This window comes from Typha latifolia, chromosome 13, assembly GCF_019914945.1.
Source record: "Typha latifolia isolate L0001 chromosome 13, TyphaL0001v2, whole genome shotgun sequence".
Taxonomy (NCBI): domain Eukaryota; kingdom Viridiplantae; phylum Streptophyta; class Magnoliopsida; order Poales; family Typhaceae; genus Typha; species Typha latifolia.
In genome coordinates, this window is record NC_133098.1 from 2,836,816 (window position 1) to 2,958,711 (window position 121,896).

At 36.1% G+C, this 121,896-nt stretch overlaps 12 protein-coding genes, 1 long non-coding RNA gene and 1 other non-coding gene across 18 annotated transcripts; 6 read left to right on the forward strand and 8 right to left on the reverse strand.

Moving 5' to 3' along the window:
* Positions 1–3,934: 3,934 nt before the first annotated feature.
* Positions 3,935–6,891, reverse strand: LOC140800144 (PHD finger protein PERSISTENT TAPETAL CELL 1). Its single transcript, XM_073154808.1, has 3 exons — positions 6,591–6,891; positions 6,131–6,422; positions 3,935–5,309 (listed from the first exon to the last, which is right to left on the reverse strand). The coding sequence occupies exons 1-3, from the start codon at positions 6,889–6,891 to the stop codon at positions 3,935–3,937; spliced, it is 1,968 nt and encodes a 655-aa protein (XP_073010909.1).
* A 4,177-nt stretch (positions 6,892–11,068) lies between these two features.
* LOC140799502 (pentatricopeptide repeat-containing protein At4g33170) lies at positions 11,069–14,214 on the reverse strand. The gene has a single exon (XM_073153819.1). The coding sequence runs from the start codon at positions 14,184–14,186 to the stop codon at positions 11,205–11,207; it is 2,982 nt and encodes a 993-aa protein (XP_073009920.1). The 5' UTR covers positions 14,187–14,214; the 3' UTR covers positions 11,069–11,204.
* A 3,919-nt stretch (positions 14,215–18,133) lies between these two features.
* LOC140800265 (glutamate decarboxylase 4-like) lies at positions 18,134–21,988 on the forward strand. 2 transcript variants are annotated; one of them, XM_073154950.1, is made up of 7 exons: positions 18,134–18,356; positions 18,800–19,004; positions 19,339–19,539; positions 19,679–19,893; positions 20,507–20,760; positions 20,887–20,939; positions 21,217–21,988. In XM_073154950.1, exons 1-7 carry the CDS (start codon positions 18,271–18,273, stop codon positions 21,688–21,690), a joined length of 1,488 nt encoding a protein of 495 aa, XP_073011051.1. In that variant the 5' UTR covers positions 18,134–18,270; the 3' UTR covers positions 21,691–21,988. The 2 variants fall into 2 exon arrangements, with proteins under 2 accessions (XP_073011051.1, XP_073011050.1); XM_073154949.1 differs by lacking the exon at positions 18,134–18,356 and adding an exon at positions 18,475–18,686.
* A 1,274-nt stretch (positions 21,989–23,262) lies between these two features.
* LOC140800266 (D-cysteine desulfhydrase 1, mitochondrial) lies at positions 23,263–30,044 on the reverse strand. Its single transcript, XM_073154951.1, has 10 exons — positions 29,758–30,044; positions 29,308–29,373; positions 29,023–29,217; positions 28,804–28,914; positions 27,438–27,529; positions 26,283–26,372; positions 25,040–25,097; positions 24,849–24,962; positions 24,456–24,553; positions 23,263–23,719 (listed from the first exon to the last, which is right to left on the reverse strand). The coding sequence occupies exons 1-10, from the start codon at positions 29,992–29,994 to the stop codon at positions 23,515–23,517; spliced, it is 1,266 nt and encodes a 421-aa protein (XP_073011052.1). The 5' UTR covers positions 29,995–30,044; the 3' UTR covers positions 23,263–23,514.
* Positions 30,045–36,543: 6,499 nt separating this feature from the next.
* LOC140799668 (probable cyclic nucleotide-gated ion channel 20, chloroplastic) lies at positions 36,544–64,219 on the forward strand. 3 transcript variants are annotated; one of them, XM_073154083.1, is made up of 13 exons: positions 36,544–36,733; positions 37,829–38,268; positions 43,673–43,858; positions 46,452–46,550; positions 47,880–48,017; positions 49,798–50,046; positions 53,513–53,773; positions 56,237–56,382; positions 57,833–57,910; positions 58,236–58,365; positions 58,862–59,108; positions 59,450–59,612; positions 63,675–64,219. In XM_073154083.1, exons 2-13 carry the CDS (start codon positions 37,837–37,839, stop codon positions 63,805–63,807), a joined length of 2,262 nt encoding a protein of 753 aa, XP_073010184.1. In that variant the 5' UTR covers positions 36,544–36,733; positions 37,829–37,836; the 3' UTR covers positions 63,808–64,219. The 3 variants fall into 3 exon arrangements, with proteins under 3 accessions (XP_073010184.1, XP_073010183.1, XP_073010185.1); XM_073154082.1 differs by lacking the exon at positions 36,544–36,733 and adding an exon at positions 36,740–36,887; XM_073154084.1 differs by lacking the exon at positions 36,544–36,733 and adding an exon at positions 36,963–37,086.
* A 1,337-nt stretch (positions 64,220–65,556) lies between these two features.
* LOC140800034 (uncharacterized) lies at positions 65,557–67,045 on the reverse strand. The gene is made up of 3 exons (XM_073154663.1): positions 66,712–67,045; positions 66,472–66,542; positions 65,557–66,213 (listed from the first exon to the last, which is right to left on the reverse strand). The coding sequence occupies exons 1-3, from the start codon at positions 66,952–66,954 to the stop codon at positions 65,694–65,696; spliced, it is 834 nt and encodes a 277-aa protein (XP_073010764.1). The 5' UTR covers positions 66,955–67,045; the 3' UTR covers positions 65,557–65,693.
* Positions 67,046–70,481: 3,436 nt separating this feature from the next.
* On the forward strand, positions 70,482–72,489 carry LOC140800456 (thioredoxin-like 3-1, chloroplastic). Its single transcript, XM_073155261.1, has 5 exons — positions 70,482–71,023; positions 71,176–71,250; positions 71,944–72,010; positions 72,109–72,126; positions 72,212–72,489. Exons 1-5 carry the CDS (start codon positions 70,716–70,718, stop codon positions 72,311–72,313), a joined length of 570 nt encoding a protein of 189 aa, XP_073011362.1. The 5' UTR covers positions 70,482–70,715; the 3' UTR covers positions 72,314–72,489.
* Positions 72,490–74,223: 1,734 nt separating this feature from the next.
* LOC140799512 (uncharacterized) lies at positions 74,224–78,626 on the reverse strand. The gene is made up of 2 exons (XM_073153844.1): positions 77,827–78,626; positions 74,224–74,448 (listed from the first exon to the last, which is right to left on the reverse strand). The coding sequence occupies exon 1, from the start codon at positions 78,610–78,612 to the stop codon at positions 77,884–77,886; it is 729 nt and encodes a 242-aa protein (XP_073009945.1). The 5' UTR covers positions 78,613–78,626; the 3' UTR covers positions 74,224–74,448; positions 77,827–77,883.
* Positions 78,627–78,704: 78 nt separating this feature from the next.
* Positions 78,705–78,786, forward strand: TRNAS-GCU (transfer RNA serine (anticodon GCU)). The gene has a single exon. It is a non-coding gene; the product is annotated as a tRNA-Ser (tRNA).
* Positions 78,787–79,202: 416 nt separating this feature from the next.
* Positions 79,203–85,524, forward strand: LOC140800007 (metal tolerance protein 4-like). The gene is made up of 7 exons (XM_073154628.1): positions 79,203–79,606; positions 80,434–80,615; positions 80,810–81,008; positions 81,170–81,348; positions 81,446–81,596; positions 82,094–82,227; positions 85,033–85,524. Exons 1-7 carry the CDS (start codon positions 79,414–79,416, stop codon positions 85,210–85,212), a joined length of 1,218 nt encoding a protein of 405 aa, XP_073010729.1. The 5' UTR covers positions 79,203–79,413; the 3' UTR covers positions 85,213–85,524.
* Positions 85,525–87,437: 1,913 nt separating this feature from the next.
* LOC140799913 (pantothenate kinase 1-like) lies at positions 87,438–105,987 on the reverse strand. Of its 2 annotated transcripts, XM_073154455.1 has the most exons (18): positions 105,820–105,987; positions 105,527–105,729; positions 105,268–105,435; positions 102,302–102,339; positions 101,551–101,667; positions 101,020–101,139; positions 100,837–100,931; positions 100,658–100,751; positions 99,968–100,099; positions 98,224–98,336; positions 97,918–98,041; positions 97,071–97,187; positions 96,879–96,973; positions 96,706–96,799; positions 90,694–90,819; positions 89,040–89,152; positions 88,644–88,836; positions 87,438–87,941 (listed from the first exon to the last, which is right to left on the reverse strand). In XM_073154455.1, exons 2-18 carry the CDS (start codon positions 105,654–105,656, stop codon positions 87,804–87,806), a joined length of 2,007 nt encoding a protein of 668 aa, XP_073010556.1. In that variant the 5' UTR covers positions 105,657–105,729; positions 105,820–105,987; the 3' UTR covers positions 87,438–87,803. The 2 variants fall into 2 exon arrangements, with proteins under 2 accessions (XP_073010556.1, XP_073010555.1); XM_073154454.1 differs by lacking the exon at positions 105,820–105,987 and having other exon boundaries at positions 97,071–97,184; positions 105,527–105,788.
* Positions 105,988–108,339: 2,352 nt separating this feature from the next.
* LOC140799868 (replication factor C subunit 3) lies at positions 108,340–115,525 on the reverse strand. Its single transcript, XM_073154375.1, has 9 exons — positions 115,191–115,525; positions 114,886–115,102; positions 113,377–113,456; positions 113,129–113,288; positions 112,210–112,291; positions 110,612–110,741; positions 110,456–110,519; positions 110,283–110,351; positions 108,340–108,668 (listed from the first exon to the last, which is right to left on the reverse strand). The coding sequence occupies exons 1-9, from the start codon at positions 115,366–115,368 to the stop codon at positions 108,569–108,571; spliced, it is 1,080 nt and encodes a 359-aa protein (XP_073010476.1). The 5' UTR covers positions 115,369–115,525; the 3' UTR covers positions 108,340–108,568.
* Positions 115,526–117,493: 1,968 nt separating this feature from the next.
* LOC140800046 (uncharacterized) lies at positions 117,494–118,229 on the reverse strand. Its single transcript, XM_073154681.1, has one exon. The coding sequence runs from the start codon at positions 118,116–118,118 to the stop codon at positions 117,708–117,710; it is 411 nt and encodes a 136-aa protein (XP_073010782.1). The 5' UTR covers positions 118,119–118,229; the 3' UTR covers positions 117,494–117,707.
* Positions 118,230–120,556: 2,327 nt separating this feature from the next.
* Positions 120,557–121,177, forward strand: LOC140800284 (uncharacterized). Its single transcript, XR_012111176.1, has 2 exons — positions 120,557–120,680; positions 120,786–121,177. It is a non-coding gene; the product is annotated as an uncharacterized lncRNA (long non-coding RNA).
* Positions 121,178–121,896: the final 719 nt, after the last annotated feature.

The following is a 121,896-nucleotide window of genomic DNA, read 5'->3' on the forward strand; positions in this document are numbered from 1 at the left end:
TATTATTCTTTTTGTAAGTAACACCCTCTACTTTACATTTATTATATATTTTTACATAATTACATTAACATTTTAATTTATAGTTTCAATGCTGCGAATGATATTAAAATTAATGCGTTAAATGTATATTTGACGATAAGTTTAGAATTGACAGCCACACTAATCCGTAGGTCTACTATTCCTCCGCATGGATGCTTCGTTCTGATTAGTAGACCAGCTTTGCACCAGTACCATCCGGCCACGTGAGGCCAAAACGAACTGTAACACACGTGGCAGATGACTGTACCTTCGCCGAGTGGGAGGCAACCGGGCCCCGCAGCTGTAGACTTTTAGCTGTCATTGGACCTGAACCGGGGCCCATCTCAACTCCTTAGTTGGGCCCACTCATCTTTCCACTCCCCCTCTCTATATATACATACCGTTAATCACTACCGTCCATTGTTGATTTGGACATCCATTTGCCGCACTGCCGTCTGATGGAGATGCCCCTTTTGGCATTTCTATCCATCCAGTTCCAAAGTTGGTATATTCTCTGTTATATAGATGCTAATTTAAGCAGTAGAATTAGGGTTTTGGCATTTCTAAATCACACAGAGATGCCCTTAGGATCCTTCATTAGATGTGCCTCTTTTAACTAATTAAACCTAAAAACTTATTATTAAGTTATGTGCATCTTTGTAAACTAAAAATACACTCCAAAAAAAAAAGTATTGATGTCCTGTGTATGATAAATTGGATCTTTGTTTTTGGATTGACTACTAGTAGAGCAGGGGAGTAGTAAATAGGGGGGGTGTTGAAGCATGTGAGACAAGTATATAATAGTACTAATTAAGATGGAACATTGGAATTTGGAAGTGGAGGGCTTTGTATGTGTATACCAACATACAAAATATTCTTTCTCCTCCGAGAAGAACAAAAGGCAATTTACTTGGTTGTCTTCTCCGGAATGGACAATCCAAGCCATCAACTTAAGGACAGTCGATTATTATTTATCTTTGCTAGCTTCAGTGTTGTTGGATGTCATTGTTTTTCCAAAGCTTGAATGATTCCAAACAACCCAAGTCTCTCATGTCTCCCAGGCCCCAGTTTGCAATATTAGTGCAGTGTCTCCTCGCTTTCTTTCTCTAATCTCTAGACCTGTGTTAATTACCATTTTTATGTCTCTTTTTTTAGCTGATTAGGATAATGCCATTCTTTTCTCATAGGCTAACTTGAAGAATAAAAAGGGTATAGTAATATATAGCCTTTTTTTATTATTCTGTCTTATGGGTTAATACCCATATTATATTCATGATTTTTTTTACACAATGTGGGGGTGTGAAAATGAAATTTTTTCCTATATTTTTCAAAGGTTAGTCAATTCCCCATGTCTGACAATTTAATTTAATTCTTGTAGCTTAGCTTGTTCTCCTACAAGCAAATATACAAGAATACAACTCATCAAAGTGAGAACAAGACAAACATCTAACTAAGCCTAGAGGATAGCCGGTTTACATTTTTAATTTTCTATATGTTAGATGATTTTTTTTATTATTTAACATAGTATATATGGTAGCTTTTTTTTTTATTTATTTAAAGGTCGACTGATGTACATAACAATTTAATCATCTATTAGCTTAAAATTTTAGATTAAAATTTCCCCACCCAAGAAATCTATTATAATAATAAGCTAATAATAATGATATCAATTAATGAAGAAAAATGTTAAGAATCAAAGAGACTTAGAACACTAAATTTACATCCCAGGGAGTACAAAGTAGAATCATCTTTCTCCGTGGATGATATAAAGAAGATCATCGCAACAAGTTTTTTCAAGATTCTAACCAAAAAAAAAAAATCTCCAATTGAAAATTCTTACTGTATGTAAAGAAACTCTCTTGCTTTCTCCTCTCTTTTTTTTTTTTCTTTCTATTCCCTCTTATTCTTATCTTCAAATAACTTAGCTGCACTGTTAAATGTTAAATAATACGAGGAAACCTCTATGTCTAGCCCAAACTAACTTAGTTAGCGAAACTCGCCGCTAACACTCTATATGCTCTTTTACTATCCTATCTCCTCCCTACTATCCTCTTCATCTTTTTATGGTTGACGAGTCTCTTTTGAGAGAGAGAAGGCAGCACATAGGCCATGTGCTACCATCACCCTCAGTCATGGTGGTGGATCACTTCACATGAAAGACAATAGAAATGAAACAAAAAGAGATGGAAAAGCATATGGGAAGAAGCAGATGCGAGATGAAAGAGAGAGAGAGATAAGATGGGTGTTAATTTGTTACAACGCAAAAGTTTGTGACTGTTGTGTGACAGAGACAAAAGGTGGTGCTCTCCCTGGGAAAAGAAGAAGGATCGAAAGATGCCTTTCTGGTACATGCATGGCCTGAGGCAAAATTAATGACTGCCTTTTAACTTATAACATAATTCCAATATAGACAAAGACTTAATATCTAACATTATTGGGGGCTGGACTGTTTTCTGATATTATATGTAACATCTATATGTAACAATTTAGGGTTCTAAGATATATTTCTCTCTCTATATAAAGACTTTTAAGTGTTTTTGTTTGGTAGAGAATACATATGAAGAAGAGATTTTAGAATGGTGTATACATACAAAAAGCTCTTATCCTTTTGGCCAAAGCTAGAGCCAAATCATTCAAGTAGGTTGAGAGATCCTTCCATCTGGGGGTCCGTGGGCTCACTGATCACTGCTATCTGTTTGTGAAAGATTGTGTGTGTGTGTGTGTGTGTGTCTATGTGCAAATTAAAGTTCTCCTTTTCTAAAAGGCATTGTGAGGCCACAAACAAACCATGTGATGCCATGCAACAATGGCATAGTTGGATTGACCCCCTCTTCCTCTCTTCCTCTCTTCCTTTCTTCCTTTCTCTTCTATTCTATAATTAAAGAACCCCACATTGAGTTAGCTTAATAGTTGGACATATAGTTCTAGCAATAGCTTCTGGATCACTTGAAACAATGGAATAGGAACCTAATTTAACTCTTTTGAGTTGTTTGGAGTTGCAACACCAACTCTCCATGGCCCATGTTGGCCTTTGGGCTGTCATTTTGTGTAGACTTTGCTATACCTTTTTAAAGGGTTAATTACATCGAGGGCCCATTTGGTCGTGGAATGAGAAAAAAAAATCAGTATAGAGATAAGATAGAGACTTATCGTCACGGGATAAAAGATAGTGGTATCATTTTCTTTTGTTGGAGAAATAAGGATACATGTAATGCTATATAAATGATATTTAATTGTGATAGTTCGGATAAAAGATAAAAATAATTAAATTGATCTCATTATCTTTTTCTTAATTTAATTTCTAAATATATATTTGTAATTTATTTTTTGGACAAAGATGGGAAATATATATTTGTTACTCTCGCCTCTCGACGATATAAATAAATTTTGTTCTTCAAATGCTTAAAAATAATTACGTGACAATCATGTGATATTTTTTAATTAAAAAAAAATTCAAAGACAACTAATGAAAAAGGGAATTTAGGAGGTTTTAGGTAGCTGAGGAGTTAATGTGTCATTAAAAGAAATAAGGGGTTCATGTTGAAATGAAAGAGAATCCCTCAGTTTATTATCTTATCTAAATTAATGTTCCAAATGGCCAGCGGAAGAAATCAACAATGAGAAGTATATCGCTTTGTTTGGCCGAATGTATTCGTCTCTATGGAAGGAAGCAGGTAGCGATGCCCTGTAGATGTTCGACGAATAGTCTCAATCAATTCTAGCGCATGCAATGCAATGTGCTCTGATCTGCTGATCTCAATTAGTTCCCTACAAAGATGGAGAGAAGAAATAATTCAAGGCTTAATTAGTTTGTAGATGAAATCAAATCAAATTGCTACAGCAAGCAGTCTGTGCCTTTTAGCAATCACTTAATCAAATTCAACTGGAAGACATGCACGTAACGTATTATCAAACGCTAACAGTTCATGGGAGGGAAGGAGACTATGTCACTCTCACATCTACCGCAAAGAAACACTCTTGGTACGTCGTCGTCGTTTGCAATCCTTGCGCAGCGCGTGTGCTGCCAGACTTCACAGATATCGCAGCACACCATGCGCTCGCCGTCCTCCTCCCTCGCGCCGCATAGACACTCCACAACCAATGCATTGCTCCCTCCTTCACATATCTCCTGGCCATCCTTCTCGTCAAGCTTTCCTTCTACGACGATACCAGTTCCTAACTCAACCAAGCTGCGAACCGAAACCGAGTCCTTGCTTTCGATCCCGACTACTAGCTCTGCGGCGAAGCTCTTTAGGCCCCAGTATATCTCCCTGAAATGCCTCTCGACCTCCCTCTTGAGGTCACCAATTGTTGCATGAGAAGGGATTGTTATACTCTCATTTGGTGGCAGCTCCTTCAGTATGTATTTTCCGCCATTACCTTCTTCGTCCCGCACGCGGACCGTGCAGTTTAATTCGATACGTTCATGGCCACCCACATCTTTCTTTGGTTGCAGACCATCTTGGTAGTCCTTAACAAAGTGTTTGATGTCAAGAACCATCCTCACTGCCACTGGAATTGCACCAAATACCCCTGTGGTTATTGCTGGCCCTGGCTCTTTGAGTATGTGTTTGTACAAATGCAACAAGTCCCTCATGAGTTGCACCCTGGTCAGCTGAAATCTAACTCTGATCTTCTCGTGGTTGCTACGAGGAGGAGGCATCACATTGGATGAGTCCTCCAAGCAGTATTCCAGCACCTTTGTCACTGGATTCACCATGCGACGAACGATGTAATTACCGACGACGTGATTCCCCAGCGATTTCAGCACGTAATCGAGCAAGCCGGTGTCTCCGATATACGCCCTCGCGGCGTCCCTGACCTCCTGCCTTGTGACCCATCTCACTTGCGACTTCTTGAGTGCTTCCACAATGACTTGCGCCGCCATTTCTACGCGTTTCGTCGACCATCTGCAAGTTGTCTCAGTCACGATCCCTTGGTAGTCCATGGCCGTGAGGGAATTGAGAGGGAGGCGCGACTTGAGTTCGATCATGAAGCGGAATAACTCGCCTAAGGTTACAAGTGCTGTTGGATTACTACTGATGGCCTGATACTTGGCTATGAGCATTGGTATCTCATGATGGAAGCATGCAAAGTGAGGGATGAGGAGGCATAGAGGAAGAGATTGCAATGCTTCAAGGGATTGTTGGTACATTTGCTGAGTGACTCCATAGCTTTCATGGCCAAATTTGTAACCCCAACGCCTGAACCAAGTTTCGCCATAGGCTATGCCATGGATCAATCTTAGCTCCATGCTTCCCTTCATTGCAGTGTCAATCAGGCTCACCTTCCTGAAATTAAAGCCATTAGATTTCTCAAACAATTTAATGCCATGGTTTAAAACACGATTTGAGGTTTTGGTTGGATAATTTTTTGCCTAAATAGATTCATCGATTTTAGCTAATAGTAGAACATAAGGTCAAAACCAACAATTGAACTACCTGTAGTGCCGTTAGTGTTAACTAAGCGGGAGGCTTATTTCTAGGACGATTGTCCTATTTTATCTACCTCCTTGTGAGAATAATTATATTATTTTTAGCATTTTATATGTGTTTCTAGTTGGCCAGTCTATATGTCAACCTTGGCAGGCCTGAAGGAACTATGCAAGCTCCCAACATAGTGCTCGATTGCAAGCTTATTCTCTCCAAGCACCCTTGGTTAAAGCTAAGCTACATTAGCCGATGTAATAACTTTCCTGCTTACAATCTCACTCAGATTGCTAACCGATCCAAGGCTTCATGCTACTAGATAGATGGGCAGCCGAACACTATTTGTAATCTCTCCCAAGAATGAAATCGGTCTATGGACTTTCCTTAAAAAAAAAAAAATAAGACCGTCTACATTTCAATCAAATATAGAGCTTGTTGAATACCCTAATTATCAATGTAACGTTAAACGCTAAATGAATTATTAGTCTAGGACCTTCTCTCAGAAAAAGAAAAAAAAAACTACTAGTTTCGATTAGCACATGTAAAAAACATTTGAATTTTAGGTGATTTGATATGAAATTCTAATTTACAGATATAAATAAAAAATTTATTGAACAAAAATAAAAAGTAGTGAAATTTCTCCCAAGTCTACAAACTCAAAGTGAGAAGCAACAAATTAATACCTTACTCGTAATGCACTGCATATTCGATCCCATAAATCTAAGATTTGATGCCCCGAAGCAAAATAAGAACCCCCTTCAAAACCACTAATGGATATCAAATGGCCGAGCCCATTTGAGTGAATGACTCCATGCATTAGATTCCTTCTCGAGCTTACTGCCTTTGATGCCATTGCTGCCCTCCCTGAGCTGCTATCGTGAATCTCGAAGCACAACCCCTCGGATTCTATGGTGGACTCGTTCTTAGGTAGCAGGAAATGAAACCTCTTGTTACTAATAATATGGCAACCCCAACCTATACAAAATAAACTCCCACGTTAAATTTACATATGGATGATCGAAATTATATTGGTTCCTTTTCCATGATGTAAATAGTACGCATACCCTTCTACATGCATGTGTTGATATTTGTAATCAACTATATATAAACCAAAATTCTTTACAGTAGAGTATGTATGAATACCGACGGCGCGGCAGCAATGGCACCGACGACAAGGCGACTTCCCGACGTCCTCTTCGACGACGAACATCCTAACGAGAGTAGGAGGATGATGGCTGAGCTCAAGTTGGAACGACCAACAATTCACATCTCCTTGTGCAACAACCTCTGAGTGGCCAAACCGTAGTAGGGTTCTAATATTCTCTTGGAATGAGCCATTGAAATGGCTTGGATGTCCTGGCTCACAGAAGCACTCAAATCTAAACACCCTCTCCCCTCTCTTCCTCTTTCTTGACCCTCCGAGGTTGATGAGCATCTTAGCCATGGCCAAGAATGTTAGGTCCTAAGTGGAATCTATGGCTCTTTAATAAATGCTTTGCTCACACACTTAGTGCCTAGCTATTAGTTTTGTGGATTGACACATTGGAAGTTGCTATCAAAATAGAGAAGATAGTCTCTCGCTTTCAGCATGATTGAATTCTAAATCCATAGAAAGGTTCGGTCATATATATGGTGAGAATGTGATGTATGATAGATATTGAGATGTATATATATATATATATATATTTTAATAGAGCATGCAATTGTCATAGGTTGGCATAGAAGGGAATAAATTTTAGAGGGTAGTTATAATATCTCATGTAAACGAGCTATTCCTTGGCTAACTAACTGAGCTTTTTTGATCGCCTTATGTTAGGTGGTGTTCCTTATTCAATTGTTGGAGAATGGAATGCGTGTTCTACAACTTCGGGCTCATAAGGATTTGTATAACTATTAAGTGCTTATAAGTATTTCAATAACTTGGGTTAGGTGGATCAGAAGGGGTTTGTGAACTTTGATTTATGTAAGTAGTTTATCAACTCAGACATTAGAAAATTATGAGATCTATATACTTGAATGCATTCGATCGACCAATTCGAGTATCGAGTGATGAATCCACATCTCTCGATTTCTGAATAAAAATCTAAAATAAACACAAAGTTTCATTGAAAAAGAAATTAGAAAAATTGATCAAAAACATCTTATAATTTATTTTTCTTATCATTTACGCTTAACCTTATTAATATTTATTAACTCTGAGTTAAATTTAATTTCAAAAGTAAAAAATTTAAATACCTAAATTACTCAATACTAAGTCGTGCCTTATTTTCTTTTTTCGAGGTCACTTTGGTTATTTTATATTAAAATATTTTAATAATTAAATTTAAAATACAAGAGAGTTAATAATAAGTGTTCACTAGAGGGAAGACTTGCTTACAGATACAGTGCAAGTCTTTGATTTAATCAAACCCCCGCATAAAATTTGTTCTCCAACGCGGAAAGCTTTACTCTCTCTCCAAAGCGTGTCTCCTTAATCACATCACCACAAACTAACAACGTACCAAAACTTACATCGATGAGTAGGATTTCCTACGTGTCACGAATAAAAGATAAGAGAATAAGAACTCATCAGTCACCACCGCATCTTGGTGTACATTCTAAATGGCTGCAAGAAGAAGGCCAATGGGTTGACTGAGTCTCGTATTGAATAGATTATTATTATTATTCAAATCCACTTCGTATCTAGTAACAACTACCAAGTCTTGTCTTCTAATTTTTCGTCGTATAAATAGAGCTGGCTCTTCCATCTTCCGAAACACAACTCAGCTCCCATCACCACCTTCCTCTAAGCTCTCAAAACCTCTCTACTTCTCCCTTAAACTCTAGTATCTTGGAAACCATGCCGGCTTTTCTTGGTATCTTCGCACAGCCGCCGCCGCACAGGATCCGAGACGTACCCCGCCGGACCCACCCCCGTTACATCCCGAAACGGGGCAGCGTGCTGCGGCGGATCCTGGGGAGTCTCTTCGGAGTCGGGTCGCCAGCTAAGACCCGACCCTCCAACGACTCTGGGGTTATCCGGTCAAATATTTGTACAGTGTGATTCGTTAGCACGCCATTAATAATGGATTAAATTTGATTAAGGTCAACGCCTGTGTTAAAATCTCATCTCTTCAATTATGATCACCCTGTTTGTGTTCAATTAGTAGTAAACTCTCCTCGGCAATAGACAACGAAGAGAAGCAGCTTCTCGCCAGTAATGTTATTAAAGATATCTTTTTTGTCTACAAACAGAGCATCTGAAGCCAAGAGCCCTAAAGCTCCAGGAAGGCCTCCGGCGAGGCCTCCACCTTCGCCGCATCCCCCGGTGGTTATCTTGAACTAATATTAACACTACCGAGAGATGTCTTTTGTATTTATATGATCTTGAATATGGCATTTGCATGAGCATTGTCTCAGCCCAGTACTTCAACAGTAAATGTTCATTGTTCATTGTTCATTTGTGCAAATCTCCATTTGCTTCGTTCTTAGATAAGAGAGAGACTTGGTGACCAAAAAGGGTGTTAAATTTATCATAAATCTACCGTTATAAATAGAGTATTCCATGGAATCCAGCTTCAGAGTTACTAACTAGCAGTGGGCAAAATATATTTTCTCCTTCTATTTATATATACATATATTTATATTGTGCTCAAGCAGAGGAGCAGATACCGTAGAGTTGCATTATGAACAGACTTTGAAGATACCATGGAGGTTCTGATATGGAATCCATATTACTCATCACAAAGCTGGTATGTGTAAATAATACGATAAAACCTTATGCCAAAGCAAGTGATCATGAAATCCAACACTGGAATCCATTAAAAGATTCCATGTAGATACCAAGTAGAGAAGTTTCCATGCAATATACGAGTAACCACGTGACAGAGCTATACATATATGATTTTTTAATTATGTTGCATAAAATTGAAGGTTTAGTAGAAAGAAACCAATAGGATTGTCTCATATATATGATCAATTAGCCTCCTCATATGTGTTATAGCACATTAGCAATTGCAAACTAAGTTCTGATATAGAAGTTACTGAAGTAAAGAGGGTGAGGATTCTATGTCTTTTCCTATGCATCATACATCCATATCTTCCTAGAACAATTATGGAAGCCTCCTCTTAATTCAGAGTGTAAGACTAGAAGCCATGTTAACCCTCTATATAAAGAGCTTAACTCCTTGCCCTTCTACTGCAATAAGAACAATTACTTCCCTTCTAGCCTATTATACCTCACTAGAAGCTACTTGCACTCCATGGAGAGAGCTTATGCGGCAAAAGGCAAAGCTAAGCGCAATGGCGTCAAGAAGAGCATCTTGAAGCTCCTCTGCCTCTGTGAAACCCCCACTTCTTAGTGCTCTCAGTATAAGATATGATCATGTCTCTGTGAACTTTGTATGTCATTATGTAGGTTTATAACTTGCAATAGTTGTGTAGTACTTTGTGTATAAGGATAAAAGCCCTGTATAACTTCTATGTACAATGATCTAGTTCATGTGCAATAAAATTCTACTTGTGTGGTGTTATATTGACTACTTATTTATCAAGCAATTCGAAAAGGTATAGTAGTTTTACATGGGCTGATCATACTGCTAGACCCAAGAAGTATTGAGAAGTAAATTCTTCAAATATGTAAACCACTAATCCTATCATTTTGATCCCAAATGGAGGAGTAGGTTTTGTGTTAGGTAAACTTGAGAATCAGCATAAACATTTTTTTTCCAGGGTTTATATCTTTCTTAGGTTTTCTATCATTACACAGAAGTCATGCACCTTTCTTTCTGCTTCTGAAGACAAACTAAAGACAAGAAGGGTATATTATACGAGTGATATAGAGACAGAATATTCCAGCAACTGGGAAGTAAATTAAAGAACACATAGGAGACCTTCCATGCAGCTACTTATGGAGTAAGTTTCTCTGCAATTAGTCAGTTGACACAAAACTGAAGTAGATTCTTTACCATATATGCTGCCTAGGCTTATTCTAATTTTGGCGAATTGCACCTGATCATTGCGTAGCTAGGTTGAGAATCATCAGTCAATCTAGAAAATTACCACAATCTTCAAGCATATCTATGATCTTGTCAAGATTCTGTCATTGTATGGTAAAGAACAGTGAGCCTAAAAGAGGGCAGCACATAACCTCTGTTTCAAAGCACATTTTCCTTGGGGTTTCTTGGCAATCCTTGATTAATTGACTGTCAAATTAGGTAAACACTTTTAACTTTTCTACTTTAACTACCAAAACATGAAATTGTTAGAACGAGATAATTAGGTTTTTTTGCAATCACTACATATATTTTAATCTTATTGCACAAACAAATAAAAAACTTCTCTCTCTCTCTCTCTCTCTCTCTCTCTCTCTCTATATATATATATATATGTAGTTGGTTGTTCCTTTGGAAGTGTGCTATGCAATTATGCAAAAGGATCAAGCCTTGAACACCTTCTTGATACCAAAATCTCAAATGCTAGTTGAAGTCCCATCAATTATATGTTTAACTGACAACACTTCTACCTATTTAATTTGGGAGCTAACTTGGTGGTCGAGAACTGTAAGTTATTATTGATTTAATATATGTAAACTTAGTCAACAGTCGACCTAACTATTTTCCATAAAAGGGAACACCACAAGATGACTTAGGACAAACAGATTCATTAAAGTGTCAAGGCACATTATCGTAGTTCTTTGTATGAACATCTCACTGAACAGTTTACATATGAATTAGTAGTACAAGGGTTGATGAAGAACCGAAAGATGAATAGTAAATATCACCAGAAATCTCCACAAGTGCATGCTCCACAGCTAAAATGATGGAAGCGACTAGCATCCCTTAACACGATTTCCCGTCCGACGACCTTGGATATGTATTTGATAGCATTGTGACAATCTCCACAGACTCGTAGATTTTTTATAACTCTGATTCTCAGTGGTGGTGGTGTACTTATAAGTGCATAGGCAATAGCTAGCTTCTCACTATGATAGTGAAGTGCACGCTCTTTTTCCTCTTCCTCAACATCTAAAAGCATGAAATCTGTGTCTGGAACATATCCCTCATCTTTGATCCTCTTTATCAGATCCTCCAGTTTATCATAAATAGCAGATGTCTCGGGATGAGAACTATCATTAGCAACAAACATATGCACGTTGTTCTTCACTTCGACCCAACTGTAACCAGGATCTTTCTTCACATTCATGCTCTTCATACTTTTCCTAGCATCATCTACATTGCTCCACTGATTGGCAGTTGCATATATATTGGAGAGAAGAACATAAGCTGACGAGTCAAGAGGCTCTAAACTCAAAAGCTTAGTTGCTATCCGCTGCCCAACCTCCACGTTGCGCTGAATCCTACAAGCTCCAAGTAATGCCCTACACATAGATGCAGAAGGATCGAAAGGCATCGAATTGATGATATCTTCTGCCTTAGAAAGAAGGCCCGCACGACCAAGAACATCAACCAGACAAGAATAGTGCTCTATCTCAGGTTCAATGCCATAATCTCTGTGCATTGAGTTGAAGTAGCCATAAGCTTCGGAGACTAATCCAGAATGGCTACAAGCTGAAAGAACACCAACGAAGGTGATTTTATCAGGCCTTATACCCTGTAATATCATTTTTTTAAAGAGGTCCATAGCTTCTTTGCCATTTCCATGCTGCGCAAAACCAAGCACCATGGAGTTCCAGGAAGCAACAGTTTTTACATCCATGTTCTTGAAAAGAGTATATGAATCTTCAATATTTCCACATTTTGCATACATATCCATGATTGAGGTTCCCACAAACGCATCTCCTGCACAGTCTAACTTAAATGCATTTGCATGAATTTGCCTTCCAAGTTCCAGTGCAGCCAAACAGGAACAAGCTTTAATCAGAGAAGCTAAAGTAAATTCATCAGGTAAGGCACCTGATTGCCTCATCTGATGATAGAAACCAAGGGCATGTTCCTCATCTCCATTATCTATGCATCCCGATATCATGGTTGTCCAAGCAACATCATCAGGTTCGCGAATATTGCAAAAGCTAGCAGATGCATCTCTGATGTTGCCACATTTAATATACATGTCTAATATACTGCTAATGACATACAAATCTTGGTCAAAACCAAGTTTCATGGTGTAAGCATGGATCTGTTTCCCTTCCCCAAAGGCAACTAAGCCACTGCAAGCATTTAGGGCAGTTGCTAACGTGAAGTGGTTAGGTCCTTCACCCATTCTAATTACTGACGAGAAGAGCTCCAATGCTTTTCTATTCTCATTGTTTGTAACATAACCAGCAATTAGTGCATTATATGAAGCTATGTCAAACCAATCTATACGACCAAAAAGAACTCTTGCTTCATCAATGAATCCCATCCTTGCATAGACATCAATTAATGCAGTCAGTACAAAACTATCCCTACTTAGGTCCAACTTTAGAGCAACAGCATGCACTTGACTATGTAAGAAGGAGAGATTCTTGATCCCTGAGCATGCACGAAGAATGCTTGCCACTGTAAACTGATCAGGAACAAACCCATGTTTCAACATATCTACGAAATGCACAATCGACTCGTGCTCCAAACCATTCTGTGCACAGCTTGATATTATTGAATTCCAGGAAACCAAATCGACCTGTTCCATATCATCAAATAATTGCATTGAACAACCTAACCTGCCCATTTTCGAGTACATGTTTATAAGATTATTGGAAACAGAAACATCCATACAAAATCCCGTCTTTAGAACCACTCCATGGATTTGTTTCCCCACTTCAAAGCACTCCATACCTGTGATTGCACTAAGCAGAATAACAAATGTGACATTGTCATAACCCACATTCAACATCTTCATCTCCAAAAAGCAATCCAGCACAGAGCCATTCTCCCCATTCCTAACATGCTTAGACATGGTCCTATTCCAACTTATCACATCAGAACAATCATCATTAATAAGGCAAGATTTAATACCATAAGCCCGAACCTGCTCATCATCCCTACCAAAATTTCTTCCTGCAACAATGCATTGTACACTGCCCTCATCAGGATGGATGAACTCGTCCCTATGCAACTCCGCAAACACAAACAACGCATCTTCAACAAGCCCCATTTGAGCATACCCTTTGATCATAATATTCCACAACACAACATCCCTATCAACCATTCCATTGAACAGAAACCGCGCATCCTCCAAAAGCCCAAATTTTGAATATACATTCACGAGAGCGCTCGAGATCAATTCATCTGAACCAAACCCAATTCTCATCGAGTAGCAATGAACAGCTTGCGCCGTCAGGAGGAGGTCGAAGGAGCGGGAACAAATCTTCAGGACAGGGGTGAAGGTGAGGCGTGTCGGAGGAACAGCGGAGCGAAGCATGAGGCGGAAGAGGAGAAGCGCGTCGTAGCAATGGTCATGCAGGGCGTAGGCGGAGAGGAGGGAGTTCCAAGTGACGGAATCCCTTTGAAGCATTTGATCGAACAGGTTGCGGGCGCAAACGAGCGAGCCGCCCTTCGAGTAGATGGTAATGAGGTTGTTGGAGAGGAAGCGATCCGCAGCGGAGCCGGAGCTGACTATGAGGGCATGGGCGCGGCGGAGGAGGCGGAGGTCGCCGGATACGGCGGCAGCGCGGAGGGCAGGGAGCCATGGGGACGAGTGGGGAGAGGTTGTGGAAAGGGAGGAAAAGGGGAGGGGAAATGGGAAAGGGTGCGGTGCGAGTGACCGGACGGTGAGTTTAAGGAGGTTGGTATGGAGTGAGAGGTGGGGTGGCAATAGCATCTGAGTGGGTTAAGGAGTTCTCGATGGATTGCGGGTTGCTTATTATTACATGTGGAACTTTCAAATTAACACCCTATCATTTTATTATTTCTGATTAACACCTAGAATTTTGTACCTACAGCCTTTCACTTTTTAACCCCAGTATATATATATATATATATATATATATATATATACACATAGTATATAGTTTATGTAACTCTATTGACTAAATTATTAAAATACTTTTAAAAAATTCTAACTATTACCCTTACTAAATAAAAACAAATCTTACTAACTAAAAAATCTTTTTCTAATCCGCCAAAGAAATGAAACTCAAATCATATGTATATAATGCTCTCGAAAAAAATCTACAGAGTACTAACTCTTAACGTTCATGGGGAATTAACCTATGAGCTGGTATGGCTTAACAACTGAGCTACAAGAAAAGTGGATTAAGTTTAAACAGCACCGAAAACTATCTATCTGTCTTCAAATTATGTGATTTTTGAAACGAGATTTCATTATATTTTAGTGATGTTGCCTATATTACAAATTTACTTACTCCTAATACACTCGCTTATGATGATACTAGTTTGGATCTTCTACATTCTGCAAAGAATATCTGTTTGCACCTTGTACAGAAAGTTTGGTGAAATTGATTATTGATCCTCATAATGCTGAAAGCCTGAAACAAGAACATGCTTTTCAAATTTGTGCAATTGTATTACTTAAGATGGTTTCTATCAAAACATTTTTTTTTTATCAGTTAACTTCCAGTATATATCATCAGTTACATCCTTGTCTATACTTCAAGATGTGAGTATGAGTTTCAGTTAGCTAAATAGAAAGTTTCAGACTTAAACTTGTTCATCATTTCAAGCCCAAAGAATGAGGCCCAATCCACACAAATCCTTGAGTCTTATATTCCCCCATCTCCATCTCTTGCTCAATTATTTTGTTTCAGAAATTCTATGTTGTGTGCTATGTCTCTGACCCAGTAGCAGGGCTGAAAATGTGTCATTAATTTCATAGGATTGCTTTTCATATCATAGTTTTTTTTTTTTTTTTTTGAGGTAAAAGTCCTTGGACTAGTTTTCGATGAAGTCAATTACATATTGTAATCTGCTTGATAGGGGTCCATTCATGAGAACCTCCCAAAGTTACAGTAAATTTAGCTAGCGAGTGGGCCAAAGCGTTGTTACAGCCGTTTGTATAATAAATTTTCACTGTACCTAAGGAGGCTAGAATATCTTTGCATTTATGCACACTGTGCTCCGCTCTCAAGTGGCTGCATCTCATCCTAACTAGGGTTTGCGAGTCGCTAAAGATATAGTAGATATAGTTTGAGATTTTTTTTAAATCCATTTTGATATTCAAATTCAAATTTATATACGAATCTTTAATCTAGTTCTTGTATATATATTTTTTGTTATCTATAGATTTCAGTTATAATAAATTATTATCTATTCACTATCTATATATAAATAAGAACCATATTCGATCCGTTTTCATGCTCTTCTGTCATCTGGAAGGCCAAGTAAATTTTCTTGTGCATTTCATGATGTTGCAGCATAATACTGTCCTTATCCACTGTTATTCTCATAGCAGTTTGAGAACCTCCAATGGCTACTCTTTAGTGAAGATTTTCCTTTGCCAAAGTAGAAGAAATATATATATATATATATATATATATATATATATATATATATATATATATATATATATATATATATATATATATAAAACTAGGAATTAAGTAGGATATTTTGTCTTTGATAGACTTGTTCCAGTCCCCATTAAATGCCATTTGTACAAGAGGAAAGAGCAAGAGGAAGTTCTCCATCAAGAGTATGAACGCATTATTGTTTACAAACTGATGGTTTTGGAATCCAATAAAGTAAGCAGAAGGCAGTAGTCATGGTTCCAGAAAGATAGATTGCACTTAATTAGGAGATGCCATGGTCAATGATAGACTGTGATAGCTAGGTTAATTGGGGGGAGTAGATGGATGGAGACAAGAGAGGAGAGAGAGGGCAAGCGAATAATTGAAATAATAATTGATTAATGTGATAAATTTTAAAAAGCAAAATAATAATTAGGTTTTGTTAATTAATAAATAGTATTAGATGGAAGACAAGAGGAGAGAGAAATAGATAGTAATAAATAAGTGGGTAGTTAAACTAATGTTTAGAAACTAAATTAGTATATACTTCACTGTACTAAAATAAATTTATGTTTATTCCACAACCATTTAAATAAATTTATTTTAAGGGTAGTTGGTTAAAATAAAAGCATAAGGGTGTAAATGAGTTTAACCTAACAGAAAACTTAGTTGATATGTAGATCATTTTGTACATCATTGCAAAAGTCTTTTAGAGTATTTTGTTCCACTTGTTTGCTTTGAGTTTAAGAACCCATATTTTGAGCTTTTTATTTTTTATATATTTTCATATTTAATTAAATATACTTTTTAATAAATCAAGATTAAATGATAAGACTAATTAATTGAGTTTGAATCTTAGCTTCAAACCAAACAAGAATGTCCAAATTGCATGTCTATAATTATTGTACTATGGTAGCCAATAGGACTACCAACCGGAGCTAGGTTGAGCTCCAACCGAGCTCCATTGCTAGCAGCGGGGCTCCAAATTTAGAGCCCCACTAAAAAATAGAGCCCAGGTGCATTTCTTTTTAGGTTTTTTAAAAATTCCAACTTTGCCCGATAAGTATTTAATTCAACAATTTTAATTTCATACGTATCTTTTATTAAATAATCTAGTTAGTTAAACTGAGTATATAATTAATTTTACTAATCTATTTTAAATAAAAATAGTATCGTTGGAAAGGTCTCATCGAGACCTTTAAAATAAGTTTAATATTAAATTATTGTTGAGTTAATTTAAATTTTTATTATGTATAAATTAAATATTTTTATTACTATTTAAAATCGATGTGTCCTAAAATATAATAACTTTAAAATTCTTTTCCAATATAAGTACTAAATATTAAAATACATCAAATATAAAATACATCAAATATGAAATACATCAAATAAAATTGTATTCCTTCATTCTCATGCCTTTGCTTGCTATAAGTGTTCATTTCGAAACTCAAAATAAGTAGGATTTTTCTGCTTGCTATAAGTGTTCATTTCGAAACTCAAAATAAGTAGGATTTTTCTATGTCGAGCGAGGAATCGTTGAAATCGTTTTTCATCATTGACTTCCATTTCTTCAATGACTGGAGGTTGAGTAGAATTAACAATATTGAGTTCATCATCCCGTTAATTCTCCATAATAATATCAGGAGTTATTTATTTCGTGTAATATAATTTCGATGCGTTTAATTAAAAAATTAATAATTTATAATTACTTCTGAAATTATTGGATATTAGTCTTATTTTAAAGATCTTGATGAGAGTTTTCTAACCGTATATTTTTTATTTAAAAATAATAACACTAAGATAATTTATTAAGTGATTTAAAATAAATAATATAAATAAATAAATATTATATTATTATTTTAATAAATATGGAGCCCTTGTGTTATATTGGCTCAGCATCAATGGAGGGAGAAAAGATATAATTATTAAATATTATCTGTCAAATAAGTACTGAAATTATCAGCACTTTAACTGTAGCGTAAAACACTACAATAAATTTTGTATTTGGTTAAAGAATAAGATATTATATTTATTTTTATTCACGGTCGTAGTGTTAATAAATAGCCATTAAAATATAAACTAAGATATTAGTTATATTAAAATGAACAGTATTTAGCTCAAATTAGGACGGAGCCAACCTTTTCGCTGACTGTTCGCCGACCATTTCGCTCTCCCTTCTACTCCACCGCATCACGCGTACTGCGTACACGTTAACGGTTAAGCATACGCCACGAGTCACACGCATCTCCACGTGTCACTCCGCCACTTGTTCTTCCTTTTCTTTCTTCTTTTTTCCCCTCCCGATCTCCTGGACTCCAAACCCTCCCTTCCAAGGGTAGCTCTCCATGCCTATCGTCTCCTTCTCTTGGAAGCAATTAGTTTAGCCTTCTCTCTCACCGCCCTCTCTCTCCGCCCATCCACCAACACCGAGTCACCGACATGGTGGTGACCACAACGCTGCAGGACACCAGTGGGTCCCTGCACTCCACCTTCGCCACCAGATACGTCCGCGCGTCTCTTCCAAGGTCCATTCTCGACCTCCTAATGCGTGTAAAGTCACGCGAAAATTGTACCGCTCTCTTTTGTTTTTCATTTCGCACCCTCTGTTATTTATTTATTGTCGGTAGGGGAAATAGCTGTCTTTCTTGGGTGTAAACCGCAAAAAGAACACACACACAAAAAAATCTCCTTATATAAAGCTACCAAAAGAAAGGCTCGAGAGTATACATACATATATCAAACAACCAACGAGTGCTAGATATTGTAGCCATGGCTCTATCTCGAGCAACAAGCGGTGCTGAGTCATCCGTCAACTACACCTTCGCCTCGCGATACGTTCGAAACCCTCTTCCTCGGTGATCGATTGAACCCAACATTTGCGCGAATATACTGCGATTTCCCCCCCTTTTTTCTTGTTATTTTTTTGTTTCTGATAAGAAATGGACTGTTTTTTATGCACTTCTTGAAGGTTTAATTTGCCGGAGCACTCGGTGCCGAAGGAGGCGGCTTACCAGATCATCAACGACGAGTTGATGCTCGACGGGAACCCTAGGTTGAACTTGGCGTCGTTCGTGACGACTTGGATGGAGCCGGAGTGCGACAAGCTGATGGCCGCCGCGATGAACAAGAACTACGTCGACATGGATGAGTACCCCGTCACCACGGAGCTACAGGTTTGCGACAGTTGCCTTTTTTATTCGTCTTTTGCTATTTAAGGCGACGATATGTTGTTGTTGGAGTTGGGTGGGTCATGATTTTAGACCAATCTAAGCCGTTTCTGGCATGCCCATCAACAGTTTGTTGTTTTGAATCGCTTTATATCCCCGCTAATAGTAAATTCCTGGCATCACGAAAATAGATGGGATTCTCTTGATCTGTGTGGATTTGTTGTTGATTGAGACACACTGCCCTGTTAATGATTTGGGCTTCTTTTTGACTACCTTGTGCTTAAGAAGATCATCTCGATTTGCCTTGTCTGAATGCTTCTTATTTGTTCCTCTTCTGCAGAACCGTTGTGTAAATATGATCGCCCACCTTTTCAATGCACCGATCGGAGATGATGAAACTGCTGTAGGAGTTGGGACGGTTGGATCCTCGGAGGCAATAATGCTCGCAGGACTGGCATTCAAGAGGAAGTGGCAGAACAAGAGGAAAGCAGAGGGAAAGCCTTATGACAAACCCAACATTGTTACCGGCGCCAATGTTCAGGTAGCATCCATCATATTAGTTCATATGAACTCTTTTCCGACAAAAGACCCACATACGGTGGGATTGATGTTCTATAGGAGCGCTAATGCTAAAAAAATTAACTTTTTTTCTGATAAATTTACTCTTTATATATTTGTAGGTCTGCTGGGAGAAATTTGCGAGGTACTTTGAAGTAGAATTGAAGGAGGTTAAGTTAACGGAAGGATATTATGTCATGGACCCTCATAAGGCTGTGGATATGGTCGACGAGAACACCATTTGTGTCGCAGCTATCTTGGGTTCTACTCTCACAGGGGAGTTTGAAGATGTTAAGCTCTTAAACCATCTGCTTACAGAGAAAAACAAGGAAACAGGGTAAGTATCTTTGCTTCACAAGTTAGGCTAATAGGTTATTAACTTTGTTTAATTCTCACTGTATGGCTGTTAATAATCCGTCCTAGCATATGATGGCTTGTCGTATATCTATTTATATCATCTTAATTTTTGGCCTGGGATTAAGGTTGTTGGATGATATTACCCATGGTTTGAAGGATAGGGATCTGATCCGATTCAGATTAGGATTTTCTCTTCTCTCTCACTCTTTCTCTTTTTCTTTCTCTCCCTATCATAGCCATTGCTTCTTCGACACATAAATTCAGCTCCAGTAAACTCCACCAAATCCAACTATCCATTTAATTTTTTACTTTAATTCTTTCTTTCTCTTTTTTTAAATTTCTTTACTCAAGTTATTATTCTTTCTTTCTCTTTTTATTTAATTAACTTTAAAAGAGTATACAAATAAATGAGAGATTTGTTAAGAGTATACACGCAAAAAAACAAATGTTTTCATTTTTAAGCTTCAATGATGAAGTAAGTAGTATTATAATTTTTAAAATCCAGAACTTAAGCTATCTAAACTATCATTAAGCCATGGCTTGCACGATGATACTTACTTAAGCCCTTAAGTAGTATTTTCTATGTGCTGCAGGTGGGATACACCTATCCATGTTGATGCTGCAAGTGGAGGTTTCATTGCTCCTTTTCTCTATCCTGAGCTGGAATGGGATTTTCGGCTACCCTTAGTAAAGAGTATCAATGTCAGTGGCCACAAATATGGTCTTGTTTATGCTGGAGTTGGTTGGGTTGTATGGAGGAACAAAGTTGATTTGCCTGAAGAACTCATTTTTCATATCAACTATCTTGGGGCAGACCAACCTACATTCACACTCAATTTCTCTAAAGGTATGCATTTTCTTTTCCATGATCATCTCTTCTTCTTTTTCTCTCCCTTCGGAATAAGATTAAGAGTATGCCTCTAATTATATTCTTGGGATGTATCTATAAGTACTCTATTCTTCATTCTCGCAGGCTCAAGTCAGATAATTGCGCAGTACTATCAATTCATACGATTGGGCTTCGAGGTATCCACTATAGTCTTTTACAATATGTTGTATTTATCTGTTATTTTTCTTTTAATATGTCAACATTTCCTGGTTTAATTCAAATGGTGATTGGTCACTTAGTCACCTTGGTGTATCTTTTAGTTTCTCTTTGAGCCTTCTCGTTTTATATGCGTAAACTTGTGCCTTACTTCCTTCAGCAAGTTTGAATTGCTATCATCCCAAATTGATGAGGAAATGAGATACCTACAGAACTCGCCGTCCTTGCTTACAAATGTTTACAATATCATTGTGGCAGGGATACAAGAATATCATGGAGAACTGCATGGAGAACACAAAGGTGCTAAGTGAAGGCATACGAAAGACAGGTCAATTTGATATCGTCTCCAAGGAAGTTGGAGTGCCCCTGGTTGCTTTCTCGCTCAAGGATAGCAGCAGATTCACAGTGTTCGACATATCTGAAAGTTTGAGGAGGTTTGGCTGGATCATACCGGCATACACTATGCCTCCCGATGCGCAGCACATCGCCGTCCTTCGCGTGGTGATCAGGGAAGACTTCGGCAGGGGCCTTGCTGAGCGTCTTTTGGCAGACATCAAGAAGGTGTTGGCAGAACTAGATGGCCATGCTAGTAGAACTACAATTGCCCATGTCACTGCTACGAGTTCACCCAGTGGGACAGTGATTAAGAGGAGCGTTCAGGAAACGCAGCGAGAGTTCACCACCTACCTGAGGAGGCTGGTGGAGCGTAAGAAGACCAGTGGAGTTTGCTAGAGAGGAGCACTTTGGAGGATTCTACTTGCATTTATTAAATGGGTATTTGTGCTGATTGTTAAGATGAAATTTTACTACTATTTATTTTCGCTAGGTTCCGTCTTGCGTCTATGCACACTTAGTGGCACTGCCTCTAGTCACAGATGTATGAACTCCATGCAGGACTTGGACTTACTTTGAGAATAAATTTATTTCTAAACACAATAGTTTGTGGTTGAATTGTTTTACCTTATTGTTTAATGCAACATGTACGACATTGTTCAGTGTTAATAAAAGTATTAGATAGAGGCTTCGATCACAGTTGTTTATACCTGCAAGTTTTTTTTTTTACTTTGACTCGAGTCAGAAAACCATGTGCAGTTCATGGCTGGGCCAAAATTATTTAGTGTAAGGGGGACATTGTAAACGTAATTAACTCTTTAATATACTATGATTGCATTTATGGCCCTCTGAGTTAGTAGAGGTTTTGACCAAACTGGCTAGCTCCAAATGTTCAATTTATGAAAATTGATGAGATTACAAACTTACTACTAAAAGAGGTCTAACATCTATATCATTAGGTCACTAATTAAATATTAAACTTATATAAATAGAAATGGCGATAAGTTTAGTGTCTACAACTTAGGTTAACATGTCTTAAATGCAGTAGGCCAACATCGTTCTATAAGGCAGTAGTTATAATTAATTAAATAAACGCTGACACGGATGGCGATTTATGTGGTCTTAATATGCAACCAAATAAACCGTTGATCTGATAAAGCATCTATTTTAGTATGTAACCAAATAGATTGCCGATCTGATGAGCATCTATTTGAGTGTGCAGGCAAATAAACAGGCGATCTAATCAGCATAATTTTCTATTCTAAGGTGGAAATATAAAAACTTTATGAATTAAAGTATTTCAGCAATTGTCTACTCTTTCTAGTAGTAGTTAACTACATCTGGATTATTTTCTTCAGCAATTTTTCTACCAATCGCCATCAGGCTACAAGACATGACCAAGCTTTCTGTGTTTGAACACATTGCCTTTCCCTTCCAACAAGGCAATAAAAGAAAGGTGTTTTAAGGCATGATATAGATTGTTGGTCTCTCTGTGTAACTACTTGAGTTTTAGATCAACTAATTATCTAATGTAATATTATAGCTAATTTTTCTGAAGGTCATATATTCAAATATATTGTTAGTTTATTAATTAACAGTTTTCTAAAGATAAAAGAATTATTACTTAACAACTTAACTTTTTTGAGTCAATTGATTATCTAACAAAAGAAACTGGTAACTATTCCGATAATACAATTTATATAGCTTATCAACTTGGCTACTTGATTTATTTCTTAATAAGCTCCCATCCTAACGACATTATATTTGACGACCAACTTATCCCATAGGTTGGGGATATGTCCCGCCACTAAAAAGACTTTATTCTCTTTAATACTTCCCATGTTGCCTTAGCCCAGCTTATGTAAGCAGTCTTTTGCTCCTTTTATCAAAGAAAAAAAGAAAACAAAAACTATCGCTTAGGTGCCTAGATAAAATGTCTTCATTAATCCATAAACACAGTCATCAAGCATATAATGAAAACATTTCTTTATTCACCTGGCTGGCAATCTCACGCTTTTCAATTCAATCTCAAAGGACCATCTAAATATTATGGGTGCTAATTATTTGCTGAAAACAACGCTTACCTCGGGCAAGAATATCAACACGAGGTTCCTTATTTTCTTGATGAGGATATCAACACTTCAATACCGGCCCTTCTTTGCAGCGGTAGACGGACGGCACTCTAGGAAACTATCAGTTTTAAGGAGAGAAGCTGAGTCAACACTAGAACATCTTTCCAGTTCCATCTTTACGAGGGGTAGATTCATCGATCTCCATCCTGCGCCAGTTTCCGACAAGAGCTGACATTTGTTCAGTTTTGTGGTACAATCCGAGTAGGCCACCCGTATGTATGAAGAGGACTCTCCGTGCTTTCCATTTCGTGGGGTTACTAGCCATGTCCTCCAACATTCCATATGCAGCTTTTCCACTATGAAAAGGATGACCACATATTTTGGATCCTCGTAAGTTGGAAGGAATGAAGCAGTCGAACAGAAATACATTGATATGAAATATATCAGGTAATTATCGTGGTTAAACTTTTGAATATTATCTTAATTTGACTGTAGCTATGCTGTTATCAGTTGGGATATGAAATATAACAGGCTGAGGGTGAGCCTGAAGGCTTCAAACTCAAAATTATTTTTGAGCCAAATTTCCGTTCAAAGTGGCTCAAGTTCAATCCCGAGCCTTAAACGAACCTATTTCAAGGTATAAATGAGCCGAGCCTATTTTAAATCCTTAAAAGAATCAGCGAGCAGGCTTTGTCTTAGGCTCAACTTAAAATTAATTTTAAAACTGAATTATCAGCTCAAGCATCAAAATTAATTTTGAGATTGAATTATCAGCTCAAGCATCAAAATTAATTTTGAGATTGAATTATCAGATCAAGCTCAGCTCAGTTATATTTGGCCGAGCCCAAACTAGCTCGTTTATTTTGACAGCCCTAGTTACCACAATTAAGTATTGATCCTTCAAAATAGTTCAAAATGAAAGGACATGAGAGGATGCTGCCCTCACTTCAAATGGGTAATTACTTCAATAAATTTTACTTTATGTGAAAAAAAACAAATTATTTAGTGGCAAAGTTCAACCAAAATGTGAGATTTAAGGAAAGACTGTACAAGTATTGTAAACCTTAATTTGGACATCGAAAAATATTGTACCTGTAGACTGGGTCAAGAACGATGCCTGTTGCCGTTGCTATATCTTTCACAAATTTGAGCTCCTCAGCTGTGTTCATGGCATATCCTAAGCCCTTGGCCTGCAATGAAATAACTGATAATCTGCGATTGGTCCCAAACAAGGGCAAATGCCTGAACTTATCAAGAATAATTCATTAGGTTAATATAGTAAAAAGTTATTATTCAAATTTTACCATCAATGTTGTTATAGTAATTCCACTAGAAAAAAGTACTTAAATATAATCATTATAGATTAATTTTGAAGCAGCAACATTATCAGCCACATTGGATTTTCTGCTAGAAGGTATTATTTTTCTAGGATATAGATAAAAGTCGCTGATCATTCTGAGAGTATCAAACTTAATTGTAACTCACATTTTGAATGTTGACTATATCATGTGAAGAAACACCAGCCTGAAGTCCATCAATCAAGCCTTGAGCATAGTTGTAGAAGTAGTCAGGATCGTCGCAAACAGAAAATGCATGAACCTATCCTATAACAAAGGATTAGTAGGTAGCACTTTTGAGAGTTAAGCAGAAAGTACTAATCAGATGTTGCTGCATACTTTTGCCTTCAAACTACTCAATCTTGACCCCAGTGAAAGACCTGCAATGGTTCCACCACTGCAATATCCACATGAAACTTTAAGCTATGAGGAAATGTAACACAGAAATTTTTTTGTACATGCAGTATGACTACTCACATTTATTACATTGGTGCATAACAAGGTTAATTATGATTTATAACATCTTGAGGTGTCTGTTCAGACGGACATGAACCAGAAATTCAGATAAAACTAAATGGTGAAAGAGAGTCCATTCTAATGCAAACTAATTTCCAGGCCACCACATTATCAGAACGTCTAGTAACTGTTCACCTCATGCCAAGTTGAAGTAAAATTTCCATATGTCAAGCCAGTAAGAAACTTAACTCCTTTCCATGAAGTGTCAATTCTCGTACAGAATTAGAATCCCAAAATTTGTATTTGAATATGTGGATCTCAACCTTCAAATGTATTTACTGATGTAATAACAAGGTTTTGAACATATATAAAATTTAAAGTTGCACTAACAAACTTCAAATGTGTTAGAAGCAAACATCACAACCACTCTACATGAGCATGGTAATCCATATGCTGACTATGCAGACAAACTACATTTAACTACCCAGATGTCCAAAATCAATAAGTTTTCCGTGGTTGTCTTGAGAAGGATCAGCCATGTCATTAGATATGCTCGAACAATAAACAGTTTTGATCTGGCAAGAATGGAGGCAGCTGATAAGGCGTGAGAAAATAAAAATAAAATCCAAAAGTATCTAATGGAGATTGCATGGTTCAATGAGGATAAATGACTCAATTCAGCTGGAAGACTCCAGGATGAAGTGGTAGATTAGAAATGACTTAACAAGAAGCAACAAAAAATAAATGATTGTTCCATTGACAGCTACCCAAGATAAAGCTGAAGAAAGAAATAGGCTCATGTAACCAACCCCACAAAACCAGACAATATGGCATACTGCTTTACATGGATAAACGTGATATCTGTATGCAATGATCATATGAAACTATGAACAACCAATATGAAATTATGACTCTGTCCTACCTCAAACTTAATCAAGTTAAACTGAGTAAAACATACTGATGTTACAGAAAGATAAAAGCTAGCATCATCCTGTTCCAACATTGCACATTGAGCAGCAGCATTTAGGTGTAACAGCTAGTAATTGAAGCGATGTGCTATAGGAATATGGCCACAAAGCATTGCAAGAGAAAAAGAAAGTTTCTTGATAAAACATAAGTGCATAACCTGCCGCATGCAACCACAATGTCATCAAATTGAACTTCACCACAACTCTGAGTTTGTTGCTCAATCTCCCTTATTGCCTCAATGTATCCCCTAAAAGAGCAATCATTTAATTATTGCACGAGACAAGAAACCAAAAGACCATATTTTTATGAATGGATTAATGACAGAGTGGACAATTCTACACAGACTGTAAGGTTTCAGAGTGCAATGTACACAGTCGAACACACTTGTCTTTTGCTAATGTACTGACTAATAAACCATTGAAATAATTTGAAACCAAGAAAGATTAAATACTCTCAAAGGAGCATATCTACTAGTTATATAGGGTTTAGGGTTTTAGAGTTTTAGACCTTATTTAATTTGAGGCTAAACTCCGAACTCAATTAGTTAGTCTCATTTCTTAGTCTTGATTTTTTTAGAGTAAACTTGATTAGATATGAAAAAGATAAAAATATGATAGGTTACCAAACCAGTTTAGGAGTCCTTGAACTAGTTCAGAGGAGGTCCCTAAACTCAAAACAAACAAGCCCTTAGAGTTTAGGGTTTAGGGTTTTACGTTCCTTTGGTATACGCAGATGGAAGATGCAAACTACCTACTCCCAGTTTATAGTGTATATTACTTCAAGGAATGTCAAAATAAGCATGTTTTCTTTTTCAAAGGCTGGATAAATCACTGGATAATCCTATCATCGAGAAAGTACTCAAGCAAGCATAAGGTCCCTACAATTAAGATCCTGAGAAAAAAAAAATGAGAACCTAGATCACAACTGAAAGAGGAAAATTATTATTTGCTACATCTTTCATATCGTACATATTATCTCACAATATTCCTTACGCTAATCTAAATTGGTTCCTTCATTTCCTCCTACTCTTTAAGGATGTTTCCTCATCCCTCTTGGTCTTTCACCTTCATTAAAAATCCAAAGCCTTCTCCCTCCCACAAGTTGCCTCGACATACCAATTCTCACTCGTGTCCTATCCGGTGTCGCCTTCCATATAATATAATTATATATATACATATATATCAATAAAATATAAGAAAAAGCACAAGGACAAATAAGTATTGCAAAATGAGAAGATGTTCAATATAAGAGGAATAACAATAGCATTTGATGATGTTATTATGATAGTATTTTAACAATGTAGATAATTTACCAGGTTCCAAGGGAGTTTGATCCACCAACAGGAATCACATATGGCTTTCGTCCTTCATTTAATAACCTCTTTTTCAGCAAATCAGCAAGAGCCTAATACCAAAGAATAGGAAATATAGCAATGAACCTTTGAATGAAACAAAGGAAATAAAATTGAAGAAACACAAATATTACTGTTATGGTGAAATGAATTGATTCTTTGGAATCTAAACTTCTAAAGCATTTGCAATGACTAATTAGATCTTCCAATTTCTGCACCACCTTGAGGTGACCGAATTAATTGATATACAGAATATTCAATAATACGTAAATAGAAGAATGCTCAATAGACAAGTGAGGGCACTCCAAAATTAGAATAACTAAGAAGTAATTTGGAATAATTGAATTGTTCAGAAGATTTCCGCCAAGTTATACCGTGTTGTGAGTGTACCAGAATTAATTACTTTAACATCTGCCACATAAAAACTAATAAATGATCCTAAATCTTGAAAACATGGATTGGCATATTGACAGTTCCATGGTGAAAAGAAATGGCTGATCATACGTTTGGAAGGAATAGGACAGTAGATATAGTATAATCTTGTCTAGCTCCCATATATATAATCAATGTCAAAGATGATGCAAAAAGAAAATTTTAAATACCTTCTGAAGATCAACAGATAATCTAACAATGGAAGAAGCACATCCCCAAGTATGTTAATAGAATTCTAGAAAAATTAGAATCTAGAATATGTTCAGGTCTGATCCCCAAATCAGACCATCGGCAATTGAGTAGCATAAGCCTGCCATACTATATATTTCTACTATGGAGTAAAATATGTATCTATCAATAGCATTCACTTCCAAAAAAAGAAGAAAATGTTACAATCTCTATTAAATACTTCTTGTTTAAAATTCTGCATGAGAGAAGCATTCCTTTCTCTCATTTATATGGTAGTAACACAAATACTTGGTTTAAAAAGGCAATAATGAAGACATTCCAAAGATCTTTCAAATCCACAGGGGAGGAGAAAAAATGATACATGGACCATTCCAAGGTTTATCTAAACACTTCTAACAAAACCTGGACTACTAATGCAACATGAACCTCATATACCAAAATCAGACCTACATTTTTATCCCATTTTAAAGAAACTAATTCTTTATCCAAACATAAAACAAAACAGCGCGTTCATCAATTGAGGATACAAAATAGCAGAAAATCAATTGAAGCACCAACCAAGCTAAACATGATGGTCTCATTAGATGGGAGCAAGAGAAACTTGTGAAACACCCGAAGGTACTACTTAGTTTAATTTTGGCACTGAGGCACCAAAGGAGTTGAGTTAATCAGAAGGAATTAAGAACTAAAAAAATGGAGAACAAACCACACTGCCTATCTTCGCATATTCTTCTTTTGATACAAGTTCAACATGTGCTCCCACCAATCTTTCAACAAGTAGATTACCGACCAAACCAGGATCTTTATCCACCAGAACCTGCATAAGTAACCAAACTAAACCAATTATCAAAGCAAGAGCTTAGGCATTTCCAATTCCCAGGATTTTAACTATATTTAAACTGTGAGAGTTGTTGGAGAATATCACCTTGGATGTGCGTAGTATAAGATAACAGTCAAGATTAAGATATCGTGCAGCCACAGCAGTTGCACGACAGTGGTTGCTCTGGATACCTCCCACAGTGATAACACAGTCTGTGCCATGCGCCATTGCATCAGCCATTAAGAATTCCAGCTTCCTAACTTTATTACCGCTCAATTGCATTCCTGAAAGATCATCACGCTAGATTGCCAAAATTCATGTCAGATTGGAATCACTGATAATAACTATGTAAATTGCATAGAAAATAAATGAAAAGACTCTAATTTGGACCTTAATCCACACTTCAGTGCCTTCTGGCAGGTTTGGGAGGTTCCACTTGTGAATTGGAGTTGGAAGCTGACAATTTTACGCGGGCGGGCGCACACACACGCACGCATACAAAAAAAAAATTAGTAAGTGATCGATATCTGAGAATCATAGTCTGAGGTGATCACTTGTAAAGCATTAAGCAATAATCTTTTATAGTTTTATCCCGTTGTGAAGTAGTCAGCTAACAAGATACAGTACTAAATAGTTGTCAGCGGCAATTAATCGAGCAGTTTATGTGCACACTAGTTCCTTATGAATCAAAGTCAAAAAAATTCCATAAAATTTTACGGGCATAATCCGTCTTACAAAGTTGCAACTCTGAACTCACACAATCGTAGTAAGAACAGGGCTAGGAATTAGAACCCAGAGAGATCGATTAGAAGCTAGAAAGTAAGGGAAAGAGAACCGCACATGTCCGAGGGAGTAGGTGCAGGAAGGAATGGGGTTGAGATGAGAAGCCCATGAAGGGGGCTCGTACGGCTTCATGGCGAGGAAACCGCCGATACAGGCTGCGGGCTTCGTGTCGCCGCCTTCCATTAGAGAGGCGAAGGTGCTCCTCCGCCGGCTTTGGAGTGGAAGAAGTGGGGAGGTCTTCTTGCTAGTGGAAGTAAAGAAAATTGCCGGCCGTAAGAGGGGAGATGAGCTCATTTGCCTTTTGCCCAACTCACCTACTTGGGTTGTGTGCCGCGCGGAGCTTAGATCGGCTAACTTTTTTCTTTTTAAGGCCTATTAACCAAGAATATTTTATTCTTTTAGGTGGATGACGGGCAATTTGCATGAAAATATCTTTTTAATTATAGTACTGAAATAACGAAAGAAAGACCTCTTTTATTCGTTAAGCTCTAGCAAATTTTTTTTTTAAAAAACTACCGTGTCCTAAAATTATACATAAAAATTATGTAAAAATTATAGCTTAATTTTACCAAATGCATTTAATAAAAAAACGGTACACATTATCTATATAAATTATATGTAAAAATATTTAAATTTATGATTTAAGATACACATCTAAATGTACACAGTAAAAGAGTCTAAATTTATTATTCTAAAAAGCATAAAATTGTAAATACCATAATTAAGGGATATTTTCATACAAATAGACCATGCAAATATCCCAAGTTATGTCGCCTTTATTGAATGGGCAAACTGATTCTAGTAAGTTTGTTGATTTTTCCTTAGGAAAAATAACCAACCTTTGTCCCATCTTCTTTGTGCGGATGATGTTCTGATGTTCACCAACGTCACTGTCAACTCGGCTATGGTGATTAATGGGGTTCTGAATATTTATTGCTCGTTAACGAACCAAAATGTCAATGGAACAAGTCCAATGTTTACTTTGCCAGTCATACGCCTAGTGCCACTTGTACTGTGGTGAGTGATGCCTTGCGCATTAATTCAGGGGATTTTCCGTTTATGTACCTTGGTGTCGAACTTTTTCTTAGACGCATTAATGTTGCTAACCAAAGGCGGTTGGTATAGAAAGTATTTATCAAGTTAGCTGAGTGGAAGAGAGACACCCTCTGTTTTGCCGGTCGACTGGTTCTTATAAATTCTACCTTAATGTCTATTCCTAACTTCTAGCTTGGATCTACCTGGATTCCAAATTCCATCCTTCACCAAATCACCAAGATTGCTCGAGGTTTCCTTTGGGCCAAAGGGAAGGATAAAAAGGGTCTCCATTTTGTTAAATGGAATACTATTACTAAACCTAAGACTGAGGGGCTGAGGGGAGTCTGGCGGTTAGGGATCTCAAATGAGCTAAATCTACTTTATTACTAAAAATATGTTTAGTTATTTAAATAAAAAAAGGCCTTTTGGATTACTATCATGAGTCACAAGTATGACGCCCTTAATCCTTGCTCAAATAGCCCAAAGAAGGGCTCTTCTTGGGCTTGGAGGGCCTTTTGGATTGCAGCTAAGCATCTGAGACTGGGCTCAGTCACTTGGTTGGCTCGTGTAGCTCGACCATGATTCTTAATGATATATGGTGTTGTGATATTCCTTTCAGTCATAAGCCTACCTTTGTGCATATTAACATGCTACACAATGAGATGTGTGTGGCAGAGATTAGGACAAATGGCGCTTGGGATGTTAGAAAGCTTGGGTGCCTATTTGGACCTACGGTTTGCAACCATATCCTCAGGATGGAAAACGATGATCTGATGGATGGGCGGATTTGGAAGCCAGACTCCAAAGGCAAAGCTTCGGCCAAATCGGCCTATAATTTCTCGAGACCTTGTGTCTCTGAGCCTACTTGTATTTGGAAAAAGTTGTGGAAGCTGAAGGTAAATCCTAGGGCTAAGATGTTCATGTGGAAAGTGATAATCTTTTCTATGGCTATCGATATGCCATTGAGGTCTGGGAAGTAATTGCCCATAGCCTCGCCGCATCCTTTAAGCTTGATATCCATTGGATGGAATATGACTGGTCTCACATCGGTGGTGATGTAAATAAGTTTTGGGCTATTATTATAATTGGAATTTGGATGCTTTGGAAAGCTAGGAACCGCATGTGTTTTGAAGACCTTAAACTGGGCACAGATATGATGGCGTGGCTCATCCTGTAGATGGCCAAATAATATTTGGAATGGGGAGAGTGCGAGATCGTGGGGAAGCAAAATCCTATCTTAGTCAAATGGATTCCTCGACCCTGCGATGTGGTTAAAATAAATTTCAACAGATCTTTTGAGTCAAACCGACATTGGTGTTGTTGCCAGGAAGGCAGATGGCAGTCTTTTGTTCATTCAGAGCAGGTATATAGTAGCTTCTTCTCCATTGGAAACTGAAGCGTAGGCCCTGAAATACAGTCTCTCTCTCGCTGCCTCTTTCCAGCTGGAGATGGTTATCTTCGAAGGAGACTCCACTGAAGGATGCGGCGAGGCCGTAATGTCTTGATGAAGCCACGAACGTCGAGAACGGAGTAGAATTTCGACGGTCAGCGATGCTCCACCGTAGATCTCAGGCGGATCTCATGTTGCTCGAGCAATGCCTCTTGCGAGGTGCTGCTGGAAGAGCCGCCATTGTGGTATATCGACCAGAAGAGACGACTCCGACGAGTGTTCTAAGGGACAAACAAGCCGATTTGGAATCGACCGCTGAGATGGCGCCGCCTGAGATCGAGATCGAGGAGTTCTTCGCTGCGGCGAGCCTAACGGGCGAGCTTTTGCGCCGGGCCGGGCGGGCAAAGGATTGGCCCGTGCCGCCCTGTAACAACCCAACTCTAAAAAAATTATTTTGGGCACGACGTGGCCGGCCACACTGTGGCCGGACTCGTGCCCATGCAGCTTGGGTGGTGGGGGCGCCACGCGCCCACTGCCGCTGTCGTAGCCAACGGGCTACGGTAGGCCCCGGCGCCGCCGCAACCCCTCCTCCACTGCCTTCCCTCTCTCTCTTTAAATCTCTCTCTTTCTCTCTCTCTATCTCTCTCTCGGTCACTCACTCACTCTACTCTCTCTCGGTCACTCTCTCACTCTACTCTCTCTCGCACTCCTTCCTCTCCTCGTTGCCGACGTCGACTCGCCGCCACCGCCGGTGAGATCCCTCTTTCCTTTTCTCTCTCTCTCTCTCTCTCTCTCTCTCTCTCTCTCTCTCTCGAGCTCGGGCTCGTCAGAGCTGAGCCGCCGGTGAGAGGCCGGCCGCTGGCTGGCCAGCAGCGGCCGGTGCCCTCCCCGTTGGCCCAAGTCCGCAACCTCCTCCCTTACCTTCTCTCTTTCTTCTCTTCCTCTTCTCCTCTTCTTCTTCTTCTTCTTCTTCTTCTGTCTTTCTTTCTTTTTCTCCTTCTTCCTCAGCTCCTTCTCCGTCTTTCTGCACAGTGCTAGGCCGAGCCCAGCACTGATGGCAGATTTAATTAATTAATAAATTATTTATTTATTTATTTTATTTATGTTATTTATTTAGGTATTTTTCTTCTTAATTAATGCAAATAGAGTATTTAGACATTAACTATTTTAATAATATTATATATTCTTCAATATAATTTTATTAATGATAATTTTTATAATTAATGATTAATTAGGTATAAATATAAGTAATACTTATATTTATTTATGTCTATTAGATTAATAGATAAATTTGTAAATTATAATTATTATATTTATATTCTAATACCCTCATCATATATATATTTTAAGTATTTCTATTAATTTTCTTTATATATGATTATTCTACAACAAATAAAATACTAAGCTTTTTAGTTATTTATTTATCATTTTATAGAGTAAAGACTGCATTGTCCCTAATTAATCAAGATAGTGTATGAATTATAAAATTAATTATAATTAGACCTTGTTTATACTTACAGTTATTTTATTTTATTTTATTTTATAATTATATATTTAGACATACTCTCATATAAAAGGAAACATACATCTTCTCCTTATGTTATAACTAACATTTTATGATAATAATATAATTATAGTATTTGAATCGTATCTATAATATAGACCTAGTTATGTAATAAAAAATAAAGAGAAGTGATACTAAACCTAATAAATATTTATATTCTAATTAAATTAATTATAATTAGATAAATGGCTAACATCATACTACTTATATATTTTCAGATCCCGAACTCCTTTATTTGAGACCTCGTGGACATTGCTAGCGATGAGTGTCACTTAGTTGATTGGTGGATGTGAGGGATACGTGGTTTGCGTCTTTTAATCAAGTGCGAGTAGTCTTATCCCCTAGACGCCTTTCTCAAATTATGTTATATTATATATTATGTACATGCATGTTTTGGCCTCTAGCATGATTATATGACTTTATTTAGAGATGATTACAGTCGAGCATATTTTATCATGCATCTGATTAGGTTGATATGGGATATGAACACATTGGTGATATATAGAGATGATGAGAGATGGTTATACTGTTATAATGTTAATGTCCAATTGATCTGTAGTATGAGTATGCATGTAATAGATTAGCATGAATATGCATGTATTGACTATATGATCGGAGACTATATTGTATTTTTTTCTCTTGATTTTTATTCCACCTAAATTCCTGTTATGCATTGACTTGTTATCATCCTAGATATATGCATATGATCTGTCATTTAGAAAGAAAGTATAAAATGTGATTGATAGGATAGTTGATAGAAAGCGTGAGGATACCCGAGTGGGCGCGAGGGTTAGAACGCGCTTAGTGGATGATTGATTGCTCGACATAGTCACGATCCTGTTGGCCTTACATCCGAGGTCATTAGTCTGTGTGCGCAATAGATATTCGGACACATGCCGTTTGCTAGGGCATATGTGACGAGTTATCCTCATGATGTTTCTATCAGCCAGAAGGGTGCTCGGTCTGGATGAATGTTGATACCCTAGCGGGTGGTGGGGTATGATTATATTTGAGATACTCTTGCGGGTGGCGGGGTATGCTCTGAGCCTCCGGGCATGATGTTGAGATCGGGTACCGGGTGTTGACTATGCACAGTGGTCTAGTATGATGATGACATATAGAGCTGACATTGATGACTGAGATGTTGAGAAATGCATATAATTTCATTATCATTTGATTGCCTGATTATCGAATAGTCAATATACATCATATATGGTTGCATTTGATATCATAGCATGGTCATGGTCAGCATGCATCATGTGTCATATTTGAGAGAAAGTTATGATGATAGTATGACATGGAGATTTATTTACTCATTGTCGAGGATTATATGCTTTTATCAGTTATGACATACTATCTACTTTTAATTTATATATTATTAAGGATACATTCATATATTCATTCATGACATGATGCTCTTTCGATTCATATTATCCAAGTACATGATTTACTCTTTATTTGGCATCACTGATTCGGGGTAAGGTCTATTATTCACTGAGCCTTTTGCTCTTGACTCTCTCCTTATTTTTTTCTAACTCTTCAGATATGTGGTACGTGATAGCGACTTGAGATATCTTGAAAAGATATTTTAGAGCGATGATGAGGTGAGCTATAGAAGCGAGATGGTATAGATGATAGTTTATATAGAAATTGAGTTGTACGAGTATTTAATATTTGTAATCTTTTGTATTAGACGATGATTTGTATAATACAGGTCGAATCATAGTGTACTCTTGTATTAGTTATATCTTGATGGTTTGTTATGGCCTGTGTGGGTTCTGCCAAGTTATGTAGTAGCCTAGTGTATATTATTGTGGACTTGGATATTCTTATATTAATATGTTTATTTGGTTATTAATATAAATTATTTTATGATGGATTATATGATTATGGATAGGTTAGCATGTTTTATTTGATAATGTCATGATTATATGTGCACATGATATCTGTGCGTGATGGGTCCCGCCCGTCCTGTTGCGTGCGTCGTGCATGTGCCTGTGCCAGGCAGGGGCGTTAGATGCCCCTTGGTAGTTCGAGCCCGAGCTTAGCCCGGTCCAAACCGGGCCGAGTCGGGCCGGGCACGGGCGGGCTGGGCCCAATGATTAGGTGTGGCTGCACAAGAAAAAAGAACAAGTCAAAAGAGATTCCAACCAAAACCATAATAGTGATAGGGGACAATTGCACTGTAATTTCGACAGTTGCACGATCTTTTTTTAAAACTTTATACACTTAACTCATTTGTGATATGAATTAAAATATAATGATTAATTTAATTTTAACAAGAAAGTGAAATAATAAATTTACCCTTATATTTAAAGTCACGAGGGAACAATATTTATTGTTGAGCAATAAGATATTTTCGTAATATAAATATAATTACTCAGCGGATCACTTAGCGTTTACTTTTGTCAGGTATTCTTACATTTACACGCACATATCGTATAAAATATCGTATAACATAGAAGAGTTTAAGATAAATATTTTCTTTGGAGAGTTAATATTTCCTTGTTATGCTTTAGTTCCGGGACCCACCAGTCCATTAGCAGCATATGTGCTTTGGTGGACTGCTAATGGACCATAAAAATTATACGTCGTCGCGTCGTTTTCTTAAAAAGGTTCGTGGATACGAGTTGGGCGTCTCAGGAACTCAAATCCTGTAATTTTTAAATTAATTTTGCAAATAAAGTGAGAATTAGTTTGTGTTCTAAATAAAATAAAAATGTCGCGAAAGATTCTCGGAGGGACATTTGGACCCAAAAAGGAATACAGCAAGTCTGAACGGACTAAAGTGGAAAGTAATCATCGTCGTTCTTTCTGATTTAACGACAACAGCAAGCGCCCACCTTTTGCTACCTTGGCTTCTTCTCTAAGAAGTAACCGAGAAGCTTCTTCGTCTTCCCCCACCCAACCTTTTCCTCTCTATCCATTCCCCTTCTCTTGCCATGGGAGAAGCGGGCGAGTTTACGCAATCCCACGCGCTGTAGACTTAGAACCCCGTCCTTAAGTCAACCCCGGTTTTGTGAGGACTTGCCGCAACTTTGAAGGTTTTCGTCTCACCACTTCTTTTCTCTGGTGCTTCGTGACTTGGTTCACTGGGTTGGAGGAGTTGGGGCTTAGTATATATCTGCCTTTAGTAGCTTTTTGCATAAAAGATCCGGCCTTTTTAGTGATTTCCTGCTTTTTGATGAGGAATGGCAGGTAGAGATGTCAATTAGGGCATGGCAACCCGTGACCCATGCATTGGTTTTCCTTTTTGAGCCCTTTCCATCTATTTTTCTTCCTTTTTATCGACTTTAGACGATGCTATTTTCTTTGGACAGAGTATGTTTGTTTTGATGTAACATAAATGATGAACTCTGTTATCTTTCTTTGTTTTCACCTCTCGGATTTCGTGAAGGTATGCATGGATCTTCCCTTAATTAGTACTAGCAAATTATTTTATCTGAAATGCAGATTATGTTATCTTGCTTCTTCGATATATGAAGACGTACTTCCTGATATCTATCCATATCAATCGCTACCAAGATGTCTTATCTTGATAAATTTCTATCTCTGTGGCCCATTGGATGATGGATTGTTTTTTTTTCTTTGCCTTGTATCTATTCACTTTCGGGAATATCTTTGTGCGTGATTTGCTCAGAGTATATTTACTTACAAATACCATGAATTTTCACCTTAAATTTTAGAGGAAGTTGAATGCAGTGACTCCGTTAAGTGTAGAGCTATCAACTCTACCCTTCAAAGTGGCTTCGATGCTCACCAATTTTACTTATTTAAGCCCACTGTTTAGGATTTTTAAAGACTTAAACTTTCTGATATAAAATATTAAGGACAGTTGTTTCTTTAACATTTGCCAAAATCTCATACTCCTGTTCCTCTCCTACACTTGATTTTGAGTGGTTTTCACTTTTAACCTCTCTCATTACTTGAGTTGTTTATGAGCTCGGTAAGTGATCCCTAAGCCCTTAGACTACTTGGGGAGTAAAAAGTCCCCCATGTACTGGCCTATAAAATGGATGTTGTGGATAGCGATGCACAGTATGTGTCGCCCTTTTGGGACTAGAATGAGCTGGTCTGAATATCTTTGCTTCAATGCTTTTCTAACTTCATTATCTGATTATATGTGATTTCCCTTGCAGGTTTAGAAATGACTGATCGAGAGAAGGATCATGTCCCAATGTTATTGAAAAATGTTGAACTACAAAGATTTACAATGAGGAGTGCGTCAATGTCTATACCAGTCAACGAATCCTATGACAATGGAGATACTTTTATATCACATACTGGTCCCTTGCGAGGGCCAACTCAGTTTTCACATATGAGTGGTCCTCTGAACAGCAATCAGAGAACAGAAAAGTTTCCTCGATCTTCACAGGCAAAACAAAGTAACAGATCACATGCTGTCATGCCAGAAGAAATTGGAAGAAACGATTTGTCATACAACGACCATATTGCGAAGAATGAGCATTTGTTGAAGTCTGGACCTCTAGGACTATGCAACAATCCAGATTGCACTGATTGCCCTGCTGCTTATAAAACCAAAATAAGCCATTACAGAGTTTCTTCTCTCGACAATAAGGTACTTTTGACATTATAAACATGTATTAGTTATTGCTTTCTGTTTTTTATTTTTTTGGATCTGATAAAGTTTCTATACTCTGTTAAAGTTATCTAGAAGCAATTTGTTATTTGATAAGAATCTGAATGCCTCTGCTCAATTTAAAAATGCCTTTCTCTATAACACGACTTAATTCCTTGTGTGCACTTTTGATTAATGTACACTGTTCAGACATTACAACACAAGGATATCTTACTTCATGTTCTCTTCTATTTTTCATGAACTTAAACCATCTGAAGAGCAACATTTTCTTGAACCACTATGTCCAAGAAGTACGTTTGAAGTTATTAGACCAACTTTCTACTGCATTTTAATATTTTATTCACTACTTACAACTAATAAAGTGAGGTGTCACTATTGGAAAACGGAATCACGATTGATCATGTACTCCAATAGAACTTGAGATATACAAAGTGTAACATTAACTTTCCCAAAATCCACAATATGAAAAGAACTCAATATAATTGATAACTCCAAGCCAATAACTAGAAACTCTCGAGGAGATAAAGATGATCAAGTTAGACAACCAATGTCTTTAAAACAACTAACACAATAAAAGGGAAAAGACAAATCCTAATGGAGGTAAATGAGTCTCATAGTTGATTTAGTTAGTGTTACTATGAGGTTTCAGATTAACCTACACTGTCTTTTCCCGTTGAAAGAGATTATAGTCATTGCAGGAATTCATCAATTTAGCTTATGGCTGTTTTTTAATCTCGCTAGTTACCTAAAAAAGTCACTGCAATGATCTAAAATAGGTATGTGTTTTAGACTTCTAAATAAACTCGAGTCACCCCGGAAAGCTGTGGAGCGATCAATATCGAAGTTGTTTTTTAAGTCATACCTACTCATAACCAATGTTTTGTCAAATTCATGACGGAACATTTTATTGAGTATAACATTGCACGAAGTATAACGTTGCATAAAATATAACATAGGACGAAGAATAATAGTGCAGAAAGTATAATATAGCACAAAGATAACATGATGACACAATAGCACGATTTACAAGCGAATAATCCATTCACCTCTGGTTCACATAAATAACTCAAATCAATAATCTGGGTACCAGTAAAAATCTTCACCTTTATTTATAAAAATTATATTTAAATTTATCAATATATAAAATTTCTAAAATTTACTACTAATTAACTTTGGGCCAAGATCAAGCTCAAGGCTCACAGCTCAACAAAAATAGTAACTCGAGTCGGGCCAAGGCCCATCCAACAAAAATAGGTTGGGCTACTACTGGAACACCTAGCTCTTGTTCATTTTAGGAATAACAAAAATCTTTATTCCAAAATACAACCTCGTATTCCAGAATAACAGCTAAATATCAAAATAGCCATATTCTAGAATATAAACACTATTTATCTAAATTACATCTTAGATCACACATTAACCCAATTATCTATTTACCCTTGATTTAATTGCAACTTTTTATAAATATTTTATTATAATTTATCACTAATCTCTTATCTCTTTCAAGCATCTTATTATAATGAAATCTTATTATAATTCATTATTCCTCTCTCCCTTCTCTTCTCTCTCTCAAACATCTTATTATAGTTTATCACTCCTTTCTACAATCTCTTCTCTTGTCATATTTTTAATTTAAAACTAAATAAATAAATTCACCTTAAACAACACAAATGTCAATAATTTAATATTTCATAAAATAAGTACATTTTAAAAAAGTATTATTATTATTATTAAATATTATTTTAATTGTATATATATACTTAAATATAAATATAAATATTGTAAAATCTTAATAATATAGTATTTAATTGTTGTAATGCTTTTTTTATAAATTATCTTATTATTAAAATAATTTTATATGTATGAATAACAACAAAAATATAATATTAATAAACTAATATTTAATGGAAATAAATATTTACTCATAGATAAAATAATATATTTACTATTTAAACTATGTATTAACTTAATTAAATTTTCTTTCTTTAAATAATAAAATAATTTTTTTTGGAAAAGATTAATATAATATTATTAATAATCTCATGTTTTAAGCTAAAATAAAACATATGAAAGTGTAAATATTTTAATATTGTTAATAATCTCATTTTGCAAAGATATATTAAAAAATATATGTTCCATTTAAAATAAAATATTATTATATTCGACTATAAATATAATAATACTTATAAATATTCTTTTGTTATAAACACTAAATATGGAGGATTAAATTAAAAAACTAAAAATATTAATAAACCAATATTTTATAAGATTAAAATATATTCAATTATAATAATAAAATTGTATAAGCATTGCATGCCTACCTCTCAAACATTGCACACCTATCTTTCAAGCATTGCATCCTATCTTTCAAGCAACGATGGCTGTGCCACAGGCACGGACCGTGCCGATCACCAGCTCGAATGGCACGGCACGGCACGTGTCGTGGCACTTGCTGGCCGTGCCGTAAAGGGAGAGAAAAAATTGGATACTCACCTTCATCGTTGCTGTCGCTGTCGCTGTCGCCGTCGCCGATCACCACTCGCCTTCGCCATCGCTCAAGTGTGTCGGGTGCCTGATGCAAATCTAGTATGAATGCAATGTTTTGGAGAATAATCGACCCAAACAAGTAACTAAAAAAATATAGTAAGCAATAACTTATAAGAAGTTAATTGATTAAAAGAATCACTACTAGATGGAAGGAGAGAAAACCACTCAAATAAGGTAATAGCTTCCTCAACTCTCAAATAGGTACGTTGATAGTAGAAAGGCCTAAAATATGGTCTAAGGAAAAATTTTAGAGTTTAGGTTTACCAATAAATTGAATAGTAGTGTTTTTACTTTGAAACCAAGTCCTTCTCTTCACGTTCGGGCACCCAAAGATTCTCTTTCACTACTGGAATCTTCTGGACAGCAATAGTAACCAACAAAAAAAGTAAAGATTGAAGAAAGAGAGAGGTTTAGAGAGGAAGTAGAAGAGATTAGAGGAGAATCTTACGATGGATTAGGAGAGGGAGAGCAAGGGAGAGAAAAGAAAAAAACCACAAGGGAGAAAGTGAGATCTCAAATAAATCTTGTTCTAAATTGTGCCTTGTTTCTTATGCAATAACCCTTGAATAGGTTAACAACTTTGATTTTAGCTGATTCTAATAGGAACTTATTTCCTAATAGGACTCTAATTGATCATCTTACCTAAATTGACTAACCCAATTTAGGTAATAAATCAATGTAGACATCCCCCACATATAAGCTTACCAGAACTATCAATTGGGATTTTAATAGGAATTCATTTTCTAATAGGATCCTAATTAATTAAGTTTTACCTAAATTGACTAACCCAATATAGGTAATAACTCAATGCGGACATCCCCCACATATAGGCTTACCATACTTATCAATTGACTAATTCAATTGGTTATTTGAATTAAAAATCAACTCAACAAATTAAATGTGAAAATAAGTTGAGCCTAATTAGCTCAATTAGACCAAAATTGGACACAAGCAATTTTATTTTGGTCAAATTGAAGATGATGCCCACATCAGTGTCCTAGCTTGAGAGAGGAGGAGGAGAGATCGAGAGCCTGAGGGAGGAGGAGGAGAGAGAGAGAGAGAGAGAGAGAGAGAGAGAGAGAGAGCTCTCCTCCTCCTCCCTCGGGCTAGGGCACCTGACACGCTCGAGCCACGGCAATTGGCGACGACGATGGTGATCGGCAACGGATAAGGGGTGCCGTGCGGCATCCCTCGTGCCATGTGCCGGTATGCCGCCGGCACGGCCATCCATGCTTTCAAGTATTTCCTTTGTATCTCCTAGCATCGCATTGCATATTTATCTCCCTAGTATTGTATTGCATATCTATCTTCTTACATTGCATACGTAACTTCCAAAAGCATTACATACATAAAACATATTAATTTATTTATTATCTATTCCATCAATCTATTATAAATCAATCGAAAGGTATTTCAGTAACTTCTTTACCTTCAATTTGTATTACATCAAATATAATTATTACACCCTTATCCTAGAATACAAGTAAATATAAGAATAGCTATTCTTAGAATAAATTTCTTATTTTGGTAATAACAATTTATATTTGTTATTCGTATTTCACCTCTATCCCCAATGTGAACAAGGCATGGGGTTGAGCCAAAAGATGGCCCAACTATCGAGCCCACCCAAATCCACCTTGTTTTGAGTTAGAGATCCCAACCTAACTTTTTTTTCCCTCTTGATGGAGAAGAATGAGAGGAGAAAACGGAGAAGTGCCTGTCGGCGACATTACTACCACTGCTCCAACATGCGACACCAAATCACCCTCGCAATCAATCAGCTTGGCTAAAAAATGAAACATTTTGGTCAGTTTCGGATGGTTTACATTCTAGTTTCATTCTATTGGTTTTGGACTTTCTTTTTGATAAATAGTCTTTTTTATCTATTTTTCATGTATCACACAAGATCTAATAACATTTAAGCAATGCGATTGATATTGAGTTCGGTACAAATTGGATTCAAGTAAAATTCAGCTTTAAATTTAAAACATACTTCATTTAAAATGTTTGTCTGATCATGCATAATGAATCCCATGGGACTAGGGATACATGCATTTTGGTGTGGTCGTACTTTTAAAAATTTGTTAGTAGGGTTGTTTTGGTTGGATGCTAGTTTCATGGGGGAGTTGTGGATTGGATAGGACTGAAACACGAAACATTTTGGCAAACCACAGATTACAAGCCTATAAGATAGGCAACCATTATCAAGTACTTTTATGGCCAACATAGGAGATGGACTTTTATTTATTTTTCTTGACAACTTGGTAGAGATTTTAGTTTATAGTTTATACTTAAATTTGGCAAATTATCTTGTTGGTGAGTAACCAACTGAATTTAAGCATATACCCAGCATTAAAATGTTGAATTTTTTCCATACCTTTAACCAGGTAAGTAAGATTTGGACACTTTGCTTTTCTATTGCAAGACATGAAGAACTCCATAACGATGTGAGACATGGAAAGACTGAAAACTGAGACTGACACCTTTGCCCTTGAGGTTTCATTCCATCTCATTATGAGGCTGAAGGTCTCATCCTATTTCTTCACCTTTTAAACATCAGAGTTGAACGGAAGAAAAGGTTTCATGTTGCTGACTCTAATTAGTCTGGGTATGATATGTTTCGTTGTTGCTGCTGTCATAGCCGCTCTTTTAGTGTTTGTTATTAATTACTTATGTTAGCTTTCTGGTCATACTTGCCTTATTTTTTTTTCTCTTTTAAATGAATAATGTATTACAAATATAATTTGACTATTTATAGTTCTCTTGATTATGTTTCAGATCTTGCCTTTTAAACATGTTTCTTCACTAAGACCTAAACTTTTGTTCTTGATTCCAGCTTCACAATATTCTCTATGGTGATGTTGGTTGGGCAAAGAAATCAATTTCGTTCCTGCTCTCCTACTTCCCTATCATGAATCCACATAATAAGTTTGTACAACAGTGGAATCAATTTTTTGTCATATCGTGCTTGGTTGCAATTTTCATCGATCCATTGTTTTTCTTCCTCTTGTCTGTAAAGGAGGTACGCTTTTCTCACTGTTCAGCCTTTGGATTATGCAGCTAGATCTTTTATATATATTTCCATGTATCACTTGATTTTTAGTGCTTAGAACTTGCATCTTTGTATTTGTAACTGGAGTTCATTCTGACATGAGATGTGTAGATGTGGCATATTTTAATAGAGTTTCTTTTGTCATGATACAGTTGTTCCTTGAGTAAGACTGATGTGATTGTTTAGTTCTTTCAATGTTTTAACTTGTGGGATGTTTCCGTTGATTGTTCATTGCCCTGGTCATTAAGATCCCATTCTAGATATAGATCATACCTTTTTTGTGCTGTATAATATCTGAGTAATGAAACTTACAGGAAATTATATTTGCCAACGTAGCCAGCTGGTGCTCTCTAATAGCTAAACAATCATTGTTGTAGGAAACCAATGATATAGTCATCAGACTAAAAGTATGGTTACCGTTTGGATGATGTGTTGGCTTGGATGTCTCCTTCGAATCAAAGGACACAGTTTATAACTTTATATTATATATTGTTTTTATGGCTGTCTCAGCCTAGATAAGCAAACATTTCCTGAGATATGGTCCATTAGAATGATATTAAATACTTTTTTATTCTTCTATCTGCTATAATTTGGTTCTTGTATATACAACACTAATAGCTACCTGACTGTTGACTGTGCTTTTGGAATATCGAGCAATGCTCAACCTGATGATAAGAGTATTTCAAACAAGGTATCAGAATATCTAAGTATATTTAAAGATTTAAAGTTAGCCCTTTGTCATGGTAGTGATACTTGCTAACTTTGGTTTTCCTTGGTATGACAACTCGTTAGGTAAAAAAGGATTTCCAAGATCGAGAAAGTGTTTAATCCCTCCATCATATTTGATGTGGGCATCATCTTCAAGTTGACTAAAATAAAGTTGCTTGTCCAATTTTGGTCCAATTGATCTAATTAAGCTCAATTTATTTTCACATTTAATTTGTTTAGTTGATTTTTAATTCAAATGATCAATTAAATTAATCAATTGATAGATATGGTAAGCCTATATGCAGGGGATGTCCGCATTGAGTTATTACCTAAACTGTGTTAGTCAATATAGGTAAGACCTAATCAATTAGGGTCCTATTAAGAAATGAATTCTTGTTAGAATCTCAATTGATAGTTATGATAAAATTACATGTGGGAAAAATCCACATTGATTTATTACCTAAATTGGGTTAGTCAATTTATGTAAAATGATTAATTAGAGTCATATTAGAAAATAAGTTCCTATTAGAATCAGTTAGAATCAAAGTCGTTAACCTATTTAAGAATTATTGTATGAGAAACAAGGAACGATTGAATAAGATTTATTTGAATCTCTCATTTTTTCTCTTGTGGTCTTCCTCTCCCTTCCTTTTTCTCCCTTTCTTCTCTCTCCCCTTCTCTCATTTTCTTCTCTCTCCCCTTCTCTCCCTTTTTTCTCTCTCCCCTTCTCTCCCTTTCTTCTCTCTCCCCTTCTCTCCCTTTTTCCTACTCTATCTTAAGATTCTTGTCTAATCTCTTCTACTTCTTCTCTAAACCTCTCTTCTTCTTCAATTTCTACTTTTCATTGGTTACTGTTGCTGTTTAGAAGATTCCAGTAGTAAAAGAACATCTTTGAGTGTCCGGACGTGAAGAGAAAAACTTGGTTTCAAAGTAAAAACACTACTATTCAATTTATTGGTAAACTTAAACTCTAAAGTCTTTCCTTACATCATATTTTAGGTCTTTCTACTGTCAACATACATATTTGAGAGTTGAGAAAGTTATTGCCTTATCTGAATGATTTTTTTCTTCTTCCATCTAGTAGTGATCTTTTTAATCGATTAACTTATTATCAGTTATTGCTTACTATATTTTATTTTGGTTACTTAATTGGGTCGATTGTTCTGCAAAACATTGCATTTATATTAAATTTGCATTAATATTAGAACCAAGTTTACATGATATTGTTCTGGATTTTCCAAAATCTGCTAGACTTGTGCCAAAATGTACAACTTTCAGTTTAAAGTTTCAATCTGTCATTGGACTCAGAATGTGAGAAAATAAGGTTAATGGAAGGATTGATGCTGACATCTCTCAACAAAATTTTCGAGCTGATTACATCTATGACTTGTTATTTTGCCTTCATGATAAAATTCCTAACGTCTAACTTCTGCATGTTATATTCAAAAAAATTTGACATAACTGCAGTGGTCCTTGCCAATTTTGAAGAGTTTCAAAATGGTAATATCTGTTAAAAGTCATATTAAATGCTTAAGAGTAATTATATTAAGCCATTCTGCTTTGTTTATGGTGCTGCATTTCTTTGTTGGTGATCAGAGCTGCTGAAGTTTGTTATAGCTGTATCATTAATCACATTCGCTTCTTAGTTTCTGTGCAATATTTGTTACATGTCATGGTTATAGTAAGAATTAGTACCTTGTCTCTTTCTCAGTCAAATTGACTAATATATGAACCAAGGTAGGCCCCTGTCATGTCATTCAACATTTTTCAGTTATTTGTTTCCAAGTATTTCCACGTTTCTGTCAATTTAAGAATTTACCATTAGGCATTCATTTTTTGTCTTCCTTTGAAGCAGAATGACAAGTGTATAGTCCTTAATTGGTCCTTTGGGATAGCAATTGCTGTTGTGAGAAGCTTGACTGATTTCATCTATTTTCTGCACATGCTTCTTCAGGTAAATGCGTTTTCATTAAGATATGACTTACTATTTATGAGGAAGAAAGTTTCCTCTTGTTTACTTTTACAATTCCTATTATGGATGAGTTTCATGCAGAAGATTTTTCAGCAGTAATTGACATTTCTCCGAAGTGATGTTATAAATTGAGAAATAAAGATCTATAGTCCTAGTTTTGGTGAAAAATTAATTGCATAATGCTGATAATAAATTAGTCGAGTAACCAAGAATACATAAGAGGCTTAAGGGTTTAAATTTAGGGTTCAGCCCACGGTTTGCCTTTTAAGATTTTTGGTACGTATCCAACAATATCATCTTCTCTGCTTGCTTGATGGCACAGCTTTTGCTAATTTTGGAGCCATGTTGACAGGAAAATGTCCTTTGAATTGAGTCTAGTGGTCTTCCCAATGCCATTGGTAGATCACAAGCATTTCGCTCTCCCATGTTTTCAATAACTTGTCCTTTATTCTGACAAGTAATATCAGTGCAAGGGAGGCATTCCCAGATTGAACAACTTTTCAAGAGTTTGTTTAAAACATTACTGCAGTTTTCATCTGCTTGTAGCCATTGCTATTAGGTTCTTTCACCTTTTCTTTTTCCCTTCTTTGTATATTGGCACCAAAGAGAAACGACCACTTGATTGTGCCATCTTCTGATATCCTATTTGAATTATAGACACTAGATATCTTGTACTTGACAATCAGTTTCATCTAATTCTGTCCTTGAAAAATAGTAGTTCTTTTTTTATCCATTTTACCTAATTTTCAAAATCTCAACTCTAAGTGTACTACCGAACTTATGGATTATTGTGCCTTCGTGATGTAGGGGGCATGATGGAGTATATTTTAAGACTAATATGCAAGTTCTCTAGATGTACTATATTTGTTTTTGTTGGATTCTAGCCACATTATATATTTAATTTTGTTAAAGGCATAATATATATTGTTAGTTCGTTACTTAACAACCTAAGCTTTTAGGTTAACTGTTATTTAACATGATTTTGAAACTAGTCTGTTGGAGGTTGTGAGGACAAACCTTGTTTGTCTGCTTTTCTTCTGCAGTTTAAGCTTTTGGAACAACTAATTATTTCACATGGTTCCAAAGCTAGTTTTTCTGGAGGTTATGAGTTCAAACCTCATTAGTCCTCTTTTCTTCCCTAATTTTTAGTATTGCAATATTGTCAGTTGCAAACATGTTATTTATTATTTGTTCATGTGCGGTATTAAGGGTCACACGTGAGAGGGCGTGTTAAAGTTATAGATGAAGATCTAGCCTATTTATGACTTTTCTACTTCATAATTTCAGCAATTTTCTATGTGTCTATTGCAGTTTAGGCTGGCTTATGTTGCTCCTGAATCAAGAGTAGTGGGTGCTGGGGATTTAGTTGACGAACCAAAGAAAATTGCTCTTCATTATCTTCGTGGATACTTCATATTTGATGTCTTTGTTGTACTGCCACTTCCTCAGGTAAATTTTTTGTATAGTGTTCTACAGCCTCCTAAATCTGCAAATATGCTGTTATTTTGACATCAAAGTTCTTGTGATTAAATAAGAGTTTTCCACTGAGATGATTGATCATTTACAATCAGCAAGATGAGCTCTAGAAGGATACAATAATGATAGTCTAATACTATATTTTATTTCTCTTCAATTCTTTCATTACCGCATAGAATTTTTTCTCCTAGAGTTCTTCTCTTGATGGGAAAAAGCTTGACAGTGTTTTATATGATATTTCGTTACCTACGTTAGGGTAGAAGTTAAACTCTGTCCACATTTGATAGATTTCTTTGACTAACCTTATCATTTGTTGCCTTCCCTCTGCTTCCAAACAAATAAATTTAAACAAGGGAAGAGCAAAGATGAAGTCAGACGCAAAAATTATTAATATATTATAATGAGACTGTCTTAAAGAACTTAATTGAAGCTTTAGTTATCAGAAACTGAGGACAAGATTATAAAGATAACCTAAACTTGTAAGTTCCTTAGATTTTTAAATTGCGTTTCCCTCCACCCAATGGAGCAACTAAAAGAACTCATTACATGATGTCTTTCTCAATTAGAGAACTAAATAAAATGTACAGCTTCTGCTTTGCCATCTGTAAAGTTTCTGTGCTTAGAAGCTGGATATGGTCTTCAAGATAATGCTAGGAGACCTCATATCTGTTGTGAACTCAATAGTCCTAGTTGAACTGTTAGGAGAGGCCTCTATTGGGAATGTTTTAGACTTTGAAATGCAAGTACCGCTAGGACTTAGGACACGATTTGCTTTTCTTGTTGCCCTTTTATCTCCTCTCTTCTTTGGGAATCTCTCTAGAAGTCTAGCTTTCCTATTAGCCTTTATATCTACTGGCTTATACATGAAGAGTACTATAATAACTAGTAAGATGAACACCAATTTGATGCCTTGAGCTTTTAGATGAGATCCTGGAGAACTTGGAGGTTTTAATATATACACTGGGTGCTATAGTAGGAGAAAGGAATTATCAATAGGTCAACAACTTTCTTTTTTAATTATGGAAAACAAGGAAATATAGAAAATCTCAAGATCATTTGTGGTTTTTTAGTCAGTCTCAACTTTCTTTTCTTTCTCTGTTGGGTGGGATGACACACTCCACTCCACTATCGAGGAAGAAAAACCTAGTCTAATGATACGACATAAGAAGTTGCTGTAGCTAGATGTATTGCAAGTATGGAGGATTTGTTCTTTCCCCTCAGGTTGACCTTTTGAGAGAAAGATATCCTTAACCTCTGTTGCTGCATTTTAACTTTTCAAGTAGTTGCTCTGAAAGAATTTTTTTTAACTTCATTATGGTGATTAATATATTTAATTCTCAATAAGTAATCCTTTCTAAGATAACACATACTTTGCAATCTAATTGTGCCTGTGGGTGAATATAGGGTCAATCCATGACAAAGATTAATAAATCAAGTTTTCTTAGTTCCTGGAGCAGGTTAAACATTCTATTGGGGAACCTGGTCTTGACTTATGGTGTCTTGATGTTTGACTTATGTAAAGGCTTGTTTTCTATTAAAAATAATGTTTGTTGACTTATTTTTGTATTGTTCTTAAACTATATCAGTTGAATGTTTATTACAATCTAAATACTATAACCTTCTTATCGTATAAAACCTTTGTAATTGTTTATGTTGCATAGTATAAGGATATTTTGATTATCTTTTGGCAATATAATTTTATTCTTGCTGCTGGTCATTGTTTTAAGCTCTTCTCTTTTTCCCTTTGTTCAAGGTGTTGATATTGGTTGTTATACCACGATATGTGGGAGCTTCAGTGGCAAACTATGCAAAAAATCTCTTACGTGCCACCGTACTTCTTCAGTATATCCCACGAATTATCAGATTTGTGCCGTTGCTTGGTGGTCAGTCTGCAAGCGGATTCATATTTGAGTCGGCATGGGCTAATTTTGTTATTAACCTACTGATGTTTGTATTAGCTGGACATGTTGTCGGTTCATGTTGGTACCTTTTTGGTTTACAGGTTAGTCATCTTTGGCTTTTTTAATGTAACATTGTTTCGATATTGTAGTCTTTCACCGTCACGGTACCTTTAGGTTATTCTGCTTTCCTAATATCTGCAAGGTCAACACGTCTACTTCTATTTCTACGTACTAGATTCAGAAATTTGCTAACTCATATTCTTGTTGTATAGCAGAATACATTATTTTGATTTCTGTAATTTGTTGAGCAAAGAACTTATATTAGAAACAATAGATTGATAGAGTATTTATTTTGTGTGTTGCTATTAAAATAAAATAAAGTGCTAGTGTATAGGAGCGAATTTTGGTTTTTTGCACCTACTAGTTTCTTCTCACATGAATCTCTTATATATCTCTTTGTACTTATTACAGTAGTATAGCCATTCGTATGAATCCCTATACACTCTCAATTTTATTTACGAGAAAGCCAACTTGCTAGTAGCCTAGTACTTGGTGGATTGACAAATGCTGGCTGCTATAACAATCCTTAGTTTTGTAGTTCCCATTAGATCCAGAAGGGTTACGTTACTGTAGTTTGTAGGTAGTTCTGTTCACTTAATTGTTATTACTTATGAGCAATGATGGCTGTGCCATAACATCATCAGTACAGCACGTGCCGGTCTGCACGGGGCATGCCGAGCCGGACGTGCCACTAGCACGCATTTATAATATTTTTAATTAACTTTTTAGGATATTTAGAAATATTTTTAGGTCTTTGATATGCCAATCTTTGATATCTGATTTAAATATATGTATTTAGAAATATATTGTAACGTCTCACAGAGTCTACATACAAATAAAATTTTTATAATTCTCCTATGATATGATATGGATATTGAACATGTACAAGAACGATCAGTCTCGGCACAGGCACAAGCACATGTATACTATAAGCATATGCAGATTGTGGATATAGAGTATATTAATGGTGTTATAGCTTTGATTGATATGATGGTAATGATGATGAACTCATATCATCCTATGGACGCACCTCTCCTAGTGTCTAAGCTACCTATAGACTCAAGTCCCTCGTAAAAATACCTCTCTGAGAAAATTATGTAACAAAGACGCATGTCTTATCTTCATCATCACCATCACCGAATGAAGTCTCATCATTATCACCATCACCATCACTGTCACTAGACTAAGTCTCATCACCATCATTATCACTACCACATCATCATCATTAATTTTAGTAGTAATATCTTTTGAACTTGGAGGCGGAAGATCATGTCGTACTGATTGTATAGTATCCACCACAGTGAGAGTTGTCTTGATAGCAGTATGTGTATGGCCTCTTTTTTCTGAAGATATGTATCTATTAGTTTAATATTTTTAGACTCCGCCATAAAGCCCGTAACACTAGGAGTCATAGAACTACTGCCCGCATATTCTTTCTCCCTGTATATAAACTGATCTAAATCTTTAAAAGCTACCATCACTGCTTCTCATCTCATCCTCTCTTTATATATTTCTATTTTCTTTTATTGCCCTTCTCATTTGTCTCTACTCATCATTCTCTCCACTCTACTACTTGTTATCACCATAAATGTTTTTATGGTCATGCATCAATTCTTGATGAATTATTGACTCTTTTTTTTGTACAGTTTGTTAATCCTTCTTTTTGCATATTCTATGGGCCAATATTTTTCTATTTTGACTTCCAAATTAACTTGAGTATAAGCTGCTATATTTTCTTATTTTCAGCCAAATGTTTTTTTAGACGGTTGACATCACTACTCATTTTCTTTTTCACACTAATTGCATTTGACATGCTTTGGCCAAGAGGGATGCATTGTTACTAGCCAATGTTAGTATCTTGTGACTTTTCTCTTAGAGTCATTTTAATTTTAATGTAAACACCTAAACAAAGATTAAATAAAAGTATAGAAAATTAAATAATAAAAGTTTTGCTACCTTCATAATAATTTGGCAAATATTTAATCTTAATTTCAACAAATTAAATAATTCAGTAAATATTTAATCTCAATTTCAGCAACTACAGTTTTGCTACCTTCAAAATAAATAGAAGAAAAAGATTCATTTAAGTACAAAAGGAAAAGAAGAAAAATATGAGCTTTAAATAAAAAATACAAATAAAAAAAGTTTGTTGCCACTGAAAACTGAAGAGAGACTAGAGAGAGAAAAGGAGAGGCTAGAGAGAGGGTGGAAGAATAAAACAAAATAAAAAAAAATGTTAGTCAAAAGAAAATAAAAGAGAGGAATAATAAAGAAAAAATAAAAAACTGGTTGTCTACGACCAGGTTCCAAATTATGAGCTTGAATGATTGTTAACCACAAAGTTCTTCCAACTAGTTTGAGAAAATTCTGAGATAAAGTGGATTGGTATCAAAGTGGGTTTATACTTGTAGTTTCTATAATGATTGTTTTCTAATGTATACTTTCTTCTAATGGCAACAGTACTCATCCTTTCTTCAGTATGCAAATAATAGAAATTCTACAGTACCTTCTCTTCATGCTTTTAGAAAATTTTCAATTAGAACTACTCAAGAACAATTTGGAAAGTTATTACGTGAAAGAAAAATCAGTAAGTGAAGAAGGAGAAGAAAAAGGACAGATTAGAGAAGAAAACCAAAAGAAAAAAAAATCTGCTGACTTCATCTGAAAAGAAGATGAGATTAGAGAGAGAGAGAGAGAGAGAACCAAGTAAAAAGAAAGAAAATGTGAAAGACTATGGTGCAGTGCAGGAGAAGAAGAAAGAAGAAAAAGAGAGAGAGTGAAAGAAATATAAAAACATAGAGAGAAATAAATAAATAAAAATAAAAATCTGCATACCGGAGTTTGTCAGAATTCGCCGGAGTTAGATTTGTGTTGCTGGATTTTGCCAGAGCTAAATCTCTCCGTAAGAAATAATGTCTATATGGTAAGGACTAAGGAGAGAAAAAGAGAGAGAGATATGAGTAGAAAGTGTGAAAAAAGAGAGAGAAAGTTTAAATTGGGGATATCACTAATTGATGTTCCCAGATCGGATCTAGGCCAAATCCATTATGGATCTGGACCGATTGAACCAAAGGCCAAACTACCGATCCGACCAATCCTGCTAACATTTTATGGTACTAAATCCTCTCATGTGATACTGAACATTCTACACAAGAGAGCTTGTTGATTGTATGTTGCATTTACAATTCAAAAATCACATGCTATTGAAGGTTGTTAATTTGTTATGATTCTCATCCTCATGCTTATCTGATTAGTTCGGACGATGCCTTTTACTTAGTTCACAAATCAGTTGCTTTCATCCATAGGAACTGCTGGAATTAGAGATGCCCATGATTTTATTGCTTGCTTGGAATACAATACACTTTTGTTTATTTACTTTATCTATCAAGCTTTTACGGTTGAAAGCGTTTGTCAGCATTTATGGCATCTATTTTGCGGTCTGATACTTGATGGAAATATACTCAGAAATAGCAGCTTCTTTTCTGACCTGTATACTTTCTGCGGCAGAGGGTAAATAAGTGTCTGCAGGATGCTTGCTCTACTTCTGGCATTCGATCTTGCCAATTCTTAATAGATTGTGGACGAGGGGACAATCTTCAAGAATTTGATCAATCAAATAGACAGCAATGGTTGAATGAGTTCACTTCTACTGACTGTTTGAATTCTAGTGGACATTTCCAATATGGAATATATGAGCAGGCTGTTTCGCTAACCACAAAAGACAGTGTTGTTACAAGATATATATATTCTCTATTCTGGGGTTTTCAGGTACCTCTTTTCTGCTTCTTGCCTCAAAGGATGGACATTGTTTGAAATTCATAAGATGGCATTGACAATAGAACGTAGATATATACACAGGTATATATGTATATATATGAATGTAGGTGTATATATGTACATATAATGATTTTTTAGCTGTCCTTTTTCTCTTTCTCTCTCTCTCCCCCTTTTATTGTTGGCCTTTCTTCCTTTTTTTTCGATATGAAAGAATGGTTCCTTTCAAGTAGGAGAAGTCCAAATCTCTCTTGGGAGGAAATTGTATGAGAAGACATGATACAGCTTGATTTGATGCCACAAAACCTTATGTTAAATAGAGATAAATGGAGGCAAATGATAGTGAACCCCATATAATTGGGATTATAGGAGATTTCTTCCTTTGGCCTGCAATTGGCTACCATTTTGCAGCTTGGTTTGCCTTTCTATAAACATCATTAAAACAAATTTCATAGAAGTAACTGAAGTACTGAACAAGTATCTGACATCAGTAGATATGACAAATTGTCCATGGTTTTTTCAAGCAATTTCTTATAATTGTTTTTAAATAATGTTATTAACTTATTATTTCGACAGATATTTTAGAACCCTCTTTAAGATTCTTTTGGCTATGCATATAAGCCACCACCCTTCTCATTATTTTCCTCTTATGTGGATTTTATATCTATCTCGTCTTATATAAAATATCTGCATAATCTATATCAGATCAATCTACATATTGACATTATTATGTCATGAATCATATGAAACTATTAAGTTCCTTGTAGTTTTTTACTTTTCAGATTACCAATGAAATTTAACAAATAATTAGCTGATAGTAGAAATAACATAGAAAGGGACAAAAAGAAGAAGAAGCTCGTGTGTTGGAGGTCATCTACCTTTTAGTGATGTTTGCAATATCTGCATTTACCTTCTTCAGCCTTTCTGGTAGTATATCTAGTAAAATCTCCTACTTCATTTGGAGCATGTAGCCTCTTTCTTAGCCAGCCTGAAGATGACTTTTCCTTCACTGTTGCTAAATAGATTTATTGTCAACCAATGGTGGAAATTTTGGCGTTGTGTAAAGATGCATAATCTTAGTCGTCTTTTAATTTTATATCTCAAATATAAAGTTGAAAGCATTAGCTAAAAAGAATTCAGCATTTGTTGACTTGCCGTTATTTTATATTACAATATTTTTTCACTGAGAAAGAAGAAAGGTACCATATGTTTCAGAATGTCAAAGTGTTCAGAATCAAAACTCTTTCTATTTATTGAGAACTCGCTATAAGCCTTTACTAACATTTACGAACTTTTTCCATTTTGGTCAAGGATTTCAGGTGAAAATTTGAAGAGAAACAATTTTTGTGGGAGTTTGTTTGGAAATATTTGAAGCAAAGCACTGAGTTGAATTTTTTATTTTTTATTTTGATGACATATGTAAGAATATTGCTAATTACTGCATTCTCCTGAGCTTAAGGTAAAACTTGTTTAAGTCCATCTTACTTCATAGTGAGAATCTAGCAAATGGCAGGGTTACATATGAAATATCTAAGACAGGCTGTCTTGATGATTGAAAATTTCAGGGATATCTGATAGTTCTTGTTAGTTTACGGTTAGAAACCTCAACATTAAGGAAGCCAATGTTGCATCCTACTATAGAATCTGAAAGTTTAGTATGGGTTAAGAACTTAAGAGTTAAGATACTGCATTCTTGTTTGAAAGAGAAGAAAGGAGGCAACATAAAATAGAGGCGCAACAAGTTGAACAGGGACTTCTTGAAGAATGATGCTATGAAGTTTTCATATGCATATAGTTTGATTTATATCCTTCTGGTAAGTTTCAAGCCAATGTTTGATGAAAATAGGCATGAAAATAGGCAGGTCTAATATAGGAGATTGTGCCTGATGAAGGATTTGTGAAGCAGGCCCGCCAAGAAAGGTTGGTTTAGATCTTGTACTCATATTGTGTTCATTTCAGAGACTAAAGGCAACAGCCATGCAGTCATGTTAACTTCATTTATGGCGATGTCTCTTAACATTCAAAAGAACTGGTCAACAATATCTGGTCAGCTGGAGCACAACTCAAAGATGAGAAAGCTGCAATAGAATTAAATTGATTTTCATGATTGGAAATTGAGCTCAGTAACCTTTTAAAATGGTGTCAAAGCAATGTCAGACAACAGGAATTGGCACAACTGCTATATGGGCAGTTTGGAGGGTAGAGCTATTTGCATTTCTTGGTTGCAGAAGGGCAACCATCTAGAAAGCCCTCTAGACATGGGAGTGGTCTTAGAGGAGGGAGAAAAATGATTAGTTTTAACTTAGTGATTTGTCAATTGGACATAGATGCATTTGACTTGCTAAATTAATTGCATCAATAATTTGCCTTCTGTTGTACATTGCATGTCTTTCGAGAATTATGATATGCTTTGATACTAGTTTACTATACTCTTACAATGTGATGTTTCTGCTGTAGCAAATCAGTACTTTAGCTGGCAATCTAATTCCAAGTTACTTTGAATGGGAAGTTTTGTTCACTATGGCTATTGTTGGATTGGGCCTGTTGCTTTTCGCCTTTCTCATTGGAAATATGCAAAACTTTCTCCAAGGTCTTGGAAGAAGGTACACTTTTACATCGGAAACTTAAATTTTGGTATAACCTCATCATAATCCTTGTGGATCTGATGCATTAAACCTCAAGATATCTAATTGAAGGTAAGCTATTACAAGGAGATCAAGCATTCTGAAACTTAAAGAACCAACTTATGAAGTAGTTTACAACTTATAGTGACATGGTGGGCTCTGGAAATAGTAGATTAAGTTTTATATACTTTATTCCCCCAAAAAAAGATTTGAAACTTGTTGGTTATCAAGATTAATCAGTTAGATCATAAATTTGGCATGTTTTCTGGTCTAAATGCATATATTTATCTTTCACTATCTGCTATACAGAGTGAGGTCTGACTAAATGGAATTGTTTCGTGGATTTAGTTTTTGGATCTATTCTATTTTTTCTCTATTTTGATGTAAAAATCCATGCTAGATTAATATGGATGCCAATAGATGTTGTCATATCTGTTACCATCTTATAGCTCAGTCTGTACTAGATCATGCTACTACTACATGCTAATTATGCTAGTTTTGTGGAAGTTCATGATTAGTTCAAATAGTTAACTGTTGAACTGTATACGAGTTGGCTATTTCAATCGGCATTTTAGGTTTGTAATTCTTGAGATCTCCAAAAGTCTCACCAATAATCAACTGTATAGGGTTAGGTTAAAATCCTCTTATATAGCTCTTCCACATATAATCCCGATAGCCTTAAAATTCTGTCCATGAGGTCACTAGAAAGAGTAGAAAAATTGAAACAGTATGGTTTTGCACTCTGTATTTAAGAATGTTCTTATTCGCGTTCGAACATCCTTTCTACACCACTGCACTAAAACTTTATATGTCTTCTTGTAAGTCAACGTCATAGACTGAAAGCTTTGACTTTAAAGAATCAAATTCATCTTTCACTTAATATTCCTCGTCAAACATCTCATAATTTGTTCATATGCTCATATGTAATATGTAGACACATTATATGAATAAGATTCTATTTGAAATATAATTTGCTAATTATATAAGTACAAATAAAATTTTATGCTATCAAAATGTATCAGGTCTAGAATTGAGGCAAGTGTTATAATATAAAATATAAAAATCACCATTCTCAAACATAAGTTTTTAGAGTAGTTTGTAAGTTGATAATCCTTATAAATTACTAAAATTTAGTTCTTTTCATTTTCATATAATTGCATTGTGCTATGAGATTACATGTTAACCAAACAAAGGGAATGTAGGTTCATCAACAATGTCCCTTTAAGAGAATTTTGGTCACAAATGCCATCACCATTTGCATGAAAGAAGTGAAATGTTCTTGTTGATAATTATGGCCTTGTGAGGAATTTTATATGTGGAGATATGTCATTATGTATCAGTTCTAATGTGTCCTCCCTTTTGATAATTTATTAAGTTATCTTAGTTCTTGTCGAACCTCAATTGTCTGATTCTTCTTATATGTCACTAGGAGATTAGAAATGCAACTGAGACGACGTGATGTTGAACAATGGATGAGCCATCGACGCTTGCCAGACGATTTGAGAAGGTATGATGTAAAATTGCTTTGAATTTTTATCATACCCCTGTGCCATGAATTCTCATCTTATGAAGAAAATTAACTAATTCCCTTCCGCTAATCACTGTTGTCATCAACGACAAAGCCTTCTCCCTGCAGTGAGTTTTGCTAGACCACAACTAAAATGGACTCATGTTATGGAGAAACCATTAAGAATATATTTATTATACACAATAATTTTCTATTTGTTGTCATGATACAATTTTCACACTCAAAGAATCACTAGTCTGATAGTTGATGTTAGTCTTTTAGATTCCTCCTAGTTTTACATTGGTAGAGTGCCAAAAATGTGCAGGCAAGTTAGACAAGCGGAAAGGTTCAGTTGGGCTGCTACTCGAGGGGTGAATGAAGAAGAGCTACTTGAGAACTTACCAGAGGACATACAAAGAGACATACGTCGCCATTTCTTTAGGTTTCTCAATAAGGTAAGTTTCTGATCATGAGGCTGGACTCTGGATGCCTTTAGATAATCATGGTGCTCTAGGTAAAGATTGACATACTCCTAGCATAGCGATGCTGATTTGTTTGGATGACCATGAAATGTTTGATCCTGTCATATTAAATGGGCATATGAGCCACAGATTGAATGATGAGTTATGGTGAATGGGCATTTTACATGAGTTAATAAGTAAGAATTAGAAGTCCAAGAAAAGTAAGTCTTGAGCAATCAGAGAAATCTGCAGTTAGATAATAGGATAGCTTTCAAAAGCATGTGCACTGTATGTGCAGAATATCTTGACCATATAGCATAATTGGCCCAGAATATTTTGTACATTTCTTCTAACTAAGGTTATTTAACTTATTAGGAACATAAAACATCGTAGTTAAGGTTTCATGCCAGCAGAATTCTAGTTGACACTGTTCTGTATGTTGATGATATTCTTTTTTACCTGTGGAACCTGAGATTTCCTTTATTTGTAGGTCCGGATTTTTGCATTAATGGATGAGCCAATCTTGGATGCTATTTACGACAAACTAAGGCAGAATTTATATATTAGGGGAAGTGATATTCTTTATCAAGGAGGTCCTGTTGAAAAGATGGTTTTCATAGTAAGGGGTAAATTGGAGAACATTGGAGCAGATGGAAGCATAGCTCCCTTACAAGAAGGAGATGTTTGTGGAGAGGAACTCCTCACATGGTATCTAGAACACTCTTCAGTAAATAAAGGTCTGAATTCTACTTGACCACTTCTTTCTTTTATATTTGCAGTTCTCAGTTATTCTTTAAAAAAATGAGATTCATTTTTAGAACCCAGATTGAGACCTACTGTTTCTATATCATAGAGATGCCATGTGTAAGTAAAACAGCTGTCAATCCCCGCCAGTTATTCACGTGTGATCTGGTCTTAAATAGCAGACTTAGCACATAGCTTTGTTTTACATTCATCTCACAGTATTCGAGACATTTTTCTATCAAAGAAGCCAGCTTCTTTCGCACAAGTATTTCTTTATGAAAGAGGAAGTCAATTTCACAGTAATAAAATGAATTTGAAGTGTAACTTATTGCAGAGGGAGGGAAAATCAGGTTTCAAGGACTGCGCTTGTTTTCTACCAGGACTGTTAGATGTATAACTAATGTGGAAGCATTTGCACTTCGAGCTGCTGATCTGGAAGAAGTCACTTCATTGTTCTCACGATTCCTGCGCAACCCACGTGTGCAAGGAGCAATTAGGTAAACATGAGCATACTGTTTCTTTTGAAATAACATTGCATCGCTGATTTCCAAAATTTTCTTGCACTACTACAACATCATTGTAGACGTTCAGCTTCATTTTCTCTTAAACTAATTCATCATAAAGATACGATGAATGATTAATTCTTGTGAATTGTAGTGACTACTGATACTAGCAGACTAGTGTTACTAGCCTTATCTGATAGACCTATACTTACAGAAAATATTAAGATGCTAGGCATGGTACATATTGTCTCTTGATGTTTTTTCGTTGGTTAATAAAGTGAAGAGAATATTAAAAATCTAAAGATAGAAAAAGGTATATGTTAGAGAAATGGCAAGCAAGACAATTTGAAATGCCCAGCATCTGCCACATCTCCTTCACATGAGATTGCCTCACGTGACACCTACATATAGGCTAGAAGAGCTAGCAACATACACATCATCACTAGATAAAATTAAAGTAGTGAAAACAGCAGTGAAGCCTACATGCTACGACAAGTACGTCAATAGTATAAAGAATTGTATAAAGATAATGTATAAAAAAATTGCATAGCATGGCAAGATTCATACATTTACCTAACACAATAAGTGGATGACAAACTATATAAATTTATCCCATCATAAATTGCATACTGCATCCACCACATTATAGAAGTTAGCACTATGCGATTCACACACATGCTAACTTCCTTTATGATCACAAATCCACCCAACAGACTCGACACTAGGCACATCGATTGTCATAGCCCGACGCTAGGCTTACTAGTCATCATCTTTACTCATTCGACATAAACACCCCTAAGAGAGAAGATAGACCATAGTGGTAGAATTGCCTACTTATTACCTGGTGAATTGTTAATAGATCGTTTATCACCACAAACTAAGGATCTCAGTCGTGAGCTCATATGCCTATCTTCATCATCACCGCCATCGCAGAATCATTACATTTTATAGTGGAAATGATGAGTCATATTAGGACCTTAAATTTGGGCCATAATATATAATACTAGAATATAATTCTCTAGCTTTTTAGTCTAGCTAGGAAGGTATCGGGTAACATCAAAGATGACATCCCTCATGGTAGCGTACCTGTGCTAGTGGCATGTTATTTTGCAAGCAAGATACTAGCAGGACAATCAATAGATTCAATACCCACATCGGAGGATATTATCATCATAGAATACTTGTGTTGTATTTCAAACATGCTATCATATAAGCAAGGTATTCAACATGGCAATCAACACCCACGTCGGGGACATCATCAACATAGAATAACTATGTATCATGCTACACCAGATGTATAATCATTTAGCCATTCATGAGTAATAACAAGTGTCATGCTATACCAACCATGTATAGTCATCTATTAAATTCTATCACACCATACATAGGTCTTTTCTTATTTAATTTTATTATCATTAGTTATTAGTAAGAGATAGTCCACTTGTCTAGAATTGCTAGTTTTCCTTAGCAATAGAGAGACTCCTCACTAACCACAATCCACCTTGAGGTACTACATTGTACACAAACAGTCAAAAATAAAGCTGAGGAAGGGAAAGCCTAGCTATGGGGCTGCTCCAATGACCTAAAAGAAATGGCCCCTAAGCTAGGCCAACTTAGCCTAGCCAGGTCTCGCGCCCCACAAGGGTGGGCTCGGCTTGAGCTGAGGCCTAGGCCCCAGTAGGCCCAACGCCCACCTTCACAGCCCACAAATGACCACAACTTGAAACCAATAGGCAGGGGAAGAAAGGAGGAAGGGTAAGGTCGCCTCTGCAGGAGAAGAGGGAGGGATTGAGCCAACGTCGTCAGTTGGTCAACTGTCGATGAGCTAGCACAATCGCTGAGGATGGAAAAAAAAGATATGGGGTATAGAATTGAGAATGAGGGATGAGGTGAGTTATGCCGAGCAAGGAAAGGGGAAGGGCAAGGGGGTGTTGGGTTCGGGTCATTCGGGGGTCAACTCTAGTAAAGGACTACACACTAATCACCTCGAGCGTGATAGAGGGACAAGGCATGGTGCCACCTTCGAGGGGTCTCCAAAACCATTTCAAGATGTTGCCTCTGCGTGGGCTTATGGGGCCATGAGAGAGCTCCATAAGTGCACCTCGACTAGGGTGAGCTCGGGGCTAACAAGGTTCTTGGTCGTTGATCGCCAGCCGGTTAATTTGGCTACAAGAATCTGATAATGCCGAGTAGTTGAAACACTAAATTGAAGAAGAGTGCTCACCAAGGAACTTGATGGTCGCCACCAGTCTCATTGGTAATGACGACACTATTCGGAGAGAGGAAAAATATCGGGGAAGCTTTGTGGGTGCGCGGGGGTGGGGTGGGGGGGGATAAGGGAGAGTTAAAGAGAGATTAGAAGAAATAAATAAAGGATAGGAGGGGGTGCTAGACACGGCTGGAGGTCGGTGTCACGCCGGCCCAGTCATTGTGTCGGGAACTTGTTGTAGAGGATTTACTTCCCAGGAGGAGGGAAGGGAAGCGTGAAGGAGAAAGGGAAGATAGCACGTGATCTGACTTGCCTCCCACTCAGTTTTTCTCTTTCTTTTTTTCAACAGGTGAAGAGAAGAATAGTTTTAACATAACACGCTTTTATTATTCTAAGTCAACCTTTAAATGAATATGCAAAATTCCATTTGCTGGGATGGATCTTTTATCCTGATATTACTAGGTGAATATTTATCATCTAGAATGATAATAGACACTGAAATTTATTGATTTATGTAAGTTCAAAGATACCATACTTAAGTAATTACCCAAAGTATCAAAAGACTTATGCAAGGAGTGAAGGCATGAAAATTGTGGAAAGGAAAGAAGTGACATGGAAGGGCTGAGGAGTGTTTGCCATTACTCCAAAGATGCGCTTCAGTTAGTCTATCCAATCCTAGTAGTTAGCAAAATTTATTGTTACAGTTGTTTTGATGGACTTCATTCTGCCTGATGCACATCCTTATGCCATTGGTGGTGGGCCTGCCCTCTCTCTCTCTCTCATATGCCATTTTCTATACCGGCGACAAAGTGACAATGTTTTCTAAATGTTGTCTGTTAGTTCTTTCTCCAGTGAGCTATTTCTAGAATCACTGGGTTTTAATATAATTTGTCATTTCATTGAGCAAATGAGCAATACAAGGAAAGGTCCTTCCTCATGGACCGCAATATAATTTTTCTTCTTTTGCTTAAATGCTTTATAACATATGTTCACACGTAAATTTGTTATGTATGTAATATGGGATTTTTCAGTTTTACATCCATCTGTAATTGTTATCTGGGGTTTGTCATGCTAAAATTGAACTTAGCATCACACTGATCCACTATAATCCTGCATTATCTGAAAGAAGGAATGAGGTGATTTAAGTGAAGATCTATCATTTGTAGTGCATAATCTGGCAACGTTTGTATGTGTTTTAGTGACATTTGAACACTTTTTCAACGAGTGGTGATTTTCAGGATTTATAAGTGTCAAGGATTAGGCAGCTCATAACCTAGTAGAAACACCAATATGTATAGCATAAATCACCCAAGCTTTCCTCCCACTTGCACTCACCCACCCACCCCACCTATGGGCAGACTCCAATAGGTAAAGAAAAATGCCAACATCATGTCTTATGACACGATATCTTGGCTATATATGCTGTCCTGCAGGTTTCCTGTCAGTTATGAACTATATTGATGATATGAAATCATAATTGACCAATTCATTTGAGTGATTGGTTTTAATATCTTATGAATCTAATACAAGATTAGGTGCTCCTCTTAGATCTCAAAATTCAAAATAGCTGGAAGCTATTAGTTTGTTTGGAAGAGCTGACAGGAATTACTTTTGGTACTCTATGGTGCATAAAAGCCGGGACTGGTTGCATCCAAGTGGTAGCAATGCATAGCCAGTCGGCTACTCAACGTGTTAATCCCTCTTGTAGAAAACAAATATAAAACTGTGGTAATGTAAAGCTCGTCCTTGACTAATACCTTTTGTTATCTGTGCTGATCAACAATTTTTATGTGTTATGCAACTAGAAAATTGAATATTAATAAGTATATCTTCCATTAATGTGAAAGGTATGAGTCACCCTACTGGAGAAATATGGCTGCAACGCGCATCCAGGTAGCATGGAGGTACAGGAAGAGGCGATTGAAGCGCAGTGAGAGCCCTAGTCATGGATCACGTCGCTCAAATACCAGCTTCCGATGACAAATCTCATCAGATTCAGCAGGCATTTTAGATGTCGGCTATTTTCATCTGCACATGAAGCCGTCCTACTATTGTGGCCATGCTGTGCAAATATTAGAGCTATAGACATACTAGACGACGACCACGGGGAGCTGCAATAATTTTCCCTTGATTTGCTTTTCCCCTTAAGAATTTTCCATTCTTATTTAGTTTCTCTTTCATTTTGTTGTCAGCTTGTAAAATATTTGAACCAGTATCATGTAATTGCCGCATTATGTATAGCATAAACGGGCAGGAGTGATAAACATATGCCCTGTCTCTACAAACTTCCCCAATAACTTCACTGAGAATAATATAATCTACGCTGTTTCAATGATGTAACACAATATAAGTTTTATTTTCTTAGAATTGTGAATGATCTTTATTCTCCTCATTATTGACAGCTTGAGTATTCCTCGGATCCCATAGTTTCACCGTTCCTTGTTGTCAGAGAATATTGCAGTTAAAGCTACCACTTATAACATGCAGCTCTCATCTACATACTATAATTAGCTTCTTTTCCAAGTAAAAAGAAGTGCTTGCCAAGCACGCCTTTGCTCAACCAAAACACTTGCGAGACTTCAAAATATTGCCCCCATATTGCTCCAACTCTAATAGTTCCAAGCTCAGCAACGATTTAATCATTGAAGTTTACTATAACGCTTAAGTAACTCTTGCAAGCAAACGAGATGTGGCATAAAAAGCTGAAATAGCCAACAGCTTGACGATATCCATTCTTGTATCCTTTTTTACAAACTTCCAACTCTGGGGCAGCACTCTTCTTGCTTGTGTTCGTACTCAAGTATTACGTGAGCCCATTTTGTCCACATCGAACCCCATATGGCTTCATCTTTTGTGTCGTTTCCCTCGTCTTCCAGCTATTCTTTTGAGTATGGGTCAACCGGATTTGGTTATTCACATGCTTGATAACAATATTTCATCTCATAAGAGAACCGAAAAGGAAAATCAATTAGTGCAGTTCGGCTTTCCAAAATTCAGATCGAATCAATTCACGGAAACCATATATTCACTCGATTTCTCTTTCAATTTCGATCCAAGATGAGATATTTAATTTTGTCTGTTCTCTTTGTGCTCTCTCCAGTGCCTTCAGTCTTGCAATATATGATTAGGCTGATGGCAAGTGACTTCAAATTTTAACACCAAGATGCATGCACATATGCTGAGATGAATCAGAATGCATTTAGATTGCCAGTGGGTCCCCTCTTCCTTTGTGTGTTGACGTAGCAGTAACTCACTGAATGCCATCAGCTCAATGTGTGCATGTTGTTGCTGTCCACAAGCTGCAAAATGTACTGCATATATTGTGCAGATGAGAGAGCCCTGTGAACTCTCTATTTGCTGGTTGAATTACATTTACTTCTATCCAAATAGTGCTCCTAAAACTCATGACCATATATATGTTTCTTTATATATATATATGAAGTTACATAAAAAGATGGCCTCAATGCAGGCCTGCACCTTTTCTACATCATATGAACCTTTCAGAGTTATAACCAACATGCCTTAATCTTCACAACATCCTACAAGAACAAGGTCACAAAACATACTAATGCATGCGTATGTATATAGGACAGCAACTAGAGTATATATATCCTAGTAATGCTAGTTGCACCAAACAGCAAAGCCATGCCTTACTCCTAGTATAGAGAACTATAGGAGATAATGGATATGAATTCTTGCTATCCATCTGATCAGAAAAACCACATCAAATGATACAAGGACTAGCCATTTCTAATATTTAATCTGAATTGTTGTTCAAACACAGAAATATACACCATCTTCTTCCCATTGCTAGTTTCAGGCATCACAAAATTGAAACTTAGCCGCATATGATTACTCTTAAAATATCAAACCATGCGCTCAGCTCTACCAAAGTATTTGTCGTCTTCGCCGAGCAAACTGTTGATGGATCGAGCCTTCACCATTCCAATCTTCTTCGCTGTCTTCCTCGCGCCATTCTCCTCTTCATCCATCTCCTCCTCCTCCTCTTCCTCCTCCACATCAACCCCTGACAACTTCGGCTGTTGACGTGTTTCGCGCTTAGTGGTACCGAGTTGACCTCGCACGCTGCTCATGCTCCTTAATCTCCCCTTCCCCAAATGGTGCTCACAAAGGGAATATCCGACTAGTGTTTGCTGGCAGCAACGCCACCCTCTTCCATTCACTCGGCTACACCTCGAACCCTCCATTAGCATAGCTGGGCTCCTCCTCTTCTTCCCATCCTTCACCACCAATACATCAATATCGCATGTCTTGCTCTCACTGCCATTACCCTCAGTGCAACCATTCTTCTTTGAACTATTTGGTTTCACCTTCTCCTTCATCTCAAGAATACTACTCCCTCTTTCCCTCCTCTTGCTTCCTTTCCTGGGAATGCAATTAGATGCCCAAAGTGGGATAGAGTCATAGAGATCACAAACCCACATCCTCCTATCTCCTTCAATGGCTGTGCATGTGTGTGCTCATAAGTGTGTGAAGGCTGGATGGGATGGGAGATGGTGGGGATGTCATGATGGTCCATGCTGGCATGCATGGTGTTAGCTAAAACTTAAGATGCTTTACCCTTTCCTTTACACGGACATGTATGCATATAACAAGGCATTTTCAAAAGGGAAAAGAGCCTACCTCTTGTTACTATTAACTTGGGTGCTGGAATCCACCATCTCCTCCTCTCCCTTCTCCTCTTCCATGATCACCTGCAACAAAGCCCAAAACCCACATCCAAGATTTGGGTCCAAACTCAAAAGTTTGAGTTCTCCCATCAACCCCCATTGCACCCAGCAAAAAGAGAAGAAGAAGGAGAGGAGTAGAAAGATGAAAGAAAAAGAAAAAGGAAAAGAAGAAGAAGAAGAAGAAGAAGGAAACCTGCAGATAAGTAGGATCAAGAACGGGTAGATCTTGGAAGGCCATCTCGGAAGTATCATTACCCAACCCAAGGGGGAATGTGGGTAGATCTCTATTTGGGTGCAACCCTTCTCCTTCTTCTCTTCCTCCTCCTATAACGCTAACTCTCTCCTTTGAGTCATCTAATCCTCCATTTGGTGAGTGGAGTTGATCAGATGGATCTGGAACTGTAGAAAGAGGTAGAGGTCTCCTCCGGATCCTCATGGACGATGAGATTGGGAGAGAGAGCGAGAGACAGAAGGAGAGAAAGATTTGGGAGAGTGCAAAACCCCACACTCAGGAGAGAGGGGGGGCTAAATAATAAAGAGGTGGGGGACTTTATTTTTAATTTAATTTTGTTTTGGGATGATTTTATAATATTGGATGGATGGGTATTAAAGTATAGATAGAGTAATAGAGATAATTAATAAAGGAGGGGGGGGGGGGAGGGGAGGGAAGGGGAGGTGCAGCAGCAATTCCAGCACTAGCTGTGAGGCACGCACAGGAGGGTGGGGGAGGCCTGACGCGGAACACGTGCGGTCGGGAAACCGGGAGACCGGCTGGTGTCGGTGGATCGGTAGGGGCGGAGGGTGTAGGGAAATTTATGAATTACACCCTGTATTTTTGAGTTCATCATTATTATTACTTTTTTACTTCGCCTGTTAGCACGCAAACCCTTCGTAGATAAGATAAGATTATGATGGAAAATTTTATTTAAAACCCTAACATTTACATGATTTGTATCTATATTGAAACTTATTACAACCAATTAATTGGCAAGGGACTAATGATACTATTGGTATTTTTGAGAAGAGTTAAATATATATATTTTACCTCATTATAATTTAGAGTAAAATTATTTTACTTTCTAAGCTTTGTTTAAATTATAATAGTTAGGTTTTTCATCTAAATTTAACAATATTTGTACCTTTTTAATTAAATATTATTTATCAAAAGTAGGGTAGTTTAAGGTTATATAGTCATTTCTTTTATATTTGCAGTTTAGTTGCAAAGAGGTGGAGTGATTTGGTTCGATGTACAAGTTAGTCAAATGTATTCAACCCTTTAAAAAAAAATAAAACTATTTGATTTTAAAAATTAATTGCAAAGAGGATAAATTTTTTTCTTAATTGCTAAAAACTTAAATTAAATAAATTTATATAGATAAAAAAATATTGAACTGATCAATATTTTTGCTTAGAGATAAAATATCAATTAATTTTATATTTTTAATAAAGCTAGACTCTATTTGATTTATTTCGATAAAAATAAATTAGAACGGTAGTACTAGTTTGGTCAAAAACGCTTTTATCATAAATCTATAACTAGCTCGAGTAGGCTAAGAGGTGGGAACGAGCAGCTGATGATAAATCCATCTGGACCGAAAAATTATCGCAGTGATAGAGATAGGGAGGGCGTACTTGGTCTCTATTCATGGATAAGCGGGGGACTTATTCCTGGATAAGTCCCCTAATCAGGTAACCAAATTCCACGTTAGTTATAATAAGGTCTAGGCCTATCAGGAGAGGAGTACGACATGCACGTCTTAAAAGACTGGGCCCCAGAGAAAGGAGAATCCCTCGATCGGCCCACTCGAGTTCTGATGGGCCGTCAAAATTATTAAAATAAAATAAAATAAAATAATACGCACTCAAAATTTAGAAGAAAAATAATATCTAAAATTAGGCCCAGTTGTTTTTTTTTTTTTTTTTTTTGTAAATATAATCCCTTTGTTTTTTGCAATAAGTGGTTTCTAAATTTTTTTATAGTTAGTTGTTATGTTTTATTTTAAGGGCTTTTTTTATATAATTGCCACTATATTCTTTAAACTCTTTCAGAATTTTTTCTTAATTTAGACCGTGAAATATTTATCAATAATTTAATAAGATATTTTTTTTAGGTTGTGTTTTAACTATAATTTGTTAGATTTAACTAACGGATAGTATTTTTGGAAAAACACAATGATTTTAGTGATAATTATGATATTTTGAAAGTTTATGGTGGCAATTATGAAAAATTCTTTTACTTTATCTTAGTGATTGTTTTTGTAAGCTTGACGTTAGGGAGAATAATTTTAAAAAGGTAGCAAACCAGTCACAGTTACAAAATAATAAACTATATGGATCTAATATTCTAACCTATAAAGTTTCATATCAGATGAATCTCTTTTATATAATTGAAACCATTGGGACTAATTTAGTTAAAGAAAGAATTTTATAGTTGAAATCGAGTTTTTGACCAAACTAGTCTTGTTCTAAATTTTTTTTTACCGAAAGAAATTACTATTTAAACTTATTAATAAATGAAGTTTAATTCACTGTAGCTCTAAGACAAAAATAATAAATTAATCAATATGATCAGTTAGCATTTTTATTACGATGAATTAGACCCTATTTGTTAGTAGGATATGCAAGATTTTGATGTTATAGTCGACAAATTGAGGTTTATAACTGAAAAGTTTTAACTTAATATTATCCAACTTATTTAGCCGGCCAATTTTATTCTGATTATATATTTTAAGAAGAAAATTTTCCCTTTTTTATTATTTTTTTTTTCTTTTGTTAGTAGAAAAGTACATATAGTGCAGTAGAAGTCTGATTGACTGAGCCAAAACTACACCAACATCTCTATTGGAATTGTTCAGTTGTCAGTAAGATTGAAACTTGAAAGAGCTGGCTCACATCGCAATGACATGACTACAGTTTAGTGCATTCAAACTCTCCCTGTACAACATTGATTGCCATGCAACTTCAGCCTTTCATCTGTTCTTCTTTTCTTGTCAGAAGAGCATTGCGTCATTTACTATTCCTTTCTTTCTTTATTTTTTTAATCCTACGAGAACCTTAGGTTACACTATTAATTCAATATTGTTCTAAGTTATCACATTGAATTAAACTATTAAGCTAGGCTTTCACAATAATAATTCTAAGAATTAGAGATGGGAATGCAACCACCTTAGTGTTTAATATTACTTTCTCATCTCACTGCTCATGTGATAGAAAAGGATTTTCTTTACTATCATCTCAGTATAATCACTGCTCTACTCTTGGAAATATTTATTTATTTTTCCCTTCCAAGGGAAATGAGTTCCCCCAGTTATTTTTTTCCCTACTGAGTGATGCTGAATCATAGGAGTAGTAGTAAAAGTTAAAAAAGTATAATATATAATTATTATTAATTAAAGCATATAAATGATTACAAACTTCATAAGATATTTTATATATCATTTACAAGAACATTATAAAAGATTCCAAGCATTTGTACATTGAAATCATCTAGCTTACAAATTCTAATTAATTGCGAATAAAAAGTATATATACATTGAAATGTGTAATTAGCTACTTAACCAGCTCCTTTTAATAAAAAGAGAGGGAAATATACTAATAAGTTTATTATTTGAGATAATTACGCTAAGACTCAGTGAACTATTATTCACTTTTATATGCGCTCTTATTGTTTTAGGTACACATTGACTTTTTAAACTATAGAAAATCTCTCACTCTTAACTATGTTAATAACAAATGTTAAATAGTTATTTTATCCTTAAATTTTCTCTTTTTCCCTCTAAAATAAGAATAAAAAAGAGTAAGGATGTCTTTGTAAAAATGGGCAACAGCATAATTATTCTCGTTAATTTTTTAGAATAGTACAGGGTGAAAAATCTAATTTAGATAAAAATATCTCAAATTTTGCAATTAGAACCCTCCAACGAAGCCCAAGATATTTTATCACTCGGTGGACCCCAAGTCGATGCTTTTGGGCCACTGTGCGTCCTCTGCTTCGATTCCGGATAAGCCTCTGGCCTTCTACGAGTCTACTTTTCTCTTTTATTTGAACGAATACCAAAGCGGAATAATGCAAGCCAAACAATCCCCTTATCCCAGCTCGGTATTCCATAGAAATATGCTTCAATCGGAGCTTTCATCCACCCCAATTGCTTAAAGGCGCCACCTTTTCCCACACGAAGCAAGACCCAGATCGTAAAAATGGCAGTTTTGGCTCCCAACTCTTGCGTCCTCTACCGCGAGCTCTGCCTCAGGGATCCATGGATGCAGCAATCCAACGGCGGGGGATGCTCCTTGGTTTCATCGAGGGGTGGTGGAGGATTAGCCGGAGTCTCGGATAAGGTGAGGACGAAGAGGGGAGGGTGGAGAGGAGAGGTAAAGGTGGAAGCTTTTTGGCAGGATGTTTCGAGGCCGACGTCGATCGAGATGGAAGCCATTAGCGGAATAGATGATTTGGATGAGATCCTTCGGCAATCGAAAGACCTCGCTCAGCCCATCGTAATTGACTGGTTAGTAGATTTAGAGGATAAGGGGGTTTATCCACGAATACCTTTCCATTTATCACTGAGTGGGAACTTATTCATGGATAAGACCAATGTTTTCCTATGAATTTCACTTCTGCGTGGAATAAACTTTTTGCATTATGATCTTCTCTTATCAGGATGGCTGCTTGGTGCCGGAAATGTATATATATGAAGCCCAAATTGGAGAAGCTTGCAGCTGAATACCACCCAAGGTTTGTATAAATCCGAAGCAAGCAGTGTAGTTTATTGCAATATTTATTCAGGGAGAAGTATGGAGGATGACATATCCTAATTTGATACACCTAGAGAAATATCTTATCGTACTTCAAACCAGTGTACATAAACTCGAAATCTCATACTAGACTGGAAAGTTAAATGAGCGAAATCAAGCTGAAGACTCGATATATATATATAAGTCTAAGATAAATGTAAAGCATAAAAAAATCATTTATCTAGATAACAAAGGCACTAATTTTTAGCGCATCTATTTATTTTACAAGCAATTTTAAAGATGCATGATTGCAAATATTATAATGGTATATGACTCGCCAAGTTGCATAAAACTGGGTTCGAGTTTTGAGTACTCGACGAGTTCGACCTAATTCGGAAACGAGTTTTTGAAAAATGCTTCAAACATTTCTCTTATTAGGTTTATACTAGCAAAACTAATATAAAACAGCCTAGTATAAGTTTAAGTCCATAAACTGTGAACCTGTGATGTAGCAATCCTTAATATCTTCTATTACTTCATTTGAGATTTAACCTCATATGACTATTACATTGTTATTAGAATCAGATATACAATCTTGATATAATACAGTCCATAAAAGAAACCACCTCTATGCAATTATCCTTATTTGTTTTTGCACTACACAATTTAACATTCTCCCTGCTTTGTTTTGTAGAATTAAGTTTTATTTCATCGATGTGAATAAAGTTTCTCAAGCCTTGGTGAAGCGAGGAAATATTTCAGTAAGTTAACCATTATCTCATTTTCCGTCATAGATGTTTTCCTCTCTATTTCTGTCTTATGAAGTTTATTAACTTTTGCCTTTCTGATTGATGACCAGAAAATGCCAACTATTCAGGTACTATTGAATCTTATTAACATTTTCTCATATCAACTTCTATGTAGTCTAAGAGAAAGATTAACTGGAAATGACTGACCTGCAGATTTGGAAGGATGGAGAATGGAAAGCTGAAGTAATTGGAGGTCATAAAGCATGGCTTGTATTGGACGAGGTCAGGGAAATGATTCAGAAGAATATGAGATGAGTAGCAGTATCTTTCTTATAAACCATAAGCCATTATTAATTTTTGAACAGTATACATATATATATGTGAATATGATGAATAGAAAATACTTCTCTCTGGTGTCTTGTAACTTTGAGATTAAATTTCTCCTTGAATATTCTCGAAATGCTAAAGGAATGAATTCCTTATTTGATGAACTTTACAATGCTACAAAGAGACTAATCAACCATACATATATATACTAACCACACCTTCAACTTTGCCTCTGATACAATAAACATTAATGTTTGCTGAGAACTACTCCACATATTTGGCTGAGGAATTGCTTCTGACTCGAAGATGCAACGAGGAAGGCAAGGGGTCTTCGCTGTCCATGGGAACGTCCGAGATCGAAGCCATCAAGCGTCTGATGCTCATCGATCGCATAGGCTTGAAACTGAGACTTCTCATGGGAGATTTGGAGAAGATGTTTGATGACTTGGTGAGGATCAAATACACTAGAACTTGGACCAGCAAGAAAACAGCTACGTTTTGTAAGACATCATTGAGCTCAAAAGAGAAGAGGGCTTCCATGGCCATGGCTGTTTTGGGATATATGCAAGAAATATGGATGAAGAAGAAATGGATTAGCATGATAGGATTATATAGTTCTTTGCTTTACAAGATGCCACGCAAGCAATGATACGTTTAGGTTTCATCGCTTTCTTGAGAAGCAAGGAGAAGTCTTCACGTTTTCTAGAACGAGGCTTCTTTAATTCTTAGGGGAAATTAAATTGGATTCTGCTAACTTAATAAAGTGGGATTAAGGTAAGCCTAATGGTATTCAAGATTCACGAGAAGTGCATGGAAATAGTCTAACCTTGCAAAAATGGTGGATTTATGATGGACTTTTCAAAACTAAACTTGGGGAAACTAGTGGTGAAAGCTAACTTTGCCAGGCAATTCTCTCAGATGTGATGTAAGATCGTAGTTCAACGAAGACTTGAACAGCACTTAGAAGACCGAATTGAAAGAGGAATTTATTTTCCCATGGGGAATCTTTCTAGAGAAATAGTGACTGCTTAGAGATTTATGCAGCCTATGAATTGTTTGGTAATGAGACTTGTAATACAGCTGGTCTTTAGTTAGGGACAAAGGATTGTGTAACTAGAAAGGCCTTAGATTATGGACGCGTTTTGACAAACTTGCAAGCTAAACACAAAATAACCTTTTCTACTTTAATGTATGGGCTGTTTTGAAAAAGATAAAAAAATAAGAGATAATAATCCAGCATGTTCATTATCTCCCTGTACTACTGCTACACAATAATAGACTGAATCCAAAGTAAGCTTCTCCATTCAAGTGAGCTGGAAAGAACTAGAACAAGATAAAATAAAGTCTGACACTCCTTAAAATAAAACTTTATTTTTCATTTTTCCAAGGAAATTTCCCTCCAATTTCGGCTCAGCTGGCTGCTCGGTTCTACGAGAAGTGCAAATTATCTTGCAATTCTAGAAAGTGATCAAAGAAAATTGGAGCAAAAAAAAATTATTCATGGAAGCCAAGTCGGCTATGTCTATGAGTTCCCTACGGAACTGCAAAAGATCATGATGACAGCTCAGACGATGTCTTCATAGCTAAAACATTCACAACACTCGGCAAAGATTCGTGATCTCATACAACTTTTACCTCCAAAATTAACTGCTGAAGTATATCATTATCCCTAAGTTATTTCGCTTCAGCATGTCAATATCATCAGATTGGCAACAAAGATGGCTGCCCTGAGCCTAGTATCAAACAACTTTCATAGGATATGAGAAAGAGCCATAATAGCCTCGAATAGTTTCAAGAGAGGACCAGTTGCATATTTGAATGAAGCAGGGATGCTGAGTCAATAAAATACTATTTGATCTTACTCTTTGTAGCAAAAGCATTGTTACATCCAGATGACCTGAAAGAGGAAATAACAGCATATAGATTTTTAACAGTCATGAAATAAGTTTGAAGACATTTACATGGTATATAGTAGCAAAATTATCATGAAAAGCGAAGTAATTGGTCTGTGCAAAGCTTTATAAAGTTAAGAGTATCTAGGTAGAAGGATGCCTTTTGTGCACAGCATTCGGTTGAATATATTACAGTGACAGGCTTTTCCCCAAACAGCTTCTACGAATAAACTGCGAGAAACACAAAGCAGCACGATATCAGTAACAAGAGTTGGAAGGCTGTCACAACCATGGATAGAATATGATAGAAAAAACAATTAAATCCTAAAGGAAAACATCATGAAGTTCCATTTACTTTGTTCTAGCTTGTGGTGTTGCAAGTAAAAGCAATTTACAAGAATGAACTTATTTGCAGAGGCTTTTTATCATGAGCAAAATCAAGGTCAAATTACAAAAGTCTCTCACTACTAGCTTTGAATGAAAATCCACAAGTTCATTGGCATATCATTTAAAACCTCTAACATCCAATACCTAGGAAGAGAATTCTCTTCTTCGATGCAGATAGGAGCATATGAGGAGTTTGATGTATCATTAAAGTACTTAAAGGAAGGCATAAGAGCCAAACAACAGTAGAAACCTGACGGTTAAAATTTGGCATTGGATGATTCATCTTAGACTATTCATCTCCTAAATTATGATGCTGTCTTAGTTCTGATACACCTTCCATCCAAAAATTTCTTTCTTCTTCCTACTTTAATCAAAACAAGGAGAAACTCCAGATAGTAGATACTAAACAACCTCTATATTACATATTATGTCATCATACCTTGGACAATAAATTGCACACCCTGAACCCAAACACCCATTAAAAATACATCAAAAGAAAAAAAGTTTCACAAGGCAATAATAACAATATCAGTTGCCCCTCAATAGGAAACACAGACCGCTCTTGTTTCTTCTCCAATATTTGATGACTCAAGCTTAATAGTTCTCCTGTTCTCACCCTATTCACACTTACAAAAAAGGTACTTTTCAAAACATGGCACAAGCTTTGTTCCTTCATGATTCCTATGGGAGCTTTATAGCAAGTAATTCCCACTTAATTCCATGTAAATATAGATGCCAACAAGTTAACAGTTAACACTAGTGTGAATATCTCTTGAGACCATCTGTCACTAACCATGAGGTCCTGAAAATCCTGACACTGAAAAGAACAGTAGCTCAGCAACCACAGAGGAGACAAATAGTTTGCATCATCAAATATCACTTATTAACCTTTTATAATGTGTTATCCACAGTACAAGTGACACTAACGTGACTAAACATACAAAGATGGAACTTTGGCAGGGAAGAACTAGCAGACATAAATGACAGATGAACTATGTCGAATTCACAGACACATTTAGCCTACATATATTCAAGTGTTGAGTGTCGACATCTTAACTCTTGACACACCCATGATAAATATAATACCAGTGAACTGAGAATATGAGGTACAGGAGTTATAAAGAACACGAGATATATTTTCATCATATAAACATGACATCCTTTTTTTATACTCTTTCTTTGCACTCTGACAATGTAGGACAAAGCAGTAAGTTTCAACTTTCAACTGAGAAAATGAATGATGGGTGGTGCACAAATATTATTAAGTAGCTGGTGTCGTTGCAGAAGCTAATTACAGGAGATAAGAGAGAAGATATGATGTGCGTTGCACAGGAAAAAAGTCTGCAAACTCAGAAAAATGACAACTTTCAACTATAACTTGTTAGTAAGCAGACATATGTAAAAGAATGAGAACCAAGAAGAGTAAAAGGGAAGGAGCGATCTAACTAAGAAAAAGAATAGCAAGACAAAAATAAATATTTTCATTTTTACCAAATATCTAATCAGCTTGCAGCAGTTCTTCAGCAACCAAAACAAAGTCAATATCAAGTAGGAAGACATCCTTTTAGACTACAAAGGAACAGCATCCATAATATCCCCTTACCGCATTTATGATCTGAACATAAAGATTTTTCCAACAAGATGGTCCATAAAACTCATTTTGCAAAATCATCAGCAAACTGGTTTCTAGTTCAACCAATTTGGTCAACTAACTGTCCAAACTAGAAATTCCACTGGATTCTAGCTTCAACTGATATGTGAAGTACGGATACAAATATGGAACACGGATATGATTCGGATATGTCAATACAACAAACCTTAAAGAATAAGGGTATGATAAGCCTACGATACGTAACCCATATATATAGATTAGTGAACTTGTGTATTTTGTTCTCTTAATTGACGAATTCTATATTATTGTTGTGTATGATAGTCTATATAAGAAGATCTCCTATTTATCCATTAGAAGAACTACTTTTCATAACAAAGAACTAGTGTTACATATAATATTACTAATTAATGCATAAGATAAACAAGCAATTCACTCTATAAATTAAAATAAATTGGCAATTGTAACATGATTTCCTAATATAGATCATAAATTAAAAAGCAAACTCAAATCTTTTCACAAAGAGAAACCTTCTAGATTTGATAACAAAATGAAAGAGAACAGTTTTCTTCATTCTGTGTTCTGACTCATATTAATAAGAATCTCAAAAGTAGCCAAAAAGTATATAAGAAATATCCAAGAAGTATCCACAACATTAATTTTATTTTGACCTTCGTCCATGCATTATCAGCTTTGGCATACGAGCACCTCATCCAGATCCTTAAACCTGATTCTCAAGTTGAACAGCCTTTAATATATCCAGTCCTAGAGATGTGTATCCTTGAATCTAAACTCTCTCAGAAACAAGGAAGAGCTGGCTAGAATCTTTACAAGAATTATGAAGGAAGTCATAAAGCTGCTCTTTCATTCCCATGCAATCTAAAGTACATCATGTAAGGAATCAACTGACGACCAGCTGAAGTGCTCATCAGATTGTACAGATTATAGCCTTTCTTGTAAACCAGTTGAGCGATATTCCATCAAGCTACTGAGTATCTACTAGAGTTCCATATGAATGATATTGCTCTTGATTGTTCACACAAATAATATAGGGAAATGTTTTCAAAGAAAATGAAAAATGAAAAAAATTCACCAAAGCTCCAACATAGCAGAACTCAGCAATCTAAAAAGTAAAAACTTCAAAGTCACCAAGCGAGGGGCCAAAGCAGTCTCTTTCAGAAACCAGAAGCCACCATTTTGCCTATCCACCTTGGGTTGAATTCAGGTATCAGCCATAGATTCACAATATAGAGTGCTAGATTAGTCTATGCAGCATTACAAACAATGATGCAGCACCTATAAATCTTTCTATGACTAAGATACATCCTCACATTTCAGATAAAAGCAGAGAATCACTACTCAATCAAAAATGCTAGCTACTAATAGGGTAAAAAGGATTAATCTAAAATCTTAAATAACAGATACTTTACAGTTTAAAAGAGCAAATTGAAATTTTAGTCCATCAAACATTCGATTCCGAAACTTTCCGAACTAAATAACCTCCACAACTTTTATTTTAGTTATTCAAAGAACCCACGAATTCAAGTTCCACAGAAGTGAAAACAAATCCAAGGAAAGAAAGAAAGAGAAGAAGAAGCAAAAAGAAATCCTACCTCATATCCCTGCAGCAGAAGTAAGAGCCTTCAACCCGAACCCCAACTACTCCAGACTCAATCGAAGAACCTATCTTCAACCTCCGATTCCGGCGCAGACGTTGGCGTGGCGAACACCATCCGATTCCGCCGCCTGATCTGCCTGAGAGCCGTCCTCAGAGCCCTCGCCCCTCCTTCCTCATCGTCCTCCTCGACCAACCTCCGGAACAGCACCGACACGTGATCCACCGCCGCCGCCGTCGTAACCTCCGCCAGCGCGGGGTCGTCGGAGGGGAGCCGAGCGCGGCAAACGGGGCAGGAATTGTGGAGGGAGAGCCACGGCACGATGCAGTCGGAGTGGTAGAGATGGCCGCAGGGGAGGCGGCGGGCCGAAGAGACGAGGGAAAAATCGTCCTTGCAGACGGCGCAGGGGAGGGAGGAGGAGGGATCGGCGACGTGGACGGTGGGGATGGACTCGATAGAGGACGGGGAGGCGGGGGAAGGACCACGTTGGAGAGGTGGGATTGAGGAGGAGGAGGAGGAGAGGATGAGACGGCGGAGGTAGGATTCGGCGGAGAGGTGAGGGGGAGGAAGTGGAGGAGATGGGGAAAGGTCGAGGTCTTGAAGGAAGTCAGTGTGGCAATGGGGACAGAGGGGAGGAAGAGAGGAGGAGGGGGCGAGGGCGACGGTGGTATCGCACTCGTGGCATCGGAAGGAGAGGGGGGATTGGTGTGTGGTGCTCGGGGGAGACGAGCGGATTTCCGGTGCGGTGATGGGATTCGGGGACGAAGCCGTTGAGGAAGACATGACTCGCGCGAGGAATTAAGTTCTCTTTCTATTATTATATCCAGCTAAAGTTTTTACAATATTAAATAATAAAAATAATATTTTTTCAACCTGTCGCTTTGGCCGAGTGGTTAAGGCGTGTGCCTGCTAAGTACATGGGGTTTCCCCGCGAGAGTTCGAATCTCTCAGGCGACGTTTAATTAATTTTTTTAGTTTTTTTAAGTACATGGGGTTTCCCCTTCGTCTTATTAATATCATTATTTTGAATAAGAAAAAAAAATAGATTCTTGCGATATATATTTTGGACGAAGAAATAAAATGATTTAAGCCATTAATTATAACGTATTACGATAGTTAACTTATGTCTTATGTAGTTACTAGTTTAGAGATTTTGCCCTCCAATGGAAGACAATGCCACACAACATACAGAGATATAAATTATATTCCAGTAAGGAGTTTAATATCATGTCTATTTTGGCAAACACTTTGTCCCAGACCTATATTGATAAAAGAAAATCATACAGAGCTTCACTATGTTACTGGTAAAATCAACAGACACCTATTCAAGTGAATAAAACTTAATAAGAAAAAGATGCGGCATTGGGATTCGCAAAGTCAAAAGACTTTGCCAAAGAAAAATAAATAAATAAATAAAATAAAAGCAGCTCACTGGAAGAGCGTGCTGTGCTCGGTTACTGCCAGCGTCCCTCGTATCCACCTCGCAAGAGTAACCGTTTCGCCCGTTGATTTTCTAGCATAAAATGAGAGTGAGAATAGCACCACCCTAGGGAGAGAGGGGAGAGAGGGGAGAGAGAGAGTGAGATGGAAGGAGGGGGTGGGGGAGAGGAGAGGAATCCGATTCTCGAAACTCGGCCATCGGCGCCGCGGCGGAGGTACTCGGTCAACTCGCTCCGAAGCGAGTTCCTAGCTCGGCTACCGGAGAAGATTCGCGCCGGGCTCGACCCGGAGAAACCTTTCCACATCGACTTATCTCGCACTAAAGGACTCAACCAAGGTCTAATTCTCACGAAACTTAAAGCCCTTGCAAGCTTATGATTAGATTTAGAGTTAGTTGTTTCTCGATGAAAAGGAAAAAAGAACTTTGATTTGTAGCAATAAGTTCTTGGATTGTGTTTCGGCGCAATTAGCCAAGTAGCCTTCTTGTTACTATTTGATTCCATCTCTGTGATATACTCTCCTCTAAGTTCTTGGATTGTTTGATTAGAAGAAGTTCTAATCATGGAAACGTGATACAGAAGTGCAAGCTTTTAATTTAGTTACCATCATCATTTTACTTGACTGTAAAGAAGGAAAGTTTTCATCTTGGCTTCTGTCGGTGCCCCCAAAGATCAGAGTGTTGGTTTTCTTTCAGTTCAGTTGACCGGAAATTTCAAGATTTCAAGAACCAAAAAGATTTGTATGAAGTGTTAGATGTAGAAAGTACAGTATATATCTGACTTATAGCAGCCTTGATTGTTTGTAACTTTGCATCCCAAGTGAAAAATCTCAATCTTATATATGATATTGAGCATATGTAATAGATGTGCTAGGGTATGTGTTATTGGATCTGAGGAGTTTGGGTAAGTTCCTGTCAATCTCATACTTGGGCATATACTTGTTATCATTGATTTGATTCATTGGAAAGCTAAATTCATACCAAGTTTTTCTCAGAGCTCTCATTATTCTGGATTTAATGAAGAAATAGCATCTTGATAGTTGTTTATTAGAATTACAGTTTACAAGTGATATAATTAGGTTCCATGAGCTAGTTTTGCTAAGTATGGACAAAGCTCTATAACCAGTTCTCTGTTTTCTGATTATTGTTCTCATGTACTCTGTCAGGGGAGAAAAAATACTACGAAACTCAGTTTACTGCTTTGAGGTCTTTTGATGAAGTAGATTCCTTACGTTTGGATTTTAATGTGGATGAAGATCAAGATAATCTTGAAAATGAGGAACAGAAACAAAGTGAATTTGCAATGAAGATATCTAATTATGCAAATATTATTCTCTTGATATTCAAGGTAATCCAGAAACTTGGTGCAAAAAGATGATGTTTCTTTGCTTCTCTTCGTTCTCTCTTGACTACAGGTGTATGAGATTCCTCTCATCCTCATTCTCCATAAGGAAAAGTTTTAGCACATAACAGTTTGGCACACTTGAAGACCTATTTCATTTAAACTAAGTGAAAATTCTAAACTTTTCTTTTGACATGCAGGTTTATGCTACTATAAGAACAGGATCCATGGCAATTGCTGCATCAACACTTGATTCCTTGTTGGATCTTATAGCTGGTTGCATCCTTTGGTTTACACATTTAACAATGAAGAGTGTAAATATCTATAAATATCCCATTGGAAAGTTACGAGTTCAGCCAGTAGGCATCATTGTCTTTGCTGCCATCATGGCTACACTAGGTATGTACTTAAATGCTTTAATATCCCATTGGGATTTGGGAAGTACATTCTAATTCACCACCCCCCCTGCTCCTCCTTCCAACCACTAAAATGCAATCTTGAAGGGACGAAATTAGTAAACTTGAAAAGTTGCTTGCCTCATTTCTTTTATTTCTTTTTAGGTTTCCAGGTTTTAATTCAAGCCATTGAACAATTGGTAGCGGATGAACCTACGGAGAAAATGTCCTCGGTGCAGTTGATATGGTTATATTCCATCATGCTTTCAGCAACTGCAGTAAAACTTGCACTCTGGCTTTATTGCAGAAGCTCAGGAAATAATATTGTCCAAGCATATGCTAAGGTACTTTAGTAACCCAACGACATGAGGGGTTTTGGATTTTTGTGCATTTGATCAGTTGTACTTATTTATTCTCGTGGTATATCAATATTGAATCCAGGACCATTACTTTGATGTGGTAACCAACATTGTCGGTTTGGTGGCTGCTGTTCTTGGTGATAAGTTTTATTGGTGGATTGACCCAGTTGGAGCTATTATCCTTGCAGTGTATACAATCTCAAATTGGTCCACAACCGTCTTGGAAAATGCAGGTTCTTTTTCAAACATCTTTTACAGTCTTAACAAATGGATTTGCCAAAACTATCAACATTGACTTTCCAGAATACAAAGTCTTTAAGAAATTTGAAATCATCTAAAGAAATATCCTCTAATTTTTTTTTAAATTCTTCTGTTATTTCTCTTATCCAATCATGAACCTTTATAATACTGCCAATTTACACCAAAAGAGTTAACTTCTATATGTTCCCAAAATAATCAAATGGACTCATTATTGAAGGTCCCATGTTGCTAAAGGCTCTGTGTTCACACATTATTATGTGCATTCAAGTGAAAATGAATAGTTATTTATAGACTCGGCAAATTTTTGTGACAACTCCTAGTCATTTGCTGCTTGTTTTCAAGTAGAGGAAAGATTTGAAAGAAATTCTGTTCTACATTAATTTTTTTTTTCTAATTATTTCTTATGCTCTTAAATTTTATCTCTACCAGATCTTCTTTGGCTAAGGTACAATTGTCATTCTTTATGCAGTTTCTTTGGTGGGTCAATCAGCTCCTCCTGATATGATATGCAAGTTGACATATCTTATCATTAAGCATGATCCACAAATTAAGCATGTTGACACTGTTCGTGCTTACACTTTTGGAGCTCTTTACTTTGTGGAGGTCAGTAGGATCTTTTCTCTCACAGGCTGTTGATAAAAGTGTAGGATACTCATTTACTCAAAATAGAAGTACTGTTACTATCTTTGACTTCTACTATTTACACTGTCTAAACTAGTGTTCTGAAATGCATTGCTGCATATATACCAAATAATGCATTTGCATTCTCTCAGGTCTTAGTCACACAACAGAGGATAAATCCAGATAGGACAAAAAATGGCTTATTGGTCCTTTGCATTTTCATTTTCAATTGGATCTCTTAGGTACCTAAGAAATAGGTCCTTTTGTAGACACTAGACACGATGTGTATTTACAAGTAGAATTTGGTTCATTTGGGTTTCCTACTTAATTCGTATCTTTTCTATTATATCAACTTATTAATATGAAAAATACATACCTTTCCTGCATATGCAGCCATCTGCTGCATTTGTGATATGCAGGATGAATTGATGTGTCGGTTGGCATGGCCGACATAGGTTGATACATATCATGGCAATGAATTATCGACATGGATACGAGAAGAGTATGTCAATAATCCCTCATGGTCATGCATGTCTATGTGTGCCACTAAGAATTAAAAATATCTTTAAATAAATCTTATTTGAGGTCTCTTTCATCCCCTTTTGGTACCTTTTTGGATTTTAGTGTTTGATCTTCGAAAATTATACTTAAAAATTTAGAGAAAAGAAAATTTCAGTTTTCCCCAAAATTTTCACCCTAATTTAGAAATCTATGAAAATTTGGGAAAAATCATGATATTAGAATCTAATTGTATATGTTACACTAATATCTAGTGTTGAAGAATTTTAATTAAGCCCTTAAAACCTATTTTAAGGCTTTAGAAAGGTTTAAAGATTTTTTTTTTTGGTATGTCAAGACTAGTGTGCCAACAGTAAACCGGCTCGGCACAAAATGTGTAATCATTACGTACTGTGTTGAGCCAAGTTTGGCATATCCCGTGCCTTTAGCATGACAATACTTGATATGCAGTGCTATAATTACCTACAAATTGCATCCTTCTTTTATATATGACAAAATGAGTTGCTATGTGGTGTTATCTTCTGGAGCACAAACCTGAAGCAATTCTGGTAGTTATGAATCTAGAGAACAATGTTCTGAGTCATGGTCTCAAAAATCTAAGCTTCTATTTGCTAGAGTACACAAAAATATGACATGCAAGTTGGACTATATATTAAGCGAATGAACTGTTACTAACCAAGGATATCATTCTCTTTACTAGGGCATCTATTCATAATTTGATTGAGGCAATGATGGTCATGTAGATAGGGTACTGAACACGACACGGGTTGTGCCGTCCCGTGCCGGTCGGCACAAGTTTTTTTTTTTGTTTTTTGTTTGCTTTAACTTTAAAAATTAATTTGGTGTGTACAAATGGTAGACCTAACTCAATATGATAGATATATTATTTATAAGGGTATTTCTATATAGTTCTAGCATTTCAATACTAGATTTATGTAGGAATCAAAGAGATTTTGTTTCCCCCAAAATTTCCCTAACTTTTAAATAATCTGAAATTAATATGCTAATTCATTCGAAATTGGTATATGAACATAGTAGATTAACTCCATATGAGTTGATTTGAACCTAAATTTTATAAATTTTAGCATTGATTAGATTTCCCCTAAAATTTTCTGTAAATTAAAAAAAAATTCTGAAATTAATATGTCAAATTTATTCAAATTGAGTCAAAATTGATATAGGAATTTGCTAGATTAACTGCATTTAACTAGGTACTGATTTTAATTATTGAGTCAATTAATGAATGTATTCAATCACATGTGTTAAATGATATTTCTACTTGACTATTTACTATATCTTTAATAAAATAGGTTATTTATAAAAATAATCTAAGGATAACAAACTCTAATGTAGGCTTTGATATACATATATTAAAATAAAAAACTAAGGATTGTCGTGCCGAAGATACTAAAAACATCTCTAAATATTCTAAAAAATTTATCAGAAATGTGCCAGAAGTGTGTCCAATGCATGTTCGTGCTAATTGGCATGTGCCGTGCCATGCCGAGCAAGAATTGACACAACCATCTTTGGATTGAGGTATCAAAGTAATGGCTGACAATTTGTGGACTAGCGTGGTGATGTGGTTAGGGTCTTTTTGTGTCCAAAAGTGCCTGTTTAAGACTTAGTAAAGATATTCCCGTGGCAGAAGAATTGATCTACTTATATGTCTCCATCCTTAAATTATCACTTATTTATATGCTTTTCTTCTAAACTATCATTTGCTTTCAAGATTTCGTAATAGACTTCAAAAATGGAGTGAGTTTCATATATAGTTCAGCTGCCTTTTTCTGCTTCACATCTGAAACATCTAAATTTACTGTTGATAACAATGATGTAGTATCATGTTAGAGTTGTGTTGGTTAACTTGAAGGCATCTTTGTTCACAGACCTACATTTCATTGTCCTCCCCTTGATAGTGGGTCCAATTTTATTGTCAAAATGCTTGCAATGTTCTGATTCTCTGATACAGATATACATTCACACACATGATAAGCATCACGCTGTGAGATCAGCATAATTTGCTGACATGAATCCACACAGACTGGCACACGCACATGATGCTAGCATTACAAACACGATGTACCACAAATTTCTTTGCAATTTTTACGTAAGTAAATTCTGTAAAGAATATGTATGTGTATATTATCTTCTGTGTCTTGCATTTATGAGTGTATCTTCTGGAGTATGGCACCCTTGTTGAAGCTTGGTGGCTAGTAGTTATATTGCCCTGATTTCATCTACTGCCATGTTAATGAAATGATACAGGTTGACATTCAACTATCAGAAGAAATGCCCTTGAAAGAGGCACATGCTATAGGAGAGTCACTGCAGACAAAGATTGAAGCGCTTCCTGAAGTCGAGCGAGCCTTTGTTCATGTGGACTTTGAATGCACTCACAAGCCAGAGCATACAGTTCTTAGCAGGATGCCTGACATCAATCATTGAGTTCTATCACTTATATATATATATATATATATAGTCAAGTGCTAAATCTAAATTTTCTCCTTCCCTAGGTCATAAATAACCTATAGTAAAAATAATTTGGGATTGTGAAATTTCTCTCTTTCTTTGAGAAAATTTGTGAAACTATGTGTTGAATGCTACGCAATTGCCAACCTGATGAACTGGACAAAAAGACTACTTGTGTGAGTTTTGGTGGTGACACTTACAAATTTGTTGTAGGTATTGTAATAAGTTAGTGTAGGGAAGGCTACTTTGATCGATATATATTGTGCCCTTTTCTTTATTGATTCAAAAGTTACAGTTCTAGCAGCAAACTTTCAAAATCCATGAGCCTCTATTTCTTGCAGGTGTTAAGGACCAAAAGATGGCAATGCTAAAGCTAGCAAAGACGACATTTTGGTATTTGTTATTGCCATGGCGCAGAATCGGAACAAAGTGTACAGTAATCAATAGATTTCCTGAAGAGCTTAGCATTGCATCTGATCCATCGATAATTTTCTCTTTACATAGATAGAGTAGTCTCATTAAAGAAAATTGCCTTTGTAGCCACCATTTTTTAATACAAGAAACTGTTTATAAATCTATATATTAGGCTATGCAAAAAGGGTTAATACTTTAATTGCACTTATTAATTCGATCATTGAGTTTGCAGTTTTTAACCAAGGTTAATTACATTTTGACCCTCTCAACTATCACTCTATTTTACTTTTTGATTATCTAATTGCATTACTAAGCCCCCTTTATTAGAAAAAATATTAAAAACTTAACTAACTAATTAGAGAAGAACCCTCTCCTGTTACAAATAAATTTTAAAGTAATTAAAGAAGATCGGTCTAGAGTATAATATTTGAGAAGTTGATAGAGATTATTAAGTTAGTTCAATTTTTAAGATTATTTTATCAAATTTCTAATAAAATATTAATGGGGTAGGCTTAGTTAAAGAGAGTCTAAATATTATTAACCATTTTAACTATTCTGTCCACTCATCAATGTAACTAGGTACACTAAAATTGGTAGGGACTTCAAGTTTAGAGACTCCTGAACTGATTCAGTAACCAAATATTTTTTTTATTTTTATATCTAATTTAGTTTATTCTTTAAAATATTAAAACTAAGACTAATCAACAGTGTTTAAGGCTTAGCCTCAAACCAAACAAGGACTTTAATAGTTCGGTGATTTTATAGCCACTCTTTTATAACAATTAGAAGTCATCTAACCAATCCAACATAGAAGTATTTGCCCTAGTTCTAGTCCTCAAGATTTCTAGTGTGATCACAGCCGTAGGATGCTATTGTCCTTTCCCACTATTTTAAGGGCTTTATCGCAAAATTCCAAGCAGCTAGGGTTTCACCTCACGCCTATATAAATCCCCCCCCCCCCCCCAACTCCACTGCCTTCAATCCGCACACAGCCTCCATCCGAGGCCTTCTCCAACTCCTCCAAACTTCATCTCACTCCATTCTTTTTTCTTTTTATAAATTTTGCAGCTCCATTCTGCATCGAGATCTCTTCTTCTAATGGCGTATTAGAGGTGGAGATGAGCATGTAAAGATACCATCAAACGCTGAAATTATTATGGCGTCGTTATCTTTTCATCAGCCTCTTGAGTCTTCTTTTCTAGCTTCTTTAAGCATATCAGTTTATAGCTTTGATTTGGTATTATTTATAAAGAGAGGTATTAAAATAGGATACAAGTTTCGTAGGGAAGGCAATAAATTAGAGTCTCTGATGCGCTTTTATTTCAATAGCGTCTTCAGCGCTGTACGTTGCCGAGATCGAAATCGAGCTAAGATTCTGGCATTCGCTATTGCTATATGATATGGCGTATTGCATTCAGATGCTCGGATACTTTAACTACCATTTAATTTGATCAAATTTGAAATCATGGGTTTTATAAGATCTATAACATTTTATGATCCTTTTTTTTCAAATATATATACGAATATGCAGTGGTTAAATTGTATTCTTTAATCTTTATACATTCCTATTTATATTGGTAGTTTTTCCTTTATCTCTTCCTCTTGGATCTCCTAATAAAATTATTACCAGTAAACAGAAGCAGGAATGTTAATTAAAACTTTCTTGTTCAATTAAGCAATTGAAAAATGCTGCAAATCAACAGCTGGGATCTGGATTAAAAGATTGTGTGGTGCCCTGATATCCTTTTAATGAGACAACATCATATGGAACCAAGGAAAGAACAGCATTTCCATTAGCAATAACTCAAAACTTCAATTAAAAATTTGTGTTAGGGAGCATCACCATAATCTCAGAATTCATCAAATACTACACAACATGATCATTAGGTAAGTAAAATCATATATATATATATATATAATGGCAAAGGACATTAAAATCGTTCCTTACCAACACCAAAATTTGTAGGCTCTAATGCACATAAGATCAAAGCTACAAATAGTCTTTTATTCTGTCTTCCGAAAATGAATTTTCTGGCACACTAAAGCTGCTGAGGTGCCTGGTTGAAGTATCATCATCCTTTGCTTCAAATTTTTGTCTACTTCATTGCATTTTATTGACAATTGAACCACGCAATCATTCATGATATCTCTGCCTAATGATCCTGCTGGGATTTCAGAATTTTAGCCTTCTGGTCTTCATTTTCCTTTTGTAATCTCTCTACTTCAGCCTTGAGCACTGCATTCTCATGCCTCAGTCTCTCTACTTCCACTTGCAAGTTTGTATCATCACTCTGTCCCAAGTAAATTACAAGGCAATAAGAAAAGTAAATAAATATACTGTTTACATAATTTGAACGTAAGAACCTTTAGATGAAAGGGTAAAGTTGGTTGTCAAACAAAGTGAAGAATTTGTACTACGCACAAACTCTTCAAGATTCTGTAGTCCAAATGTAAGGTTTCTAGAACTGAGTTTTTATCTGGTTTAAGTCTGCTCCCAAATATTTTGTACAGACATAAAAAATGATTGTCTGAGTTAGCAATTTTGGATATACAAAGAATAAGTATTTAAAATATCTATTACTACGGTATCAATTAAGAATTTTTATTAAACAAATTATTATTTCCAACGAATGCTTACATAGCATCTACTAGGATTAGAAGTCACAAAGTTGCATAAATAAAATTAAAGTTAGAATGGCCAGAAAACTCTTTAAGTTCACCATGTAAGATGTGACATTTGCAGGCTCAAATGCAAGACTGTTGTCCGTTTAACTTACCAAGTTTAATATGACCTATTTTCACTTGATTTAAACATAACAGGCTGACAGCAAAATTCATGATATTTACGACTTAATTGAAGTCCAAATGTTATTTCCTCTGGGCTCCCATAAAGCCATAATTCAAATAAGTTTGCTTGTTGTCTAGCTAATTTTTAAAAGTAAGCAAGCATTAGGATACACCAAATTTGAGAGAAGTTCTGTTTTGTTACTTACGCTATTATGTTGCGGACTTGGAGGTAAAGATGGAAATCGTCCTCTTGTGTAAGGAGCACCAAGCAAGACATCTTTTATGACCTCTTGTGCTGCCAAGCCATCAATGCCCATTTTTTCATAGCTAAAGAATGCACCAACAGTTCCCAAAAACCCTTCGTGGCATAGAAATGTTGTTTGAACTTGGCCTTTGGACCTGAAGAAGACGAAGAGTGATTCACAAAAGATAAATGGCAAGGAATTGATATAACTGTCATTAAAACCAGTAGCAGCATATCCCAGAAACAGGTACACAGAACAACTCTCCATAGAAGAAGTCGAACTAGACATCAGCATATCAGCAAACTGGAAAAATACTACATCACTCCTCTTGAACAATTCTGAAACTAGACTTCTTACCAGTACTTGAGTGAACGGGAGATCTTGTCCATAGTCTTTTCGTGACCACAAACATAAGCTCCTCGAAAGAATATTTTCTTCAGCCCTGAGAGATTCGCCACAAAATACGATATCTGGAATGGACCAAGTAGAGTTAAATCCATATGAAAAGCTATGAAATATATGAGATTCATCTCCACTCTAATATATATCAAATCGAGAAAAGGAGTATAAAGCACAAGTTATAGTACATATGTCAGGGCAAGAAACGAGGTTTCAATAATAATGAAAAAGAATTCTTCAAGCTACCATTATAACTCAATAGTTAACATTAGGATTGTTATTTGATTTATTTTTTCATCGGAATGCTATATGCGTATGATTTGAATGCATTGTGGCCCATTTATTAGGAGGATTAGTCTAATTGTCCAATCCAACTGTTACGAAGAGCTAGCCATTTTTTCTAACTTTACCACCTGTAGGCTTGTGATTGAATATTAAATAGAAAAGAGTGAAAGAATATGACAGATTATCTAAAAGAAAAGTGGTGTATCTTAGAATAAAGTTGCAATAAGATTGAATCTCCAATACTTTAATTGGAATAATATTATTTAAACTTCTAGCCCAAAAGAAGACCATGTTTATTTAAGGTGACCTCGGATCAACTTTATCTTCTTAGAAAATTAAACTTATCAGATAATATGCTGGTGTAAATTACTGATGTAACCTCAATTAAAGTGGATCAGAATACCATAAAGTTAATTTCTTATGGATACAAACACCGAACAGACAAAATAGCTAATGGACAAACTATTTTAAGATACCTCATTCGTAGTATCTAAAAAGGAACCAAAAGAATGGTGTATTTGCTTTTCCACGCAAATTGTTACTATAAGCTCCAATCATGGTACGGTTAATTGGACATCGTTTAGCGCTCACATAAATAAGCAATAAGCCCATAAATGCAGAGGCAGACACAAGTATTATGTAAACACAGAGGTTTCCAACATGTAACGTACTACCACATCAGCCATGCAAGGATGCCCTTGCTCTTTCGTAACAAATAATTTTACTTATAACATCTAAATTATTAAAAGGACAAAGGCATTCCTGTGCATGAAACTCCTAGGCTATATATATATATATATATATGCCATACCCTATTACTTGTAAGGAAGTGATTTGGCTAAAATCCGCAAAAAAGGGGTGCAAAGCCAGCCTTCTCAACACACCAAATGTTGTACTTTATGGTAAAGTAAAAAAATACTGACAAATGAGTGGTTGATCTTAAAAGGTGAAGCCCCAGTAGAACTTGATCTGTATCATTTTTCTAATTGGTTAAGCTTTAAAAGGCATGTTACATTTAGTTGCCAAGTCTAGAGACCTAATATTTCGTTCTGTGTGTATCATTTAATGTAGAGAATATATCAAGAGATTATTTTGCGTACCAACTAAGCTTAAGAACTAAGAACTACGTGCTTGCAAAACAAGGATTTAAGACTTAAGCATATTTTTAAGTTGCCTCTCTACTTTCCTCTTCTCCATGCATATTTATAGCTAAATAATATTTATCAGGAGAGAGGCAAATGCAACTGTAGGACTACTTGTGTACTATTATCTTCAGATAAGTCTAACTGACCCAAAAAAAAAAAAAAAAAAAAAAAAAAAAACTTACTTGTCCAATGTTGTAAGTGAAAGCATTCAAAAGTGCAGCTGCAAGATCCTCTACTCTGTATTCTGCAAGCTTGTTTGACATAACCTTTCCAAAACTAGAAGCAGTAGTTGATGCTGGAAGACCATGCTATAATTTGAAAAGTTAAAACAAATAAGACAAGATTATGAAATATATCAAATGAAACAAAAACCAGTACTGATGTACTGATCAGACTAAAATCAGAATAGCAATCAAACTAAAAATGCTCATATAATATCAGATACTAGACTGGATTTTCTGATCCGTAAGAACCCAGCAAGGATCTAGTCAAGTGTTGCCCTCTACTAATGTGCCTGCAAAGCTCAAATGGATGTCTAGGCTTTGGTTAAATTATTAACACCTATCATGTAAAATTCACTACAACCACAAAGAAAGAGAGTTAAAACTGATGCACCTTTTAACATTCAAGAGAAGTCCACATGAGAATCAGACTAAAAGCCTGTTAGGCTACCATGTACCAGATGGCATCACGAGGGACCCAGTGGAATCAATCCTCAATCTCTTGTTTGATTGACAAATGTGTTGAGCAAAACAAATAGCCTGATAAACCTTGATACATAATGAGTGTCTTTCCCGATAAATCCAAGATATGTTTGATATAGCAGTTTCTCCTTGTTACATGTTTCCATTGCAAAATCACTCAATTTCACCATTTTCTGACTGACTTGCCCTTGCCGTGCTTTTTAAAAAGAAAGATAAAATTTTGCTTTTCATTTAATATAGACATATAATTGATAAGACATGATCGTCATGCATATCTGCTGATTGGATGTTAGACCATAGATTATTTTGGAAGGAAAACTCTTTATCATTTTTAATGGAGGGAAGGGTTATGATCATTGTTTAAACTCACTCTTCGTCCTCGTTATCACTGTTTATACTTCTGAGCATTGTTGAAGCTTTTCGTCCATTTCCCTACCATTTTAAAAACTTTATGCACTACATTTTTTAAGCTCTTTGTCCATCTCCCTATCTTTATTAGAATGTTCTCCTCAAATGCACCAGATAATGAGCTTAGAACCCACTTGGACAGCCATGCAACAGTACTACGCCATATTAATGGTGAAACAGTTTCAGATGACAGAAAAAGATATTAAAACTACAATAGCTGCAGGATCTAAGGACATCTCAACAAATATGATATATAGTTGAAGTACCTTTTTACTATAGGGGACCATGAAATTTTCATTGATATCTCAACGGACAAAGATGCTCATACGATGTTTGAAGCGTGCTTGTTGTACGCTATAATGATCAGCATATTTGCCATGAGGATAAGGTAAATGTTGCATTCTTTTATAATTTCATCACCACTGTAGCTTCTTGAATCCTTCAGTCCCCTAAAATAATCCATAGAAACTAGAAGGAAGGAACCCATTTCCTCTAACACACCAATATTCCTGTCGCTACTAATTTCCGCTATTATATTGACGTAATTCCCTACTACATTGACATAATCCACTGCGGTACCTATGTAATCCCTACAATATCGACATAATTCGCTGTGGTACCTACGTAACTTGTTAACATAGTATAATTGCTTAACCTACAGACATAATCCGTTTATACCAAAATAGTATGTTGATTCTAATATGTTCTGCCTCTCTTCATTTTTGTAGGTGTACTGGGTCTCCCTCTAGCGTGGCATGTTCCATCTGACATTGAGCAATTACCTCCATCTAGTTTGCAAAATGTTCTATCTTGATGGTATTGAGCAAGGACCTCCAACTCAATTTAGTTTACAGAATGCTACATCTCATGATATTGAGTAAGAATCTTCGCCTAGTCTGCTAAATGTTTCATCTAGTTTGCAAAATGTTGTTATTAAGACCGAGCAAGGTCCTTCATTAAGCATCCAAAATACTAGTATCAGTCCACATGTCAGAGACATTCCAGTACAGTAAATCGCAAGGTCAATCAAACATTCATTTCTTTCAGGTTTTAGATATATTCCAGTACGTGTTGTAGAAGAATCTCTAACTATGATACCAAACCATATTTCGGTAGAAGAATTATACCTGACAGTCCTGAAGTAGGAGAAGCATTACCTAATGGTCATGTTTTAGACAAAGTGGCACCTAATAGTCAAGATATTGCAAACCTTGCTATAGCTGCAGATAATCCTAATGCAGCAAAAGGCTTACGATTTTATTTCTTATGATGCTCACGCGTTATCTATCGTCAATGTGTAATGTTAAATGGACAGGATTTTATGCACAGTGCAATGTTAAGGAATGCCCATGGAAAATTAAAGCACAAAAGCTTCCTGGAGTCAAAACGTTCAAGATAAGAACTTTTGTGAAACAACATACATGTAATAATTCAATTTTTAGAAAAGATCACAAATAGTGCTCAAGTTTATTCATTACGTACTAAGTGTGAAAACAGGTCTTAGATGACGAAAGGTAATCTCAATTTACATTATAGATAGCAAATTACGTTGTGAGGGATCCAGGTTACATTATATCTCAACAGATACGCATATGCATTTGCGAATTACGTTATGTAACTATGAGTTCTGTTGTTTAACAGCGGAATATTTTGCGTAACTGCAGACTCCTTTATGCAATGCGGAATTCGTTATTATATGATGGAATCCATTATCTATCTGCAAAATTCATTGTTTATATGTGGATTCTTTTATGTAACTTCTCATTCTGTTAATCTCTAAATTAATAAAATTTTGTACCTAAGACTTTATTACAGCTAGTGACTATGTTTGCAATTTAATATCAGGTACACTACAAAGATGGTCTGAAATGACATAGAAATTAGGTATGATGTAGTTCCATCATATTTTAAAGTTTACAGTGCCAAAGGCCTGCGGTACATTTGAGGAGTCCTACCAGTAATTGCAATGTTACATAATAGAGCTTAAATGAACATATTTGAAATTAAGGTTGCATTTCTATGGGATCAAGAATTTTGTTTTAATTGTTAGGAATTATAGACATGTTAATTTTTGTAATTTTGGTATTAATGACTTTTACAATTATAACTAGGTATAATTTAAATTCTACCCTTGATAACTCATTAGATTAATATAAAGTAATATTATAGTCATGGAAGAATTAAATGTAAAAACTAAGTCAAACCTATCTGGATCTTGAGTGACAAGCACAATATATGCAATAAAGTAGCTAGTTCTATAAACTCGTCTTTCTTATGTATTGTTTTATTTTCATAAATTATTAAACATGTTATTGTGTGAAGAAAATCTCGAGACACAAGAGGAGCCCGATAGTTAAGGAGAGCTAATCGTATTTCCTATTACATTTCATACGAGTTAGATCTTATATTAATCTATGGATAGTGCATTTTACTACTTATTGTTACTTACTGCACATCTATTTAATAAAATACTCCTAGGCATCCATCTATGGTATATGAATAGACCTTGATGACTATGACATAAAGTTGTATGGTAGAAGATATATACCACTTGCACATATTATTAGTTGCTTAAGTCTCAAGTAGACAATTTTCTTTACTCACTTAGCTTGAGGTTAAGAGTGGAGTGCATTATATAGTACTTATATTATTAGCGGTTTACACTTAAAATTGTTAGCCTACGTGGTATTTAAATGATCACACTACCATATTTGAAGACTAGACCAAGGTTCCAAAAATCGGTATCGGGATCGGGATCGGCTGTCTAGAAAAACGATACCTATCGGCCGCCAGTATCGGATTGGATTATTTTAATTAAATAAAATTCTAAATATTATTTAAAAATATTGAGAAATTTCTAAAAATTTAGAAAAAATTATAAGAAAATAAGAAATAATAATTACTCACATACTAAAAACTAAAAAACTAAAAATTTCTCTTCCTCCCTTTCTTTTTTTCTATTTCTCTAACTATTAGTTTGAAGTATCTATTATTTCCTACACTTTCTCTTTCTTTCTATTTTTCCCTCTCTCACCCTCTTTTTTTTTTATCTTTCCCTCTCCCCCTCACTCTCTTCCTTTTTCCCTCTCTCTCTCTCCATTTCTCTCTCCCTCTCTCTAGCTGCTGCTGTCACAACCAGCTGTCCCTCTCTCCCTCACTCTCTTCCTTTTTCCCTCTCTCTTCCTCTCTCTCCCTAACTCTCTCTCTCTTTCCCTCTCTCTCTCTCTCTAGCTGCTGCTGTCTGCAGCAGCAGCCGTCTGCTGTTGCTGCAGGTCGAAACTTTCGGCCCGGATTGGGATCGGCCAAAACTGAAAACTATGGACTAGACTATAGTGATAGTAGAAAGATGCTTGTGAAGTAGGGTTATAACTCTTAACGATACCTAATAACGTAGGCTCAGGGTATCCATTAAGCTGTGCGCTTATGTTCGCACTATATGTGATGATTCTGTTATGTGTAATGATTTTGTTGTATGCAATAATTCACTAAAGCAATGACGATGAAGATAAAGATATGGGCTTACGACTAGGCTCCTTCCTCTGATGGTCACAAACAACTAGTCATATATAGGTAGTGTCATTAAGCATATACATGCAACATTACCGCTAGATGAGTATTCTTCATTTTTTTTAATGTTTGTTATGTGAATTATGGCTTTGTGTAAGCATGATGAGATATAATAATTTATGAGTTTGTGAGAAGAGAACTATTATATGGTCTTATATTTTGTCTGCACTTATCTTGATAAAATGAGTTGATTTTATGTTATGATATTATTATGCATTCTTGGTACTGTGTGATTATGTGAAAGCCCTTCGCAAATTATTTCATATATGCTTAGCTTGTTATGTTAGTAATTACATGTATTAGAATATTCATCGTGCATTTACATTGTTGATAGACTATTTGGATTATACTTGTTGGGCCGTGTGCTCACAACCTTGTAATAAGAACATTTCAGAATTAGAGGAGGATGCGGATATTGAGGAGTAGCTAATTTATTTTTCTGCTAGAGTTAATCTACTTTATTATCTAGTTGAACTTAGCCCCACGAGAGTTCTATGTTTTGAGCTTTGAATATTGGACATTAATCTCTGTGAGCTTGTTGAGGTATGTGGTTCTTGTATTTGGATTTATTTTGCTTAGATTATTGATGGTATTTAGACCTTTCACTGATTCATTCATTAATGAAATAACAAACTGATCACTTGAACTTAGCCCCACGAGAGTTCTATGTTTTGAGCTTTGAATATTGGACATTAATCTCTGTGAGCTTGTTGAGGTATGTGGTTCTTGTATTTAGATTTATTTTGCTTAGATTATTGATGGTATTTAGACCTTTCACTGATTCATTCATTAACGAAATAACAAACTGATCAGTGGTACATGTATCAGATGTTTATGCATCAGCTCATCCATTCGATTCATCCTCGATTCGATCAAGTTTAGATGATTCCAAACTCCCTAGGACTTAACATTAATCTAGTCCAGCATTAGCCTATTTATTCAGTTTTAGATTCCAAGGTCATGCCACTAATCATTTTTACAGTACCCCATTGTTTATTTGATGCAGCCGACTTTTGTTTATTTGACCTTTCCATGGTCTTGTCCAGCGTCACTTATGTGAAAGAATGCATCACAAAAATCTCAATCAAACAAGCTAAATTCCATAGGGGGCAAGTGAGGGGGAAAGAACGGACCCGCTCGGAAGGACGGATCGATAACCTGCATCCGATGATTAACCAGGAGGCTCGCTGCGCTCGATCAAAGAAAAGGAAAGAGACCACTTCTTTCTCTCTCTATGGGCATTAGTCGCAGCTATCTTGTTTCATCCTTCTTCTAGGGTCCACCCCCTTCTTTTCTAGGCTCACTCACGTCAAAAGTTACCTTCCTTCGGGATCCTTCAGGGATCTCCCTTGCTGGACTAGCCTATCTTTCATACAAGATCAACCAGTATCTAAATGAAAATTTTCATGCATAATAAACAGCAAAAATTTCTTCTACACTAACTACTTGGATCAACTCGAAAGTCAGAGAGAAATTCTGTATGCATCTGTAAGTTTGATAGGAAAAAAAGCATACCTTCAGATAACCCTGCTCACCATATATATCCCCAACAGTCAAGTCCACTGATAGATTATTACCCCTCTGGCTCAACTCCAGAAACTCTTCATAACTAGAAAAGAATGTTATGCTTGTGTCAGGAGTAAAACTCTAAAGATATTGAAAGGAAACTCGTATGGAAGTATCATTACCTTGAGCACCCTGTCAAAAGCCTTGCAAGACCAAGGATAGTACCACCACCTAGATGTGTCCCAATAATACGTTCAAACTTCCCCTTACCAATCACCTACTTCATGATAAGTGTTGCTCATAGAATAGTTTAAAACAATACATTTTAATGTTTATGTCATTAGCTAGACCAGTACATCATAATGAAAACTGACCTCGATCATGCTGACACCTGAGCCAATATTAACAAGCAGATAAGGAAATATGCTGCTTTCATTATTTTCAGATGCTAATTTTCCATCAAGAGGAACAGAAGATTCGTGCAAGATCTGCTAAAGAAATGGTAAATAAAGGAAGATCCATTACTATAAGGTCAACTTACCAGATGGATAGACTAAAATACCATTCAATGGACTGCTCTAATATCAAAATTCTATTGTAGAGGGAAATCTCCCAACTTAGTTAACATTGGAAAGAGAAAATCTCAACAAATAAAACTGTGCAAATCCATCAGATAATCCAAAATAGGCATTTCAAAGGAAACATGTATTGCTATCTACTTCATCTGAATACTGGTTTAACTAAATAATTGCAAAGTTGGTAGAACAAAGAAGAAGAAAAATAGACTTTCTTTCTCTCATCTCATGGATAGATTTTCTCAAATGGAAGATCTCTGGATAGATAAAACTCATGCCATTTCGTAGGGCCTGATTCTGGTGGACTATAGGAGAACATATAAAAAGGATGTGAGCCCTTTTTTTCTTTTTCTTTTCTTATTTTTTTAGAAGAAATGGGGATCAGACCACAATTAAGATGAGATGAAAGACCATATTGCAATACAAAAATTAACAACCAGCAATAATATAGGGTTATCATGTCTCTCCCTGACAACAGTGATTTATATTTTAAAACCAATCTATTAAATGGAAGAGAGAAAAATCACATTAAGAGGAACCAACAAATCTGAATGAACTTGCAAAAATTAGTTCCATGTTTCTATTTGTCAATTAATTTTTTAGAGTGAAAGAACACCATGCAGTTCACTGTTGTCATCTTACTCACTTGTTCTTTCGGATCCTTCACTGTCAAATTAGCGGCATCAAGGTTCTCGTAACTTGTTAATGCACCGAGGGCTCCTAAAAAACCTTCATGATGCAAGAAAACTGCTTGCATTTGTCCTTTGGACCTGAGTAATAAGTGGAAAAATTTCAATCCAGATGAAAACAAAGAAAACCTTTCGAACTGTCATTCATTTTAACTTACAATAGCAGTCGAGCAAATGATAATTCCACACAGAAATCTAATTTGATCTTCTTTCTTGATGACAAAATGTAACCATGACAATCCATTATATAAAATAATATTTACCAATAGTCAATTGCATAAGTAATGTGGTCCATTGTGCTTGTGTGGCCACGAATGTATGATCCCCCAAAAAAGACCCTCTTGAGCCCCAAAAGTGATGCTACAAGGAAGGAAATCTGAAAGGAACATGTCAAAAAACAAGAACCAGCACTACAGAATTCCGTCATTATAACAACTCTCTTATGCTTTCCATGATTATATTTATCGAAAATTTGAGGTCGAATATGAAACTAAATTGACAGTTTAAACCCCATCCACATATTTTCGAAGAATCATGAAGAACCATTTAGATTGTCAAAGATGCTCAACGGCTGACAGAATCAATCAGTTGAAATTTTACTCCAGAAATGATACGCAGTAATGTATAAACCATCTACTGAGTAAGAGAATTGTGTATATACATATAATTTTCTTTCTTCTTGCTCCTTTCAAATTAATAATGCTGTCAGCTTATCTGCATGTCCAATCAAGAAAACAGACTTCTTTAGAAGCCTTTCGACTGAAGGATAGTCAGATTTGACATGGATAAAAAGGTTATTAAGGAACTAGGAGAAAGTCACAACATATCACACTAACAAAATTTTGAATTTACTAGTAAATTAAATGGATAAGAAGATCGGTTCTCTGTGATGTTTATACAAGGAATCTACCGAGAGAAGTAGATGACAGGAAGAAGAGAGGATGCATTTAGAATTGGTGTCTAATAATCACCATAAGATTTAGTTAACTACTTGTAATGTAAACCTTTTGAAAGTGTCATGTCTCTTCAGAAGGTCTATCGGTCATAAGTCAAAACTCATAAGATTATAGCAGATCAAATAAGAACACTATTAGCTATAAAGAATGTACCATAATAGCTAGGGAAGGTTATTAAGATAAGAAAATTTCTTTAGAATATTTAATGACAAAGAATCTCATGCTGAGACATGCAGACATGATGCAAATGGCTGGTTGTGTGATTTGGCATGGGTGGCAGTGAGATTGAGGTAAAAGATTCTCATAGTTACTGCCAAAGATTGTCACTTCCTATTTTTGGTGCTTTTTTCATACCAATATGCCTATCTTTCATGTATGCCAGCACATTGTGTTATTGTTATTTATTCACCTCAAATCAGCAGGTATAATTAGATAGTAGCTCTGCAAGATCTAACTTTCAATTTGACATCAATTTCACTTCTTCACATTTAATTTAGAATTCTATACTTTAGGGTAAAAATAATTTACCAATTCTAGACAAAAATTTAACTCCTAACTGGAGCAATCTGTAGATGACTGTAAATTTGAGCTTAAAAAGGTTCTTCCAATGCTCTAAAGCATGTATGGGCTTTATACGTCCAGGAAAAGGACCATTCATCTGAGACTGTGCTGCCACAACACAAGAGATGTATAGTGGTCTCATGGATATTGTCACCCCCATTATATGTGTTAGCACTTGGTTGGCATAACACTCCTTCCTTAATAGCATTTCTTAATTTTAATATTGTGAGTGTATCCATATGCTTTCAACCCTTTACACTGAGTAATGTTAAACTATAAATGACAGAATAAAAACATAAATTTTGGCAATGTTGATTAGTAGATGTAAGAACTACCATCCAAAATAAAGCAATGAACAGAAACAATTTACAGAACAATCAAATCATAATTTGGCATTTTCATAATGAAAATGATGTGATCCAAAATTCCAAACGGAATACGTAAGGAGTGATACAATTTTGGGGGTGTAGGAAAACTAGGAGAAACTTACTTGTGCAATATTATAAGTAAAAGCACTCAATATTGTTGTGGCAAGGTCCTCTCGTCTGTAATCAGTAAGCTGCCTTTCAGAAGTTATCACTTTTCCAAAGCTAGAAGCAAGAGTTGATGCTGAAAGACCTTGCTGAAACACGGTAAAACAAGCAAGTGTTCACTAAAACAATGTAAATAAATAGGATCTACCTTTACAATTAAGCACAAACTTGATTGAAACATAAAATCAGAAACCAAATACGGATAACTCAGATGCTAGCTAAGCTTACTAACAAAGATGGAGTAGAATTAACCTTCTTACGGCAAAGTATCTTATACACAGTAACCTTCTCCTCATTATGAGAGATGTATATATTTACCTAGCAGTCAATCATCAATGAGGAAAAGCAGGTATAATGAAGACATAAAGGAACCTTGCCTTCCAGTAAGTATCTAGATGTCATATCTTTTTGTATGCTTTAGTAAAGACACGGCAAACAACATTTACATGTTACAAGAACACAGTGACTTAAAATATTATTAACTAACAAATAAGAAAAAATATGCTAATGAAGAGAAAACCTCGCTTCTGCTATATCTAACATATAATAGTGTTGTATGATCAATTGCTGGAAAGGGTATTATTATATGATAGCATTTAATTTTGATAATTAGTGGCAAAATGTTCAACTAGGAAAAGGAAAGTTACCTCTTGGCAAACTAATTCTCCACATATATCTTTGACAATTAAGTCCAGAACAAGATTGTCCCCACTCTGGCTCAATTTTAAGAATTCGTCGTAACTGAAAAATAAAAAGATAGGTAACTCCCAAGATAAAAAAACATAGGCATAGTAGCAAAAGATAGGCACATGTATTTGAGCATTACCTCATGCAACCTGTTAAAAGTTTTGCAAGACCAAAGATAGTACCTCCACCAATATGTGTCCCTGTTACCCTTTCAAACTTTCTGCTTCCAGTGACCTAAATTGCATGGGATGAAATATACCCAACACTGGGAGAATAATGTCTTAGTATTCTACCAAATGTAGTGCATAAAATGAAGAATTACCTTTATAATACTAACACCTGAGCCAACATTGACCAGAAGGTATGGAAAAAGGTCCTTTGGACTGATATTTATAGAATCCCTTTTCCCATTCATGTGTGTGAACGATGCATCAGGGATTTTCTGGAAGAAAACAGCTAAAATTTAAGCCGATCTGCTCTTTCTCAGTTAAGAACATTTTGTATGAATGACCTCTTTCTAAAGCATACAATATTGTTAGCAAAAATCAATTCTATGGTGACAAAAAAAATATATGATTAGTTATTTATGATATATATCATGCACATCATAGCAGTAATATAATTAGGGTAATATTAAATAGCTACAATGTGTGTTCCCAATATTAGATATGGTTATCAATTGTCATATTAGCAGTTTCACTTGCTCTAGGACTTCGTATAATATCACAAGTCATAATTGTTCTAGCAACAGACCTCAAGGTTCTTGTAAAGGAAAAAAAAAATGGAGCAACTAGTGCATAAATGTGCAGACTCAACTGGGGTAATCTGAAAGCAAAAAGTTTCAGTAGTATACCTGTAACAAAAAGTTTGCTCCGGCTACAACACTATCCATTTCATCCAACTTATCAAGAGAAACACCTATTTTCTCCTTAAAAGCATCAGCAAATTTGAATGCTCCCCCACCTGAAGCCTATTCAGTTCCAAATGCAAGTTCATACAAAAATTTAGACAAGTAAATATTTTAGACTATTTGAGTATATCATCACAGAAAAAATTAAAAATATGTTACATAATAAACTATATGAAAAGATGAAGACTGTTTGCTTTGGCAAATAGTATTCTGATTATTACTTCTTCTTTTTTTCCAGAAGGTGCATTACAACCAGAAATATTCTAGTTCTGCGCATTTGACCTTCATAGTCTGTAAGAATATAAAATAATAAAATCATAATGTAGGATGGCTGCATGACCTGTGAAGTAAAATCATACAGCACATGCCAGACACTTCAATATACCTGTATCTTCTTTGTGCATATTACATAGGCAGTACATATCAGAGAGTCCATGATATAGTTTCTTATAGAAGCAAAACTCATTAAGATAGAAAGAAAATCAGTTTCTATACATGAACCGTGAGTTCTCCCTTTTCTCTTTGAATATGTTTTTGACCTTCTAAAGGGTACTATGAGAAAGTTAAGAGATTTTGTTAAAAAAGACAAATCAATAACAGTATAACCTCCTTATTGTCCAGATGGAACTTTCTAAAAGTACTTGTGTATGTTATTTTATTTTCTCAAATGCATAACATAACAGAAGGACCATACCTTTAATGTCACATGTGCTTTGCTCGTCCATAATTTTCCTGGCAATTCAAATATCCTAATGAAATTTGTAACCAGTAGCAGAAGAAAATTTGAAATCATGAATTATAACATGAACTAAAAAAAGGAGGAGAAAAATTCATGTTGTGTGGTTAAAAATATTGTCAGAACTTACTACAAGAAACAACAATATACTTTGAGAAGAGCAGGAAATAGCATTCAAATGATGTATCATGAGCAACTGGCCACATTTATGGAGGCCAACCCCAGATCAAGAGAGAGAAGAATGACATGCAGACACAAATCAAATGCTTGTTGATATTTCCTTTGCCTGACAACCACTTGTCTGTAGTTTGTACATATACCAAATCTTGAATGCACCATAATGAACTATTGAATACAAGCCTGCTATGGTAACTTTGGTGTTAAACTAAGAATTACATATAAGGCAATACTGAAAATTGATGTAAGGTTGACTTCTTATGCATTCATAGGTGTGAATTACAAGACCGAAGGTATGTATCATGTGAGATCAAGAGCCCAAACTAGGAATTGAAAGAACTAATAAAGTGAGTATGTAGAAGCATGTAGGGAATAGAATAGAAACATATGAGTAAATCAAGGAGACGGAAAGCTAGAGAAGTTAGTTCGTACCAATTTAAATATAGAAACAATTACACGAATTTTCTCATTAAGGCATATGTTTCTCTAGGCTTCAGTAATGAGCCACATGTACTACCTCTGAAATAATTAATCAAAATAAGTATAATATTTGTAGATTTAGTAATTGATCACAAGTGTATATGGTAGTAATCTATATTTTATGTTAAATTTGTTAAATCAAAATATAACGCTGCATGATAAGTTTGTTTCTTACGTACTTATTATGCAGCTGATTATATGGGGAGTGTGTCTATTCCTTAGAAGATGAGGTTAAGGGAACGCATGTGCATATACATGGGCTCATACAGAGGTTCATAGACCATTACCCTAAAACTTTGCTGAAAAGATCAACTAGAGTTGCCTAGATTGCAAGCCAACCCAACCTTGAGACTTCTGGTCAAGTTGTAAACCAGATAGGTCTGACACAAGATGATCCTGAGTCATAATCTCAGCATGGCCTTTGGGATCCAAGTGTGACTTATCATATTTGGATGGAATTCCCGGGCTAGCCAAGTTATTTGGCACTCCTAATCGCAGGAATATGATGTTTCTCCATTCTGTTGGTTAACATGGTAGGTAACATGATACACTACTTACCTGGGATTTTGATCTTTATGGCAGCATCAAGCCGTCAACTAATTTTCCTAGACAATATGAGCCTATGGATTGTATTGGTGCAAACAGAAATTTAAAAAAAAAAATTTGAAGGAAATTGATCTTGGCTGCATGAATGTATATACAAGTGAATAATGGTCCCTTTCTTGACTTGATATTTTTCTCTTTAGTACCATTTCTGGTGTAACTATTTTTAATTTTTCCAAGAAAGCAAACATACACTCACACAAACAGCGATATGAAAGACTGAAACTTTCAAATTTTATTCAATATTAGTTATGGGCATCCAAGTGCACGAAGCTCCTACCAAGATGTAGGGATATCAACAAGCTGAACACGAGTGAGCTGGGCCTTGCTAGTGTTCGGCTCAGAATTAAATTTATTGAACTCGAACATGAGGCAAGCTGAAAATACGAGATGGAATCCTAACTTGTGTTCGGCTTATAAAGAATCCAAGCCAGCTCATGGTTGGCTTGTTTGTTTTGATGAGCTAACTCAAGCTTGTTCGTAGCACAACTTAACCGGCTAAGATTAAACTAATAAATTGATGGAACTAAAGATCTAACCATTAAATCTCAATCTAACAGCTAGATTATCTCTTAAGTAGTAATCAATTTCCAACCATTAGAATACCCAATAATCTCAATCTAGCAGTTAGAATGTGTGTGTATATATATATATATATGCTTGAGCTATATCGAGTTGAACACGTGGCTCATTTATATTTCAAGCTCAAATCTTGGCTCATATACTCATTTATTAAACGAGCAAGTTGATCTCACACAAAATTTCAAAATACGAATTGTTGGGGAACACCAAGCTATATTGCCAACCTACCCACATGTAATAAAGGGAGGATATAAGCAGCCATAACCTTGTTTTTGAACTTTATGATTTGAACTCATGACCACCTCTCAAATGCAAGGGGCAAGCTTTACCACTAAGTGATGCCTCTCAATGTTGGTTCCTAATTTAACTTGTTGAAAATCATTACGATTTACTAGGAAAATAATGCAATTAAATTCATTTAGAGAAATTAGTCACATATGCTTAATATCTTTCCAACATGCAAGACAAAAAGAATTAAGTTGAAGTGCAGTCTTGCTTTTGTGGGGGTTTAAATATTGCAAGATGTACACCAACCAATTCTTATAGAGTTGGTAGATACACTTTTCTATAACCAGGAAGGTCATGAGATTGATTCCAACCTAAAACAATTATTGTGGAGAAAATTGTTTAGTGGTTTGGTGGCGTGACTCAACGACTCTGCTCGATTAATAACTCGATGGTGCGATTTGCTTGGAAAAGCAGCTCGACAATACAACGGCTTGGAAGAGATCTCGATGGTATTTAATTTGGAGCAATAGTTCGGCAATGCACACTGTTTGAAGTCTAGACTATACAACTTAGCATATAGGCTAAAGCTTGGTGGGGCCTAAGTTTCTCTATATCTAGGGAGTATTGACACTCTTGTCTCGCCCATATCTCATTTCAGGCTCTTAAATGGCAACAAAAAAATATATTGCAAACCCCCCTAGAGAGGTTATTCCATGATTCAATTCTGACCCACCAAAGTTCATGGGTTGTAAGTCTTGAGCGTTCCCTACTAGAGAGGTTCATAACATCACAAAGATAAAGGAAGGAAACAAAAGGAAACCATTAGAATTTAGAAAAGAATACATCTGCCCTACCACTAGCAGAAAGGAGCATTCTTTTCTCGATAAAATCCAAGCACTCATCAAGGCGCCGCCTCTCAAACTTCACGAAGCACAGTTGCCCACCAACAGCCGAATTCCCATTCCGACCCTCCATATTACCCTCTTTGCCATCCGAAAAGTACACTACCTTTATCAATGTTCCTAAATTTTTATAAAAGTTACAGAAATCATCAAAACCCAAACAAGAAATTATTTTTTAAAAAAAATCGATCACAAATTGACAAACAGCTACCTCCAATGTCAAGGGCAAGAAGAGGTGCGTCTGAGGGCTGGTTGGGCAAATATATTGGCGGATTCCTCTCATCGAGCTTTCCACGGATCTCCGCGCCAGTGAGGTCGAGATTCACGCGAAAAGGGTCCATTTCGGAGAGATCAAAACACACCTCGAATTCAAATCTGTGGAGGCAATAGGACTTCGTTGGAGTATTAAGAGATCTGAGAAGAGGACATGATCTAGGGTTAGGCTTGGAGATGTTCGAATGGTACAGAGAGAGAGAGAGAGGAGAGAGAGAGAGGAGAGTTTACTTCTCGGGAAGACATTGAACGGAGACGGTTGTACTTCGGAGAGAGTTTGGTAACGGATACAGATGCGGTGGTTTGCTGCAGATACGGTCGTAAGGATTTGGTCGATAGTAACTACTGTCTATGGAGAGGTTGGAATTTGGATCAGCAAATCTTGGAAACGTCGCGTAAGCAAGGTGTATATGTATTTAATTCTTGACATATGTCAAATATCTAATCCTATATAGGAGGAGAGCACTCAGGACTATGATGAGAGCCAACTGTTGAATGTGTATATCATATCATTGTCCAATTCAAAAAAATAAAAATAAAAAATCATATCATTGTCATAGCCTCCTTAGACCAAGAAAAATAAATAGTCCCTTGTGGCCTTATCTCGTTTATTTATTTAATGTTAGTCTGTTGAAACGAAATTATATAAGATGGTTAGGAATTCGTCTATTTTCTTTTCAAAGAAAAAGATAGATATATTAATTAAGACACGTGGTTATAGTAAGTCTCACTAATATAACGGTCAAAAGTTATAAAAACAGTGCTTTCAAAAAATTCAAAAGTCAGCAAGCGTCTAGTGTCATCTAGCTAATTGATAGCATGATTAACTTGACGAAGGGTGTTTGCTTGATGGTACTTGTATACAAATTATGGCATAAGGCAAGTTTCCAAACCTTAGACAAACCATCCCATGTCACTGAAAACAAGATTATTCTTTCACTTCTATATTAAGTTATTAACCAATGCACAATTACAATCAAGGAGGGGAGAGTCTTTTGCTTCAAAAAAGGAAGTTGACGAAGACCAACTAAACCCCGAATTCCCACATATATATAGACATGATCATTGGGCAGGCCGGACCGGGTTCGGGCCGGGCTTTTCGGGCCAACCGGGCTAAAGTATTTGTTCACGGCCCGACCCACCAATCACTCAAGCCGGGTCGAGTTCGGGCCAGGCTAGAATAGTCTAGCCCGTTACCGCCCATAAGCCCGTGAGAGATCGGGCTAGCCGGTCGGACCGGGCCAGCCTGACCCACCAATCATTTGGAACTATCCATAGGCGGCATGAGCCAGCTCTTTGCCCACCCAACCCGGCTTGAAAGCCCGCCTGTTTGGCCCGCAACTAGGTTTGCCCGTTCTGCTACAGTATTTACCTGTTCTGCTACAGTAAAAACCAACTGAAAATAAGATTATTCCTAGCTATTGATATGAAAATGAGCTAAGAGAAGTTACTAAAGTTAGGTGTCAAATTATATAGAAAATTGTGATAATTTAAAAGATTTAAGTAAAATTATCTCTATTTTAAAATAGAGCAAATATATTTAGAATTATATTGTAGAAGTATATTTATTATAAATTGATGTCAGAGATGTTGTCACGTCGCATATGTTTCACCATGCATTTAATATCGAGCAAATTTTTTAGACTAAAAAAATACACAATATATATATGGTTAAATATATTTTAACTTTTGTATTTATGCACACAATTAATTTATTCCTCGTCTACTTTAAAAGATTTTAAATTAATCATTATAGCTATGACTAAAAGTAAAACCGTTAGTTTTTCTGTCACGGTTAATATGGCATGCCTAAAATAACAAAAATATCTTTTCATATTTATTAGGCAAAATAGATAGGTTTTTTATTTGATTTTTTTAACTCATATTTATCTTGCTTATAGATGTAATGTAACTATTAAACTTCATAAAAACCTAAGTTTAATAAAATTTATTATATAGTTAGCACAATCTAAAAATAAGAGAAAAAAATATATATAGATATTTCTTTAAAAAAAAAAGAAATGCTTATATAAGAAGGAGAAGAGCATTTTTGTTCATAAAAAGAAATTAAAAATGAAGGAAATTCAACCCGCCGTTCGGTTTTAAAAATTTTTGGTGAGCTCTGTTAATTTGGATAGAAAAACTAATAGTCTTACCATAGTCAAAAGTATAATCACTAATTTGAGACTTTTTTAAAGTATAAAAATGTAAAATAATTTTAAGCATATAAAATATTATATATATATATATGTGTGTATATATATATATTTATACCCTAAATTATTATTATTTTTTACAATGACTTTTTAAACTATCAAAAATACTTTACCCCTCGACGCCATAGACGAAATTAAAAAAAATAACCTAATTACCCGTCTATTTTAGTCATTATAAAATTCTCTTGAGTTAGCACGTGACTTTGCATGTGCATACCAGGAATACTTGTATCATATAATAACTTATGAATGAAAATAGTTAATAAAACCTAAAGGAATATATGAAATATATTTTTTATAGTTCCGAAAGTCATATGTACTGAAGAATAGTTCATGAAATCAATTTAAAAAAGAGAGTGAAAAAGACAATTATCCTTTGATATTTTTAAAAAAGGAGTATTTTTGAATTAATGAGTTGCACCACGGAGGAAGATTAGATTAGAAGACCTGGCTCCTCGTGAAATTTCTCGTTCCCTCTGCATGAGAAAATAGCATAACCGAGAAAATATTAAAATTATGGCATGCCATCAGGATGTTTTAAGAAGCACAAAAAATGTTATAAAATCTGTGACAAAAGGTCCTGTTTAATTTATCCACAGAAGAAAGCTTCCTGGTCTGGCATCCACAATTTCACAAGTTCTACTTCCTCGTTGTGAGGAAATAGTGAGATAATATATTACAAGGACGTCAATGATCAGACAGTCTCATGTACACAGAGATAAAATGGCAAAGAAGCCAGGATGACACAAATCTCACTAAAAGAGTTACTTGGCAGCAGCAACCAGAGCACAACGAGCATTCGTGAAGGTGGAGATGAGTGATCCAAGCTGCAACTTATCATTGCATGCAAAACTCAGCCTATACCTGTGAGAAGAGGACAAATGTTACATGAGCAACCAAAAGTGTTACATGAGCAACCAAAAGTCAGATCACCATCTAGCTTGCAAGTTGCAAACTGTTTACTTTGTTACTTCGGCATAAGCAGTGAACGCAGCAGCACTTTTAGCTTGAGACATGGTTTAAGCACAAAAAAAGAGAGGAGAATAGCTGTTTAGCCACTGCACAAAAGGTTAGATTCTAGACCAAATATACTTTCCTATGATGTCATGGCATTTGATACTTGAAATTGGAAGAAGAGACAAAGGCAGACTGGTCGAACAAGTGATTAACTGATTACATGGAAGTGTAACCCTTCATCGGATAGACCACAAGAAGACTGAAAGACATAAACTATGTCAATTAATATATACCAACAACTACAAAAACCGTACCTAGAAATATCCTATATGTGACAAAGTCCTTCATAGTTTGCACTCGTAGTAACAAAATTATCCTTATCTTCATCATAGCCACTTCTATTTAAGTGAAATCATTCATCCTTAATATATAATCTCTATTCGGGATGTCCAAACATCTTATGTGCAATTTATCCTTAGCAAAAGCTAACCAACTTGTGTTAGATATATTTGTGGATATATTTGTTTTTCTCATCTCTCTGGTGACACTATCCATCTACCTCGACATAAACTTCTCAGCAGCATAAAATCAGTCCTTATGTTGTTTCCTAGCTGCCAACATGCTGATCTATTATGTTTAGTACAAATGTCTTTCAATATAGTACTCTTTAGTTCAACTACAAAGTAAAAATAATCTCATCGTACATTTGGTAGTCAGTACGCACACGACTTTACCAAGATATTTCCCCTACTTCAGGCAGCACATGCTCTTACTTTGTGTTTTATTAATAAGTCCTCAAATTTGGTCAGAAAACTAATTCCTCACTTTTGGTGAATCTTGGTAACCAGAAGAATGTTCTCCACGACAAGAAGTCATACTAAATTATGTAAATGTTTATGCATAAAGCAGTTATCCTAATCTTGTAAAGAATAAAAATGATCCATCAATCATATTTGCAAATAGTACTCAAACATGTGGATAAAGCTATGAATGTCCCTGTACATTAATTTATCATATAACTGTAGGATTGGAAAAGAAAGTTCTCTCCAAGAAATTGATAAGCAGAACTATTAGGAGTAGGTTCAAATTTGAATTAATTCTATCATTACTCTGTCACTCTTGTTAGGTCTATTTACACTTTTCCAGTTGATTATACACATACCAATTTCCTTATTATATAAATCTTGCAGCACAAGAATTGGTTTAGCACCTAGATCCCTTTCTCTATCAGGGTTAAGAATCGCTTTTCTATGATGAGCAAGATCCAACTAGAATAACTGAAAATACATCAGGTGTAGCCCATAAGTTCATGTTTGAACAATTTTCTACCGATCAGTGTATTCATATGATGAAACTAGACACATTCAATATGCCAGGCTCATTAGCCCTTATCATAACATGCATTTGACTTGAACTTCGATCTCATGTCAGAAAGGATAAGGTACGTAGTAATATATGCAAGAAGAAGCATAATCTAGCAAAGATGTTTATAACAAGCCAGATATGGAAGGAAGTACATACTCAATATCAGCCAAATCATTGATTAGCTTTACTCGGACATGCGATGGCATTTGTATTTTGAAGACAAACCTGCAAGTAGTTCATGAATTGAGATCTAAAATGAGGCTACAAGGAAAAACGCTTATTTATTACAGAAGGGAAAAAAGATGACCAAAGGGTAAGTTGACACCTACATAGTGACCTCTCTCACAATATCAACCAAGGCCAGTCCTTTCCTCATTTTGATATCAGATATAACTAAAACACAGTCAAGGATAAACATATATTACATGGTATGATATCTTTAAGCTGAAAATAAACATCAACTGGTAATGTGTATAGCAGGATACATCTGAAGCCAGTTGTAAATGATTCATTTAGTAACCAATAGGTTATCTGCTCAATGTCTTTTGGCATTGGATTTCCAGTGCAAAGGTAGACTGCTTCTTCCGTAACATGTTGAGAAGCCATATGCGTTGACTGTGAATATTAAGGAAAATAAGCTCCATATCAGATTAAAAAAAAGGTTAGCAAACCTGTGGCAGCTAATGACATTTAATAAATATGGCATTTCATCATAAGGTAGAAAGTTTGCTATCTCAAGACTTGGTTGTTGATAATATCACATGGAATTCTATAGATCCTTATGTTGGTCTTAAAATAATTACCTAGTTGCAACATCAAGAATATCTTCCACAATGCTTCCAAGATTCAGTCTTAAAGCACATCTTGTTGTTAGCATCAAGCAATCACTCTGTTAGAATCATACTCAAGCTTCGCAAGAACCATATAGTCTGTCATTCTAAATACTCGAGGCATTTTCTTTCACTACAGAAGTTTGAGAAATTTTTGTAAAGATTAGGGTGGACATAGCCAAGTGGATCAAGACAGCCAATTATATGGCATTTTATATCCGGATTGTCAAGTTATAGCTTGTTACTTTGTTCTCCACTTTTAGCAAATCAAATGAAGGCCTCCCACCTTTCGCAATAGAAGCAAAACAAAAACAAATAAAATCATTTGCAATTCTCTATTTCCATTTAAATTTTACCATATGCATACAGGACAATTCTTTCCTACAAAACCCTGCTATGGAAGTACCACACGGCACACACTACTGAATGGAATCCTAAGCACTAAAAATGCATGGAAGTACACTTAAAATAGCATAACAGATTTTTTTTTTTACATGTTATGTGCAGAAGAGATTTTGTTAGTTCCATTTTCTTCTGCAAATGCTAGTAGGAATCTTCTATGGCACGAATCCAGTACTTCAATGGATAAAGTTGTCAACCATTGTCAGAATTTATCAATTTGTCACTTGAAAGCTTGATATGATATCTCAAATCCAAGATTCAGCAGATATTCTTCAAAAGTCTTAGTTAAAGTCAGCTTCCAGAATTTAGCTTACATTTATTTCAGAGCCATGGATTTCTTTCCTTCTTTTGAATAACCAATAAGCCAGTATAATGAAAATAAGTCTTGTATAATGGTTGAAAAGAAAAGTCTGACTTTCTGAATTTCAAAAAATTATAATGGACTCAACTTATAGAAGCTTGGGTTTGGGTTCATAGTGAGAAAATCAGAGAAACAGGAAAACTGTAGTCAAGTTTATTCAATGAGCTATGCAGGAAACAGAGGAGGAAAGAGTCGAAAGACAAGTAAATTACTAAATTCTATGCCATATGGGGTCAACAGTTCTCTTAGTTCATAAAAGACGATGGAAGAGGTAATAGCTAATATGAAGCACTAGTATTTATCCTCATAGACTTGTAATCTATGTTAAGAGAAAATAAGGCGATATTGGTCACAAACATATAGTAAAAACCGATAATGACACAAGATAAAAAAAGAGAAGAAAATAACTAATTTGCTTGCCTATCTTCCTACAAGAAAAACACAAGATAAAGAGCTAGGGAATTTTTCTTCAAATGAGGATAAGGTAAACCTGCAATATGTTCAAAGCCTTTCTCATGTCACCAGTGCTCAATCGTACAAGCGCTGTTAGGCCACCTTCGTCCACATCAAGCCTAGGAGAGACATGAATAATTCCAGCACTATTCTTATACATGCTTAGTATATGAAGAAAGGAAAAAGCAATTTTTATGTGCAACTTACTTAAGAGAGAACAATGTATATCGGATAACAGGTTGGAAACCAAATACTAGACATATGTAGACATTACATGCTGATTATATTGTTATATTTGGAAGATTAAAGAAACTCAAAAGTTAGCCACAGCATTGTTGAAAACATCAAATTAGTGACAGCAGTTGTTAAAACCATCAACCTTTGAGAAAACGAATTAAAATGTTAGACCATAGTCCCACAAATAGAATTGAAAAGCCAGACAAAGGATACATGTATAATGCCTCAAGGCTATGGATGACTTGATGGAATGTTGTACTGCATACTATCTTACTCGTATATATGGAAAAGGACTGTGCACTGACTACAGAAAGAAAGATACCATCAGAATGTTGTTGCACATATACAAGAAATTTTACATTCTTCAGGTTTTAGAGGGGTGTGTGCCAAATAGGTCAAGTAACGACAAACATGCTCACCAGCCAACTACATGTGAATGCAACAGGTGCCCAATGTAGATACACATGATCAAACCAGAAGAATACTTCTTTATCATTGATCCAATAGTATTATCCATGAAAATATAACAAATATGAATATGGTCTTTCATAGCTTGGAATCCCAGAATATACTGAACGTATAGAAAGCTCAGCAAGGAAAATAATGAAGAGGGTGAATTGCATCAAAATGATAAGAAAGAAAGAATCAGCATAATTGAAAAAGTTAATTCTAAATAGTTTTAAATTAATTCTTAGAAGGTAAAGAGTAAGGACACATACCCTTCAGCATTTATTACATGAAGCAGGCGTTCTTGAATGTGGGTAGCATCAAGTGGGGCAAACCTAAACCTAGTGCATCTTGACTGTAATGCTGGGATGATTTTGTTGACATGATTACAGATAAGTGCAAATCTTGTGCTCTTTGTATGTTTCTCAATCACTATAGCAAGAAAGACATATGAAGAAAACTGGTAAGTATAATATCGAGCTAGCACCAGTTTTAAAAGTCTAAAATAATATGAAGAAACCTCTACGCAATGCAAACTGTGCATCTTTGGTCATTGCATCTGCCTCATCCAATAGAACCAACTTTACAGAAGGCTTTGCTCTGTATAAGTACAAAAAAATGATCATCATCAGGTTCAAAATGTGGTCTACTCAAGAAAGAAAAGAACCAATGATAAATTGCACAACCTGATTGTGTGAGAGCTTTGTAAAAACCAAAGGGCAATTACAATATTACAAAGCATGTGTAAGAAAATCTTCAAGAAATTAACCTATGTATGCATGTAAGTTATCCTGGTTAGGGTATTATGAAGCAAGTTTTCAATAGCCTAGATAGAGGTCACCACATAATAATTCACTAATGCATATCTTTTGATGGTTGGCACTTGGCAGGATTTAAGGGTAAAAATGGGTGGGGTATTATCTGTCTGAACTGATTTTGGCATCCAAATTTCATCAAATATGCATTTAGTTGAAATTGAATAGATTTGCATATCTAGATTGGAACGAAATGCATACCGATAGTTGAATAGTCTTATCCATATGCTGATATAGATAGAGTACTTTATCTGAATCTAGACTTGCCTATTTGTATATCTGAGATACTAAAAAATGCACAAGGCTAGATATAAGTTTCATCCATCATATGAATCTCCACTTTATTCCATATGCTGATATAGATAGAGTACTTCATCTGAATCTAGACTTGCCTATTCGTATATCTGAGATACTAAAAAATGCACAAGGCAAGATATAAGTTTCATCCATCATATGAATCTCCACTTCATTTCATTTAGATACTTCATGGTAAGCTATATATTTGCGTAGACCACATTTATATAGAGATGCACAAATGCCATAGTAAGGCAGTTTGACTTGTAAAGTACTTGTGTTGATAGAGTATAATTCAGAGCCAAGAAGGTTATGAGGATTATGCGGTGATGAGGACTTGTGTTCATGTCAACTATCTTCCCATCACTAACCAATAAGATAACTCCAAAGAATGGAAAGATTGAGTAGCATCCTCATTCCCTGTTTGAGGATGTGGTTTTCTAAGTGTAGAACACAACGCGAGTTGCTCCTTCCCAGACTAATGAGAAGTTTACAACAAGTAATGATCAAATTATGGTTCGAAATTTCAGTTTGGCTTCAGTTTTGACCCATAGAAAAAATGAATATTTTAGTCCGAAGCAGAATGGTTTTAGCCCATTCTGGACTTTGGTCCAAAATAAATATCAATATTCAATACCAAAAATCATGATAATTTCTGCCTTAACAAATGAGTTTCCGCTTTAGTTTTCATTAGGTTTAGGACATTACTGTTCCGTCTTAGGTGAAGCTTCAAACCATGTCATTAAATCCACCTTTACATTATCAGGATATTACGCTAAACGAAACCAAAATTGGATTAGGTAAACTGTCATTTAACTTTAGACATTTCGTAACTTCATTAATAGATATCATCAGCAATGGCGAAAGAAAACCCCATGAAAATTTCCTTATTGGTTGCACCAGTGTTACGTAATCTTTACCCAAATGAGAGGCTCCGAGCACTAGCAAAATCCTGAATCTGCTGCCGAACGACATCAATCCCTCTGTCATCCGACGCATTGAGCTCCAAGATCATGTTTTGGTACTGCGACCCGTACAGCTTCCGCGCCACAGCCAGGATAGTAGACGTCTTTCCAGTCCCCGGCGGCCCGTAGAGAAGCAAATGTGGCAGCCTATTCTCGCTTGTGAGCCGATCAACTACTCACCCAAAAAGACCAAATCCTGATCAAAATCGCAAAAAAGAAAAGAGCAAAAAGGATTTGAAAGATAAAGGATTAAGGAGTACTCGTGTCAACGATGTCGCGGTGGGCGGCGACGTCGGCAAGGGATTGGGGCCGATACTTCTCGACCCAAGGAGCGGACTTAGCTTCGGAGACGAGAGGGGCTTTTCCCGTGTTGGGCTTCGCCGGCGGCGGCGCGGCGTCATCGATCTCCATGGGAGAGCTCGAGCTCGTCCCCGCCATTGGATTTCTTTTGGCTTCCGATCGGAACCCTTGTCGATTGAGCTCCAAGTCCACCTCTATGGCGCCAAAACCCTCGAGTTGCGGCTTTTCGTTTTGGTCAATATAGGTCTCAGCTCAAAAAAGCATCAACCAAATAGGTTACCGCTAAACTTATGTTAAGTCTAATAGGTGCCATGACTGCTATAAATAACCGATTTAATTCATTTTAAGTCGCTGATTTTGTGAATAATTATTTGTACTAGGTCAATCTAGTCTTATCAATCAATTACAAAAGTAATCTGTACTGCAACGCCAGGAAGAAACATCATCTTCCACAAGACATTCAAGCTAAGTTACTCTTCATTTACAATTAAGTAGACAAAGTTGAACAACTAAATAATCTTCAATAAATAAGAAGTCTAGAGGACCATTCAATGCTATGGAATTTATCCACAAAGGTGAAGGTTTTGGGCAAGGCTGGAGGTCCAGAAAGAATCCATGAAGACATACAAGATGGTGAAACAGAGAAGAGATGAAGATGGTCCAATAGTCCATGCTGCTATATATGATTTGGAAAAGGATGGGAAAAACTCGAAGTAGTTTGGCTGGAATGAGTATTTATACAGCATTTAGTTTGAATCTAGATTAGAAATTTGATTTCTTTTTAATAAAACCATGCATGAATATCTTGACAAGTAGTTAAAAATAACTCAAATGCAATTAAGTTGGCATTCCTTTGGGAAGCCTGCTGATCCAACTCTCAGTAGTTTTGGCTACCAACTCTTAAATTAGATCACATTCTTTGCGATTCCCAGTTGTCTCTCAGCCCTGATTCCTGATCTACTTGCTCATTAATGTCTCACTCCATGTCCTCTGTACGTTGATTCTTCACAGCTAGTATAAACAAGTAGTACATTAAGCAACAACAGTGCCATTGTCTTCTCTTTAAACTATGGGTTAATCATATTATATCTCTTGTACTTTACGATAACTCAACTTTACTTTGTTGTACTTATTTTTATATCACCTAACTAACACTTATAGTTACTGCAGTGCCCCGTTATTTTTGTTAAACAATAATCTATTAGGGGGGGGGGGGAATGTTTTTGTTTAAACAACTACACCCTTTCTTTTTTTCTTTTACACTTGATTAGAGATGGGTTTAAAATTATTTCTTAGTTCATATGAGATGATAGAGGGGTATTCAAGTCTATAAATTTAAAAAAATAGAGAGAATATAGCTAATCAATTATTTTTGGAAGTCAAAGGCATTGACACCATTAATTGAAAACAATAACAAGTTTATTTTAGCATTGAGAGTTAAGTGATGTAAATTAAGTACAGAAAGGTAAAAATAATTTTATGCTAAAGTACAGGCATAAAAGGAAGTAATATGCATTTAACCCTTAAACTATTCACCATCCCACTTGCTCTGCAGCCTCAGTTTTAATCCACTGCAATAAGCTGTTAGTTCAGGTGACCTTAGATTCTCACAACCTAAGAGCAGGACAAAGAAAGGTACATATTTTTTTTATAGCTTCACATATATAGGGGCATAAAAGGGAGGAAAAAAAGAATCCTAAGTGCTCAGGGACAGGCCTCAGGTTAATAATTCTGGATGAGATTCCCTTGTGACAGTCACCCATACCCCCATTTGCCAGTCACAAATGTACCCAAATTTGTTTGCTTGGGTTTCTATCTCGGTGGCTTACTATTTTACGAATAATTTAAGTTTGGGGTTCAAATCCTTGTGAAAATAAACTTACCAGATTCTTGACTTGGCTTTAAAAAGAAAAAAAAAATATATATATATATATATGATCTCAGGTTAGGATGTATAATGAAATGCAACTTGGCCGCCCAGTGTAAGGAATTTTTGTTATCCTTCTGCTGCTTTAGTCGCCATCCCAGCCGAAAGAGAAAAAGTAACTCTTCCAGCAAAAGATACCCTTCTTCTCTTTTCCGGTCCATGAAAAAATGCGAAAGATTACTATAGAAGAACCCAGCTGGTACATTCCAGTTGATTCAATAATGAACCTCGAAGAGATTCATTATCAACTTTAATTTGTGAGTCCATTTGCAAGACCATCATCAGGCCTTTGAGATCGATCCTAGTGTGAAGAAATAAGAATATTCCATGGTTCAATTTTTGGAACTCTAATGTACGTGATATATATATATATATATTAGGTTGTAATAATACATTAAGAGAAGCTAATCAACATGATATACAAAATGAAACCTTAAGCTCTCTTTCACTCGGCCATCCATATAACTAAATACATGCATGAAGCATGCATGCCACATGCTATCCTTCGATCTTTCTCGCCGCCGTCGATCACATGCTATATATGTATATATCAGCGACTAAGCAGCGGAAACCACCGGTCGTGGAAGTAGGACTGGTACGAGATCATAAACATCAGCAGCACCAAAACGAGCCCGACCCCCCACGGCGACCCGCCGGCCCGGTGGAAAGAGTCCCTCTCCGGCAGAGGAATAAAGAAGGGCACCTGCCGCCGCTCGCCGCTCGAGAGCCAGTGCACAACCAGGAGGAGCAGCAGGGGTGAGACCATGAAGAAGAGCCTGATCTGGTCAACCAAGCTCTCAAAGGCGGACTCGTAGCTCATGTACCATGACAAGCCGATGAACAAGAAGAGGGTGAGTAAGAAGAAGCAGAGGTGGAGTGGCAAGGGAGGGGCGCCGCCCTGGGAGGCGTGATAAGAGTTGTTGTAAGGGCTGCTCTGATAAGAGTAGTAGCTACTTGCCATTTTCTCCCAAGTGTTTGAGTTGAGATCTTTGTAAGTGGCAATGGAGGGGGTTTTATAGAGGTCTGGGAGAGGAGATGAGGATTGAGGGGGTGGTGGAGATGTTATTAATTAATTAATGAATTATAAATTAGCTTTACTTGGGCTTGGGGGGATTCCCCTCAGTCCCAGTTGAGATTTGAGAGCTTTGGATGGATACGTCCAAGAACCGACGTGGACGTGGGCTTGAGGGGATAGAGGGCGTGGCCAATGAATCGGTGACACGTACCACCGACCATGCTACTGCGAGGGGAATCAAAAGGAAAAGAAAAGCAGGGAGGGAGTGTGTGTTTGCTTGGGAAAGCGTTGGTAGGGGTCGGCCGTTCCTAACTTTTTCTTTTCCTATTTACAAATAACCACCTGCGTTTTAATCTTATTACAAAAACTATCTTTTGCAATTTGCAAATAACTACCTCTCGTTATCTGGTAACGAATAGTCGAAATATTTTCTATTTCTTTCCCCCCCTTTTCTTTCACTAAAGTACTCATTTCTCTTTCTCTCATTTCACACGTACGCATACCTTTCCTAAGCTTTTAACTTATTGGTGTGTCAAAAAGTAATACTCAAGAATATCTACATAAAAAACATGGCTTTTTTTAAAACTTTAGAGAGGGGTATACATAAAATATACAAAAACCTCTTTTTTTTTCTTCAATAAATCGAGCAAAAAAGTATGTTTGTATTTATTTATTTATTTATTTAAACGTATTTATGTACGTAAAAGAGATTTCATAACAAATGAGGTAGATATGCAATCATTGAATTGGTTGATGGAAGTAAAGATTAGTGGGATTCACATGGTATTAAATCATTCAATCTCTAAGCACATGCCGCCACATCAGCATGCAAAAAATATTATCCACCTTTTGAATTCTTTTATCAATTTTTAATTAGTCCGATTAAAGTTTAACCAGGTCCCCTTAAGGTACGAGGACGGTGGTGGCTTATTGGTGCATAAGTTTTCTTATACTACACCCATTAGGTTTATATTAATAATTAAGTGCAAAGTTACATGGTTATATGGACCATATTTTAGTCAAAATCATCTCGGGATTAAGAAAAATTTAAGGGCAAATTATAGTTTACTCGTTTATAGTTTCGATAAATTTTGACTTGCATCTTTTTACTTTAAATATGAACAGTTAAGCTTTAGTTGTAACTGTTAAAACTTTCACTTAAATTTAAGGATGCAAACATTAGAATCACATGGCAAAACCCAACAGAGGTAAATTACCATTTATCCAAAATCTAAATTAGAGGCTTAATTAGATCCAATCCTTTCTAAAAAGATTCATATCTCTTCAGAATAAAGTTATTTCTCTCCTTCTCTCGCCAAATTCACCAACAACACTGGATCACAAGTTGCCTTCTCTCTCTCTCTCTCTCTCTCTCTCTCTCTCTCTCCACCAAATTCAATTTACCTACAGCTTTTCAAATGGCAGATCTTCTTTTAGACTTACGGGGCTTTTGGTGCAAAAAGGAGGCACAAAAGAAGATTGTTGGATAAAGTCGAGTCACAAATCACATCAATTGCGAAGAAAAAGGATTCATTAACTCTACACCCTTAAATTCATACCTGCTATATTAGTGAAGGAAACAATGAAAATACTCATAACCTTCCTCAGTTTGCTCTTTAAAAAGCTAATGTGTAACCATGCTAACTCTTTTAATGAACTCAGTCCACGGATTTTCTTGAAAAATAAGATAATAGAGTACCTTTATGTTCATTATGTACCTCAATATATGGTTAGCTTGCAATTGAAGGAATTATCTAGATTCGGAACATGAAAGAGATCTCTAGTTTCTGTAGGTGGGGACAGTTGAAGAGAAAGTAATTTCTGAAAATAATATACAGTTGAAGAGAAAGTTTACAAGAGAGAGAGAGAGAGAGAGAGAGAGGGAGCTGTCAATCAATTTTTCTGGGCATCAAACTTTTTTTTTCTTTTTTGTGCATGACTAGTCTTAGGATGTGGATGATTCGATCTTGCATCAGGAGCATCGTAATCACTACATGCCATTAAAACATACCATATGAAAGTAATTGCTGAAGGCAAGGCAAGTATGGCCACCAGCCTACATATACAATTACTTTCTGATTTATTTGCCCATTTTACTCGTTAGGAACTTTGAAATGGACAAGAATTGGTGCTGCAAAAGAGCTAAGAAAGCTGGTCATAATACCATAAAGGACATGGATCCTCTTTTGTGCTACTACTGCAGTATCAAGATGCAAGAATACAAAGTGTCTTCGTCAAACCATCTTTTCTCTGCTTTGCTTTTGATATGCCACCTCTGCACCTTTTATTATTGAAGGCCTTGAATGCAGTAAAGTAGTCACGAAAGTCTCTTCCAAATTAAGGAAGATGCAGTCATTTTGTCACCCAAGTAGATCGTATGATAATTAAGGCTTCTGTCGCTTCTTTTCCTTCTCTCGTTTTACCTCATTATCGCCGGTATTTTCATCCTCGTACTCTCGTAGTCTATGTGGCTAAGAAAAAGAAAACATCTTTCTCCCTCCTGGAGAGGTTTCTCCTGTCCTTATTATTATTATTATTTATTTTTCTCTCTTCCAGCTATTCCACTGTTTAACTCTCCTCCTCCGTCCTCATCCGATCCCTTTGCCTTCACAGCCGTCCGCGTCGCTGGTGGTCTTATAGCTCTAGCTATTGTTGCCATCTGTCGGTCCATCTCCACATCCGCCGCCGCCCTTCCTTCTTTCTCCGCCCACTCCAACCTTCCTTTTGCTACTGAGCTGCCGCCGTCATCGCCTCCGGTTTCCTTTGCCTCACTGTTGCAGTCATTGGTTTCTCTCTTTTTTTTTCCCCTTGGTTTCGCCGATGGAAGCTCCCTTTTTCCGATGTCGAGGCGTGCTTATGATTGCTATATTTTCTTCTCCTGTTAGACTTCATACAATATATGTATTGTTGTACGTACTATTGATGTTTTGCCGAATTGTGATGTAATCTGCTGATTGAAATAAATGATATCTAATCCATGGGTTTTCAGTAAAATAAAAAGAAAAGATCGTGTAATATTTGAGTGGCAGGGATCTAAATTCACAATTGAAGAAATTATTTGCAATTCATCTAGTAAACTTTGCAATTGGTAGGATGGCCATATTTATTAGAGCAAGATGTCCTCCTCAGCTCCATGTTCGGAGAAACTATCTTGATAATTAGAGAATAATTAGAGAACAATGCTTCCCTGGGCCTGACCTGGTACGTCCACTAAGCCTATGCTTAGCCTGGGCCTGACCCAAATCCAAACCCAACTCTGTCTGGCTGGGCCCAGTATTAGGCCAGGCTTTTCCGTTGTAATCAAACTTTTGGATTGAGCTCAAATTTACAAAAACATATAAGCCTGGTTAACTTACACTTACTTGAAATCAAAATTACCGACCAGTCCACTAAAGCCTAATGGTTTATTAGTCTAATTAGAATGTAAAAAATTAATAATAAAAATCACCAGAAATCCAATTTTACTTAAAAGTAAAATCAAGAGATATCACAATTATGCCATCTTATTGAGAGAATCTAGTAACAGGTGTCAAGCACCAATATTTCATTTTTTTATTCTTTTTTTTGATAAATAGAAATAGCAATGTAAATCCTACAAGCTGATGTCATATAATCTTCTACCCTATAAATGGAGAAGCCACGTAGTAGTAGGAGACGAGAAGACTAGTTTGTTGCAGTGAGATGGTGGCTATGGTGACATTTACCTCCTGCCTTCTTCTGTCTC

Excerpts from the sequence above, each read along its gene's own strand:
- LOC140800144 (XM_073154808.1), bottom strand. The coding sequence starts at position 6,891 with ATGGCTAAGATGCTCATCAACCTCGGAGGGTCAAGAAAGAGGAAGAGA. Across the intron at positions 6,423-6,590 it reads CCATTGCTGCCGCGCCGTCG|GTTGGGGTTGCCATATTATT; the intron begins GTATTCATACAT and ends TATTTTGTATAG. Across the intron at positions 5,310-6,130 it reads TGCAGTGCATTACGAGTAAG|GAAGGTGAGCCTGATTGACA; the intron begins GTATTAATTTGT and ends CTTTAATTTCAG.
- LOC140799502 (XM_073153819.1), bottom strand. The coding sequence starts at position 14,186 with ATGCTATTGCCACCCCACCTCTCACTCCATACCAACCTCCTTAAACTC.
- LOC140800265 (XM_073154950.1), top strand. The coding sequence starts at position 18,271 with ATGGTGGTGACCACAACGCTGCAGGACACCAGTGGGTCCCTGCACTCC. Across the intron at positions 18,357-18,799 it reads GTCCGCGCGTCTCTTCCAAG|GTTTAATTTGCCGGAGCACT; the intron begins GTCCATTCTCGA and ends CACTTCTTGAAG. Across the intron at positions 20,761-20,886 it reads CACACTCAATTTCTCTAAAG|GCTCAAGTCAGATAATTGCG; the intron begins GTATGCATTTTC and ends TCATTCTCGCAG.
- LOC140800266 (XM_073154951.1), bottom strand. The coding sequence starts at position 29,994 with ATGAGCTCATCTCCCCTCTTACGGCCGGCAATTTTCTTTACTTCCACT. Across the intron at positions 27,530-28,803 it reads ATGCGAAGATAGGCAGTGTG|GCTCTTGCTGATTTGCTGAA; the intron begins GTTTGTTCTCCA and ends CTTTGGTATTAG. Across the intron at positions 24,963-25,039 it reads TGAGTAGTTTGAAGGCAAAA|GTTCATGCATTTTCTGTTTG; the intron begins GTATGCAGCAAC and ends GTTATAGGATAG.
- LOC140799668 (XM_073154082.1), top strand. Across the intron at positions 56,383-57,832 it reads CTCCAAGGTCTTGGAAGAAG|GAGATTAGAAATGCAACTGA; the intron begins GTACACTTTTAC and ends ATATGTCACTAG. Across the intron at positions 57,911-58,235 it reads TTGCCAGACGATTTGAGAAG|GCAAGTTAGACAAGCGGAAA; the intron begins GTATGATGTAAA and ends AAAAATGTGCAG.
- LOC140800034 (XM_073154663.1), bottom strand. The coding sequence starts at position 66,954 with ATGAGGATCCGGAGGAGACCTCTACCTCTTTCTACAGTTCCAGATCCA. Across the intron at positions 66,543-66,711 it reads TTGATCCTACTTATCTGCAG|GTGATCATGGAAGAGGAGAA; the intron begins GTTTCCTTCTTC and ends GCTTTGTTGCAG. Across the intron at positions 66,214-66,471 it reads CAAGTTAATAGTAACAAGAG|GAAAGGAAGCAAGAGGAGGG; the intron begins GTAGGCTCTTTT and ends TTGCATTCCCAG.
- LOC140800456 (XM_073155261.1), top strand. The coding sequence starts at position 70,716 with ATGGCAGTTTTGGCTCCCAACTCTTGCGTCCTCTACCGCGAGCTCTGC. Across the intron at positions 71,024-71,175 it reads CAGCCCATCGTAATTGACTG|GATGGCTGCTTGGTGCCGGA; the intron begins GTTAGTAGATTT and ends TTCTCTTATCAG. Across the intron at positions 71,251-71,943 it reads GCAGCTGAATACCACCCAAG|AATTAAGTTTTATTTCATCG; the intron begins GTTTGTATAAAT and ends TTTGTTTTGTAG.
- LOC140799512 (XM_073153844.1), bottom strand. The coding sequence starts at position 78,612 with ATGTCTTCCTCAACGGCTTCGTCCCCGAATCCCATCACCGCACCGGAA.
- LOC140800007 (XM_073154628.1), top strand. The coding sequence starts at position 79,414 with ATGGAAGGAGGGGGTGGGGGAGAGGAGAGGAATCCGATTCTCGAAACT. Across the intron at positions 81,349-81,445 it reads TTGTCCAAGCATATGCTAAG|GACCATTACTTTGATGTGGT; the intron begins GTACTTTAGTAA and ends TATTGAATCCAG. Across the intron at positions 81,597-82,093 it reads AACCGTCTTGGAAAATGCAG|TTTCTTTGGTGGGTCAATCA; the intron begins GTTCTTTTTCAA and ends TTCTTTATGCAG.
- LOC140799913 (XM_073154455.1), bottom strand. The coding sequence starts at position 105,656 with ATGGACCCTTTTCGCGTGAATCTCGACCTCACTGGCGCGGAGATCCGT. Across the intron at positions 89,153-90,693 it reads TCACTTACAACATTGGACAA|ATATCGTATTTTGTGGCGAA; the intron begins GTAAGTTTTTTT and ends GGTCCATTCCAG. Across the intron at positions 88,837-89,039 it reads TCCCGTTCACTCAAGTACTG|GTCCAAAGGCCAAGTTCAAA; the intron begins GTAAGAAGTCTA and ends CGTCTTCTTCAG.
- LOC140799868 (XM_073154375.1), bottom strand. The coding sequence starts at position 115,368 with ATGGCGGGGACGAGCTCGAGCTCTCCCATGGAGATCGATGACGCCGCG. Across the intron at positions 115,103-115,190 it reads CCGCGACATCGTTGACACGA|TTGATCGGCTCACAAGCGAG; the intron begins GTACTCCTTAAT and ends TTGGGTGAGTAG. Across the intron at positions 113,457-114,885 it reads GCTCGGAGCCTCTCATTTGG|AGCAAAGCCTTCTGTAAAGT; the intron begins GTAAAGATTACG and ends GTACTTATACAG.
- LOC140800046 (XM_073154681.1), bottom strand. The coding sequence starts at position 118,118 with ATGGCAAGTAGCTACTACTCTTATCAGAGCAGCCCTTACAACAACTCT.